The following is a 140,271-nucleotide window of genomic DNA, read 5'->3' as shown; positions in this document are numbered from 1 at the left end:
TAGGTGAATGTTGGGACATACACAAAATGTAATAAACAAAAAAATTAAATAGAACAATGACTTTTGAAGGCGGCCTGCCACCTCAAGAGCCGACGTAAGCACCTTCGTAGGCTTGGCACGGCAACGCTACCGGACGGGAAGGTAACATTGGGGTTGAGGATTGGGCGAGTTGGTATTGCATTCTAAAACTGGCACAGCGCAACATACAAATGAAGAAACAGGCCGAGCAGGCCAGATAAAGGAAAAAAGTGCGGTGTTCCTTTATCTGGCCTGCTCGGCCTGTTTTTTCCTTTGTACGTTGCACTGTACCAGTATTAGAAGGTAAAATTGCTCGTTCTCAGCAAAATCTGCTGGTGTGCTTAGTTCCCAGTTAACAACCGAGTACATCGTACATCGCAGATGAATATTCGATAAAATAGAACATACAAGCAGGCCTCTTTGGTATTTTTTGGGGCACGCACTGCATTTCGCAACGTATCGTAATATGCACCCGGCGTCGTATACTATACACCTTTTCATCGGGCGAGGAGGATATGGCGCCCGGAGAGCCTTTCCTCCTCTCTGGCTTGGGCGATCCGGCGCGGCGCTGCTTGAAAGTATTGGTGTCGCGTGCTACGGAACGATTTCGAGATGTTTTAGATGGTACTTTGTGAAATTTACGCCATGTTCGTTCATATAAGGTCGTCAGGGAAGCTTTTCTGTGCATCGGTAACTATATACAGCAGGCGGAAATATCTCTTGGGGGCGCAAAAATGTGACGCGCGTTATCAGCCGCTGTGTAAGCACATTGTCAGTCGCTGTGTGTGTATGTGCTGTGAACTATTTTGCTTATGTCGGTTTTAATTCAGCAAAGAAAACCGGTGTCTCTGTATTGGCAGCATGAAATGGTAAATCTGCTCACTATCTGATCGCTTGGCGTAGGGAGTAAAACATAAATCATAAGAGCGCATGCTGGCGCACGGCCAACCTAAGTCAACCACGAAACATCTAAGCGGCAGGCACTATCCAATATTTGTGATGCACCGGCATCGTTCTCGCGCATTTCAAGTCTAGTAGGCTTCAAATTACCATGTCTACGCTAGCCTTCCTGCATGAGGCCGATGGCGCCGCTCAGCAAAGCGATCACTGCGGTTGGAGAACCAGCACGATACATATGTAAGCTGTGCGCTTCGGCATTGCCTTTTTGGCCTGTATACAGCCATAATATATGAGAGGTATCGCATAAAAAGAATGCGATGCCTATTTTTGAGGACAAAATTTTCGTAGTGTGAGTGCGTCGTAGAGAACGGAACGAACACAACCGAAAAAAATATTCTGTTATCCTCTTTCTCGAAAAAACAAGAGAAAACGGTCTAACGCCGCAATACGACCTCGCATAGTCACGCCGCACAACGTTTATAAATATATAACCGCTGATGCCGTATGCTTGGACCATGCGGTACATAGAACAAATATATCTGTAATGCAGCACCTGCCACTGCTTAGGACGCCTGCACGGTCATAAAGAGTCCCTTTGCTGGACAAGCTTAATTCAGACTGTAAGGAATGGTACTATTACTTGCCAAAACTATTTTATTCGGGGGCGGAAAGCTCATCCATCGAACCAAGTAGTCACGCAATGTAACCTGCAGCGAACAGTTTGGACGCTTGTCAAAGTATAACATCACAGTTCCTATCGTAGCAGAGTGGTGCCCACGCTGTTACGATCGTCGCGTATGTTTCATGGCTCCAAAACCGCAGCTTAGAAATAGAGGATAATACTGCAATAAGGTCACATTAGTGATTGGAACATTCAGAAATACACAATTGATCTCCGAGGCTGATTGTAGGCTCAAATGTGCGCGCAGACATCGCGCTGCGTGTTCCGTCCACCTCAACGCCAGCAGAAATTCTGGCCATGACGCATTAAACCACTTCAGCACGTCTCACAGAACCGTTTACTATATGTAGAAGAAGCACGTCATACTAAACAGACCACACTACCGCTAAAACAAACGCCAGAACCTACCGCCGAGCGTATACCTGCCATGCTAAAGACCGCTTTCACCCAAGCCAGTATGGCGGTGCTCATAGGCGGCGCCACTGCGTTCACAATATGGCGGTGCCTACGAAAAAAAAAAACGGTCTATAGCGGATGGAGCGAAGAGCGCGCTTGTACTGCTTTTCTGCGCCAGCGCAGAGCTCCTGCAATTGGTTTCCGCACCTTGGGAAGGACTAGGCGACTTCCAATGTCTAATCAATAACAACAGGAAGGCACAATGTTCTCTACCCTAACCCCCTCGTCCGTGTAGCAAGCATTAAAACACCTTGAGCAAAGATAAGTTATCCTTAGACACGGCGCAGCGCAATACGACGTGGTCTAGGAAGACTGTGGTACAGCGCGAGGCAGGGACAAGGGACGCAATAAAAACGAGGCCAAGCGTTTACTGCCACCTGAAATTTTATTGCCTGTAAACACGGCGCAGCGCAATACGACGTGGTCTAGGAAGACTGTGGTACAGCGCGAGGCAGGGACAAGGGACGCAATAAAAACGAGGCCAAGCGCTTACTGCCACCTGAAATTTTATTGCCTGGTGCAAGGTGTTTTATATGAAAAAACAGAGGGAAAACAACCTAAAAAATATATAGGTAAAAAACAAACAATAGAGATGAAAAAAAAACCAAGAAAAAAAAAACATTTTGAAGATGCCATAACCGCTGCCCTTGTCTAAGAATTCTAACTTCCTTCGTGATAACGCCAGCGATGGCTTGTGTATGCACAGGCATTCTTCATGTTCCATGCTAGCCGATTCAATGATGATGCACGTTCGATCATCCCTAGGTGTGAACGTTACTTCTGTTTTTCCAAACAGAGGGGTGCAACCACATGCGCTACAACGCAGGGCTAAGAAACCTTGTTTTCATCCGTAACATTATTGGCATGTTCACGCAGACGACCGTTCAGACACCTGCCTGTCTGACCTACGTAGCATGCGCCGCATTTCAAGGGTATTCTGTACACAGCCCCCTACACACTGTCCACGTAACGGTTGCGGTGCCTGACCTGACACTGGGCTTTTTGTTTCTTGTAGGGGTGCTTTTCCTTGATAACGAACAAAGCTCGTGTGGAGCAGAAAACACAACACGTACACAAACTACCTCACCAATTTTTTAAAGACAATCAGCGAGTTGATGCTTGTAGGGAGTCACCGCGACCTTACGGTGCTTTTCTGTGGACTGCTCTTCGGTGGCAATCGCTTTGCTGTTAGGTTTTCTCTTTCAGCGCATTGCCTCAGCTACTGAGACGAGTAATCCGTCAGGATAGCCCGACGCTATCAGGCGTGGAACTTGTGCTTGAAAACTGTCATTTAGTCTGTGCTGACAGGACCGCTCTAAACCGTTAGAGAAGCAGGCGTGAACAATAGTCCTCTTTACTAGTTTACTGTGTGCTGATGAGAAGGGCTGAAGTGGTTTGTGCGCACAAGGTTCGTAGGTCCATCCTCTGTTTGGAAAAACTGTTGCACCCCTCTGTTTGGAAAAACAGAAGTAATCTTCCCACACAGCGATGATCGAACGCGCATCATCATTGAATCGGCTAGCATGGCACGTGAAGAATGCCAGTGCATAAGCAAGCCACCCCTGGCCTTATCACGAAGGGAGTTGGCATTCTTAGACAAGGGCAGTGCGAACAGTGAACGGTGATGGTATCTTCAAAATGTCTTTCTTCTTGGTCTTTCCATCTGTATTGTTTGTTTTTTACATATATATTTTTTATGTCGTTTTCCCTTTGCTTTTTTATATATAACACCTTGCACCAGGCAAGAAAATTTCATTTGGCCGTAAGCGCTTGTCCTCGTTTTTCTTGCGTCCCTTGTCCATGCCTCGCCCGGTACTACGCAATCTAAAATGGAATACCAACTAGCCCAAACCATCACCCTTCTAATAAGATATTCGGGTCGATGCACATAAAGCGATCTATTGAGTGCGTATTGCTGGACGCGATTTCTTTTATCATATTGCTTATGACATTGAAAGCGTTGTTGCGAGGCTTTCGAAAATTCGCCCTTGCGGTGATGTCCCGTCCAGTCCAGGGTTGCCAGATCGCTTCAACCACAGGTGCCAAATTGGCCTCCGCAGTATCCCAAATGTAGCCAAAAGGGATACTTTTGGGTAGGCCAAAAGTAGCCAAAAAGCTTTGTCCTTTTGTGAACTCATTTCTTAGGCATACTGAAATAATTTGTGGCAATAATACGTTAATATTAGTTTTTCCACGCATGGACCTCCGCGCGCATCGTCACGGAGGCCCTGCGGCACGGACAACAGATGCTGCACAAGCGCAAGAAGTGCAGAAACGCAGGCATGCAGGCAAATTCATGATAAGGCAAATGCGGTCTTCATTGCAAATCCATTGTTGTATTTTTCCCAGAGCGCCAATAAATCACGAAAAGAACTACACACAAATAGCACCGCGCAATAAACACGCTAAGCAGTGGCATGCTTTCGGGCGTTCAGTATTATTACTTACAGCTCATGATAATTTCGCTTAACACCACACAATGCACTAAACGAAAAAGCACAAAATATTGCAAGACAGTCTAACATAATAGATGGCGGTTGGTACAAAATCTAGCACGGTATATAGACATAAAAAGTATACTGTGATTTAGCATCACGAACTTATTGCGAGGTGAAGCTGCTTGGTCCGTACGAAATGAGAGCGGAAACGGGATAAAATTCTTGGCTAGGTTTAAAATCGTTGAAGCAGCCTCCGTTCCTGGCCAGGCCAAACTTCACGTGGAGGAGCGCTAACAATGTCTCGTTCGACATTCTATTTCGAAGGCCGGCTTTAATGAGCGAGACCTGACTGAGCACTCGTTCGACAGTGGCGTTTCATACGGGTAGTGACAGCAAAGACGGGAGGAGGGTTTGGAGTAGTGTTGGGAACGGATGGCTGCGGTGGCTGTGGGGCAACGGAAGATACGTTCTACGTTCGCGGTTGGAGCAGGGGCAATTTGGGCCGGAAGGGTTTGAGCGAATTGCCACGTAGGCGCCATGCGGCAGGCAGAAAATTTCGCGAATTTCGGTTAGGTTCATCGATGTTCTCTCTCCGTTCTGGCGCCGAGGTCATCCGCAGCGCACCGCCAACGGAAGCTAAAAGCACCTCATGCTTAAAACTTAGGACGCCGAAAGCTCACGTGTGAAGACAGCAACAGTCTATGTTCGCTAGAGCGCGCGCGCGCGGGTAGGGTTAGTTCGCGGATGAGACGTGTTTCCTAAGGCCAGCTTTCTTAATTAAAATCATCAAAAGGCCGCGATCTTTGACCTTCTGACATGCATATGCGTTCTGTCACATATAATTAGCAAATTTTGATTTTGTAGCAGACGCGCTCAATCTCTTTAACCTGCTGTCATCTGCATTTTGATTTCAGCGTGCTTTTCATATGTACTTGACTATTGTTACTATTTTTTACACAGGAAAAGATGTAGCCCAAAGATAGCCACATAGCCGAAAGGAAAATTCTGACGCCAACTCCGACAAAAAGTAGCCCAATTTGGCTAATAATAGCCCAATTTTACAACCCTGCCTTCCACCTGACTGAAGCTGTCGTGATCGTGCTACCATAGTCGTCTCACCATAATTTCGGCGTTGGTCGTCACGCTGTCTACCAAAGCGGTGATCTGTGTCGTCCATAAACCATTGTCGACGTCAGCAGCGTAATTAGGAAATATTGCTCGTGTGTTCATTTGATTTTTGAGGTGCGCTGAAGTTACTGGTTTACTTTGACGATCATCTTGGATGGTTTTTGCAACAATCCTATTTTCAGTGACACGAGTATCGAATGACATTCTTGTTTCTTGCGCAGCACTTCCGCTTCACTTCCTGAAATGACCGGGGACGACATTCAAACTAAATCAGAAAAAATTAAAAAACCAATATTACAATACACAATTCATGCGCTTTAATTAATATATATATATATATATATATATATATATAGCTCAGAGCATAAGTTTTGTGACAAGTTCAGTTACTGAAGTGTCTGGATTAACTAGAATTGATTAGAAATCACTGATACGACGGGGGTGAAATTCCAAATAACCCAGAAAGAAATAGAAAAATAATGCAGTACAAAATTCATTGGTTTCATTATAGGTATGACATCACAGCATAAGTTTAGTTAGTTACAAGTTGACTCACTGAAGTGCCTGGAATAATTAGAAATAATTAGAAATCACTGTAGATAACCGGTGACGTAATTCTAAAGAAACCTGAAAAAATAGAAAAAAGTGTGTGGTACAAAATTCATGGGTTTCATTTTAGTTACGATATCAGATCATAAGTTTAGTTACAAGTTGAGTTACTGAAGTGTCTGGAATAATTAGAATTACTTAGAAATCACTGAGACAGCCGGGGAGGAAATTTCAAATAAACCATAAAGAAGGGTAGAGTACAAAACAATGGCTTTCATTACAGATATGATATAAGAGAATATGTTTAGTTACAAGTTGGGTTACTGAATTGTCTTGAATAATTAGAATTAGAAATCTGATACTGAATTAGAAAACTGATACGACCGGGAAGAAAACACACAATAAATCAGAAAAAATAGAAAGAAAATACCACAGTCCCAAATTCAAGGGTTTCATTAAACATACAGTATCAGAGTCTAAGTATAGTTACAAGTTGAGTTTCTTAAATGTCTGGAATATTTAGGATAATTAGAAATGACTGAGAAGATCGGGGGCTAGTACAGTAGAATAGTACAGATAATACAGTACAACATTAGTACATAGATAGTACAGATAGTACAAATAGTACAGATAGTACAGTACAACATTCATGGATTTCATTATAGATATGATATCAGGGCATAAGTTTAGTAACTGGTTGAGCTATTGAAGTGTCTGGAATAATTTGAAATAACTAGAAATGACTGATTACGCGGCAACAAAGCACAGAATCGAATACTTTAGAGAGCCGTCACGTGAGCGCGAGTTCGGCGAAATTCCTGAAAACCCAGAAGTTGAAAGCGGAAGTAGTGACACGAGACAGTGGTATGATGTTTAACTGGCTAATTAAAGGAAAACAGTTGCCTCCTAGTTCGGTACGGGCATTGCGTTCGCCTAAATTTAGCCTAAAGAACAAGAACGCCGAGGTGCAAGTGCCACTAACGAGACACCTAATTCGAAGATGAGGGTCCCCTACCATTTTCTTTTTTTTTTTTTGGAAGTCATGGCAGCTACTCGAAAACCACCTTGGTATGCAGTGTGTATACATGCCTTGGTATACATGCACGCTTTAGTCATCATTCATCAACAAACACTTACCCGGCCTTGTCGTCGCATTGTGCTGACGTGTTTTGAGCTACACTTTTCTGTTAGTCAGCACATAGGTATGCGTGTGTGTGTGAAGTATCGAGGAAGCATTGACAAAGGTCCGTGTTCCGGCCATGTTACCAATCAGCCTCTTCCACGGCGCGACGGCGCATGCGCCTTGCCCTAGCGGATTAGCCGCGAAACGTTTTGGAAGGGTCGCGCGTGTGGCCGCGCGCTGGAAAGTCCCCCGAAACAAAAAAAAAAAGCGCTCGGACGCGTGCTGCTGCAAGCACTTGTGCCGTGTACAGCGTTGAAACTCTACTGATAGCTCGACGTCGGTGCGGTGCCGGAAAGGTACGTAGCGTAAGACCGCAACTCCACTTTAATAGAGAAAGCGGCCAGGGCATCGTCCGAGTTGTCCCGACTGCACCGTAAGCCAGATAGTTGCCGCCTTTCATGAATGGCTCGCTAATTTGAGGAAACACCCCTGCGTTACACTTGGGCGACACTTAAGTACATCACGTTGCTGACGAAGTCTTTTTGCAGCGTCGGTCCTCACTTGCTGGTGGTGGCAGCGCCTTCCTGACTGCACGTACTCGTAAGGCGCGGTAACACTGGGTGTATACGAGACCGACAAGACGCTCACTGTAATGATTGACCGACTATTGCGCGTCACTGAAACCTTTTTATCATACCAGGTCGACAACGACACAACCGACGAGCGCGAGTTGTACTGCGACAGGCTTTCTTGTCGAAGGCACCGGCAAAATCAGCGTGCCGAACATCATTCGACTGAACCCCGTGCGATCGGCCGTCGAACCGACAACACAATACCGACAGCGTCTTCGTTTGTATATATAATTAATCGTGCTCAAAATGAGTCAAGCACGTCTACCAAGTTGAATGCACAAGCTTTAATCCTCTAAAGCCGTGCCCACGAAGTTTGAGCCAATGTCGATCTTGTTCAGTGAAGATTAACCTGGCACCGTCGAGTTCGTGCACTCGCTACCGGCGGACCTGAAGTGAAATGTAAGCAGTTAGGTCGAACGAAACTGTTTTTATAGTTCAATTCTGGCCTTTGCGATCTGAAACCAGCTACAATTCACTTCGCACGGTGCGTACACAATGACCGATAACCGGCGAGACAGCGCTGCCCACGTCTGTACGTCACGGCACCTGTAGGCTGTCGGCCACATTCGCTACGTACACGGGTGGGCCTGTACGTGTTGCTTTGCCGAATCATTTCTCAATTTCAGAGATGCACTGTTTGCCTCTGCGTCAAGCGGCAAACAAGAGACGGTGTATTCGGTATACAGCAGCATAAACAACCACCTCGCTCATTTATACCAACGCCGTGTGAGCGATGGCATCCGCGCGTTCTCGTGAGCGAACAACATGGCCTACAAATGAGGACTTATGCGAGCACAATTTTCTCTAATAATGCTCTATGTCACGCTAAAGCTGTAAGCATGATGGAGTTAAAGAAAAGCGACAATGAGTTAACAGCCCGTAATATATGTATCTGGATCAGATTTGCCGTTGTTTAAAGGGAAGCTGAAGAGTCTGTCGAATTCGATAAGACGCTGATATACGGATTCGGGAACCTTATAAACTCTGCACGTGAAGTTTTGGGCGGGATTTTTCACTTAGGAACGACGTAATCGCCGGTTAAAATTGCGTTGTCGCTCTGCCCCCCGTCGAGCGCCGCGCGCTGCTGCTGACGCTAACGATGCGAGCGGAGGCCGGAAACCGCAGCGTAGTGACGTCAGTACCGGTGTTCAGCTCCTTCGCAGTCTCCGCGAACGTGCCTGACCGCTCTCGTTTCTGCGTGCGTGCCGTCATAACCTCCCTCGCTCGAGCCTGCATTCCTTTGTTTGTGTGTATGTAGAGTGGTAGTTGACGTGGGCAGCATCAACGAACACCAGCGGCCGCTACGATGTTCCGTTCCTCCCAGCAAGACAAGAAGCTTGCAGCTAAGTGGGACGCTGCTGTGAATCGAAAGAATTTCAAACACTCAAGAACAACATTGCTGTGCTCTAACCACTTCCGTGACGACGATTGCTACCAGAGTTTATCAATAATGCGTAAATGAGTCAGAGTACGGCTTTCTGCTAGCAGGCTTTCTAAACGCAGCGCGAAAAGGTCGGGACAACGAACGCACAAAGGCGGGACGGGTGCAGGCGAACTGATGGTAAGTGGTCTTGGAAGACCTTATGAATACACGAACTCGTCCAACCTGGATTTTGATTGATTGCTAGCTCCTTCGTGTTAGCACGCTGAACGGAAGGTTACATGTTCATCTCCGACCCTTGACACAGGTTTCGTCGCAAACTGCCGCTAATTATCTATTCGCACCTGTGTTGTGAAACAGCCAACATGCAGCTACCATAACGCAGTGCAAGTGTAAAGTTTTCATGTGTTTGAAAGCCGGCGCACGCCAGAACGCTGCGCTCTCCCTCGCGCACAAAGAGAAACCGGCTATCTCACGTAGCAGACGGAATTCACCGCCTTTACGGCTCCGGTTACGAGTAGAGTGCGGATGGCGCGCTGATGAAGGTCACTACACCTGCTACAAGAGCAGGAAAACTTTTCCCGCATGTAAACCGTCTGTGTAGATTGCCGACAGCTTTGGGGCAGCGCACAAATGCCGACGATCGCATCCCTCCTTACGTTCCACGAGGAGGCATGCAGGACCATAGCAGTACAGTTGTTTGCCCGGAAACGAACTCACTGGATCGCTGAATACAGCTTTGCAAAAAACATGCTCACCAAAGAACATTTCTAACACGAGGAGATGCTAACACTTCGCTTTCGTTCGCGTCGAAAGTACTGCTTGCTACCAGCATCTTTTGCTTCTTGGAGAGGCCGGCTACGTATACACGTAGGGAGCAACGCCGAACTCATCAGAGAAACGCAAGCTCTCGAAATTTACCATTACCGTCTCACCAAACCACTGCGCCAAACCACCTTGCACCGTGCTTCATGTGTGGCGGCACTGGCCGCTCCGGACGAACACCAATGTTGACGTCACGAGGCGCCCGACCAATCACTGGCGGAAACGAGGCGCGCGAGCTGCCTGAGTCTGCTGCTGCACTTCTCGTCGAAATAAAATCTGTTTGCGCTTTCTTTCGTTCAATTTCAATGCGATATTCTAATTCGGAGCGTTGAAAACCATTACGTACAGCTCTTCACTCATTTTTTCTGGAAAACTCTTCAGCTTCCCTTTAAGTTGTTCGGTCGCTCATATTAAGTCGTCTCAGGGTGCAACAACATGGCACATGTGCGCAGATATGCATGTTTTGCTACATTTTGACACTATTTCATATCAGCGATGGACCTTTTCCACAATATTTGAGGATAACAACGTCTTGCGGCTGTAGATGTCGATGTAAACAAGTGCACCGCTTTAATCAATCCGACAAGAAGGCTGCGCTAAAAGAGTTTTTGAATATGCGAAACGTCTAAATAATGTGTAAAAAGAATACAAAAAGTGATGTCCAAGTGCAGAAATCAGTGACAAATTCCAAGGCAGCCGCGCCGCCAAACGGAACTCAGCGTGCCTTTATCGGCAGCACTGTTTGCAGAACAGCGCACTCAGGCCGGCTCACCCAGTAGTCATTGAGTGCGACATGGCTTCCAGGAACGACATGCTGTCCAGAAGAAGCCATTAATAATGATTCGCGAGCCACGATCCGCACAACCGACGCGTACTGAACGTGGGCGCAGGCACACAAATCAACCGGCGAAAGCCCCGGGACCCTTCCAAAACGTTTTCAGTTGCGTGCGGCAGAGGGCAGCACAGGAAAATGAAAGAGGCGGATTACCAGATCACTGAGCGCGTAGCCTGAAGGGGCAGCAATTGCGCTCAAGGTTTGTTACGTGGGCTCAGGCGCACGAAGTCTTCACATGGAGAGCCTTATAAGTTTCGATGTCCATGTTCGGTGGGGTGCAAGCAGATACGAGTGCTTGAGCCTCGGACGCGCGACGCAGGTGGCCTGCAAAAGCTATGCGGCCGTGCGTTTCGCTGATACGGAGTCACGAGCACGTTGGCTAAAATTTAAAGTAACATACCTGTGAGCACAACAGAGTGGAGATGGTCATGGAGTTTGCTGTGTAATGTTAAATACATGAGCAATTCGAGCCCTTAATTGTAATGAAGCATGCATAGTTACTTTTCAAACAAAATATCTCTTATGAAACAAATTAAAACATACATTCTCAAATATTATTAAGGTAGCTGTGTTGTTTAGTGCAGGCACCAGGGAACTTGCTTTTGCGAGGTCTGTTCATGTGTCAAAAGACTGAGCGACTGATTATTGGTTGTGCTACTCATCACATCGGTTGTTCTGAACATGCGGTTAAAGCAAATCGCACTGTAGCTGGCAAAAAATTGCACTCAGAGAACGACACTCACGTACCGCTCATGAAAAAGAGTGAAATGTGGGCATATTGATGTTTATAATTATTAGCACTGTTGCGAAACGTGGGTTAATATTGCACTGAAAGTCAAGTATTGCTTACTTGTTTAACTTTCCTTTCTTGCAGCAAGCCGCATATAACATTCGTGTTCCGTGTATCTGGCCTCAGCCGCACCTTCACGCATCCTTACTTCAGCAACTTTTACCTGGAGAACTTAAATCAACAAAGTTTAGTGAGTGTCGCTCGGTTGTCTGTCTTTTTCGTAGATTTTTTATTGTTTCTTGTACAGTCTTATCGCAGAATTTGCTATGTCTTCTACGCACTGAGAAAGACTGTAGGTGCCAAATACTATGACTTCAGGGCCGATCACAATATAGTTTTCCTCAAGGCAACGTGAGCAACTGAAGAGTGGAAAAGCTGTGACCGCCTATAACACAATGCCAGGTCTGTTGGTGGACAGGTTCGGATGTCTGAGATCGGCAGGAAAATATGTAGATATTGCCTTTCGTAACACCATCCACCTAACTTGTAAATAATGCAGGATGAAGATCTTTTCACTTTACAAATAAATAGTATGTACGAGGTAGCATGGTGGAATTGGCCAGCTATTTATTTCCTTGGTGCTATTAACATGTGCTAATATATTGGCTGCCGCGTGGTGCGTTGCTCGCGTCACACACCAGCCAACGTGGATCCACATTTGACGCGAAGCTTCTGGCGAAGCCGCCGCCGTATGCCAGTGGCTTAGGTGTTGCTGTGCTGAGCTCCAACTCGCGGGTTCGATCCCAATGTCGGCTGCCGCATTTCGACCTCGTCGAAATGCCAAAACACTCGCGTACTTATCGTTACACTTATCGTACTTATCTTGCGCGCTAGAGAAAACTTATCGTACACTTATCGCGTACTTTCGAGAACACCAAGTTGTCTAAGTTAATCCAGAGTCGAACACTAGAGCGCGCCTCATAGTCCCATCGCGGCTTTGGCACGTGAAATCCCATAACTTTATTTTAAACACTAAAGCTGTTGACGAAAACATGTACAAAGCCAAATGTCAGCAAGAACAATCTGAATTATGGGGCTTTACGTGCCAAAACCACTTTCTGATTATGAGGCACGCCGTAGTGGAGGACTCCGGAAATTTTGACCACCTGGGGTTCTTTAACGTGCACCTAAATCTAAGTACACAGGTGTTTTCGCATTTTGCCCCCATCGAAATGCGGCCGCCGTGGCCGGGATTCGATCCCGCGACCTCGTGCTCAGCAGCCTAACACCATAACCACTGAGCAACCACGGCGGGTTGGAAAAATTTGGCGAGGGCTGCTGCGAGCGAACTAGATTGGGGTGGAGACACGCTTCGCGGCATGTCCAACGTAATTTTGCTGCGGGCGCTAAGACCGATTGCACGCGTACGCTCTTATAAGGGTGCTTTATTCAACTACGAGTTTATGCTGACACCTTTTTGCTATGTATACATATTTGACGCATGAGTTATACAACAGGACATCTTCAATTTTGCTGTCAAGTGCGTCATCTCCTAGCGAGCGTGCGTTCGTTGCGCGCATGCTGGCGGACGCTCAGTTTTTCTCGCAGAAAGTCCGTGAAGTAAAATTTTTTATGGTTTTACTTGCTTTGGTGCGCCTGCGACTCTTGTAGCCCGGAACCGATTGTAGTTATAGCCAGGTGAACTGCTGCTTTTAACACTGTTTTCTAAAAGTAACACGTAATTTTAGACACTTAGGCCGCCTCTCATGAAGATGAAGTTATGAAAGAATATTTTATTGATATCTTGTCATGTTACGCGCTCTTCTTGTTGGTCGAATATCTATCAGAGAGTGATCACAGAAATCAATATTATAGTGAAATAAACTAGGTTTGTTGACTGCGTGGCGCGAAGAGATGCAGATGATCAATGCACTAGCTTCTACGTAAATCTAAAGGTGCATAGTCATTTATAATAAAACATACATCCAAGAGAAAATTATGAAATCTTCTAAATGCGCTGATTGAAAAAGTGAGAACTCCCGGCCGGAATAAGCGTGTTTCTTTTAAAAGCTGCGACAACCCTAGGTGAACCAATCGACTTTCCAAGAAAAGGAATCAAGACAATTATTTGTAGTTGAAAATTAAATTATGGGGTTTTACGTGCTAAAACCACTTTCTGATTATGAGGCACGCCGTAGTGGAGGACTCCGGAAATTTAGACCACCCAGGGTTCTTTAACGTGCACCTAAATCGAAGTACACGGGTGTTTTCGCATTTCGCCCCCATCGAAATGAGGCCGCCGTGGTCGGGATTCGATCCCGCGACCTCGTGCTCAGCAGCCCAACACCATAGCCACTGAAAAACCACGGCGGGTACAATTATTTGAAGTTAATATGAACAACAGTGATAGAGAAAATATATTGCATATGTACTCAGACTGAATCGGGGAGACAGGGAAGTCTTTACCAATGTAATATCCGTGGCTTGTCTGGCGGTCTCCTTCAAGGTGCCAGCAGCCTAAACGAATTTAAAGAATATAGTCGAATCGAATAGTATTTGCTATTCAGATCGTATTCGACTTCAGAATACACTATTAAAAATGATCGAATAGCGGTTTCCGTCCGAATGTAAGGCATAACAACACTTTTGAAGTCTCGAAGGTGAGGGGCCGATGCAAGTGAGGACTCTTATTCCGAATGATTGCGCTGCTGCAATTGCGCTGTATGATTGGCTGTTACGCCGAGGCACGGGTGCTTATCAGTTATGCTAATCAATTCAAGTACGGGCGCTAATCAGTTCTGCTGAACTAGTTGGCAGCCGTCAATATAAACGCTCCGTTTCGGGGCAGCCTGTAAATCTGCTAACTTGATTCAGGCAAGGAAAACATTTCTTTTTTTGGCAGTCATGTCCGCAACTTATTAAAACTGGGTGCCCTATGTGGGGCCACACTTACCTCCTTCAACGAACAAATCAGATCTACAAATACCTGTAGGTGCATGTGACACATGCGGTTGCTTTAATTGGTTCATTATTCTTCTTATGATAGCGCATCGAATGACGGAAAGAAGCCGTTTATAATACAGAAGCTGCTTCGTTGAGCGGACGCAAAATACAGGCGAGATGCACCGGTCTTTCGCGTGTATTTTCGCGCATATAGTTTTCCATCGGTAGCTCTCGCGAAACGCAGACGAAAAAACACGTCTAAGCTTCCTGCTCTCCGCTTCAAACAAATAAAAGATATCTGCCCCAACCGGCGCCCTGTACTCGGGTTTACGGGCAGTATTCGTATAGAAAAAATAAATAAAAGGAAACTGCAGTGCAACATTCCAATCGGGTACAAGACCCGACTCGTCTTTGCTTGTACCCGATTCTCGGCCTCTTGACTTGCGATCGTTGACGCTTGGTATTCCAGCCTTGGATGGAAGCGACCTGGTCATCTGGCAAAGCCTCTCTCGTCACGATAGGTGGTCTGCGCAGTGTCGGGTATAAGCGTCCGTCTGTCACTAGCCGGTTTAGGCTCGACACCGCGGGAAGGATGTCACGCTTACGGCCTTTGCTCTTTCAGGTTGGTTACTTGAATAATGATTCGTGTATAAGAAGTGGCAACCGTTGCTTCCTTGCGGTGTCGTGTCCACCAGAGCTTAGGGGTTTATTGAAGCGACTCTTGTGTTGTGCGTATGTATGTAGTTGCATGCGTGAACTTTTATGAATGCTAGCGGGTAATGTGGAGTCAAATCCTGGTCCTATGAATAAGTCGGAGGCTGACGCATTCGCGGTTGCCCTTAAGGAAATACGTGACCTCAAGGAAAGTCACGAAGCTTTACTTTGCAAACATGCTACCGCCGAGATTGAAATTAAACAGCTTAAGCGCAAAGAAGAAATGCCTGAAAGAGCCAATGTTGCACGTCTTGCAGACGGGGCTAGTGCAGATGCTGACGCCCTTCGTGTAATGTCCGACAAATTGAAAGCGGCTGACAACGAAGTTAAAAGTTTAAGTACCAAGGTGAATTCCCTGGGAGAAATCAATGCTCCTCTGTGTGTGACTGCACCTTCTGGTTCGGCTGACGTTTTACGTGATGTGACGAACCAGCTGTCGAAAATTACGAATAGATGCGATGATGCGGGAAGTAGGTTGCGTCTGTCTAAACTTCTTTTTTTTGGCCTAGATGATGACCCCAATGAGTCTGAGAAGATAACGTAGTGAAATTTCGTTCCGATCACCTAGGCATTTCCGTAACATGTTCGCATTTAGAACGAGTGCACGGGCTGGGCAGATTTATCAAGCATAGACAAATGCCTGTCGTTGCCAAGTTTACCTTTTTCAAGGGCAAAGGACAGACTTTGTCAAATGCACCTAAGCTTAAGGGGATCAGCTTTTTACATACGCGAAGATTTTTCTGTGAAAACGCGACAAGCGCGCCTAAAGCTTCTAGAATACGCAGAGGCCCAAAACAAACCCGTCAAGTTATCCGCGGATAAGCTTCGCTGTGATGCTAGTACCTACGTTTTTGATAATTCTAGCAAGGCAGTTCCGCTGTCTACGAGATAGCGTGAGGCTAACACGCTCACGCGTAATCGGAGTAATCTAAAGTCGCTATCCTTATCTGTCTTTTACTAACATTCGAAGTCTGCTGCCCAAGAGGAATGAATTGTGTTCTTATTTAGATGATAGTGATGATGAGATATTAATACTCACAGAGACCTGGCTCTATCCTGACGTAACTAATGAACTCTTCCCAGGTAAGGACAACTATAACATATATCGGTGTGACCGTGTTGGTAAAAGAGGAGGCGGCGTGTTATTAGCAGTGAAAAAAAAAAAACAATCTTATCGTTTCCCCTTCATACTAACCCTACTATAGAAATAACTTGGGCTGCATGCGATACATTTTCCGCTAAAATACTTGTAGGGTCATGTTATCATCCACTGGACGCGGATTCTTTTTCTTCTAGGGAGCTACGTGGTAACATAGAGTGAGCTACACTACGCTATTTAGCTGACGTATTATAACTTTTTGGCGATTTCAATTATCCACTCGTTGATTGGTCTGCCATGTCTACCACATGTCGCGCCTCATTAATTTTTCTCGATTTAACTCTTGACTACAAGTTAACACAAGTTTTGAACGAATTCACCCGCAGTACTTACATATTGGACCTGCTTTCAACGACTGCACCAGAGGCTACTGGTCCAATTTCTTACCTAGAAGGATATAGTGACCAGAAAATCCTTAATTTCCAAATTATCTTACCTTTAACTTTTACGGGTTGAGCGACTAAAACTATTCGGGATTATAACTGTGGTAATTACGATGGATTCCGCACCGAACTAGAAGCTTTGTATAACGAACCTTTTCTGCTGTCGCTTGCCTCACGTGCCGTCAATGAGAATTGGATTTTTTTAAAGCAAAAAATATTAGACTTAGCTGACAAGTATGTACCGCTAATCTCTATATTCAACGATGAAACTAACCCTTGGTTTAACAAACAACTTAGAACATTACGAAATAAAAAGAAACGTTTCTACAATACTGAAAAACGTAATAATGTTGCCTCCTACTAGGATACGCACAAGGATTGCTTACGAGTTTGCTGTGAAGCATTAGGCGCAGCCAAGAAGAAATAATATTCGTAGGACTTGCCCTCACTTATTCGAAATAAACCAATAAAATTCTGGCAAATAATTTCTCCCTATAGTAAGTCTACTAATTGCATTACAATACACGATTCAAAACCATCTCCGCTTTCTGATGAAGAATCTGCGGTTGCTTTCAATGCATATTTCGGGTCTGTTTTCACACAAGAAGATTGTTCCAATGTGCAATTTGTTCCTGAACAACCCTTCCCTATCATGGCTCCCTCACCATCACTGCCGAAGGCATCGCGAACCTCATCACGAATATTAAAGTTTCTACTTCATCTGGCATTGATCACATCAACTCTAACATACTGAATACTACTGATATTTTCAATCGCTTTCTGTGTCTCTTCTTTAACCAGTCTGTATCATCAGATGAGCTGCCTAAGGATTGGAAGATCGGCAAGGTAGTTCCCCCATTTAAATCCGGTGACAAGCACTCGCTCGGTAATTATCGACCCATTTCACTAACATGCATATGCTGCAAATTACTTGAAGATATTATAGCTTCTCATGTCTACGGTCACCTTGAATCAAATACCACTTTTTTTCTCTAATCACCATGGCTTCAGGAAAGGCTACTCATGTGACACTCAGTTATTTGGATTCACGACTGACCTTCACTTGTACATGAGCTCTTTCGATCAAACCGATTGCCTCTTTCTTGATTTAGCGAAGGCATTCGATACTGTGCCTCATTGCCGTTTAATTTCCAAATTATCTGTCCTTTGTATTGATTCGTTAACACTCTCTTGACTACGTAACTTCTTGTCTTCGAGTCAGCAATTTACAGTTGTCAACAACGTTTCGTTTAACCTTTGCGACGTCACGTCCGGTGACCCCCAAGGCAGTGTGCTAGGTCCTTTACTCTTTTTAATATACATAAACGATTTGCCCGCTAAGCTTTCATCCTCGGTTAGGTTGTTCGCTGACGACTGCGTCGTCTACCGCAATATTAAGTGTTTGCATGGTCATCTTACTCTCCAAAATGACCTTGAACTAACCTATACATGGTCCGTAACTTGGCAGATGTCCCTTAACGCTTCCAAATGCAAGTTAATCTCGTTTAGTCGAACGCGCACTAACTCAGATTTCCACTATTCGATTAATAATACTATAGTTTCGGCTGCCCCATCGTACAAATATCTCGTTGTTTATCTTTCATCGGACTTATCCTGGAGAACGCATGCATCAACTGTCTCACCCAAAACTGCTCAATCTCTCGGCTACCTGCGTAGAAACTTGCGTAACTCGCCTTCTAATGTACGAAAACTAGCATATATTACTTATGTTCGCCCACAACTAGAATACGCTTCATCCACATGGTCACCATATCAAGATTATCTAATCCGTATGTTGGAAGCCGTTAAGAATAGCGCAGCCAGATTCATCTCTGGCAACTACGATTATCATGCGAGCTTTACCCGAATAAAACAAGACCTTGCATTTCAGTCAATAGAAGATCGCTGCGTCATAGCTCTTTTATGTCTGTTTCACAGGTACATATATAGCAATAATTTTCGCTGTTTCCCGCTTCATGCTCGTGTGCGCACATCTCGTGACATTCACAACGCGCTTAGTTTCACGTGCGTTCATTGTCAGACGCAGGCACTTAGCTCATCACCACTACCACGAGCTATTGCACATTGTAACAGTCTACTGGATAACATTGCATCCATTTCCAATCCTGAAACATTCCGTGATGACCTAAATTTGTTGCGTAATAAATTTGTATAGAGAGGTTGCACTTTGCTATTTTTGCCATGTAATTAATGCTGGCCGCCTTACTGAATGCCCTTCAATGGGCCTGTAAGGTATTTTCAATAAATGAATAAATATATAGCGTTGAGAGATAGGAAAAGAGTAGTGTAGATCAGAGAGAAAACATGGATAGCCGATATTTTTATTGACATTAAGAGAAAGAAGTGGAGCTGGGCAGCTCACGTAATGCACAGGTTAGATAACCGGTGGACCATTAGGGTTACGTCATGGGTGCCAAGAGAAGAGAAGCGCAGTCAAGGACGGCAGAAGGCTAGGTGGGGTGATGAAATTAAGAAATTCGCAGGCGCTAGCTGGAATCGGTTGGCGCAGGACAGAGGTAATTGGAGATCACAGGGAAAGGCCTTTGTCCTGCAGTGGACATAAAGTAGGCAGATGACGATGATGATGACACGCGAGAGATACAGGCTGCTTGAAGAGCAAGAAAAATTAATGCTCTCCAAAGGGAACAGCACAATAACATAGTAGAATGAAAATCGACACTGCTGCGGCAATGCACGCGCAAACACCGAACGGCATTAAAAGATAAGATAAAATGAAATAAAGAAGAGAAAGAAAAATTTATTGCTAAGGCATAAATCCATGTCATATCCAATTAAAAACACCGTTTGAGTTGTCTGAACGCGCGCGAGCTAATACGAATGAGCCATCCGAGAAGTATCGCCAGCAAGTTCCTACGGCGCGACTTCGATGCGGTCCGATCCACTTCGATCGCAGCGCCGCCACAATATTTTTCGACGTTGCGTGCCTCACTGCAAAGCATGCGCCGGCCCAGGCGCTCGCTCCACTCAACCGTATTCTAGTACACACCAGCGAGCTGAGCGGCCAAGCGCCGGCGAAGCAGCCGGTGAACCCTCGCCTTGTCACGGGGTACAGTAGCGGCGAGCCTCCGAGCGGCTGACGTCACAACAGCGACAGCAGCGTGACGTCACGACAGCGACACTTGCTCTCCAGTGGCTCAAGGTCATTGCGACGCGATGAAATACCTTGCGATACGTGGCGTTGTAATGGGTAATTGGAGATCGCAGGCAGAGGCCTTCGTCCTGCAGTGGACATAAAACAGGATGATGATGATGTGGGGTTCATCGAGACGTTCTCGCGCGAAATACAGGTTCTGTGCATTTGACAAAACTCATTAAGGAATCGAAAATGCTCGGGCGGTTCTGCAGATGGGCGCTTTTGATTACACTGAAGATGTGCAAAATCTGGAGAAACCAAATTTTGTACGGATAGAATACTGGCACCAGAAAGATTGAAACGAAAATAATTTTTATTTTCTGGGAACAAAGTATAATTCTTGTTCAAGTTATTAGGTATTGCGTTCAGCTAAAGAGACCATAAAATGTAAAACAAAGTAAAAATTAGGAAAAAAGGAATTCGCTACAGATTCAAACGTCCTCGCTAGTTTGACGCACAGTCGGCAGTTGCGTGACGCTGGCCGTGCAGGAAACGTTCGCAACCTTGAATAAAACTGAGGCTGCGACCGTGTGGCAGGGCAATACAACAAAACACATAAAACTTTCTGTCTAAATTTTGCTATGTTTAATTTAGTTCTGAACGTTTGTCCCGTAAGTAACCGCATTAGTAGGTCCTTTGCTGTGCTCTAGCGAAACGTGAGAGAAATCATAATACATAACACCAAAAATAACACTTACATTAGTATGTCCCTTAATTTATCTTGAATAATTTCCGCCTGATTGCCTAAAACGCATTTTTGTGCTTGCAATTGCTTGTTAACCCTTTGTGGTACAGTGGTACAAGTATGTACCACTTTTTGGGCACGTTTCAAATGCCCGTAATGAAACAACTGTTCAAAATGGAGCCAATTTTACTAGTGCTGCCACCTACCCAGGCATTTAGAAAGCTTTATGGGCGTTTTTATTTTATTCCATCATATGGCGCGAAGAGTAACTTAGTTTTTGCAAATGTGTTCATTGCGGTTCAGTACGTGCTGCTGTGGCGTGGGAAAAACTCACTCAAAACGCTGCTTCAACATGCCTACTAAGTGTATCCTTTTACCCGTTTACTAAATGGAACCTAGTGATTCATCTGCAACCATATACATACACTGAGGGCGCCCTAATTGTTCACCGTTTTGAATTGTCTGTTCTGGGCTCGCTTTTGGCTGGGGTTGTTAGGCCTAAGTGGACGGCTATCGCACCGGTCAAATCGCACAGGCCGTGCATTTGCATTCTTTCTGAAAGCGGAGGTAATAGCAAAGGATTGTCGCCCGTAAAAGCAAGAAGGCGGCGGCAAAAATATGGTAGGAGTTCCTGACGACATCAGACTTCTCAGCCGAGATCGTCACCCGTAGCGGTCGGCCTGTCGACAGAGGTGAGAGGTGTAGGTTGGGCTCCACGACACAGCAGCAAGTTCGAACGAGCTTTCTGTGCAGCAAATGCCAAGTTCCGCTATGTGTCGAATGTTTTTAGCCATTCCACAAGCGAACAGCAGCATTGACTTTGTGAATATCGTTCCTGTTACACATTGTCTCTTCATTTTTAACCGCCTGCGGACAGCGGTACAAATGTGTACCACATTTCATTTCTTCTAGTAAAGTCAGTGGTACATATATGTACCACTTTTCTTTCGAGAACTGCTGCACCATGTTTCTTGAAAAACGTGTCAAACATTTTTTTTTTTTCCCTGCTGAATGCTATTCTTCAGATTTTATGAACGAAATTTCAAGGAAAAAGTAGCACTTCACAAAGGGTTAAATGTGATGCAATTACATATTTCTTTTATACTGCCGATTTGCTCAAAAGCCCAAGCATGCTGCTACCATGCTCTTTGCACGGACGGAACAGCGGGAATCGTCTACGCTTCGTAAAGCCGACGCTTTACGATTGCGCAGAGCTTGATTATCGAGGAAGACGTGGCGCGGCCGCTTAGGGCAGTTGGCGGTCGCAAATCTGTGGCCCTGTCCATGAGTCTGATGGCCAGGAGCTGTCCAGAGAACACCATAATCAAGGCCGACACCACGAGCCAATGTAGCGACATGCCACTGAACATGACTCGAGTAAGTCGCTGCGGCTGGCCGTTCGATCGTAGTCATTCTGCATGCCTTTTCCAACATAAACCAGCGTTCCTCACGAAAAATCTGCCGATTGAACCTCCTTCATTGCAAGCGCTCAGTTGAAATACAGGTCCGTCTCATATAACGAAACAAAAGACGCCACGACAATGGAATGAATGTTAAGTTTGCTGATTCAAGTTTATAAGCACGCTGATGGCAAAATGAATTTCGTGGACACTGCCAGTTATGGTCGTCGCTTTTGTCTTAGCTTTGTTTCTTGGCGGCGTAATTGAAAAAAAACTGTCATATATAATGTGCTTATAGTTTGATGTGTGTGAGCATAAGCACACAAGCCTTATTTTCCCCATGACATACAGTGAGTGTGTTGCGCACTTCGCCTGCTCCTCGTAAACCAACGATGCTAGGTAACATGTATGCTTGCTGGCATTCCGAGTCAGGAACGATCGAAATATTCTTCCGCGAGAACTCCGCAGCGTGTGCAATTTCTTCTGTTGCCGCCGGCTCGATAGGTTAGGCAATGTGCACTTTCGCAGATATTGTATCATGATGATGTAGCGAGGCAATGTCTAACCGACGCTTGCACGTTATGTCGCTAAATCCAGCGAAATTACTCAGTGATGGCGGATCTTGTCAGAGAGTTACGTGGTCATCGACCTTTCTGATATACCTAATTTTGAGAAACAGTGGCGTGCACATCTCTGCTGCGTTCCTTTAAAGGGCCCCTAATCCACATCTGTCAACAACAACAAAAACAACAAAAAAAAAGAACGACCGTTTTTATGGTCCCTCCATCACACATGCAGATTCCAGCATGGCAATACATGTGACGTAAGCACTATGGACGCTTTTGCTTAGTCTATACAGCGAGACATAATGCAGTTTCGATTGTAGCACGCCTCTGCCATAAAATCACCGCCTACTTTTCCTAGTCATCTCGCTTGCCTGTCGTGCGCAATCAACTGATCACTTCTCGCGTAGCGTGTTTTGTATACTGCATGTGCGGCGGCAACAGGGTGGAGCCCAAACGCGGGGAGTCCTGATAAGCAGAAGTTGCTGGTGTTTTCAAACAAGGAAAGAGCGCTCACGAGACGGTCGGTTGTGACGTAGTGTACCCACGTCTTCTAGAGAAGTGTAAACAGAACGTAGGAAAGATAGTTTCGGGGTCCTCGATGAAGAGACAATGAACTAACGACACGCTGTTATTTCCTCTCTCTGGTGCCCGTCCTTTCTTGTGTGCGCTGAAAACTTGCTTTTTAATGAGTTAGGCCGGAATATTACCGTTTAGTAGCGGAATACCAGAAACGTCGCTCTTACAAAGCGCGAAGACTGCTTAGGACAGGAAAGCCAAATACGCACAGGTACACATGAAAAAGACACTGGCTTCCAGTACCCGCTTTAGCTCGTCATGACATCATAAATTTGGGCAGCCATTACTCGGGATATTTATTTAATGCATTAATATGTGCAACAAACAAACCTATAGCAAGTTCTGAGAGTATTTAATCACTAAACATACTTCAAGCATTCACACATAGTTTGGAGTTAATGATGTTGGGCGAAATAACATACCGACTGTGGTATGGTGTCAAGTGTAAAAATCCGAATTTCGGCATTACATTCTCTAATAACGAATAACATTCCTCCAGGTATAAATAGATATTCACTCAGCAAAAGGTACGTCGTGATGCTAGGCTATGTTACTGTTGCTCACTATATGTCCCTATATAACAATGAATTCAGCCAGGTTTTAAAATGTACTCTTCCTTCTTTTCAGATTTGCGCGGTGTACCCCGGCTTACTCCAAGCCCACCACTATTCAATAATGACACGGCGCTACAACGGCGCGGACGACGATGGACTCACGAAAGACGTGTTTTTCGAGACCGGCGATACATTTTCAGCTAAGGTTGGTGCAACAGTTCCTTTCTTCTAGCGAGCAATGCTCAAGAAGAAACAAACTTCTTTGTCGCCAAGCCGCGAAAGCGTCCGCCTGAATCTCAGCTTAGAAGGAAAATCACCCTGGCCGTATGCCTATCATGCGCACGCCTCGTAGTTCTGACGTGTCTGCCTTTTTCTGGCGAAATCACAAAGACTGTGTACAGGAATTGTCTTAGAGCGTTACTATACGAATTGTATCTTACGAACACAAGTAAACAAAGAAGATTTGATCAAACTCAATCAAATAGTGACGCTGTCGAATTGCTTTGGACGGGTTTTGCGAGAGAGAGAGCTGTATGTTGAACTTATTGAGAGCTTAAAAAAAAAAAAAAGAATGTCTGTTCTTGTGTTCACTTGAAAGCAGCCTGTCACAGAGTTATGTGGCTTCGTGCGCAGGTTATTTCGATAAATAAAAGAGACGATGATAAACGTCATCGGAAAAGTCGAAACCGCCTGTAAGCCGCACAGAAAAGAAACTATATTCAGGTCACATGAAGGAAGAAAGCTACAGTAACTGCAAATGTTGGAAGAACACAAAAGGGAATCGTTCGCCCTAGAAGTGGCCGCGGCGTTCAGGCAGAGCGATGAGAGCGTAATGTGCAGATGGGCGGGTGTTCCATCGTGGAGGGCAACACAGCGTGGAGCCTGGTGTGGAAGCTGGCAGCGGCCGGACGCCTTGTCGACATTCACCGGCCAGAGCTTGGCTGACGTACCAGAGACGCCGACCAGGCCTATGCTGGATGCCGTTACGGCGAGCGGCCGTAAGGAGCCTCGTGCTACCACTACTCCCGCGCGCAGAACGCCATCTTCTGTCTCCCGCCACGTTTTCCACACTTGCTGGTTTCTACCCGAATCTCCCTCGAATCATTTCGTTCCGCTCCATTGCGGAGATTGCAGATTGGCGGAATTTCACATGCAGTCTTCTTGCTGCAGCTGCACGTTTTCTTGTTCCTCGAGAGATTTTAGTTCGAGCGCTCGCGCCACCATTTCATACCTGCCAACTCCCGAAATTCTCTAAGTTAACGAGTTTAGGCGCGTTTTACAATTTTACGACTGCGCGTTCATGTTTTACTAAATCTAACGCCGGTTCGGCAATTCACTCGTTGGTATCTGACCCTGTCCTTGGAAGTTTTCTGATGGAGAAATAACGCAGGAGAAGCACTTGCTTCGAGCAACTTTATACATATATGTTCCTGAAACAGGCGAAGTCGGCAACAGCAGACGGGCTCAAAAAGTTACTGTGACCTTAAACCAGTATTGTTTTGGCAATACCTTTACTAGTGCTACCTGTCAATATTTACTGCAGTGGGATTTGTGGATTCTCGTGAGTAGCGTGTAGAGTCAAGCCATCGTTAATAAAATGCTTATGCGTACCTCGAAAGGCGTATGCTCAAGGCAAGCTTCTAATTATTACTTCACCCCCACAGCACAGGAAACATTTCACATAGTGTACAGTTCAAGGAACCAATGAACAAATGGCTAGCTACAGCAGTTGTAGCCGCAAATACGAGGCGATATATTAGGTTAGACAAGAAAGAGTGATCGCAGTCTGTTAAATAAGATTTTATTTACAGTATGTGCATGAAATAGCGATAGTTCATGAATTCGTACTCGGACCATACGTATACACTACCAATTATGCCGGAACTTTCTGGTGCCGTTGTCAGATGGGAAGAGAAATCGGCACTCGTGGGCGCCTCGTCCCAGAGCTTACAAGTATTCATCAACCCAACATTATTTCGTACATTGACCCCGGCACTCCGCAATACCCGGGTTGACTGGATGCGGGGTTCGGTTCAGGCCATCTTTCCTTCTCGGACAAGGGGGCGGCTATCAAGCAGCACGAACTGAATTTCAGCGTTTAAAAAGAAAACAGCCACATCTGTGATGAGAGCGACGAGCCCAACAGACCCTAGAATTGCCTTAGTGGCCTTAGCACAAACGAGGTTAAGGTAAACAACCATGGCGATCACGAAATTCATCCCGTCGGCGACACCAGCGAATACGGATGCGCCATGACCGATTCTGTCTCTGAGATCCACAATAACAAACAAAAATACGTGGATAGACTGACACACTCGGCAAAGTCGAGCGGCCCGTAAATGCATGAATTATAGCTTGATGGACAGCTGCCGGTCCGACTCACTAAGAATCACCGCAGGTTGACCCGAGACTTCAAGAAACTTCTCGTCTAACTGGTGCCCCTCCCGTGTGAGGTGGAACCAGACCTCCTTCCGTGCTTTGAAAATGTTTCATGAGGTACCGCTGCCCATCCCCCGAAAACTGCATCACAGCGCGCTAACCAAGCCTCCTATGAGCACTGAATAAGAAGCATACCAACTGGTTTATCGCCTGCTTAAGCAATATGTGTAAGAAGCGGACTGTTTGAAAATGAACATGTGGCCATATGGACTAGTCATATGTTGTAGGAAAGCTGTTGAAAGCAAGCACTGAGAAAAATATAAAACGTACCTTCATGACCGCCACAAAAAGGGCACACCCCTCGAATTGGGTCTGAAGCGTTCAGTAGATAATGGGAAGACAGCCACGGGCTAGGTGACACATGAAAGTAGCTCGCGTAGTGTCAAGAAAGGTCGTTATGAAGTTACCATTTTGCATCATCGCATACCAAGTTAGCATAAATTATACCGTTGTTTCCTATACATATCTATAGTAAAGCCGCACTAGAAAGAATGCCGGCAGTTGGAACTTTATAGGTTTTCTAGTGAATTTGTGAGTTCAGCTGTTACATTTGCTTTAGCGGAAGAATGCTTTTCTAGATCAGCGGTGCATTTTGGAGACATGGGAGACGTGGGAGACTGCTGCCTACCGCCTACCACGGCGGTAGGCAGCAAAGAACACCGGCACGAGCCATATGTCCGACAGCGCGTTCCTAGGCGCATGAGTGCCGCAGAATCGGCGCCGCACTCGGAAGTGCCACAACAAGCGCCCAATGTCACCAAGCCGGCGACGCTAGTTTTCAACGCCGCCCTACCTTCCAGCGCACCGTCAGTGAATATGGCTGAAACAAGCGATAGTGAAGCCAAGAAACCACGGATTGACGACAAGACATCTACCTATGACCTAAGTGAAGATGAAGACATAGACTGCGATGAAACGCCGTTCTCCTTGGTAAAGTATAAAAAGAAGCGGCCTGAGGGAATTCCAGTTGTTTTTCGACCCTCACAGGAAGGACGCAACTTCTGGCAAGTGAATCCTAACCGAGCTGCGTCGGAAATTGTCTCCGCGGCAAAAGAAAAAGTGCAGTCTTTCCGCGTGAATAGAGATGGAAGTTTCTCTGTCAACGTTACTTCTGTCTCATCTGCAAGACATCTACTGTCGATGAGCGAAGTGGCTGGTTTGGAAGTGAAGCCATTCATTCCGGCGTCTTATACCAAGAATGTTGGCAAGATACGCCATGTGCCAGTTGAGTATACGGAAGAACAACTGGTTTGACTTCCTGAAGGATTTTGGAGTGACATCAGCCCGTCGTCAGGCGCGCTACAATCGCCAAGAAGACAGAGCGGTAGAATCACGCCCTCTGAGAACCGTCATCCTTCATTTCAGAGAAGACAAACTAATGCCTCAACGAGTGCATTTAGGTTTCACGAGTCACCCCGTAGAAGAATATCATGGCCCTGCTCTAAGATGCTACAACTGCCAGAGATTTGGACATCTATCGAAGAACTGCCGCAGTCAGCGTCGCTGCAAGATATGCTCTGAAGACCACAACCATTCAGAATGCAAGTCTGTGTGTCAACCAAAATGTGCCAACTGCGGTGGAAACCATACAGCTTCCTACTCCGGGTGCCCTCAGAGCAGAGCTGCCTCACGGTTACGCAGACATGAGCTAAAATACGGAAGGCTGCCTCCTTCGTAATGCGCCCCCACCAAACCTTGATGCTGTAAGATGCGCGCCTCCAACTCCTAGCAAAGAAAAAGAGCAAGGGGTCCATATGAGCTATTCTGCAGCTCTGAAACACTCAGGTCGACAACGTTCTGACAGCGAGTGGCATGATCCCCCTTCAGAGAATGCTACTCATCTTGCCCAGGCTTCGAGTGAAATTCGCCGACCTTCTCAGCAACGCCCTCAGCCAGTGACACAGCAACCTCATCTAACGTCTGAGCGACTGCCTCAGCATTCGCCTCAACCACACCAGTCATCCCAGCGACCATCTCAGTCAAATCTTCAGCGACCTGCTTCGAGCACGCATGGAGCTTCAGCGTCGTTTGGTGATTACGCGTCTTTACCTGTAGCACAGATGATCCTGCCCATGCTATTCACAGCTCTGCGTGCAATTCTAAGTGCCATTCCACAAGCAAACAATCTACCAGAGGTAAAAGCACTGCTTTCTATGGAATCGTTGGTGCTTCCACAACCACCAACAGCTCCACGGCAGGCTTACAATGAATAATCGTTCCAACAATGTTTTCGTATTTCAGTGGATTGCTAATAGCCTTCGAAATAAGTCAGCTGATTTTCGCAAACTACTAGCTCAACATAACTTTCCTGTTTTATGTACACAGGAGGCAGGCGTAAGAGATGACTTTCGTCTTTCAAACTATGTTATATATAAATCATCGCGCATCGCCGGAAATAGCAGAGCGGTGTTATGCGTGAGAAAGGACCTGCCGTCCTATTTAATACAGTTGAGCGATTTATATATACCGGAGTTCGTAGCTTGCAAGATATCTTTTAGAAATACAAGTGTCACAGGGATCAGTCTTTACCTACAATGTGCTAGCAAAATATCAGTTGACAGCTTGGTGAATGTGTTTGGTATCGCAAACTCACATGTGCTGGTTTGTGGGGATTTCAACGCACATAACGTCATCTGGGGCAGTGAATATAACGATTCCCGCGGAAGCATCGTAGAGTCTGCCGCAGAAAAAAGTAATGTGATCGTGTTAAATGACAGCTCTCCAACGTTCTTGCGGGGGTTTCGTTACTCAAGCTGTATAGATGTTACGCTCTGCTCACAAGACCTTCTTGATGGCGTTGAATGGTCAACGGACATAGAAACGCACGGTAGTGATCATTTTCCGATCCTGGTAAAACATCGCCAAATACGGAGTGAGGGTACCCGGCGCTACTCAAAATATACTAATTGGCAAAGTTTTCGTCACCATTTAAGTAACTCGTTGGGTGAAAATCCGAGCTTTCAAAGTTTTGCAAATATATTGTGTGAGTCTTACGAGATCTGCACAAAGCAAGTCACTGTTCCAAATGAATACGCTGCAGTCGACGGGGAATATGAATGTCTAAGAGCAATTAGAAGACGCGCAGAACGGGCTTACCGCCGCAGTGGAAAGCTGGATGACTACAAGATGGCACAGAAAGTTCGGTGAACTTCGCGCAGACGCTTACAAAAATTAGGTACTAAAGGTGGGGAGAATACTGCGCGTCGTTGTCTCCGTTTACTCCAGTTCCCAGAATATGGTCAGTTGTCCAGTTACCCAGAGCCATCCCTTCCGAGCCCTTGCCGTAGCTCGAAGCACTCCGGAAACATCCGTTGCTGACGAATTCTGTCAACTTATATCCAGACCAGGAATTCCATTTACTTGCCTACAATTTACAAGTTCGACAACACTAGCAGAACAGAAAGTTCGTGCGTGCTTTATGTCTCAACATCCTCAACTTGACTGTGAGTTTAGTCTAAATGAATTGAAATGTGCTCTTTCGTCATGCCGTACAAAGACAACCGCAGGCCCAGATGGTGCCACGTATATGATGTTAAAGAACCTAGGTCCAATAGGAAGAATGGCTCTTTTGGAGATATTTAATGATATCTGGATAAGAGAGACTCTTCCTGATTCATGGAAATTAGCCCGGGTAATTCCAGTTCTAAAACTAGGAAAGACTCCCCTTTGCCTTGACTCCTACCGACCCGTCAGTCTCACAAGCTGTTTTTCCAAACTAATGGAGAAGATGATAGACCGTCGACTGCAGTGGTGGTGTGAACACACAAATGTGTTTTCCAATTACATGACCGGTTTTCGACAAAATCGGGGTACAATGGATTCAGTATTAGACATTGCCTCATGCGTCGAACATGAACGTAGTTGCGGAAATGTGACAGTAGCAGTATTTTTAGACATTCAAAGAGCATTCGACACTGTAAGTCACATACACATCCTTGCTGGTATGTTAGAGCTTGGCCTACATGGTCGAGCACTGCGATGGGTATCAAATTTCTTAAAAGACAGAAAAATATTTATGGAAACAATCGAAGGAGAGAGTAATTATCACGGCATCACGCAGGGCGTTCCGCAGGGCAGTGTTCTCAGTCCGTTTTTATTCAACTGTGTCATGGCAGCCTTGCCACTACAACTCCCGTCTGGTCTACAGTATTCGCTGTACGCAGATGACATCTGCATATGGGCCTCTGGATCTCATATACAAGACATTCAAACAACGCTGCAAGAGGGCCTTGATAATATCGACACCTTCTTAAAAGAAAGAGGCATGAGTCTTTCATACGCAAAGACAGCTGTACTTCCTTTCACTAGACGACAGCTGAATAATTTCCAACTTACGCTTAATGGGCAAACTTTGATGTTTGTGAAAGAGCATAAATTCCTTGGAGTTATTCTTGACCGCCAGCTAACATGGGCTTCACACATCCGCGCAATTGAAAAGCAGACCAATGCAGTAAGAAACGTACTTCGGCGACTCGCTGGCACAACGTGGGGGGGATCAGTCTCTTCACTATTACAGGTTCATAACGCACTCATAAAACAAAATATTGCTTACTCGGCACCTATTCTCCATGGTTTATCGCAAACTTCTGAGGAACGTCTTCAACGTTTACTGGCAAGAGGGCTGCGAGTGTGTCTAGGGGTTCCGCAGGCGACCTCTGGTTCTTTAGTAATTGCTGAAGCTCGTCACCCACCATTTCCAGTCATACGAGCGGTTGAAACATGCCGACATATTTATCGTATCTTAACCCAACACGAGAATCATCCATTAAACCTTGCGCTTACCGAAAGAAACAGAAGCAAAATTCACGATGTTGTTCGAGAACATAAAGCATTATTACCAAGATTTGAATTATTCAAAGCGGATATTTGTTACCCTCCATGGATGTTAACATGTCCTCAAATAGAATTATCGGTTGAAGGGATTATATCTAAGAGAGACATGTTCATAGTAGCCGTACAACAACTGGCACTCTTCCAAATTTACTCCTTATATCCCCAGTACATCCACGTTTATACAGATGGTTCATGTCATAAAAGTTTCTCGACTTCAGGATTCGTCATTCCACATTCAGCGCTAGAGCAAACATTTAAATTATCCCGAGAGACATCTTCCACCGTGGCAGAACTGTTTGCAATCCTGTGTGCTTTGCGTGTCATAACATCAGAAAAACATTCGCAAAAATGGGTTATATTTAGCGATTCGCAAGCCGCTCTCACATTACTACAGAGCAATAAGAAAAATTCTTTGAATATTTCGCTATTGTATGACACACTCAAAGAACTTACAAAAGCAAGCGCAATGAACCACGTAATTGCATTCCAGTGGATACCTGGGCACTGCAATATTCCTGGTAATACTGCAGCGGACGCAGCTGCGAATCGAGCGCACAATAACGCGGAGACAACCAATCATCCTCTATTGCGTAGTGAGTTCCGTCTGCTTCTGAGACAGATTTCTTGTCGCCTCAGCAAAACTACCTGGTTTGATCAGCAAACTAAAAACTCGGAATTATACTTTATAGACCCATGTATAAAGTTATCAATGCCGGAAAATCTAAGGGACAACAGAAAATTTGAAACATTGGTACACCGCCTGCGTCTTGGTACTGCATTTACAAAGCACTTCTTGTACAGGATAAAACGTGTCTCTAGTCCGCAGTGTTCTTGTGGCCATCCAGACGAAGATGTGAATCATCTTCTCCTCGAGTGCACGAAATATGACCCACAAAGAAGGGTACTGCAAGCAAATTTGTTGATGTTAGACAGAAGACCATTCACTCTAAAAAAGATACTTGGCCCACGGCCAACTGCGGGTCTTCAAAAAAGAGCGCTTCTTGCTCTGAAAAAGTTTTTAGAGGACACCAGCATTTTGGGAAAATATTAGGTATCAGATGATCCGAATACGCTAAATGAGTAACACAAGCGATGTCTGTGGTTCATAATTGGTTTATGTGGTGATCGCAACTTTTACGCAATATGTATAATTCTGTTCTGTACTTGCAGTGCGTTACATGTGCTGTGTGTTTCGGCTGTACAAAATATCTGACTTTATATATGCGTATGTGGACTGAACTAATGCACAGAACTTTGCGACTGATGTACTGTTGGACTGTATATTTTTTATTCATCCAGTGTTCTACTGAGTGCCATATTTCGTGTCGCTATTCTCCCTTTTTACGCAAATTTGTTTCCTTTGCCAAGTGACAAGGAGTAGCCGGTGTCACCATAAAGGCGCCAACCTCTCCTAATATTCACTTCAATAAAAAAAAATCATGGTGTTTTACGTGCCAAAACCGCTTTCTGATTATGATGCACGCCGTGGTGGGGGACTGCAGAAATTTCGACTACCTGGGGATTTTTTATATGCGCCTAAATCTAAGCACAAGGCTATTTTCCCATTTCGCAATGTGGTGAACCTTTCGGCCACCCCTGTGATCTGGCAGGCTGAAAATATATGCCAGCACATTCACGTTTGTTTCCGCTAATGCGAGAACTTGCATGATTTTGGGATGGTTAATCAGTTTTGGGGCATAGGACATCTGTGATAGAATCTCCAGTTTACATTAGTAGTTTCTTCTTAAATGACACTAACATTATTTCAATGCACACCAAACGCGGTTTACATCAAACTCGGCGCATTGTTGCCTAGCGTGGATGACTCCTAGGTGATTGCAGCAGACCGTACCTTGTCTGAAGAGGCGGAAAAACTGGACGAGATTGCATTGATTCATGGCAAATGAACAACAGCGCACTGAAAACGAAGACGAAGGAAGACGTCGACACAACACAAGCGCTGCCATTAAACTGGAAAATTTATTGAATGAACGAGTTAATATTCCTTGAACTGCGCCTACGCCTGCGATGCAGTGAACAATTCATGACAGGTATTCGTGGTTAGATCACGTGATACTAAAAAAGATAGCCGGCAGATCCGACGCCCTGTGGGAATCGATGTTATGCGAAGTAGTGTTTGGGGAGCCTACCAATTCAACGAAACGACCATGAAAGAACGAAGACGTAGACGGCTGTTTCATGACCTACATGACACGCATGTCTTGATATTCATGTCACGAGCTATCATTTACGTTTGTTATACACTCTTGTCATGCTACGCCAAATTTGGTACGTACAAAATTAACAAAACCACCATGAGAGCGCCAAGACGTAGACGGCTGCTTCATGACCTACGTGACACGCATGCCATGATATTCATTCATCATGATCATCCACCTATTTTATGTCCACTGCAGGACGAAGACCTCTCCCTGCGATTTCCAATTACCCCTGTCATGGGCAAACCGATTCCAACTAGCGCCCGCGAATTTCCTAATTTCATCGCCCCACCTAATCTTTTGCCGTCCTCGACTGCGCTTACCTTCTCTTGGTACCCATTCTGTAACCCTAATGGTCCAATTGTTACTTAACGTGCGCATCACATGACCTTACCAGCTCCATATTTTTCTCTTAAGGTCAATTAGAATATCGGCTATACCCGTTTGCTCTCTTATCCAAACCGCTCTCTTTCTGTCTCTTAATGTTATGCCTAGCATTTTTCGTTCCATCGCACTTTGCGTGGTCCTTAACTTGTTCTCAAGCTTCTTTGTCAATCTGCAGGTCTCTGCCCCATATGTCAGCACCGGTAATATGAACTGATTGTGCACCTTCCTTTTCAATGATAAGGGTCAGCTTCCAGTCAGGAGTTGACAATGTCTCCCGTACGCGATCCAACCCATTTTATTGTTCTATGAATTTCCTTCTCACGTTCAGCGTTGCCTGTGATTAATTAACCTAAGTACACGTACTCGTTCACAGACTCTAGAGGCTGACTGGCGATCCTGAACTCTTGTTCCTTTGCCTGGCTATTCATCATTATCTGTGTCTTCAGCATCTTAATTTTCAACCCCACTCTCACACTCTCCCTGTTAAGGTCCTCAGTCATTTGTTGTAATTCGCCTGCATTGTTGCTGTATAGAACAATGTCATCGGCAAACCGAGGGTTGCTGAGATATTCGCCATCGATCCCTACACCTAAGCCTTCCCAGTTTAATAGCTTGAATACTTCTTCCAAGCATCCAGTGAATAGTAATTGACAGATTGTGTCTCCTTGTGTTACCCATTTCTTTATACGTGTCTTCCTACATTTATTGTGTAGAATTAAGGTAGCTGTGGAATCTGTGTAGATATTTTCCAAGATATTTACGTAAGCGATGGGTACTCCTTGATTACGTAATCCCTCTATGTCTGCTGGAGCCTCTACTGAATCAAATGCCTTTTCGTAATCTATGAAAGCCATATAGAGAGGCTGATTGTACTCTGCGTATTTCTCAATTACCTGATTAATGAAATGGATGTGATCCATCGTAAAGTATCCCTTACTGAAGCCAGGCTGTTCCTTTGGCTAGCTAAAGTCCAGTGTTGCCATTATTCTATTGGAAAATATCTCGGTGAATATTTTTATAATACTTGGGAGAAAGCTAATGGGTCTATATTTTTTTAAATTCTTTAACGTCTCCGTTTTTGTGGATTAGCATAATGTTCGCAATCTTCCAGTTTTCGGGGACCCCTGCGGTCGATAGACACTTCGTATAAAGAGCCGCCAGTTTTCCCACAGTATGCCTTCTCCATCTTTGATTAAATCGACTGCTATTCCATGTTTTCCAGCCGTCCTTCCTCGTTTCATGTCTTCCAAGGCCCTTCTGATTTCATTGCTAGTTATAGGAGGAGTTTCTGTATACTGCTCATTACTGTTTCTAACGGAGATATTCTGACTCCTCTAGGTACTGTACAGGTCAGCCTAGAATTCTTCCGCTACTTTTACTATACCTTCGACATTGCTGATATTACCATGCTTATCTTTCAGTGCATACATCTCCTATTCGTCTCCTAGTGCATACATCTCCTATTCCAAGTTTCCTTCTCACTGATTTCAGGCTGCGACCATTCTTAACGGCTTCTTCAGCCTTTCTCACGTTATAATTTCGAATATCATTTATTTTCGCCTTGTTCATCAGTTTTGACAGTTCCACGAATCCTATCTTATCTCTTGAGTTGGACACTCTCATATTTTGTCGTTCCGTTGCTAGATCCTTTGTTACTTAGGAGCGCTTGTGGACTGGTTGCCTTGGTGCCTTGCCTCCCACTTCAGTTGCTGCCTCTGAAGTCAGCCTAGTTACGGTTTCATTCATTACCTCTATGTCACCTTCATTTCTTTCTTCTAAGGCTGCATATTTGTTTGCAAGTACCAGCCTGAATTTGTGTGCTTTTACCTTTACTGCCTCTAGGTTGACATGTTACTTCTTGACCAATTTTACTCTTTCTCTCTTCAAATTGACGTCAATTCTAGCGCTCACTAACCTATGATCACTTCTCTTTACCCTACCTATCACTTCTACATCCTGCACTATGCTGGGATCACCAGAAAGTATGAAATGAATTTCATTTCTCGTTTCACCCATAGGGCTTTTCCAGGTCCACTTTCTGTTGCTACGCTTCCTGAAAAAGGTGTTCATTATTCGCAGCTTATTTCTTTCTGCTATTTCTACAAGCATCTCTCCTCTAACGTTCGTCGAATCGACGCCAGAGTAGAATCTAGAAACGGCACCCAATACAAGTGCGAGTGCCTCACGCTCAGTTTGAGAATAGTTTCTTTCGGCTACTCTCGACGTTCGGGATCTGACTCCAATTGGTTGCTGCTCGTTGTTAATGCTACGCAAAAGAATGGCACCAATGCTGTAAGGCGACGCCTTGCTTTCTAACAAGAGCTGACAATCCAGATTGTAGTGGGCGAGCACAAGCACCGAACAAAGCGAATCTTTGGTGCTCTTAAAAGCAGTTTGTTCTTTCGTGCCCTTCTGGATTCTTTTTCCAACAGTGTGTGCAGCGCTGCCAGAATCGTAGACAAATTCGACAAGAACCTACTATAAAACTTGATCATGCCGAGGAATGAGCGCAGTTCCCGACGCTCCGCGGCTCCAGGGCTAACCTGATAGCCTCGACATTTTCTTCGTTGGATTAGAACCCTTGCCACCGATACGATGTGCAAGTTACTGATGGTTCATGGAAACGTCTCAACAAAGCTTTATACCTTGCTCAATGAAACGTTGCAAGACCGCTTTTAAGTTTCTGTTGTGCTCTTCCTTTATTTTTTTCTGATACGAGAACGTCATAGAAGTAAGCCTGCACTCGCGATAGCACTTGCAATATCGTTTTATTTGTTTTCTGAGATATTGCCGACTCTGAAGAGACACTAAAATGCCGCTTGTTATATCGATAAAGTCCCTTGTGTGTTGATAACTCAGTTTCCGTGTGTCTTCGTCTAAAGGGATTTGATTGTAAGCATCTTAGTCTAGGATGCCTAATGGCTCGCCAACGCGCAAATTAGCAAACATATCGTGAATAAATGACAGCAGGTATTGTTGTACCTCACATATAAGGTGCAATGTTACCTTGAAATCAGCACAAATTCTTGCCAAGCCGTCTTTTTTTTTACCACTGGAGATATCGGTATGGCCCACTCGGAGTTTTTGACGGGTGATATTTCCGCGGTGCCCGGCCTGTTTAGCTCATCCGAAACTTTATTCTTCAGTGCTAATGGAACTTTTCTTACCTTGAAAAATTTGAGCTTTGCTCCGTCCCGGATGAGCAGGTGCGGTGGCGGTCCCTAGAAGATCCCAGGCTGTTCCGTCAACACGTCCGCGAACTCTTGTTTGAGGGTAGTGTCCGTGCTCTTCTGACCGACATGCCAGAATGATTGTCCTGAGGCACTCAGCTTTCGCAGCAAATCACGACCGTAGAAGCTGGGGCTGTTGCAACCTAGCCCCACCAAATTGCGTGCACTAGTTACCGACTTTAACGAAACGTGCAATGGCAGTATGCCGAAAAGTGGAAGGTATTCAGAATAACAAGACACCATGATACTTGATTACCGTAGAGTGCCCTCTGGTGACGGTAGGCTTCGTAGACAGCCCTAAGTACGACACAAACTCGAAAGCCGGTGTCGATATCTATATTTAACTTCACGCCATTCCACTAGAAAATTTCTCTTATAGGTGGAATGAGCGGTGCCAGCGGACCATATTTCTGACCCCTCACTGTGGCTTTCCCCACTCGCGCCCGGCACCATCATGGTTATCGTTCTGTTCGCGGTGTTGTGCCGTGCGCGTGTTTGAGCTTAACGCCCTTGTTGGCGGCACATGAAACACCTACGCTTGCGTAGCAGGGAAGTCGCGCAGAGATGACTGGACCTGCCACAGCGCTTGCGCTGTTTTTCGTTGCCACACTGTTCAACTTCTTGAGACGTAGACTGCTAGTGTTGCTTCATCCTTAGAACATTTCCTTGCTCTGACGACGCTGTTTTCATACATTTCGCATTTGTTTCTGCGTTTTCTGCAGCTAATGCGAGTAGCTCCGCACCCTTCAGAGTCAATTCTTTTTTCACAAGCAGCTCTATTTGCAGATTACTTGATTGCACGCCGCATACAATCCGGCCCCTTAGCATCCTTTGCCTCATTGAACCAAAGTTTCATTGAACCAAGTTTTGTGAAAATCTCTGAATTTGTACCATGAAAGTGCGCACTGATTCTCCTTCTTGAATAATTAATTAAATATGCAGCTTTACGTGCCTATATCTCCATCTGATTATGACGCACGCCGTAGTGGGGGACTACGCATTAATTTTGACACCAGGGGTTCTTTAACGTGCACCTAACTCTAAGTACAAAGTTCTTTTTGCGTTTCGCTCCCATCGAAATGCAGCAGCCGTGGCTGGTATTTGATCCCGCGATCTGGTGCTTATCAGCTCAACACCGAAGCCCCTAAGCAACCACGGTGGATGATTCTCCTTCTTGCGGACATTGGCCGGAAAACTTGAAGCTTTCTGCAGGTTGATGCGGTTCAGTATCATAATAGTCTAAGTGCCTTCACAACTTCACAATACTTTGCAGGGCTCGGCTTGGTCTGGCGCAAGTCTTCCACATAAGGTATCGATTGCCTCCGACACAAGTGCGACTACGAACAATGTTCGCTTCTTAGCATCATTATTGATTTCACTTGCTTCATAATAGGCTTCAGCTAAGGTAAGGTAAGGAGACCGCTTATCGCTGTCTTCGCCGAACTCCGGCAAAGCGTGGCTCATGGTGGTCCACGAGTTCATTTCGTTCGTCGTGTTGGTAGTTCGTGAGTGAAATCCTCGTCGCCACTGTTACAACGCGCAGCCGACAGGCGTCGACCAGCCAAAAGACGGGCGTTTCTTCGAAATGCGTTAACTTATTGAAAGAGTGGGTAGAAGAGAAGGAAGGAACAAAGTGACGAAGTATGCGCAGTGCTCCACGGCGCAACCACGACCAATGCCTTACAGATTGCCACGCTATAATGTTTGTGCCCTGCGCCGCTGCAGTAGTGTATAGCATCTCCTTCACGTGTGTCCGAGTTTACGTGGGGCAAGCAGGGCGGGCTGTAAACGTGCACCTCAGGGACCACCAACACGCACCGAAAAGCACTGTGTGCTTCTCACAGGTTGCAGTGCATCGCCGTTACTGCGGGCGCACCGTGGAATTGGCTCAGACTGAGATTGTTTCTCGTCACCGAGACAAACTGACGCACGAAGTTTGTGAGGCTTATAGAATACAAATATCAGGACCACATTGTATTAGTCAGCCCTCAATAGTCCTCCAATAAAAAAATCACCGCCGAAGTACTTCGTACAAATGGGTAACCAGCGAAGCTGAAACGTGCGGCCCCGGTATTTATCACTGGGTTAATCCCGACGGATCATTAGATGATGGCGGGGAAGGCTGCCGGATCCTCGGTACGCAGTTGTTTCTTGCGTGCGGCTGCATGAGCCTGTTATTGTGCGCAGGCTGCAGCATCGCCACGGCGTAGACGAGATCGTTGCCGGTTGTGCACGGGGCGCTGCTTATCGAGAGCTGCCTGTTCCTAAGGAGTATGTAGGACGCGTGACCTACCCATTTCGGAGACGGGCAACAGTGCACCAAAAACGAAGGCGAAGGAAGACGTAGACACAACAAGAGCGCTCACTTTCAACTGGAAAATTTATTGAATGGACGCTGCTGCGCGCGCTCGGCAGTGATGGAGAACAACGACATAACGACTGGCACAGGTAATCGAACACCACCTAGATAGTGCAAGGCTTTTTTACTCCAATTCATGACGTCATGTTACTTGGCCCGACTGCCATGGAATCTAATTCGGATGCTCCCGAGTAGGCAACGCTGATTTTGACGTCACCGCTTTCATCACGCCAGCCTTCTCCATGGAAATTTTGGGCCAGCTAGCGTGACGTCATTGATCGGAGTAAAGAGGCGTTGCGCTATCTAGGTGGTGTTGGCTAATTGCCGGAGTTGCGCCGGAGCAGTTTTGGCGTACAGGCGAGCGACAGACGGACGGACTGATGGAGGAATCGGCTAGCCAAAACAGCTTCACTGTAAAAGAAATTTGCTTTTGTAGACCACGCAAATCGTTGATAGCGAAGTACCACGTAGATTTAGAATTTTGGTAGTATATTATTTTTTAAGCATCCCCTGTTATAACCACTCGATGCTTTTCATGAATTCTTTGCTACCTTGTAGGCCCATGCGTAGTTCAAACGTATATTAAGTCGTCCATTCAATAAATTTTCCAGTTGAAAGTGAGCGCTCTTGTTGTGTCTACGTCTTCCTTCGCCTTCGTTTTTGGTGCACTGTTGCTCACTTGCCGTACCTTGTCCTTTGCTGTCTGGTGTTTTCTGGCCACTGATATATCAAAAAGGCAGGGTGTTGCAGCATGACGCTATCTTGAATGTTCAATGGTGCCTTGATCTCTTCGCCTGGTATGCATCGTTCGCTTGCGAAGCTTGAACGCCGCTTTGTACTTAAATAACGCAATAGTTTGATTTATTCACCTTCCATGTGGCTGACTGCAGAATGCACTTGGTTATGTTGTTTACTTTAGGGTCCTGCACTACATAAAGCGCATGGTCTGGAGATGAGTCAGTTCGAGCAGGTTCATGTGCTATGTATACGAGAAATGCATTTGTTCCAGGATGTGAAGGAGCCGTCGTACCATCCTCTCCAAGGCCGACGTTGAACGAAGTTATGCAGTGGAAAGTCCCAAAATCATTGAGTGTTAAGAGGTATGACATCCGTGTTTCAAGGTGGCGAAGCTCTTTGGTCGAACGAGATTGCTCAGCTCGAAGAGATTTTTTTATTCGCGCTCTGAGCATCTCTTACAGCAGCATGTTTCCCACGCTCAATAGCCTATTGCTGCTCCTCCGATGCTCTCAACTCCACCTTCTGCAGGTCCGTGCTCTCTCCTTTTTCGACAAGCTCTCTGAAACCCGCCATATGTTGTGCCTTCTGCTGCGCGCTTGTAATCCAGCTCGTCCTGTCGCGGACACTGTTATAACGGAGCTGTGTCGCTTCCTATTCGCGTCGTTTTAATAAATTAAAGCCATCATGATCAATGTAATCGGAAAAGACGAACACGCCTGTAAGCCACATAGAAAACAAGCTATATTCAGATCACAAGACAACGCAAAACACCGAAGAAAGAAAACTAATTTTCATGCCAGTTCTCCAAGAGCACCAAGGTTCGTCTGATTCATGCCTACACCCGCCCTGGACGCCATTTCAGTCGCGTCTTCCACGCTCGCCGGCTTGACCCAGAATAACCTTTCTTTCGTTCATTCCACCATGGAGGCTGCTGATTGGCTGAGCTTCACACGCAATCTCATGCCGCAGCAGCGCGCCATTTCTTTTCTTTCCTCGACGGATTTTATTTGGAGCACTCAGACCACCATTCTCTGTAATCCTTTTTTCATGTGGTCGACAAGCTCTCGTGAACTTTATCACCAGTTTATAAACGGGAAATAGTCGAGAAGCTGTTACACAGGCAAGTCGAATTTCCCGTTGCGGAATCTTAAAGGAATGCGCTTTTTTTTTTTTGCTTTTTTGGGAATATATGAGATACAATTTCTGGTAAAAGCCCATCGACTTATACGAAAATTATTTACCTACTCTGTCATGCCCGTTCCTACACAGATAAATATATATTTTCTTTGTTGACCCTATCTCCTGCTACCAAACAAGTCACTGAGTTGGGCCAAAAAGACCAGTAAATACAAGAGCAAGCATGCGATAGCAAGTTCTGGTAAATGCTTCAAGTAGGACGTAGATATCAAGAGCAAATTTGGCCGTAATAATATACTGAATTTACTACAATAATTTTACTGTCTTTATTTGTATTACTATTACTTTTACTACTTTACTCCAAAAATTTCCAGCTTAGGCATTCTTATAAAGACTGATTATTTACACTAAAGTTAACAATCAAGATCAGCAGTTGAAAATCAACAAATCTTGGCAAATTTCATATGATTGGTGTAGCAAATGAAATATACAAAAAATTATTCAAATTCTACATATAGTCATATACATATACCTATATGTATACGCATATATGCAGTAAAAGTAATACTCGATATATTCTTCTATAGCATAGCCGAGGCCTCGTTAGTGACACGGTGTTAGTTACAGCACTTAGGAGTCACAAGAATGGCAAACCTGGCATGGAAGCAGCATTTACAGGATGATCATTTGTAAAAAAAATTTTTATTTAATAAATACTGCGGACACGTAGTCCAAGCAGGGATGGCGAAATATGGTATACACAATGAAAATAAGATTGACAAAACAAACAATGACCATAATATTGCAAGATTAGGATGTTGGTCCAATTTTACAATTTCATTCGGTTACACTTCGAGGAAAAAAAAATTAAGTTTTACAGAATATATAACAGTAGCCTATTCCACATAACCTTATTGTAGTCCTCCAGCTAGAATATTCATAAAAGGAGACATTGCTTGCACCATAAGTCGAAACACATACAAAAATGCTAACTATCTAATCTAATCAACAAAAATCCACTAATTATCTTTAGAATTATTTACTTTACGGTACATATTGAAATTTACGAATTATAGCCGGTGAGATCGCAAGGCATATCCACTTGGAATTCAATTTCCAGAATGGCTCTAGTTTAGAAATATGCGTCATGAAGCTGCACTGTTGTTCACTTACTTTTTAAACAAAACGCTGTTTTATGCATTGAAGCGCAAAAGTGGCTGGAATGCCCATATATTTGGTTCCATGCTTTGGAGATATCTCAGGACTGGTGTCATCCTGGAAATTCATTTAAAGTGGAAAAGTCCTGCTAGCTCACCGGCTACAATTTGTAAATTGAAATATGTGTCGTAAAGCAAAAATTCGAAAGATAATTAGTGCATTGTGTTAGTTATTTGTACATGTGTTTCCACCTATCGCGCCAGTAATGTCCACCTCTATGAATGATATAGCTAGCTCAAGGACAGGAATGACGTTATGCGCAATATGCTACTTTTAAACATTATGTAGAATTTAAAATGATTACTTTGTATATAACTACTGTTCCTGCCTATCGAAGGTTATACTTCTTTATAAAAAAGAAAACCTAGAACACCTATCTTGCCATGTTAAAGTTATTGGTTATACAACCTTCATAAAACAGCACTAGAATACTAATTGGTTGTTTGGAGTCCAAGTAAATTTACGCTTGCTATCACTGAAATGATATCGAATAGAACTAAAGAAGACATGGCAAACAGCAGGAGAGTAGAGAAATTACATATTTATGCGTCAGGTCCACTAGCAATGCTTTCAGAAGTGCCTCAGGACTCGCTTTTTTGGACCACTGTTATTTCTCTACTCTAGTTCGATGACATCAGCTGCGCGGAAGAACAAAAAAACATTTTGAGTTTAGGCATTTATCTCACGACTGTTTATTTACATTAGAATTAATAATCCGGATCAACAAATACAACTTGTAGGGATATTTAATTAAAGGCGAGGAGCAGCAGATAGACAGCACCCTAGCAGCAACAAACAGCCCGAGCTCTCTTGCTAATCGCCGCACGGGTCGTCGTCGTCGTCGTCTCCGAGCTGCTATCAGAAACAAGAGGCGTGTCGGCTTCATTACAAAATATACAAATATTGGCGAAACTTGGAAGATTGTTGGCGGAAATGCAATGTGGAAATAAGCTGCTCAAAATGTACATTGCGCTTATGAGTAAAACGGAAAACTGTCCATATATCCTTCTAAACATAGGCGGGCACTCGTTAGTAACATGTTAGTTATAGCAATTTACAGAAACGACAAACCTGACATGGAAGCAGTATACATGTAGGTACAAGGTCTGTGTTTCTGCCTGTTAGCGTTATACTTTTTGAGAAAAAAAAAGAAAAACTAGAACGCATATCTCGTGACTTGAAACTTATTCGTTATACAACCTTGATTGAAATGGCACTGGAATATTGTGAAGTTCTAGTGACGTTGAAGCACACAGCACAGGAAAAGCGCGCATCGCGAAACTAAATTTATATTGGGCGAACCTGTGCCAACAAAACAGGCTACACTCAAAGCATAACGATAGCGGAGAGCCCAATCGGCGATCGTAAAAATCGGATCAGCGGGTCAAACGCGTCGGCGTTTATACATGAGTCGGCGAAGGCTCCGGCGTAATCGCTGGTGCCTGCGTATCTTCCGGAAAAGTACTACACAATGGGCGTCATGCGTACAATCTGATTAGAAAAGATTCAGCGAGAGCATACACAACAGATGGAATAAACGATAACATTCTAGTAAGCTCTCCAAATTATTCAGGCGCCTCTTGCACCGAGCTTTAACATTAAGTTGTTAGCCGGTGAAATGCGGTCCCTGAGAAAGTGATAAAGAAGTATAAGTGTCACTATTCATTGGTTGTTCGCAGTTCGAATGAAGTAACGCTTAAAGAATACTTGTAACGAAATCGGAGACTGGCGATGCGTTTAATTTTGTGGTAACTGAGAACAAAGTCGCATTGATGTTAGCCTTGTAACCTGTACCTTCTTGAGGTATCTGGAAAACAATACAGACTAAAGGTGCTCTTTGAAATAATACAGGATGAAATTAAAATTGATACGCATAAATATCTAAACGTTCCTGGCAAAAGAAATACACCAACGAACCACGGTTACGTTATCCAATCGTAAAAAGTTCCAAGTGATACATGTTACTTCTTATTCCTCCCCCGATGCCATTGAAATGGGGTATAAATTATTGAACCATATAGCACTGCAAGATTCGGTTAACTTGAACATGCTGTGGATGCGAACTTTAATGAATTTTCGATTTTATTTTGATGCGGCGATCGAGATACGTGATTTGATGACTATTGCCCACCATTTATGTACTTGATTGCTTTGCCCTCTATGGTACAACTATAGTACGGACGAAGTTGAAGAGCGACTGCATTCACAAAAAAAAAAGTGGCAGTTTTACCCGAAAGGCGAAGCATCAGTTGCGATAGCAAATTAGTAAATGGATGTGCAATGTAAGCATAGTAAATTTATCGCCTGCGTCAACTTGCAAAGATTCGCTTACTAGCTAAATTAACAAGCAGAGTCACACACATGCACAGGGGACACCTTGCACAGAAGTGCGGCAGCAGCAGCGAGCTAATTGACCTTAATCATGCGCCTCGCTTCAACGCGAACTAAGCATCGAAAGCACTGCCCATACGAAGCTACCAGCACTCTGCGCACTTTGTCCACATCGCACGTCGCTTTGAAGATATGGGCGCCTGCGTGCGACGGAAGACGGGGAGCTTCCTCCCCGCTTTCCTCTTTCGCTCTCGCGACATTGAGCCGCGATCGTCGACTGATCCTCGCAAGCTTTCACTCGCGCATACACCATACGGAGCGCGGGTTATCGCCCTTGGACTTCGTACGGAACATCACGGCAACGCTGACTGCACCTGTAGTGTCCATATAACTTTTATCGCAATAAATACTTAGAAAAATAAAACCAGCCCACATATGTTACTTTTCTGGCTCTGAACTCGTATGACTTGGACAACAGCAGGTTCCCACAAGCGAAGCTATCATCTCTTGAACAATAACTCCATTGCGATCCACACACAACGCTGACTTCTCGGCGCACAAAACTCGGTAAAATCTCGCAATGTTTCGTGGCAGTGTGCAGCATCGGGCTCGCAGCGCGCACATTATCGCACGATTGCCCCGCAGGCAGGAGGGGGCTTTCTCCCTCTGCACCATATGGCGAGGATGAGTATGAAGTGGGGACGCGACCACTTGAAGACGATGGCGTAAGCTTAACGGAACGGAATGATGGACTTGGGTGATCCTGTTTCGAGCATTTAACTGCACTCGCAGGTCAAACTGAGCCCGGCTAGCTACCCTGCACTGGAGAAGGCGGAAACAGGAGTTAAGCATCAGAAGGAGAAAAGTTCACAGATTGCAGGCACGCAAATTCACACGCGTTCATCGTTAAGTCAGTCACAGGTGATCATATCAGCTGGTGAGCCTCACAGGAACACAGGGACATGAAGGCATCCTTGCTAACACGCACAGGAACTGCGTATGTTTCTTGTGCGCACGTTTCTGGCTCTTCTTTACTGCTGGAAATTTTTTAGCCCACTTTTTGGCAATGCTGCAAAACCGCCCAAATGTGCTCGTCTGATGAATACCAACGTTAGAGTTGCTGATAACAAAATTGGTAAGGTCCGCGGCCTACGTGACCATGATGTTGTGTGTTTCTTTTCGCCCGCTTTATTTCACCAGGAAGACAAGAAACGCTGTGTTGGGGTAGTGACATACAGAACGGCGTATTATACATGTGCTGTTCTCACGCACTTTGTGATGCCCGCGATCGCTGGTTCCCACTTCCGTTACAGGCCTACGCGATGGCGAAGCAAATAAAGCGGAGCGGCGCCGACCCGTTCACGTTTATCATCGAGAGGTACGACCTGGAGCCTCAACAAGAGATCTACTACAAACATCCGGAGAAAGACAATGTCGTGCTTTGCGAGGCCAAAGCGTTTGGCTTCACGAACAAGACGAAAGCGAAGCTCATGAGCCTGTGATATAGAGACCAACAGGCGTATACCCCAGCGCTTGATTCCAGAAACTGGCACTTCTGTCGGTGACTACAGTACTTATAGTATTATTACGCCCGCGTTTTCGTGTCGGCCTGTGTAATAGTTGTCTTCTCCTTATGTTGGCTGTGTGCAAGCGTCGAGTTGTGACACTCCGATTATAAAGACTGAGTCTCGAAGTAAGTGCATGAAGAATGGCTTATGTAAGCGAGAGTTCGACGAAAGCCCGTCTGGTCGGGATGAGACATGACAAAGAAAGACGTGCACCGACCAAGTATAACTTATTAAAAAAAAAAGACCAGACGTTTCGGATTTCATACGGAAGGCTTGTTCACAATGGGGCGAAAAATGTTGAAGTGCGTGTTTGAATAGGTTTCAGCACGTGGCGCAAGGACCGCGGCAAGGCTGGGCGAGGGACTTCCAGTTTCTTCCCTGGCCGATTAGGCTGGTTTTCATTCGGTCAGTATTGTGCTTAGTCGTTGCTGCGTGCTGTGCCAAAGCATTTGAAGCGACACTTCTCTTGTCCACATGGTTTTGTTGTGATGTTGGTGCAGGCGCGGTTAAAGTTACCCATCTCCCCTATGTAGACGCAATCGCATTCCTCACAGGGGATCTTGTAAACAACATCCCCTGTGATTACAAGATCCACTGGGCGGACTGCGATTGCGTCTACATAGGGGAGAGCGGCAACGTTAAACAGCGGCTGCGCCAACATCAAAACAATGTGGACAAAAGAAGTGTCGCTTCAAATGCTTTGGCACAGCACGCAGCGACGACTACGCACAATATTGACCGAATGAAATCCAGTCTAATCAGCCAGGAAAGACACAGGAAGTCACGTCTGTACTTGGAGTCTCTCGAGATACAATCAACAGAACCCACGCCCAATCGAAACGAGGTCTCGCCCATCCTTACTCTCGGTGCTTGCGCCACGTGCTGAAACCTATTTAAACAGGCACTTCAACATTTTTCGCCCCATTGTGAACAAGGCTTCCGCGTGGAAGCCGAAAGCTCTTCTCTTTTAACAAGTTTTACTTGGTCGGTGTAGGTCTTTCTTTGTCATGATTAATGAGTGCGTGTCGTGGCTGCTTGTTCTCCTAAGGTGAGATCACTGCGAAGAAGCGCAGCGTTATTGTGTGCTGAGCGGTGCGAGCGACACTGGCGGGTGTGCATGCGCTTACAGTGACACACACACGCACACACACGCACACACACATACGCGCCATCTAAGCCATCAACTTGTGTTGTTTGTTGGAAACCTCCTTGAAGAGCATGGCTGTTGCGCACGCGAGGAGCACGGACCCGCGCTCACATGCATTTATTTCGCGTTTGGCCGTGCAACTCTAAAGTGCGGACGAAATAAGTAGGGAAAATGTGGCGAGCTGGAGACTATTACTATTAATGTTTTAGACTGCATGCAATCCACCATTTAAAAACGCTTATTAATTTTAGTAAATTGCTTTCAATAATTAGCTAACCAGTGATGACAGGACAAAAGTTCTCCAGTTTTCCAAAGCCTGCTACTTCCAAAACTCAGTTGGTCCTATATTATCTGATATCCTCGTTTATAGAGATTAGCATTCTTACGACGACAGAAAGCGGAGCTAGTTGGTAAGGATTCATTATGCAAAAAAAAAAAAAAGGTGAGGCGTGCAGACAGGACACAAGAGTAGAGAAGTGAACAACAAGAACGCCGACTATCAACTGAAGGGAGCACTGTGGCGAAAAAAGAAGACACAAAACTCATCTGCGCAAGCTCAGGAAAGGTATCACCACGTGTCAATCGGGTACATTTGCCGGTCTACGTGAGAGATAACTGTTAAGGCACATAATCTCTTATGTGAAGTAATCAAATGCTGACTCACGCACGTACTTCCACCATTATAGATATGTCATGCGTCTACCATAAGGCGCGTATCTTCATTCTTATGCCTGTACAAAATCGCGCATTCATCTATGGCGTGCAGTTCCAATCTCGGCAATGCACACACACACACACACACACACACACACGCACACGCACACGCACACGCACACGCACACACACACACACACACACACACACACACACACGCACACGCACACACACACACACACGCACACACACACACAGACACACACACACACACACACACACACACACACACACACACACACACACACACACACACACACGCACGCACGCACGCACGCACGCACACACGCACAACCGTTTTACCGCCTACCTGGCTCATTCGTATAGTTCGCGGTCGAATGGGTAGCGCCCTTATAAAAAAAAAATGACGTCGCTTTGCACTACTGGGCATGCGCCACTTAGCTGCGCCGGCCTCCAATTAACCTCTTTGATGCCAACTTGGGTCTCTGGGTACGTACCAGTAGGTTTGTGCCGCTCTTCAATGGATGTCTTTGACGCCAACTTGGGTAACTAGTTATTTTCCAGTAGGCATGCGCGGCTCTGCGATGACGAAAAAGATGCCTTAAATGCAACTTTTCAGGGGGTCACGCGCGCCCCTAGCGGCTCCGTTATCGTCTTTTACCGCCATGCATTTGCATGGTCGTTGTGATCCGCGCAAGCAACATCACGCGTTTTCTTGCTGCTTCACGCAGGCAAGTTCTCTGCAAGCTGCCTGAATTATTTTCGATATGTACATCAATATCGTAGTTAAAGTTAGAAAAAGATCAGGAGGGTCAACACTTCCTAATGTTATTTGTTATTGGGAGTACTGTCGACAAGGCAATTATACAGAGACGTGCGTTTTTCTCCAAACATCGTACAAAAATACATTTTGCACTTGCCGAAGCTCCGTTGTTGCTCAAAGTTTGCAAATGGGTCGCATTTTCTCACCCTCATTGTTCGGAATTACACCTTGCGTTGTCACTTGCCCAATTTGTGAAGAAATGACTGCGAATTCGTGTTCGTCTGCACCTCTCAGATGCAGCCCCGAGCGGCTGTTGCAAGCATATCTCGAAGGATTTTTACTGCCACATTGCAGATGGCGGAAGTGACATTACAGGCATGTTTCGGACATTACCAACTGCGAAAAGTGCCGACGAAGAGAAATTAGTATTTTTTAAAGCAGACATCTTAAAGCAAAGCTTTCTTGCCGAGTTCCAGACACGTTTTCGCACATATCTGCCATCAAACGGTCAACGCCACGGACGTATAGTTCCACAAGTGGCATAGAAAAATTCTCGCAGGCAAACGAGCGCGTTGGGACACTCGGCGCGTTTCAATCCGCATTTGAACTAGAAGGAAACAGATGCATCAGAAACCCCACAAGCGCCACAAGAAGCTATTAATCAGTAAAAATATAAATAAATATGTATTTATAATATACTGCATGTATATAGAAGTTTACATAATATCGAGCCTGTCTAAAGTTGACAGCAAATCAAATAATTTGTTCGTATAACATGCTGTTCTTTGTTAACTAATACTTATCCCGCGAAAACCACACTTCATGTGCACGCACGCATGGTTCATTAGCCAATCACACAAAGAATGCTTGGATTTAAGTAGTTTGCTGGAGTTCTGTCTGTCTGTATTTTTCTTCACAAACCTGCAAATATTCTAGGCAACATTTATATGTCATACTAATTTCCGAAACATGCCCGGACATGTCACTTCCGTTATCTGCAGTTAGGCGGAGGATGGCCTTCGATATTTCGCGCAACCTATTCCTCGTGGGTGTATCAGCAAGGTATTCATGAAGACAAATTCGCTTTTTTTGCTTGACCAACAAGGTAAGCATCAACGTCAAGTGTTACAATGAACTATGCAGACTATAAGATGCTGTATTGCTTCCATAATGGGTGACCTAAATTTCAACCCAATAAAATGTGTGTTGTGAGATCATTTAGCGCGCAAACATAAGTATAATGCCAGTCAACGGAAGCTTCAGGGCCTATTCGGATAACGTGAATGGTGCAGGATCTCGGGTGTAGCCTGGGCTGCCAGAGTGTGTCGAGGGGAGGGACGGGGGGGGGGGGGGGGGGAGGGGGAGGGCGTTTCGCGACTGTCCGCGATTCTTTTTCACAAAATACGCCACGTACGCTTCGCTACAATACACCACAGTAATGCGGTGAAGCTATAGAAGCCTCTTGCCACGACGTCTTTTGGTAAGCTCTTGTTGTTGCGGCCTATCCTGCATTTCGTCGTGTAGATAGCACCGTCTTGTCTTGTCTTGTCTTGTGTCCCAGACAGTGGCGCGTACCCACTATGGGGGATTGGCCAAGAAGCAGGCGGTTTTCCGTAAGGTTAGAAGTATAGAGAAACTAGATTTGAATAGTGGAGCGTGGGACGATAGAACTGTAATTTAGACTTGCAATGAAAGTATTGGTAAGAATTTTGATAAAATAATTTAACGTAAAGGAATTAAGTAATAGAAACTATGGATAATTGTAGAAAATCAGCAAGGTACTCTTTTTGTCTCTCTAATAAAATTGTAAACAGCAAGAAAAGCATCCCTGTGGCTGGTTCCCAGTGAAGTTGCCCCAAAAGAAAGAATGTTTGTCGAGGTTAGTGATAGGCCAAGTTTGGTAAATGAGTATTCTAATATTCTTCTTTGTCTTAGAAAGCGGCGGCATGAGAGAAAATAATGTTCGATAGTTTCAGGTGCACTGCAATAAGAATATAGAGGGGACGTCGCGAGACCAGACCTGTGTAAGTAAAAATTTAGAGGAGGTATACGGCATCTCAATTTTGTAAAAGATACTTCCAATTGCCTTGAAGGACACCAATTAATATTCCATGGGAAGCCAAGATGGTGGAATTCAGAACACGGTGTTAGCATGGATATTGCAGAATTTTGAGATATAGCGAAATTTCTGTACCTTGCCGCGGCGACATAAGCTGATGTCGGCAAAACAGGTATGATAGGGCCGTTAAGGGATGCTCGTGCGAGTGAATCTGCCATTTCATTCAAGTGCAACCCACGATGTCCCGGTACCCAAAGCAAACATACTTTTCGTAAGTACGGAGGTATCATGGAACGAAATGTTCTTTGAATTGCTGAATTTAATGATGCAGTTAGTGCGGTGCATACAGATAGCGAGTCGGTCATGATAACAGCTAATGGGTCTTTTTGGGGGAGTTTTCGTAATGCTAATATAATCGCTAATAGTTCTGCCTGAAATATAGGTGTGAAGTCGGGAAGGCGAAGGGAGTAGGACCATTGAAGAGATTCAGAGAAGATCCCCACTCCTGCCTTCTCATTGCAAACAGAAGCGTCAGTAGCTACTACGTTGTCAGTGGTTAGCTGGTGCAGGTGGCCGTGTAAGATATTAATTAAACATTGCCTTGGTAATAGTTTTGCATGATTAGGAAATATGTCCTCGAACTCAATTTTGAGGTCTGTAAAGGCATCATTTGAATGGTAAACTTGGCGTATGGATACATCCAGTTTTTGTAACTGTGCTTGTACGAATACTATCTGAGGGCTGTGCAATCTCGACCACGATACTTGGAAAAACTCAGCAGGTTCAGTGATAAAGGCATATTGCGTACGTCTTTTTGAAAACTCATAAATTTTTAAAAATGTCTGAACCGTAAGCATGCGGAATCTGCAATCTAGGGTGGGTATATGAGCTTCCTGATATAAAACAGCATTGGCAACAAATCTAGGAAGCCCGAGGCATGACCGTAGTGCTTCTCTTTCCAAAAGTATGAGAGGTTTAATTTTGTAGGCGGGGCCACCGGAAAGTATCACGCAGCCGAATTCTAATATGGGCCGAACATACATTTTATAGATCATCAGTAAGGTATCCCTGCGTAGTCCAGAGCGACGGTGGCTGAGCCGGCGGAGCATAGCTACGGCTCGTTCTGCCTTTGTTTTAATATGTTCAATGTGACTGCGCCAGGTGAGTTTGCCATCGTAAATGACACCAAGGTACTTGACTTCGTCAACTTGAGGAATGATTTCCTGTCGGTACTGTAAAGTAATTTGCACCTGTGCCGTTAATGGGAATACCAATACTGCACTTTTGCTAATATTTAACGACATGCATAACCCCTCTAGCCATGTCTCCAGCATTCCTAAGTAATTCTGCAACGACTGTTGTAGTGAATGTATATTATTTGCGGACGTAAAAAATGCGATATCGTCCGCGTAACCATAAACATGTACTTCCGGACACAAAGGAATTGTGCTTAGCAAAATATTAAATAATATAGGGGAAAGAACGGAACCCTGTGGTACACCTCTTGTCTGCTTGTGTTTGGACGTCGAAATACCGCGTTGGTAACAATAAAACTCTCTATCTCTTATAAATTCATAGATCCAAGCGGTTATATATTTTGGGATATTCGTAGACTGAAGTTTATCGAATAGAATACAATGTTCTACAGAGTCGTATGCTTTTGCTACATCTAGCGTCACCAAAGCTGCGTACTCTCGTTTGCGGCGAGCCAGTTTAACGCGGCTCTCTAAGTCTACATGGGCGCACCATATGGAGTGGCCGTCTCTTGCCACCTTTCTTCTTTTTCTGCAACATGCTTAAGGCAGTGAATTAATTGCAAAATGCTTACCCAAGGTGCAGTAGTACGCACACTAGCAGCAGCTCGCAACCAACAACCACGAAAAACATATGAATACTGCCACAGCAACGAAAAAAAAAAATCGCACGAAGCCTCAACATTGATATTGACGGCAGCTGCCCGGCACATCCTCTAGCCAAAATGCGCCGCAGGGGGAAAGCGTGGCGCTCCTTGTTTCTGAATGAGTCAATTCGCCGGATGCTGAGCGGAATCAGACGCGCAGGGTTCTTCACGAACATAAACGTGACGCATTACCAGGATGCGATGTGAATGTACTGCGCGCGTGCCCCTTTTCAAGGAACACCATTTACGTCAACGCTCTAGCGAGTTGCGCCATGAATACACTGGTTATGTGCCGCTCTTCAATGAACCGAAAATGGCAATGATTATGCACCGCCGAGTGTAGCAAGGGTGTGAACAATTCTCAGCGTACGTAGGAACCGGAGTGCCGCGCTTCTCGTCTCGGAGGCCATGAACGTACTTCAAGCCAGTGCACAACAGGACGCAACTCGCACTGAAAGACGCGCGAGAGAGAAGCCCGATTGCAAGATGACGCGTCTCTCTGCGTTCGGACGCACCGGGGCGCCAGGCAGTTCCAAGGCCACGCGCAGGCTTCGCGGCGGCGGCGCTAGATGGCGTCGAGTATTGTTAGGGATATGAGGTGGTGCGTGGAATCTGAAACGCAGCAACGGTGCCAGCGCTAACTATCGCAAATGACATTCTGTGCTTCAGATCGGATATCTTGTCGGGGTTGGAATTTAACCAAAGGTCAGTAGAACGGATGGCTTCGGGAGCCCACGATAAAACCACAAATGAGTCAGTGCGGAGTGACAAGGGTTGGGCCTCTTTTGAAGTCAGTAAAGCATATAATAGCATTGGTCTTGAAGAAAGGCTCAGCAACGTGAACCAAAATGAATGGGCGGCTAAAGTGCACTACTATCTGTACCTGAAGAGCGTGAACACAGAATGGAGAAAGATGTCAAGAAAGTTTGCAGTGAAGTACAGGGTAATTGAAAGTGTGAATAGACAAACAGGAGTCAACAGAAAGAAAGTGAAAGAATTGTATTATATGCGAAGAATGGAAAAAAGATACCATGGAGATTTACAAAAATGGGAAGAAATAAATGAGAAGGGAAAATCTGTTCGATAACACTAAAGGTAGTGCCTTGCCATTTGAGGCTCGAGCTGGTTGCCTCGGGAGAAAAACATACCGGAACAAATATTAAGAACCAGATGACGCATGCGTATGCTGCAGCAAAAATTCGAAGACTACTCAGCACATCCTAATAGAATGTGAAGACATTCACCCAATGAGAACCGTAGGTAACGAACACCTTCCTGAAGCGCTTGCGTTTCAAGTGGACGGAATCGTCAACCGGTCAGCAGCCGAGATAAACAAGAAACGTTTAGAGTACTGGAGGAAAAAATCAGGGAAGAGATTGATGCGACCGGATCTCTTACAATCATAGCTAGAGGTACAAGGTAGAATTTGAAAGAAAAAAGATTAAGGAGATATATGCAAAAATACTAGATAAAAAACATGTATAACGTACCTGAATTAGTTGAGCAGGTTAGGTGACTATTTGTCACTGCTCCACTTCAAATGGGATGCCAATCAATCACCATCACCATCGTAGCATGAAAAAGGAAACCGGCCTCATAGACAACTCATTTCGACGCTGACAATACGTCCAGTCGTTATGCTTATTCACTGCTAAACGGATTACCGTCGACAGTCATCGTGAGTAGTGTTCAGCTTTACCTTTTATTAATAGTAAAGGAACCATCAAAATGGACGCCCAGCTGAAGTTCTAAGCGGCTTAGCAGCGTATTTTGTTGACTTTTTTTTTTGTCCACTTTTTAAAAATAGCAAGTCATCTTCCCATGACAGTGGTCAGTCCCAGAAGCTGCACTTGTTGCTCGGGTTCATCTTGTGATTGTTGGGACATTTGAAGGCAGCTGAGAACTCGAACGAATTCATCAGAGGCACGTTGACCCTGCACGTATAAAAATGAAATCATGCTCGTCACTTTTCGGAATAACATATTCAAGAGTTACTAATTTGTGCTTAGCCATTTCACTGGGTCAAGCACGTAACCAGGATTTCTTTCGGGGGAGGGGGGGGGGGGTGACAACCCTAGGTAGCTTTTCTATGCAAATAAGTGGGGTCACCTTTACTAGAACAAATATGAATGATGCCCACCATTCGCCATAAAGACGCGGAAAACCGCAAAAGAGAAATGAAATAAGGTGTTATTCGCAGGTGCGCCTGTGAGATGCACCTCTCAGTAAAATTGTTGGGATAGTTGGTCACTTATTGCAGGCATTACAGCAGCGCCAACAAACCCACACAGAAGAAAGGAACACCGACAGACACAGACAATTGCTGCACTCACAACTGATTTTATTCCATGAAAAGAAGTCGAATATAAAGGCTGCATCGCGCATGCGCGTTCGGAGAAAAAGAACCCGTGCCACCACTGCACCCCACAAAGTACATCTTATCTTCTTGTCGAGAAAAGGTCACATTCCGAACTATATGACACAACTGACATATCAATGCTCCTCCCTTATGATTCCGCCCATTCAAACGCCATAAAACGATGTATTGTGAACCTCTGCCTGATATCAGCATTAGACAAATCGTGCGCACATGAAATGCAAGCCACCTTTAATAGTAAATTGGAAAGAGTTTTAGCTTCTGGTTACCCTCAGTCGATCGTGGAGGCTGTCGAGCCTGATGGCGAGGGAAGAAGAAAGAAGCTTAAGACTGGAAGTAGTACCCTACCTATACAAAATTTCGCGCACAACCTGAAAAAGGTTGCCCCCTGGTTTGGGGTACCGCTCGTTTGTTCCGCTCCGGAAAAGCTATCCAAGCTACGTCCTCGTATCTCCGGCAAGGAATCCGCAAAAAGTGGATGTGGAGGAACGCATGCAAGGCCATATTTGCGGTGCCAATCAGGAATGGCATACGAGATACCGCTGTCCTGCGGAAAAGCCTATGTAAGCCTAACTGGCAGACGTCTGAACGATCGCCTGAGGGAGCACCAACGAAATTTAGAGAACAGCGAAGACGTGCGCTTAGTACAGCACTGCAGTTCATTTGAGAGTGCAATGATATTAGGTCGGGGCCAAGACCAGACCACACGAGAGATGCTGCAAGCCTTCCATATAAAGAGAAAGGGCAGTAATTGCATTAGTGACACGTCGGTTGTGTCATATAGTTGGGAATGCGACCTTTTCTCAGCAAGAAGATAAGATGTACTTTGTGTGGTGCTGTGGTGGCACGGGTTCTTTTTCTCCGAACGCGCATGCGCGAAGCAGCCTTTATATTCGACTTCTTTTTATGGAATAAAATCAGTTGTGAGTGCAGCGATTGTCCGTGTCTGTGAGTGTTCCTTTCTTTTGTGTGGGTTCCTTGGCGCTGTTGTTATGCCGGCATTACACCTCTCCTTTACTTGCAAACAAGTAACTCCATCAAATGCACTAGCGCAGCAAAAAAGTGCAGGAGGAACACTGCTAAGAACAAGTAAACAAGGGAAAGTGTAAAATAAAAATTTCTAGTAGCGTTCTTCAAACTAGCTCTGGAAGAATTATAGACAAACATATATTTGCGGAACAATCACAGTTCTTCTGGATCCCTCGCGCACTGCTCCACCAAGATAAGCGCCAAAACCGACTCGTATTGTTATCTGGGAAGTTGCGTAACGATCCGTGCCCGGCAGTCCCGTACAACCACGTATAGCGCAGGACGCTGCGGTTCTAGACGTACTGCGCCCACTGCGGAAGGTTAGAAAACCACCGACATAAGCACAGCAGAGAAGTGGCTACGTCAAACGGCTCGACTTATAACTGCAGAAGCGTTATTCAAAAGACACGGAATTGTTCGCCACATACGGCGGCGTTTTCTCTACTTCCTTTCTAAATAAAAAAATATTGATCCATGAATATTTTCACAAACAACGGCTAACTTTGTAAATTTTCGTTTCTTCTCCCTGTTTGGCTGTTGCCTTGACTCTTAGTAGGTCGCTTAATTTCTCAACTCTTTGCGACTATGGTTTCCAGATTTTTTTTTTTGCACGAACTGTGCTGTACAATTAGGGAAGAACCAAACGAGATAACGGGTGACAGTTCTATTGCTTATGTGTTTATTTGTTAATGCAGAACTTGATGATGGACGCGCTTTCGCATTATTTTATTTTCCACCTTATCTAACCCATATCACGGGTATATGGTTCCAAGGATCTGCCAGCGTCGCGGCGAGCCGTCACTCGAGGAAATAATGAAGAAAAAGAAAAGTTAAAAGCAACTAGTGTTTTCCTCAGCCACAACTTGTTCCACGAGCATACAGAACGGTGACTACGAATCGAATCCATTTACTGGTCCCTGGATCAGTCTAAACAAAGGTTGAACTAACGAAGCAACAGCGACGCGTGTGACCATTGAATAGATGGTAGCAAGTGAACGCACCTCGACTTAATCACGCGGCCACCGAATCGATGAGAGAAGCGGCCTTCACACCCCAGCAAATGGCGATAACTACGGTCGTCCAAAATGAGTGAAAAAGGCAGCAAAATGTTTAGCGCCGTATATGTAGCTGTCAAGTCTCAAGACTGCTAAGGCGGCGCTTTAGGAATGTGCATGAGGAGTGGTGGCGTGGGCGGGGAGTGGGGCGGGGGGGGCTATGCCGCTTAATTTGGGGAGAGGTAGGCCCCCCTCTGGGTACATGCCTGCACTGCGCTAAACGATTATCATAATTTTAAGGTCATGACAGGGCAAATAGTATTGAAACAAGACTACAGTTTCCCACACATGGTGTTCAGTTATACGGTTCGCTCATCTCTAGGTGTTTGTGTCGGCGTCGTCCACAATGCCACAACTTACTTTTCGTGTATGTCTTCTTTGACTTCGCACCATAAGATGTACTCAAAAGTTAGTACGCATTTTGACAAAGCTCGTGATACTTTCCAGACAGAGCGATCTTTGGTAGTAGCAGCAGAAAGTAATATATAGGGGCTAAGTAAGGGTCGCTAGCAATGAACGAAGAAATTATTGTATGCTGTCATATAATATAGGCAGCATTTTTTGTACGACTCGTTCTGCTCATGTGACTCATATACACGTCACTCACCTCTCTTCTGCGTTCATCATGGACGCGGTAGAACCATGACCAGATATTTCACAGTGGCTCTGCAAGTGTGGGAGAAGCCGTATCAAGTTGGAATAAAGAAATAACCGTAGTAATGAAATTATTGTACTGGCAGTGGACGTTCTTGTGCGACTATAATCACATGCTGCATCTGCGTGCAATGAGTCGGCCTGCTGACACTTGGCGTGAGCAGTAGCGCTTACGTGTCTGCCAAGCGTGAGACACTAAACTTAGCGCCAAGACACAGCTCAGTCGTTAAGAGATCGCGCTTCTATCAATTGGCTCAGCGAGTGCAGTAAGTAGTCAACTCTATGAACACATTATATTTCTAGACTTTTAGAGCGTCATATAGCACGAAAACGTTATTTCTGCCCATTACATAAAAAAAGAACTTGATAAAGTCATTTGACGCAGCATTGAAATTTATAATCTCCAGACGCTGCCACTATTTCTGATTATGGTGCTATGGCATGCAGCAGCCTAGGTGCGTCAGCTTTCGGCGCATACGTCGTCGGCTAAGGCTACATGTGATGTACTATACGTGATGCGCTCGAATTGACTGGGTTAGAGCGCGCGATACGCTTAGCATTTGAAATAGCCAGCAATGTTTACATTTTCCGTTTAATAAAGACAAATAATAACAAACGCTCGCTGAGAACCACAATCCAGTGCCAAAACAAGAAAAGTTTTTCGTTTGTAAGTCCTTTTTGCCATTTGCTGGCAACCTTCTTCAATAGTGTGTAATGCATTAGGACTGGCTGGCATTTCCTCTTAACACGAGTTGTAGCCTAAATAACGCTTTGTGAATGCAGGTTCTAAACTTGCGTAAATGAAGAGTTAATTAGATTGGCATCCAGTGCTGTGTTATTGCTTCACGACGTGGATGTTGTGTGCATCAGTTTATGGCTACCATGCTTTAGCGCATATTTTAGGCAAGCTCGTGAGAGACTTCACGTGAAAAAAGTTATATTTTTCTGGCAACAGGCGAATCACAGTGAGAGACATTAAATTCTTCACCTGAAAAAAGTTATGTTCTTATAGCAACAGACGAATTACAGTGACAGACATATTAAACTCTGCTAGCTCTATATCAACTATGCTCGCCATGTGTATATTCATGAATTGATGTCTTTGCTTTAGGAAACACGTTGCGATCGCGGCATTTGTTGCACTCATTGTTGAAAGTATGGCGAGTTACTGTGGTGACGTTCGCATTTCTGTTCTTTCACCATAGCTTGCTGCGATGGAGAAATTCAAGAAACAAAATATTTTTTTTCTTTTTCTTTCGTAGCGCACTTTTGGTACAGATACGCCTTGTGTGATGCCGTGCTAATAATTACTGCTGAGTAAACATTCCTTGAGCACAGGTCCAGTTTCTAATCGGTAACCCCATTATGTGGCAAAATTGTGGTTATGTCGATTGGAAGAGAATCAGTCATTGCTCAACGATGAATTATTCAGCTCTAGAAGAATTCTAACAATGCGAATGATGTAGTGCCATAAAAAAAAACAATGTTATCGTCTGTCCAGCTCTCGATTTAAATGCGATTTCCAGGCAGTCATTGCGAATTAAATGAGCTCATTTACATCTGCTGATAGCATCATAAACTACAGAGAAGTCTATTTATGATGAGCCGCAGCATATAACAAATTGCGTGCCTCTCACTCCAGTCCATAGAAAGAAAGAGCTTAAGAAACAGCAGCAAATTGCTTTGACAGTGAAGGCTCCTTGCTTGCATTCTAAGCATGGTTCCGAATGATTGACATAATATACAACTTTTGCCCGTGCTCGAAACCCCATATAAAACGCTCTCGAAGAGCGTATCCTTCTGTGAGGATTCTGAGAGCGCAGAATGACACTAGACACTAGAGAAAACACTGCCATGTGCGACAGGAAATCTAAAGGTGCACTGGCGCTTGCGAATCAGAGTACGTGCGTATGAGCAACCAGGATTAGACACTAAGCAGCAACAAGAGCAGGCTGATGTTCACACCTGCAAGCCTCCACCCTGACGCGTATCGTTAAAAAGGAAAGTTCTCACGGTTCGTACCATTGGTGCGCATGCGCCTGCTTTTGTAAAAAATAAGCTTGCGTCTTCGTAGTAGAATAGCACAAAGGAATAGCAACGATAAAGCAGCGAACGCGACAAACTCTCGAGGCATATCTGTCACAGACTCGGAACAAAATGCGAACGTCCGTGCAATTCTATAGCCACATAAACTCGATGGGGCCCTGAAGGTCGAAATAATTTGTGTACAGAATCATGCATCAGCGAATCAAACTGGTCATGACAGCGTGCAGTCTGAGGAGGCCGACAGCGACTTCATTTTACCAAAGCGTAATAGATGAAAAAAAGCTGGTCCGCTGTTACGTCCGGGAGGCCCTCGAGGATGTAGTCCATCTGCAGGTACTGCTTGCTGAAAAGTCGATTCTGGAAGGCCTGCACATGACAACGAGCAGAGGCGATGATCGCGAAGAAGTTTGTTTGCGCACGATTTCTAGTAGTTAACGTACATGCGCTATATTTTGCCTTCTTTGTGCCGATTTTATCCTGTGCTGCATCTGAAATATCTCACACAGGACCCGCCGGATAGCCCAGTGGCTACGACGCTGCTCCGCAAGTTCGTTCACAGCAACGGCGGTCGCATTCCGATGAGGGCAGAGCGTAAAAACGGTCGTGTATCACGTATTGGGTGCACCTTAATGAACCCCAGGGGATGAAAATTAATTCGGAGCAACCCACTACAGCGTGGGCTGATTATGACTGAATCAGATTATGACTTTCTCACGCGAAACTCCGTATTATTTTTTATCTTCTGACACAATAGTTTTACTCTTGCCTTTCAGCTCTTGTGTTCTTAGCACATCCTTCTGTAAAATGCCAAATGTTTACGACCTCGGCAAATCATAACTGGGCGGTCGTTATAACTACCGCTATGACCACTTATCGTTATAGAGAGCCAGAAAATTCTTAAGTGAGCATGGATTGCAAAAACAGGCAGCTACTATGCAACATAAGTGTAGTATATCTCAATCACATACCTCTCTGAGCTCTGCTGCGAATTCACCTTTTCGACGGTGAGCTTCAGGTCCTTCTGCTCAATAAAATTCTATCCCGACTCAGCCTGCTAATTTACATGACACTCTGGCATGTGTGTACACAGCAAGAATTTTTGCAGTATTACGAATATGTTTTATTCTGCACGTTTTTTCGCTGTAGAAATACGATGAGGCACTGGTCTGGCCGACGGTAGTGCTTGCTCCTATTTCTGCAAGGGATGTCCAAAGGAAATTTACAAGTGAAAGCGGGACAGACGTGCTCGTAATTACGTGGCGTAGAGGCGGTTTTACCATACTGCAAGCATGCTTTGTGTAACCTACGGCTGAAGAGGTCATTCTAATGAACTTCCGTAGGCGAGCCGCTGAAACACGTTTTAGTACGATATCAATTCTATGGATACCGCAGGCGCATTTCTGCATTCGCCGTGAGTTCTCTATAAAGTCTAAGGGGAATAAAATTGTCGCCGTGCGCCGTATGCTGTACGTGCGATTGAACAGGTGCGAGAGCGAAGCCTGTTTCACATGATACTATTTTTGTCGCACTCGAAGTGCCAATTCTCTCGCTTGCGACGAAAATCGCAGTCGCAGTGCCGACCCCCCCCCCCCCTTTTCGGCTTCGACCAACTGGTTGGTCGCACAGTGGCACCGTCGCAGCGATCGCTGCGATTTTCCTTCGAAATTGAGCGGAGAGCTATTTCGGTTTGCTTAGGGAAATGGCCATCTCGCTCAACAAGTGCGATGCGGGGGGACGTGGATTGCCGAGTTCGCTACGTACGCGAACGGAGCATAAAAAAATTCTACCGCAGATTCTATTCTCCTATTTCTATGCGTTCGTTCACACGCTAGGCAGCAAATCAAGTGCATTTTCACGGTTGCTTCATAGACATTTGCGAGTCGTCAATACTACGATGTGTTCGATTCCCACGAGACGGCATGGTCTTTTGGGGTCGTCAGAGTTTTCTTCTCTTGAGTAGCCTACAAAACTCGCGCGTACGGAGTAGCTTAAGTACTTTCAACCTCGGCAAGGGCAAATGACAAGACAGCAAAGTACCCGAAGTTTCAACGCTGTGTTGAACGCGGTATCGTTCAGTTGCGTTTCCTGTCAGTTTTCAAGCGTGAATTTCTCGATGCTTCTTGAAAGGTTATTTTACCTCGCTTACTTATTAAATTTGACATGGCAAACGTGCAGGCTATCGTAAAGAATTTTCTACAATAGCATTAACTCCGTGGCTTGAATAAACAGCATCGTCATTCCGTTTCCGAATATTTCATGCACGTTAAGTCGCACCTCTGATCTGGTGGATAATTCCTTTTTTTTTCTGCGCAGAAACAAATAAACCATGGATATGTTGCAGGGTTTGTATCGTTGCTGTACCTGTATTAACATTAGCTTTGAACAGTAATTAACTCTACGGTTAGTAATTTACTGGCTTGCTATAGTGGCAGAGTGACAACGCACCCTCCTGCACCGTCATATAAAACTCGTGCAACAATGCGAAAAGCAGGCAAATAGCATGTTCTTGTGTAGACGAAACGGTAGAAGGCGACACGTTAAAGCAAAGTAAGTCAAAACCACCGCGAAATCAGCCAGTTTCACCCCTTCCTGTGAATCTTTGTATCGTTCAAGTATAAACACTTATTGCACGTCCACAGCTAATCAAGTTTGCAGAAACAGCCATGTCTTACAAGTTTCTAATAACAGTGTCTAATAAGTTTGGCATCACATTTATTAGTGTGTAAGCCCAGATAACGATATCCTCCGTGATTACTACATTTATAAGTAATGATGTACCATGCCACTTCCACAGATTTAAAAATGTCAAAAGACATGGTCATACTACCAACCTGCACAAAGCAGAAAGAAAACCTTTTTCGCGAAGTGTTTCTTCTGGCAGATATGAGTGGGCCATAAGCAGCATAAACTTTATTAGAGGGCATTGTCTAACACCGCATATGAAAGAATGAAGAGAGTGAAGAGGTTTTTATTACAGTACCTCATGCTACTCTGATAGGAGCAAGGATGAGCTAGAAAATTTCTCGTAGAGCACCTAAGTTCAACCGCAACTTTTTGAAAGAAAGAAAATTCTAGGCGAGAGTAATGGGTACCTTTGACCCTCCCGCACCAACAACACATGCTTATTACAAGAAGTACTCAATGTCTATGGTATACTACAGTCTATAGGAAAGCTATCTTATACAGAAATCAATAATTATGAAACGAGCTCTAGAGAACACTGCAGAATTTCTTCGCCAGTCTGGCCTTTCGTTTTTTGATAAGTAAGCTTACGTCGACGTCAGAAAAAAAAATTAGAATCAGGAACTACCCCAGATTGCACACTGTGCTCCACATATCTGGACAAACATACCCGCAAGTCAACATCCCCATATTTTCAGCTAGTGTGAGACCATGACGGCAGAGACAGCATGCGGGTGAAACAATTAGGCCATGTCTGGATGCAAATTTTACACACAGTGAAAAGAATAATCTCGAAATTATGGTGTTGGACGAGCGGATACTATGGAAAATTGCAGATGCTGTGCTTGTGTCCAAGGTATTCTACGGTATGAATTAACAGCAGCGCACAAAAAAGACAACTAATCGAATAGAGACATAGGGTAATAACAGGGCTTTCCAACTTTACCATGCTTGAAGACCTCTGCGGGAAAGAGCAAACGAACAAGCACCTAGACAGAGTAGAAATCCATCCTGCAGCACAAATTTTTTGCCTCAAGAGCTCAGAACCTGGTCCCAAGATATTATGCTAACTAGCATACGAGATGCAAAGACGACTACCCTTCCCTTCAGAAACACAACCTCAGGAGCACTTGAACTTGAAACACAACAGGCCCATTCCGTGCAATATGGAGACTATATGCAACTGCCAAACACACAGAGGTGGTTGCTAATCATGAAGATGCAAGCAAACATCAGTCACATATAGTACACTGACGTGGCATTAGCAGTGTAACAGTATGACACTACATAAAATTAAACCCCATAGAAGTGGGTACCATTCCTGGTCATCCTAAACATAGAAAGGCTGGACTGAAAGCAATCAAAGCAGCACTTGCAGTGCAAGTTTGCAGACTACAACACCCTGCACACCTTCATGGATTCACCAGAAACTGTCTAGGCGTGCACATCGCACAAGATTGTCAGGAAAATCAGGAGACTGACATGCGACTTGCAAGCACATGGCCAAAAATTAAGTTACAGGGTATACAGCCGTGCAGATATTCCAAGACACAAGCGGACTTATGAGCCCGACATAAGGACTGAAAACTGGACGAGTTGTGTATTCATTAGTAACTAAAGCGCAACCGATGGACAACGTACAAGAACGAAGCAATGTGTGTGTTCACTTCGTTGATGTCCATTGTATTTCTGTTGCCCTATAGTTAATGAATTCATGAGGCTGCACAGGAGCCGAACGATACCCCCGCCCAAGGCCCTGATTTCACATCCAAATTTATGCACACACACACACACACACACACACACACACACACACACACACACACACACACACACACGCACACGCACACGCACACGCACGCACACACACACACACACACACACACACACACACACACACACACAAATGTTGCAAGGGTGCATAGCATGAAGCAGTATCAACAGGATGACACTAGAGACGGATGAGGGTTAACTTCAACTAAGGTTTATTGTAAAAATGTGGCGCTTTATACTGTTTACAAGGAAAGAGAGCTTTAAAGGCTGCATAAACATGGGTGCTTGATGCAACCAAACATAAATAAAAACCCTACAGAAAGAAAATACCGATAAGAATTACAAGTGCAGGAAAAAAATCATTCCAAGCGGAAATCATGAATGCTAGCGCATTTCAATAGACACTGTTCTTATTCCAATAGAAAGAGTGACAGCTGGCTTATGCAAGCCCACTCTTCCAGTTCCATGCCATTGGGAAAAAAAACGTGAGTTTCTTGAAAGGTAGTCACATGCGCACTTGCAGATCACTATGTTTTTTTTTCACTGAATTTGTATATTTAGCTGTATTTTTTGTCTTTCCTGTTTTTGATAATGTTTGGTTTCATCAAGCACTAGTATTTATCAGACTTTCTTGCTGCACTACTTTCAGGAGACCTTTATAAATCACTGCATTTTCACAATGAACTTTGTAATTAGAAGTTTGCGTATCCTGTTCTTACTGCTTCACCCACTACGTTTTTGCAACAATGCCCAAATAAAAAAAATATATAAGGTACAGAGAGTCATCATAAGGGTCAATAAAGCGACTTGTTGCAGTGCCAAAAAATAAAGAATAACCTGGCTGCAAACGGCGCCAGAGAACACACAGGACAAACAAGAAACCCGAGATGATCTAACAACCGAAAGTGTAATATACATACAGAGTAATGCATATTACTCGCATGCATATTGCATGCATATGCATATTGCATACTGCATGCATATGCAATTTGCAAATATGAATAATATATAAAAATAGAAGAAAATAGAAATAAATATAGAAGTTCAGCGAAAAAAAAATGTGACCACCAACTGCGCAGGCGGCTACATTCCAAGAAACTCAGGTCTTTTTTCCAATGGCATGGAACTGGAAGAGTGTGCTTGCGGAAGCAAGCTCTCAGTCTTTCTATTGGAATAAAAAGTGTCTCTTGAAAGGCATGCACGATTGCCGATTGGAACGATTTTTTTCCTGCACTTGTAATTCTTATCAGTATTTTCTTTCTGTAGTGTTCTTATTCATGTTTGGTTGCATCAAGCAGCAATTTTTATCTAGGATTCAAAGCTCTCTTTTTGTCGAGAGTGCTTTGTAGAGGAGGAAACTAGCATTCTATGCACATGCGCTGCCTAGAAAAACTATGGAAGCTGTAGATGTAAAGACACTGGAAGAATCGTGTGTCAGCCTGGCTTCTGCTACTCTTACAGAGATGAATGTGTTTTCTGTTAGGATCTCTATTGACACACCAGCTTTTGCTTCTTCTTGCGCAACATTGCTTTATTGCTTGTCAGCCAGCATTTACTCGGCATGTTCAATAAACTTTCATTTGTTAGTGCACCTTATGGTCGTCTTGGTATCTAGCATAAAGGTGCTCATTCTTTTTACAGTGAAGCTGTATATGCCTTGGCGAAATACTCGTGGTCCGACCACAGGAAGCATACTGCGGGGGTATGAGCCATTGTTTAGGGGGTATGAGCCATTGCATTCGTCTTAGGTGACGGTTAGTCAAATTTATCGTTCGGTAAGCATAGAAATGCCTATGCATTTAAAATATATACATTTATCTACGTATTATTGCAGGGAAGGGACACAGAGATGTACAGGTTTAAGGCAAAATCATGGTGACATAATTATCTCGCAGCAAAAATGTGGAGGACCATTGGCTACACAGAGAGTGAGGTCGTTCCTCTCTCTCAGCAGAGCGCGCGCGCAGCAGTCTCTCTCCGATTTCGCAATAGATTAAAAATGTGTCCCTGTATTTAATTAAATCTACTGTGCAGCCTCGGTGTGTGGCGTTTCAAGCGCGATGCGTGGCATTTCAAATAAACGATGTGATAAACCCAAGCCAAACGTGTGCTTAACCTCATTAAGAAACACAGACGTAACCAATAATTGAGAAATACTTTAAAAACCGTTAGAATTAACCCAGTGATAAACACCGGGTCCTTACATTTCAGCTTCGCTGGTTCACCACCTGTACGGGGTGCATGGGTGGTAATTTTTTTTTCTGCTTGTTAGGTATTGTATTAAGCTGTGCCATTCTTTCTTTTATAACTACTTCTTTTATTCGCTCTCACCTAATGCTGCAACCTTGCAGCCGGCGAGGTATATAAATACATAAATCCAATAGCACATATCATTTATTTATTTTCATGCACCTCGCACCATCCTTCCCTCCACAAACGTCACTCTGTTGATGTCTCGCATGTGCATCTGCATTAAGTGCCGCTTGCATTTTGGTTTTGGTATAGTTTGTGAACAGTGTAGTGCATAACCATTGCATGACATTAATGTTGAGACCTGTGCGGTGCAGAAACAAACATTGCAAAAGATGACATGTTGGATTCTTGCAAATAAGACGCTTTACGGATATCGCAGATACTTTAACAGCATTTAATTGACCGCTTGAAAAAAACTTCACTTTGCATAGATTCCGACACCTGCACTGCATGTGATTTTTTTTTGTTTTTTCATGTGGTCGTTACTGCGTGGCCACATCTTGTAGATTTGAAAACAAAGATAAATAAATTAGTTTGTTGTAACATATTTTTAAAAACGCGCATATTATTGCGATTGCCACACCAGGACTTGATACAAACGCGCACATTACAGGATGCGGACAAATGCTCAGGACAGACTCTAGAATGTTTGCATCCTGATCCTTATGAAAGCGAACAGTTTCATTCCATGGCTGTTAATGACAGGGAAAAAGAAAACTTAATTGCGTTCATGCAACAAAATTGCATTGATAAATTTGGAGACATAGTCATCGCTTAACACTTCCGAAATGAATAATTATAGCTCGATATCGACATTTAAGCAGCCTTTCGACAGCAAGAAAAGGAATATGTTTCTCCAGCTTTGAGCATTGAATTGCAGGCAGTCCAAGCGGGCATAAAATTCTGCAAATAGAATCCGTTTAGCAATACCAGATAGGAATACCAGATAGGAATAAACACTGAGGCTTTCATTTGTACACACTTTCCTTGGCTGAGCAATCTAGTTTGAAATGACTCCCATTAGCGTGTTGTAACAATGTTGATCTAATACAGGTGGACTAGCTTAAGAAATATGCATGATTGCTATATATTACAGTGAAAGAACTAAAATATCTAATAACAATAATCGTATGATAATAAAAATAAAATTTATTTCCACAACATGGGCTAACCCTGAGCGGCATGCGAGGCTGAGCAGAAAGGTGAAAAACACTACGGCAAGTGTGCCTGCCGTGGGGGGCCTACGTTCGTGCATTATGGCTTGCACGTATTGATATGGTCTCCTTGCTAGAAGTTCACAGCATACAACCAGCGCGAGACACAGGACGAGAAGCGTGTCTTTTAGAATCCTATGATACCACGTAGTTTCTCTACAGAAGTGACACCAACTGGTAAGAAAATTTGATGTGTCGGTTTTTGCGACTTTATATATATTCCGAGAGGACTCTCATATATATATATATATATATATATATATATATATATATATATATATATATATATATATATATATATATATATATATATATAAATATATATATGCACAGCACACGCAACGATATGGGCTAACCAGGCTAGCGCTAAGGTTGAATTTCACAGCACAATTTCCATTTCACGTTCAGTAACCCTACACATCACTTGCGGCTTCGTTCGTGGGCAGACGCGAGCTTTCTCGTTCGTCTTTGTTGCTGCGCTTGGTGCAAGAATATAGCAAGGAGCAGGCGCCGCATATGTGCGATCACGAGCAAATACACACGTATTTTCTGAAGAAGCTAACGCTGAGCACGGGTAACACGAGGACTTTGTTTGGCTGACAAAACGACTACGTAGCCACCGAATTCCGAATTCTCCATATGTGGAGAAGGTAGCTACATGAAGTTGTTGATAGGTCGTCTTGTGGATTGTTGTAGCGCTGGCAGAATTAAACGGTCATAAAAGGCAGATGAGACAACATAGAGCGCTGAGCAGCCAGCTGCGGACAGCTGTTTACGCGCGCCATGTCTTATCGCATGTACCGAACTTGACAAACCGCCGTTTTTTTAATTATGGGGTTTAACGTGCCAAAACCACTTTCAGACTATAAGGCACGCCGTAGTGCAGGACTCCGTAAATTTCGACCACCTGGGGTTCTTTAACGTGCGCCTCAATCTAAGTACACGGGTGTTTTCGCATTTCGCCCCCATCGAAATGCGGCCGCCGTGGCCGGGATTCCATCCCGCGACCTCGTGCTCAGCTGCCCAACACCATAGCCACTGAGCAACCACGGCGGGTGAAACCACCGTTGTGCACTCCAAAAGAAATCTTAACTTGAACAAGTTTTTACATTACAAAACAGGCATAATATTTGTTACTAAGAAAGAAACGTTAACACTATTATAATGTAAATGTTCTGTTCATTACATTAAAGAAATTATCCAGCGTGTGCCACGCAACCTGGCAATCCTGGGCGTCGCACTAGTCGCATTGTTGAAGTCACAATCACGTGAAATAGCCCTCTAAAAATTGCGTTGCGACTGCGCTGATTTTCGCCGTTTCAGTCGCAGCATTTGAAACACCCTTCAGCCAGCGATCGCGGCTTCGTCGGAGAAGCAGGGAAAATAAACGGGGAGGAACCACGTTCGTTCAACCGAAATGCTGGAGGGTAGGGAGGGAGGGTGGGATGTTCTACTTCGGGGGGCCGGCCCAGGCGGCCGTGCGGATCGCTCTATCTTGGAAGCCATCGGCGATGGGAACAGAGTCTGCCGCGCGCTGTGTTTTCGCGCCTTGGTTCGCGTTGATGCGAGACGCAGCACGAGGGCCAAGTCGCTCGCTGTTGCTGCCGCGCTTCCTCGCTAGAGCATTTCGACAGCGAGTTTCCGCGATCATCGAGTGAGATATGTTCATGTTTGATTGTGCACCCGTGACACCATGTTTGTTAATTTAGTTACTAGGGCTATACTTACAAGATTATACGGCCGATAAAGCTACTATTCTTACTTCGTGTAGCTGTCCACTAATTTGCTACCGCAATCAATGCTTCGCCTTTGGGGCGAAACTGCGACATTTTACTAAATGTTGCAGCTAACCAAGCATTAGGTCAGGAATGAAAATACGGCACTCGGCTTTTACTGCACCCTCTCTGCAAGAATTCTGACCCGTATGGTCTCTTGCGTCATTCATTTCGCGCACTTACGGTCCGTGAGGGACAACGTGCACAGACAAACTGAAGGTCCTGCCAATAAACACTAAGCAAACATTTAACACTCACCTGGTTATAATGTTCATATTGACACGTGGACTTGTTTATCTTTTTCGGGGGAGCGCTTTTCACGGTCTAACAAATGCTATTGCTCAGCGTGGGACGTGGCTGCATGTATTGGAAGTTTCTGGAATGTTATCGATGATTCCATCCGCTGTCTGTTGTCACCGGACATTGCGCAATCTGATTTGATGTATGCGCGACGCTAATGGTGTACAACTTTCTGGAAGACACGCGGGCACCAGTTTATAAAGCAAAAATGGAGAAGGCAAATAAGCGAGAACCAGCCAAAAGGCACCATGCGCAAACGAACAATCAAAGCAAGCTTATGATCGGGCAATGGAATTGTCGCGAGTTCCCGCAACAAGAAATCGGTCTTGCAGCAACACATCAGACACACTACAGACAAGCTGGACATCATAGTCATTCAAGAGACCATCACCGACACACCCACACTTTCGGGATATGAAACAATTGCCGTTCCACCCACAAAAGCCTGCAGCGGCGTATCGACGTTTGTCAGTAACCGGCTCGCGTGGGCCGAAAGTGACAGAAGTAATCCGGACAGCAAATGCGAGCACTTGTTCATTGAAGTCTTTCCCAAAGGCAAAAAGGCTAAGAGCATACTAGCACTGAACATGTACAGCAGTCCGAACCACAAAACGCAAAGTTTCAAAAGACTGTTGAAGAAGGCCAGGCACAAAGCCGGGGACAACCCACTGATTATTGCAGGAGATTTCAACGCCCCAAACGCAGAATGGGGCTACGGCGTCACCAGCGCCAAAGGCAGAAATCTTGCCACCGATGCGGAAGAGATGGGCCTCAACCTGATCACGTCCGCACTCTACCCTACCAGGATGGGCAACTCGGTCTCGAGGGACACCACCCCAGACCTCACGTTCGTTCTCAATACCGAGGGGGCCACCTGGCATAATACCGGCGACGACCTCGGCAGCGACCATTGCATTGTGGAAACGTCAATAGCAATCTCCTTGAAACCACTACGAAAGTGGAGATACACGGATTGGGATGCGTTTAGACAGATAAGAAAGGAACGTACCGACAAGCCCGCTACACTAGAACAGTGGACGCAAGAACTCAAGGAGGACACCCGCAACGCGACCAAAGAAATAGAAACAGATGTCCAGACAATCGGGATGGACGCTAAGCTCGCTCACATGCTGGAAGCGAAAACATCCATACTACAGAGATGGCGTACCCAGAGACTCAATAGAAGACTTAGGAAAAAGATCGCATTACTGAACAAGGACATTGAGCACCACTGTGTGGTACTCTCCAACCAACAATGGGACGAAGTATGTGCAAGGGCCGATGGCAGCATGACATCGGGAAGAACTTGGAACCTGCTCAAGCACCTTCTTAACAGAGGTTAAACCAGGAGCTCCCAGACCAAGGCGGCTGGCAAGATAGCGAAACGTGAACTCAAAAACTCGAACGAGCAGGAATTTATGGCAAGACTTGCTGAAAGATACATGCCACTCTCGAGCAGCCACGAAAGCGAGGCCGAGGCACCCGGTTCCCCGTACACGAGAGCGGACAACCCCGACCTCGATGAACCCTTCACCCTGGAAGAAATCAGGACCGTCCTTCAAAATGTGAATGGCACATTGGCCCCAGGTCCGGACAGTATTAGTAAGAAGGCCCTTCGTAACTTGGACGAAGACTCCGTCCGGTTCCTAGCGGATCGAATCAATCAGGTCTGGGCTTCCGGCAGGGTCCCACCGGAATGGAAGAACGCCACCACGGTTCTCATCCCAAAGCCCAACAAGCCCTCGGCCGTCGAGAACCTCAGACCCATATCACTCACGTCGTGCGTGGGTAAGGCGGCAGAGCACTCCATTCAGAACAGAATCTCCAGATTCCTCGAAAACAAGGGACTGTTACCACACACCCTCATCGGATTTAGATCCGGTCTATCAAATAAGACACCATGATTTTAATCAAGCACCAAATCATTGATGACCCCATTAGAAACGCCAAGGCCATTCTTGGCTTGGATCTAGAGAAAGCGTTCGATAACCTCTCTCAACAATAAATTGTGGACGCCATTTCCGAACTCAACCTCCGAGCTAGATACCACTCCTACGTCAAGTCATTCTTGGATAACAGGACGGCTACGCTCCGATTTACCGACCTCTCTACGGAGACACCGCTGGGGAGCAGGGGCACCCCCCAAGGCTCGGTCATCTCCCCTATGCTTTTCAACCTTGCCATGGCGGGACTTGCTGAGAAACTCGGACAGATCCAAGGGCTCGAGCACACCATATACGCAGATGACATCACCATGTGGGTGTCCAAAGGAACCCCGGGCATGGTGCAGGACATCTTGCAAGAAGCAGTGAACGCCATAGAAGAATTTCTAATTTCCACAGGACTCAGATGCTCGCCTACCAAGTCGGAGCTGCTCGTACGGAGACCCACGTAGAAGGGCCGCAGGCGATACTCGTCAGACTTCGATTATAATAAGGAAATTACCGTACGAACCATTTCGGGACACGCCATACCGTGCGTCGACAAAATCAGAGTCCTGGGTATGATCGTAGAGCCTAAAGACGTCAATGCCTCTACGGTTCAGAAGCTCATCACCAAAACCGACAACGCTATTGGGCTCATCAGAAGAACTGCCAATAGACACAGGGGCCTCAAGGAACATAATCTCATCAAACTCATACACGCGTTCGTCACCTGTCACTTCGCATACGTTGCGGCAATGCTCAATTGGACACGATCCGACAGAGACAGACTTAATGCCGAAATAAGAAAGGTCACCAATCAAGCCCTCGGCATTCCAACCAGCAACGAAAAGCTCGGGCACCTGGGCATGCACAACACCCTGGAAGAAATTGCCGAAGCCCAGCAGCACGCCCAGCTTGCTAGGCTTTCGACGACGCCTCCGGGGCGCACGATCCTAGAGAAGCTAGGCTTTGCTCAAGGAGGCTAGAACAAGACGTTGCGGACCTCCCACGGGACATCCGCGCCAAGATCACGGTCCGCCCTATACCCGGAAGCGTACACCCCGAAAACAACAGGGGCAGACGACAAGCGAGAGAACGATTCCTTCTTAACCAAGCCTTGGCGAACCGTGAACGCTCAGCTTTTGTGGACGCGGCGGCATACGCGGGGAACAAAGCTTTCGCAGTGGTGGTTGTGGACGGCCGCGGATCCACAAGATATGCAGCCACGGTAATTGCAAGGAAGCCTGAACAGGCCGAACAGGTTGCGATCGCTGTTGCGCTCACCGACGACAATGTTTCCCATATCTACAGCGACTCCATAGCCGCTATCAGAGCTTTCCAAAAGGGCACGGTCTGCGCACAGGCTCTCAGAATTGTTTCAAAGAAAGAGATTAAGAACCACGTCATATACTGGTTCCCGGCACACTTAGGACCAAAGATCGGCGGCGTCCCCAACCTTAACGAGGCGGTACACGAGGTTGCGCGCGCGCTTACAGACCGCGCGGCTTCACCCGACCACTCGGAGAATAAGGACGCCCCCACTACATACAATGAAATCACTAAACACTACTACCTACAACGTAGACAGTATAGCATGCCACACCGCACGCTCACTCGAGCTCAAGCGGTTACACTCAGAATGCTACAAACAGACACATACCCCACGCAAAACAGATTACACCAATACATGCCTGAGCTCTACGACAAATCTTATTGCACCAATTGCAATACATCCCTTAACGTTTATCATTTACTCTGGCCGTGCTCGCAAGCTCACATAAACACAGAAACCGGACAAGCGCAAGTTTGAGGAAGCAATCCGCAGCGAAGAACTCGCTCCCCAACTCTGGGCCGTCCAGCAGGTCCACGACGCCACCAGGAAACTCAACCTCCCGGTTCCGTCGTGGGAGACGCCCACTCCACGAGAGCCCAAAACTCTCGTGACCTGCAGGACCTGAATAAAGTTGATTTCCTTCCTTCCTTCCTTCATCCCAATTATGAAGACGAAAAAGATGAGACCGAGAAGCTCGATCAGCAGTGCAACGAACGGAGGACGCAGGGAACCAGGTCAACCAAGCATTAGACGAAGATGGCTAAGTCGAGGCATCACAAGTGTTGCGCCGCTGTGTGGTGTTCTAGCACCGCGAATTCCAGTTGTGCGAAGTTTTTCAGATTTATTAATGACAGCTGGTAAGCATTAGTATTTCACTTTATTTTCTGAGCAGGTATTCATTTTACATGAGTAAACCAGTTCTGTGCAAGCCTCAGCGGTCTGACATAGGAGCAGTGTCACTCGACCCATTCATCATGACGGCAGCCCATATGCATGCTGTCGGTGAAATATTTGTACTGAAGGGCTTGAGTGCGTGTTTGTTGAGCTATGCATTTTGTGTAGTCTTTACTTTGTCGACCCATACAACTAAGGCTAAAGTAAAGAAAGAAAGACAGCTGTGATATTTTATCGAATTTCAAGAGTCATGACGGCAAAAGGATGCACGCACGTAATTTCTTGTTGCGTTTGGTGCACCATTACTACGGTATCGTACTGAAGGAGGTTGAAGCTCTCTATTTTATCTGAATGTTGGAGCGTAGCTGGTACCATCTGCTCCGTTACCATGCTTTAAGTACAGCTTCGGTGTGTGCAAGTTTTTGAGCACCTGTAATATAGACGACACGCAATGTTATTTGTCTGTCCGGCTAAAAATTTATTTAATAATTCCAGTAATAGAAGTAAAGTGTATTTAATGCTAATTAAGTGCGAACTCGTGATACTCCTTGCGATGAAGAGTGCTATTAAGTTTCTTCTTGCGAATTGTCGGTTCCTTACGTTGCTGCTGTGTCAAAAAAGCGTCCGAATACTCGCCGTGCTTCTCTGTATATATAAATAGGACGCAAAGTATGATGACAGGCAGTTTATATGCGCTTGTAAGTGCTATAAAAATATTCTCCCCTCATTTGCCATGTAGTTCAAATAATGAGAGCAATTATAGACTACTTCCTGTTCATGCAGATGCACGTAGCCCGTTTAAAATTCTGTGGGTATTTACTTCTCACACTGTCAATGAAATACATGCATTAAGCCGCAAAATGTGTCGCCGTCATAAAATACGTGATAGTCAACTTCCGTCTGACCATCCCGTGATGGTTAATTTTTGAATTCGCATGGGTCTTCTGGAACCTATGTTCGCTAATTACGCTGTGAATGAAAATTGCTTCTGCGGATTGGCACTTTCGGTCTTCGTGGAGGAGGTCAGTCTTTTTCCTGCACGGAACGTGTGAATGAAAACAAAAACGTCCTGCTTTTGCTTGTGTTGAATTTTGGTTGACTGAGAAATCGGCCAGGTTTAGGTTGATCCACTTCAGAACACGCGAATAAAATTAACGATTGTTGGTGCCGGGAAGTTACTTTATTTATACTGCCCACCACTTTATCTCTGGACTCATTATAACTGCTTGGCACTGGCGCCTACGAGCGCTACCCCAGTGCTTTCAAAAATAAATACAAGCTTCCAAGGTGCACGCGCCAGAAAAAAAAAAGCGCTTTGTAATCACGGCACACCTCAGCGCGTTCTGCTCTGCGATTTGGCCAATGTCGCCGCGCGGCCAGCAGACCTGCAAGAGAGCACGAACAAAGCCCGCTTGCATGCGAAAGGAGGGTTCGCGGCAAGCCTCCTCCTCCCCTAGGCGCACCCTCTCCCTCTATCTTACGACCTCAGCAGTGACGTCACCGAGGCGATGTTTTGTTTGTGAATTATTTGCACTTGGATATCCGGCAACCGCCATTGGTGGAAGCGGCGCTGCCGCCGCGTGTCGGCATGGGACCTAGCGTCCCAAGGGAGTTATAGGCAATTTACGCACCCTGGTATGGCCATAGAGAAAGAAATTCAACAAGAGGGGATACTCCGCGAAAACTGCCAACAGTAAACAAAAAAATTAAATTAAATTATGGGGTTTTACGTGCCAAAACCACTTTCTGATTATGAGGCACGCCGTAGTGGGGGACTCCGGAAATTTCGACCACCTGGGGTTCTTTAACGTGCACCTAAATCTAAGTACACGGGTGTTTTCGCATTTCGCCCCCATCGAAATGCGGCCGCCGTGGCCGGGATTCGATCCCGCGACCTCGTGCTCAGCAGCCTAACACCATAGCCACTGAGCAACCACGGTGGGTAACAGTAAACACGTCACGCCTAGTGTTAATCCCATCCGTTTGTTGACGCGAGCACCGAAAAGAATGTGAAATTAACTTACAGACAGCGCTTAATTTTTTTCATTCTCTCCCGCTAAAACAAAAAATGCTTTGCGTATAAATGAACTAACGCTTTGCGACTTATTTTTCTTGCATTACCTAGCAGCAATATAACGGCACGCCAGACACGAAAGATGTATGCGTCATGAGCCAGACAGGCCACCAAAGCCAGTGTTGTTGCAGCCACCTCTGTGTATGTACCGTACTATCGCGTTGGCTGAGTCCAAGCTGTTTTGGAAGCGCGCAGTTGCCCATGCATTCGTGATCTTAAAGTGCAGCAAATAATGCAGGGTAATGGGGGAATATTTGGAATTCAGATGTTTTGTTCGTAATTTATAGTACGGCTTGGAATGAGTCGAGTATTCTCGACGCCGTGTATGTAAAAGAGAATTGCTTTTCGTTTGTAATGTCACCCATTCACCACTTTCGCACGTTTCCCCTCTCCACGCAGTATTCCTGCAATGGCTGCATACCAAAATGACACATGCTTGTAATGTAATTTTTTCAGCTGATTCCGGCCGGTGGAGCTTCGTACCGGAACTACTGCTGCTTACCTGGTGCCAGAACGTTGGAGGAAAGCGCAAAAAGCCCGGAACGAGCCTTTATATATAGCGAATTAAACATTCCTCATTTACAAAGCGTTTTGCGTCTACTTCATGAAGGCGCACGTGGCACAGATTCGATGGAGGCTTGTAAAGATCGTTCGCAATCATTTTAATTAAATAATCGTTTCCGCACTGAGACCACGCATGACTAAGCAGCAGCAAAAAAAAAAAAAAAGCACCGAGTAGCACAGCCGGCGTAGTGCGTGCCAGCTAGCGTTCAAAACGTGCGCGCCCAGAACCGAAACCGGAAGGAGTTAATCCCATCCCCTTGGTGCGCTACAGTCAATTCGGCTGCTGGGCTCCATGAGAGTGTCCGCTCTTGCTGATCGTCTTTCTCTATGGTATTTCTACCGTGTTCTTTACCGTCACTACCGCTTGACCATATACACTTGCACAGTGTGACCCACGTAATGCATACAGTGGTGCTCACCCAAAGTGTCAGTGTTAGCGTACTCCAGAATGTAGCATGGAGTTACCAAGGAAACCCAGACCTCACATTCACGCCAAAGAAAGAGTCAAAGTCGAAGGAATAGAAAACCCCAAGAAATAGAAGCGCGCAATTAAATTAGAGTTTGAAGATTTGAGCAAACTTTCGGCAAATATACGTCGCCCGCCGGATCTGCAATCATTGCTAGCCTCACAAGTACGTTATCGTGACGCGTTGTTACATACGGTGAGAGAGCTCTAATGCACGTGGTAAAAGAAAGAATAATAAAACACAAGGGTAAAAAAACGGACCATGAAGGCGCTCGCTTTCTTTCTTTTTTCAGTACCCACGCGATGAACCTTCCACGAGGTCATGGACTACAGCCGCACTCCGTATCACACGTGGTCTGAGCTGCTGACGTATTATTTACAGCGGCCCCTGCAAATATGCTCAGTCCACAGGTGGTTGCACTATATCGAGTCAACACAACGTCGCAATTATTGATGCAGCCGGTTTCTCGCGCTCCTCATTCTACGGGCGAACAAGCGGCGTAGGCTGGCAACGAATTATTCAAGTCAACGCGTCGTAATAATGAATAAGCTGTTTTCACCTGGGTCCCAAGTCTTGTTTTCGCGAGAACGTCTTTCCTCAGAATCGCATCTCTTATTAAAGGCCTTCGCGTACGCGCAGCAAATATGCACATATTGAAAGGTAGTAATCCAAAGTGCCGTCGGACCGCGGTCGAAACCTTTTAGACGGCATCGTTCCTTACGCGGCTCCTCGCGTATCAGCAGTCCCGCACACTTTGTACGCACTGTTGGCTTTGAGCGTATAAATTAGTCATAACGCAGAGCTACGTGCTCGCAAGCTCAAGTGTTTGCCCTCCTTGCTCGCGGTACTGCGAGACGTATGAACATCACTGGAGCACCTGGCCATCAGCGTGAGAAGGAAGCATTCGCAGACAAAGTGATGCATAAGGCTGATGCTCACAAACAGATATAATGGCAAGGCACGGCCACCAAACACATCCACGATGTCACCACAGTCGTGTCTATACATTGGTGCTCACAAAACCTTGGTCAAAGCTTCAGAAGATATGTAAATGTCGCATGCCTGTCTTTCTCAGCTCAGGCACGTACCCAAGGGGGAGCCCGGGGGGGCCCGGGCCCCCCCCCCCCCGAAATTATGACGCATACCCCCCCTCCCCCCCCCCCCCCACGCCACCATTGCTCTTACACATTCTTAAAGCGCCGCCAAATCAGTGTTGAGGCTTGACAGGTATTCAGCGGTCCACATTTTGCTGCCTTTCACACTCCTTTTGGATGGCGGCAGTTAACGGCGTCTCCTGGGATGTTATGGCCAGTTTCCTCATCAATTCGGTGCCCGCGCGAATAACTCGAGATGTATTTAGTTGTCACCGTCTATTCAAAGGTCAAGCCCATTGTTGTTGCTTCGTATATTCAACCTTCCTCGTTTAGACTGATCCAGAGGCCAGGAAAGGGATGCAGTTCGTGGTCAGCTGGTCTGTGTGCACGTGGAGCGAGTTGCGGCCAAAGAAAATACCAATTGCCTTTAACTTTTCTTTTTGTTCCATTATTTTCTCGAGTGACGGCTTGCCGCGACGCTGACAGATCCTCGGAACGATACCCGTGATATGGGTTAGATAAGGTGGAAAATAAAATGATGCGAGACAGCATCCATCATCAATCCCTGCAATAACCCTTAAACTCTTAGGAAATATGACAGTCACCCGTTAAAACAATAGTCGCAAGGATTTGAGAAATTAGGCGATCTCCTAAGAGAGAAAGATAGCCAAGGCAACAGCCAAACAGGAAGGAAAAGCGAAAATTAACAATTGTAACCGTTGTTTATGAAAACATTTATGGATCAACATCTTTTTATTTAAGAAGGAAGTAGAGAAAACACCGCCGGAAATGGAGGACAATTCCGTGTGTTGTGAATGACGCTTCTACAGTTATCATTAGAGCCGCTTAACGTTGCCATTTCTCTCCTGTGCTTATGTAGATGTTTTTCTAACCTTCCGCGGTGGGCGCAGTACGTGTAGAATCGCAGCTTCCTGCGCCATGCACGGTTATACGCGGCTCGCTGGCACGCATCGTTACGTAGCTTCCCAAATAACAATACGAGTCGGTTGTGGCACTTGTTACAGCAGTGAACAAGGGATCCAAAACAACTGTGATTGTTCCGCAAATGTATATTTTTGTATATTTCTTCCAGAGCTAATTCAAAAAGCGCTACTATGGTCGGATACAACTGAAGAGGAAGCTTTAGCTCGAGCCCAAGTCCGACGTGGCTTATTCAAATACACGTCTTTCTGAGATATTCAAACGTCTTTCTGAGATAGCCCCTGGACCGATTTTAATAAAGTTTGTTGGATTTGAGAGAGAGAGCTAAACTATAGTGACTGTCAGAAGCGGAATTTCCATTTAGGGCCTGAATTTTGTTAAAAAGATTTTCAAATATTCGACAGTTTGAAAAAAATAGAAGCAAGAAGTCCACAAATCCATAGCTCTGCATCAAGAACAGATATCGCAGTTCTGTAAACGGCATCCATTTTGTCCATGTTTGTTGCACACCTCATTGCTTCCGCCGATGAAAAGACTTGCAGAATAGCAGACGCTCCGGAGGTATCAAGTACGACGCCATTTGGAAAAGGCCGCATGACGACGATGTTGTTTGCTTCTGTGATTGGCTGGCGGCGTAACACAACTCCGCGTAGTCCGTGTGCCTTTGTTGTCAACTACTGTTTCTTAAAGTTTTATTCTACCAAAGGAGTATTTATGTTACACGTTCGCTTCTGTACTTGTTCTTCGCATTGTTCTTCCTGCGCTTCTTTCCTGCGCGAGTCCATTTGACGTGGTTCTTTGTTTGCCAAGTAAGGGAGAGGCGTATAGCACAGGCGTACCTGTAAAGTACACCTTATTTCATTTCTCTTTTGTGGGTTTACGCGTTTTTATGGCAAATGCTGGACGCTATTCATATTGTACTAGTAAAGGTACACCCCCCCCCCCCTCATTTGCACAGAAAAGTTACCTTGGGTTAGCCCCCCCCAAAAAAAATCCTGGGTACGTGCCTGTCTCAGCTCATTACGCTTTGTCCAAATGGTAGGAACAAGTAACACGGTGTGCATGCTAGAATTAAAGTAAGCGCACAAACTATTGTCCAAAACACAGTTTCTCAGCCACAGTATTAAATCGAGGCTACCGTACTTCGCTTATCATTTCTTTATTTATTGCGAATAGGGACATCCAGAATTTGTATTGGTTTTTGTCCCATCGTGTTATTGCTTTGATATTTTAATATAATTTATTTTCTAAATAATCAGTTGTAAATATGCCAATTGTATAAGATTTGATTATACCGCGCTCTCAGCTCACGATATCCATGTTGTCAAGTTTTGTAGTGGCCTACAGAAAAGACGAGAGTCTATACCATTCCTTTACGTTATCACTCGTGATTAAACGTTCGGCTTCGAACATACCTTACGTGATATATGTACATGCCACTCAGTTGTGATATGAGTGCTCTCTAAAGAGCGCGTTCATATCGAACACGTGAGTGTAAGCGGAGACCAGAATAATATTTACAAACGCGAGCGGCTGCCAGCTGAATTAGCTGTGTTATCTAGCCATCAGATTTTTCTCGGTGCTATGCCTTCCGTCAAACTATCCCAAAATCGTAAGCTATAGCAAAATATTGATTTGGGTAAGACGACAGTTGGCCATTTTATTCCGCTATTGCGGCGCAAGTAAATAGAGAAGGAAACTTGCGAGGACATCATTTGTAATGAGGTAGAGTTAATAGAACGCTGTCACCGAGTGGTACATGTTTCTTTTAAATGCTTCTTGATTATAAAAACAAAACACTACGAGCGGACCGGCGTTTAGTCTAATGATGCATTTGAGAATGTTACAACTGTTGGTCAACTAACTAGGAGCAAGCCGTACTCCCGTGCGTAAGCGTACAGCATACTAGATAGAGTTTGTCTAATGTGTTGTTTAGCGTCCTCGAACTGTAAGTACGTTGCGATGAATGGGGTAGTCCTGAGACTCGGACATAATTTTGACCATCTGGTTTGCTTTAACGTGCATATAAATGCAAGTGCAGGATCGCTTTTCGCCTTCCGCCCCCATCGGAACGCGACCGGGACGTGGCGGACCCGGCGGCAATCAATGGCGGCGCGGCGCCGTCTGTCAAGGGCAAGCGTACTAGCCGGCACTCCTGCGGAGCAGGAATAGAACGTTCATTGGTTTCGATATGCATTGCTGCGTCCATCCGGGCTCTGCTGTTGCGGGCAATTAGTTTGGGGGTGTAATGTAGTCGCCTGTTCCGCAAAGGCTACTTTCATTCCTCAGGGCATCAACGGTTTATGGTATTGAACCCCAACACGCACGTGCGGACAGAGAGCTTGTCTTGTTGCGGCCTTTGTGGGTCTGTCTTCAACCCCACTGTTCTTCGTGCTTCTAACCCGCCGAAGTAGTACAGTGACTATGACGCTGCGCTGCTGAGCGGGATGTCGAGGGTTCCATCCCGGTCATCGCGTTCGCATTTCGATGGAGGCGAACATTACATATATATATATATATATATATATATATATATATATATATATATATATATATATATATATATATATATATATATATATATATATATATATATATATATATATATAAAGCGAACGTTTCTTTATTCTATTTCCCTTTAGGTGTACCTTATCCCGAGTCACCCAATGCAACATGCCTCATATAAAGGTTTTCGCACGTAAAGCCCTAGAATGTAATTTTGCTTGCGCTTCAATGTCACGGATAATGGCAGACTGGATAAGCGATCCACAGTTCTGCGGTAACACCTGCTAACTTCTTAGGTTAACAATATACACAGATTTTTTTCTCAAAAATCCAATCACTTTCCCGCGCATACAGTTTGAGAACCACGTAAAAGGAATTTTCTTAAGTTAACCACATTGTGATACCGTACTTACATCAAAAATAGAGTATATAAGAAGCTATTTTCAATCTATTCATCAGTGATAGCCAAAAAAAAAAAAAAAACGAAAAGCAATGCGAACTCTTGTTTGTCACTCACGTTCAAATTTCGCGCATGTTGTTCAGCACCACTAAGTCGCGTGATGGTTAGTCACGCCCTTCATGACATAGCTAGTGCAGTGCGAAGACACAACCATGACAAAATGCACGTAAATGCACAAAACGCGTGTTTATGACGTGTGTGTAAATGTTCTATATGTTTCTTTTCGTGATTATACATAAATATAGCATCCAATGTGTTCTTAAGTGCAACCTTGCTGAACATTTCCTCTTGGTAAGCCACAAACTTAGGTGGACACGCGAAGTGTTTACACACTTCAGTTATTGTGACACTAAAGACAAATACAAAGTCGACGTGCGCTGTATAAATGCCATCCCAGAAACCTCGCAACGCTTGTTTCGTGGCAACGAAAGACTTAGTTTACGAGAAAATTGCATATGAAGGGTCCCAATGCCTTTTTCAAAATTCAAATCTCCCGCCACCTAACCGGGGGAGTAGTGACGCTGCATACGCCATCACACCCTTCGCTGCCTGCCGTCGGTGAGTAAAACGGCGCCCGACAGACGGCCGTACCGAGTCAAGGCAGAGCGGTGGATTCGCGGCTGCAGCTGCTTTTTCGTCAAAGGGCCTTGACCGTTCGGGCATCCCGCGACATACAGTGGAAGTTGAATTCTCTGCTACTTGCAGTTTGTGCGAGTTCCGCGAGCCAGCTGGGGCATGTGCTTCAGTGTCCCGCGGAAGTCTTTAATCATGGCCTGCATTTACCTTGATTTCTCGATTATTAAGGCTCTGTTCGCTATAATATTGACACCTTAGAGATTCTCGAGCACTAATCTATCAGTTTAGCTTGACTTAGTATTTGCCTTTAATGTCCCTGTAACAGTCGCATAGGGAAGGTAAACGTCTCACAGTGAATGTACTATAGTTCCTCGAGAAGCATTTCAATAAATATGAACACACATAGGAAAATAGCGTTATCTGTGCCTTGAATATATATCGCCATTGACATTACGAGGCAGCGCAAAGTGATTGAAAAGTACGTACCTCGAATGCGACGACGATTCCAGAGTTTTCTTCTACGGTTGTGAACATCCGAGAATTCTGAACAAGAAAAGGATACGTAAATGCCATGGGAGAATTTGTAGCACCGGAGCTGGCGTTGTAACGAGGTAGAGCGACGTATCAATAAGTGTAAGCAATACGCTTCCTTGTGGCGACCAACAAAGCTCGCGTTAAAAAGGCACGACGCGCAATGCGGAAATATTTGAAATTTCGTGCATGGGAATATAAAGGATGCTTTTATAATTTTTAGCATGCGTTCTTAAAAAATCACCCGCTTGTGGAATCACAGATGCACTTTTTGTACTGGATTACTCTAAAAGGTTGACATAATTTGCATGAGAAATCGAAATGGGTAATTGAGTTTAACGAAAATTTTGCTGATTAGCTTTTAAACTAACCAGCTTACAGTACATATTATAACTTACGAAATGTAGCGAGTTAAGTTTCAAGTCATCCACCCTGAATTCATTCTGAGAATGGTCCCACTTACGAGATACGCGTTCGCAAAGTGTGCGATGAAATTAATTTGTGTTCCAGTTACTTATGAACCTTAGTACATAAACCGTCGTTTTCACGCAAAATTGCCGCACGACTTGCCGCTCGAGGTACATTGCGTGTATTCGCGGGCTTCTTTCAAGCTCGGAAAAAAACTTTTATGTAGCACGTATCGAGCAACAGAAGCTGTATCGGGAGTATTTCATGTTGCTCTAGAAATTTCTCATTGACATTTTCATCTAAATATAATATTTGAGAAGTTCATTAATTAATTACGATTAATTATGCGAAGAGGCAGAATGCAAAAAAAGAATGTTTTGGGTATCTTCAAGCGACGGCAAATAATATTACCTTGGTTTTCTCGACCTACGTGCCATTTGCATATTTTTAAATCTTGGAACGCTATAACGTAAACTATTCCAAACTTTTCTATTCCAATTCCACAATCAGCCCTCCGCGATTGGTCAAAAACTTTTTGGACCACCGTCACTTCACCTGTCTGTCACGCGACGTGACGAAAACCGCGATAGCTCCTAATGCGATATGACGTGCACACACTGATTATATGCATGATTTGACAGAGCAAAAAATTGTTATTTCTTATTCGACTCCTTTTCGTCGTTAGCCCTCGGCTATTGGTCAAAGTTTTCGGGCTGCACCCACTTCGCGTGCCTGTCACGCGACGTCACAAAACCGCAAAAACTCACCGCGTCAAAGTGACGTGTACGCGTTAAAGATATATTAATATGCCGAACAAAACTGAATTTTCTTCTGAGTAGCCATAGGCTGCCCCGTTCTGAAAGGAATAAAAGAAGGGTACCGCCGATCGCTCAGGCACAGGCAACTCGCACCTGCCGGATAGCATGGGTTTATTTGCGTATAATGGAACTTTCTGCGTGGCCGTGTCACGTTTTCGAAGACTTTCGGCACGTTTACGACCTCGTCTTGCCAACTCTTCTTTGCTGAGGATCCGATTTAGCGTCATTCTTAAGCTTCCGTTCGATGCCGTCGAGACTTTTGACCAGCCATTGCAAGCTAAGTAAGAAAAAGCGAACAAATCACAGATGGCGGCACGACCTTCTTTATGCAGTTATCGATTTTCAGTGCAGTGGCTCGGCCCAATCGAATCCATCTCCACTTGTGGGTGCTCCTCGCCTCTTGTCAGCCAATTAGATAAGACAAGCCGCTCAGTGTAGGCAACGTTATTCGTTTTTCAAGCAAACAAAAGTGACCTTTTATGAAGGAGGAAAGCGTTTGACTGGTCCATTCAGACAACCCTGCGGCTGAACGCCCGATGCTTGCATCGCCGGTTACGCAAGTTTGCCGTCAGGAGATTGGAATAAAAAAATATTGGAATAGTTTACGTTATAGCGCCCTTGGTGCATAATAGTTCAGACGCCCTGTGTAACCGATGCATTATACAGCTTCCAAATGAAAAGAACACATTGATTATTTGCTGGCCATCTTGCATACTTTATTCGTCTCTGGAAGTTTCCCTGATTTTTTATGTAGATAACTATCGGCTATATCTACGTGAAGCGACATCTCGTAGAACGCTACGAGAGACTGTTTTCAGGCACAAACTAAGAAACATGGAAATTTGGACCAAGCTTGTATATTACTAAGAATAAGTAACGATATTTCAGCAACCTCGTTACAGTTACTACGATGTTTGTGCAAGCCTGAAATCAACAATTAACGTGTGCGAAGAACCAAAGCCTACGAATAATAACGATACAGTCACAGACTACTTCATTTATTCTCCGTGGCAACCTTTGCAACGAATTTCATCCGGTAAAAAAAAAAAAAAAAGAAAAGAAAGCTGAGATGCTGCAAATAGTTCCGAAGAGAGATGCGCTTTTCTACGCCTCAACCAACTTAGAACAGTTTATTGAAGTATAACCATCGCGGAATATATTTATAATTATAAACAGGTACACTCGAGGCTTCAAGATGTTGAATACGGTTCCACACGATGCGCTAATGTGGAAAAGTAACTATGGCTTACAATTCTAACTCGCGCATTTCATGCTATGTAATACGCAGTCAATACCATTAGACGTCGATCTTCCTTACGTATGCAGTACGACGCATGTCGACAATCGGTGCAGTTATTACGAGAGAGATGACTTTAGCCCTTGATGCCCGGTAATTGAACTTGTTTCATCGCTGTCGCAAACTGCAATATAAACAGCTGAACCTGCAAATGCCGAGGGAACTCATATCTATACGGGCGAAAGTACAAGAGCATACTGCTCCTAAGCTAAGCTACTACGGGATATTACTCTTTGCGCCAACGTCTAGTACATAGTTTACGTACTCACCAAAATTTTTTTCATCAGTTATAGAGAACAGTTGCAAACGCAGGCACATTTTACCTGGTCCTTCTTGTAGTGTCCACCAAAACATTTTGCTGTCGCGTCGAAGTTTGAAGAAGCGTAATTTGTCCAATAGTAGTCATTCGGCATGAAGAAATTGGCTACACGAAAGAAAAGTTTGCATTTTAATACAGAATATATTCGCCCACGACAAGCCGTTAATGTGGCACGGCGTCCTGTTTTTCTGCAGTTTTTCTAACGAAAGCCACAAAAACGCTGAAGCGGCTACCAAGAAATCTCATCGCTGGGTTTAGGTTGAATCGTTCAGCTCAAAGCGAATGTATAGAGCTGCAGTTCCAACTGTACCTTCTCTTTTCATTCCTAGGAGGCGAGTCAGATTATCTTACGCTCAGGCACCGATATTATTCATTTCTTTCCAGGTAGCGCTCACGTTTTGGATTCAGCGCAGGACTATTATACAATTTGTTGTAGTCGGTAACTGTCTATAACGCGTAGAGTGAGTCATCGTTTGTTCTCTTCTTTTCTTGCGATTGTTCCATTGAAAGCACGAACGAAAAAAAGGAAAAAGGAAAACCTTCCCGAGCACTAACAGCTTGGATACGAACGACGGATTCGTTGCTGTTCTGAAAAAGCTGAATTTTGATGGCAGTTGAACTGAAAAAGGGTCAAGGAGGCTCGTGTGCTGTTAGTTCTGTTTTTAGAAAACGCTAATAAACTTCTTGCAAGAGGCAGGAAGGCGACAAAGCACGCCGAGTCTGATATGTGCCTTTGGAATTATGCTATTAGCGGCTTTGGTCATGCCTTTACTAGTGGCATGCCTTGATTCCTAATTGTGCAACAGCTTGCTTTCTGCAACGCCAGATAACGAGTTTATGCACACACACGAGCACACCCGCGTTCTCCCCTCTAGGACACACATGACTTGCGATAAGCGATCTGAGATGGGAGGGTGGATGTTTCTCGCATGTGTCTCAAACTGCTTTCACCACTGCGTAGGCTATCTGTGTGCTGTGGCACCACTGGCAACTCTGAAAAGCTTCACCGCAAGTTGCCCGTGCATCTACCAATCCTATATACGAATTACCCGCCGTGTTGGCGCAGTGGCTTGGGCGTTGAGCTACTAAGCCCGGGGAAGTGGGATCGAATCACAGCCGTGTTGCCCGCATTTCAATCAGGGCGAAACGCAAAAACAGTGGTGTACCATGCATTGACACACGGTGAAGAACACCAGGTAGGGAAAGTAATTCGGACTGCCCGACTATGGCGTGACTCCTACTTATAGTATGATTTTGGCATGTAAAGCCACGGAATTTAATTAATACAGCTGTTGTAAAGACGAAGTGCACAGGGCAACGGAGGCAGAGAGATCGGATGGTGAGAACAAAAGAAGCATGTGCAAGGACGGCGCCGTCGACACCCTCCTTGCAATATTTATATTCTAACGCAATGCTTTTGCGAAGCTTGGCAAACTGCTGGTTGTGGAGGGTATGTCTGGCGCAATATGGTAAACAGCTACCACGTGCAAAGTGCTGTCGACCGATATGCCGACCGTTCTTGCAAGTTGATTATTTTGTGCTTACATGAAGATATGAAATGGTAAGGGTCTGCACCAAGGGTAAAGGCATAATGCAAGCGAAAGTTCAGAAGGCTTCAACGTAGTCTTGTACGAACATGCATTTGAACATATTACACCTTTGAGTCAACAGGCAACAAATGATTGAGGACCTTAAGAGAGAGAGTACAAGAGTGGGGTTGAATATTAATATGCAGAAGATAAAAATAATGATCAATAGCCGGGCAAGGGAACAAGAGTTCAAGATTGCCAGTCAGCCTCTAGAGTCTGTGAAGTACGTTTGGAGTGCGTTTACCTAGGTCAATTACTCACAGGGAACCTTGATCATGAGAAGGAAATTTACAGAAGAATAAAAATGGGTCGGAGTGCATTTGGCAGACATTGTCAGATCCTGACTGGAAGCCTACCATTATGATTAAAAAGAAAGGCGTACAATCGATGTATTCTACCGGTGCTGACATATGCGGCAGAAACTTGGAGACTGCCAAAGAAGCTCTAAAACAAGTTAAGGACTGCGCAAAGAGCGATGGAACGAAAAATGTTAGGCGTAACATTAAGAGACAGGAAGAGAGCGGCGTGGATGGAGAGCAAACAGAGATAGCCGATATTATAATTGACATTAAGAAAAAGAAATGGAGCTGGGCAGCTCACGTAATGGGTAGGTTAGATAACAGGTGGATCATTAGGGTCACAGAATGGGTGCCAAGAGAAGGAAAGTGCAGTCGAGGACGGCAGAAAACTAAGGGGGGGGGGGGGGCGATGAAATTAAGGAATTCGCAGGCGCTAGCTGGAACAGGTTGGCGAAGAACAGGGGTAATTGGAGATCGCAGGGAGAGGCCTTCGTGCTGCAGTGGAAAAAAAATGGAGTGATTATTATTATTATTATTATTATTATTATTATTATACGATTTACGCATCATTTCTTCATTGCACGCATATTTATGTTATCCGACGTATGAGCCAGCTTGTTCAACCATTTTTGTTGCTCTTCCCTTGAGCTGTAGCTAGCCGAGCATATATTTACCGAGGTTGCCTCGACAGGTACATATGCGCTTCAGACAGAAGCAGAGGAAAAATTGCAACTTAAGACTGGCGGTTTAGTTAGCTGGTACTGCATCTTTGACAGCGCTGTGTCTCTGCTTTTTCCGCTCCGTCCATGTTATTTCGCGCTGCCAGTGCAACTATAACTGGTGTATAATAATTTTGTGAAGCCAATGCGCTCCTTCTTTTTATAACCTATTTCTTTTTCTCAACATTGATGGCTTACTGAGAAAGAAGGAAGAGTTATGTGGTTTGGGCTATGAGAAAATTTTGAGATAGAGCACGCTCTACATGCCGACATGCAGGTTACGCAAATGCAAGGTGATTTATGTAAAGCATTCATACTTGCAAACGTAGCTCTAAAAAGGCAGTTGGTGAGTCGAGGACCAATGCGGGGAATGTGGAACATCCTGAAATGCATTAAAAAGGCGTATGACATGATTACAGCTCAAAGACGGACAAACTAAATGTGATCAAGAGCAACGCATAAAATTCAAGCTTGTTTCTTTCGAGTTGATTGGAGGAGAAAGTCTGCCATGGCATGAACAAAAATCCAGTCGCCATTGAAGTGTACTACGATTTGGGCAAGCGCCGACTTCTAAATGAATGAAAGTGCAAATTATAATAGAGTTATCAGTAACAATAATGACTAAGCTTGACTTTGTTTATGTCAACACTCGAGAAGCGCGGTAAGCAACGCTGGCTTGAAGCATCTAATCTTATATTTATCATAGCGGCCAGAGGCGCATCGATATTTCAGCCTAAATACATCGAAACGCGGAATGATGACAGACTCGTCTTTTACAGAAAGCAAAATTACACACTGCATTGCAAATTACTTAGGTAGTTGCATTTTCTAACTGAATACGGTTATTTATTGCGGATCTCTCGAACGATAAAGTGTTTGTAGTCTTAAACAGTTACCAAGTCAAGCAGCTAACAACCTTTCGTAGCTGTTTTTGAGGTATACCATTGCACCCGGAACCGTCATGAATGGTAAAAGAAATCTTGCGATTGGCAATAAGCGCAAAGAAATAGCTCACTTTCTTAGAAAGGAAAAGCAAGGAAGGTGGGGAAGGGGGGAGGGGCAGGTGGAATGCGTAGCATGGTGTAGTTGGGCTTCTTGCTGGAATAAACAATGGCCGAGGAAGTGGGCATTTCTTGCGTAATATCTTTCGCCAACATGAAGCCTGGCCCACCGCTACAACGAAGCCTTCTGATCTTACACCAAATACGTCAAAGAAAATGCGGCGTGTCTGAGGTATCTATGTAGCGCCGTTGTGGATGTCCGAACAAACAAGGCTAGTAAACTGGTGCGTATCACGTAGGATGAAAATTAAAACGTCAATCTGCACAAGGAAGAAGGCTTGTTTAGAAGCATTACATTCATACGCACCTCTCCTTTTGCGTCGTTGGCACGGAAAGGTTGTAGAAGGCTAAAGGAAGCACTGTAAAAGAAGAAAAAGTAAAAATAAAGTGAGAACATGCGGAACATTAGGACATTTTGGCAACTACAGACGTTCTGTATATTGGAGGCAGTTAAAGGGATAATATTTTTCAGTGGAGGAGTCAGCACTTGGAAGGACCACCACTCCTTTAGAGTACAGTTATACATGGCGGCCACGGCGGCCGCATTTCGATGTGGGCGAAATGCGAAAACACCCGTGTACTTAGATTTAGGTGCACGTTAAAGAACCCCAGGTGGTCGAAATTGCCGCAGTCCTCCACTACGGTGTCCCTCATAGTCAGAAAGTGGTTTTGGCACGTAAAACCCCATAATTTATTTTTTTTTAAATTTAGTACAGCTATCATTGCCGTCGTCATCTTTTTCACAACAGCATCATCAATAACAAAACTTTCTTCTTTTGACCAGCAGCCGTGGTATCACATTCACTCATTGTTCAATCTCCAGCGCGGTCCGCCTTGAGCCAACTGTGTCTGCCATATCTACGTGAAAGAAAACCAATAACAAACGAGTGTAAACGTATACATCGGTACCTGGCCGAAAGAATGCGTCCCTTAGCGCACATTTGAACATTTCGATGAGCGAACCGGGTTTTTCTTGATGTTTGCGCTGCAGAGTTAACCCAGCTTCTTGGAAGGAACGACACTCAACTGTATTTGACGGCGCCTGCGTATTTCCTGGGCTTCCATCTCCTGGGCCACTATTTTACCCCGCCTGGCCCCGATCTAGTCGCTTCTCATTGGCGATGTGCATTTACCACTTCACAGATTGACTGGAACTGAAGTTACAACTGCAGATCGTGCAGATTGGTGCAAACACTATAATGTATATTGAGTATTTTCTCCCCCAGCACAATCTAGATCTCGAATATGTAAGTTCGTTTGGTAAATACACTGGCATTATATATGTATTACCATCAGCAGCCTACTGTTATATCCACTGCAGGACGGACGCCTCACTCAGTCATCTGTCTTGCGCTAGCTGATTCCAAGTTCCGCCTGTGAATTTCATAATTGATCACCCCACCTAATTTTCCGCCGTCCTGGACTGCGGTTCCCTTTCCTGGGCACCCATTCTCTAACTCTCGTGGTCCACCGGTTACCTGCCCTACGCATTACATGGCCTGCCCAGCTCCATTTTTTCTTACGATGTCATCTCGACTATCCGCTATAACTGTTTGCTTTGTGATCTACACCGCTCTCTTCCCGTTTCCTAACGTTACGCCTACCGTTTTACGTTCCACTGCTCTTTGCTCGGTCCAGAACTTGTTCTCAAGTTTTTTTCTGCTCTATATGTCGGCAGCGGTAGAATGCAATGGTTGTACACTTGTCTACGACAGTGGCAAACTTCCAGTCGGGATATGGTAATGCATACCATATGCAATTCGACCCTTTTGGATTCATTATCAGGGTCCACTATGAGTAATTGACCTAGATAGACATACTGCTGCAAAGACTAGAGGCTGACTAACGATCATGAATTCTTGTTCCCTGGCCAAACTATTCAATATTATCTTTGTCTTCTGCATATTAATATTTAACACTGCTCCTACACTTTCTCGGTTAAGGTTCTTATTAATTTGTTGCAATTCGACCCCAGTGTTACTGAATAGGATAATGTCGTCTGAAAAGCGAAGCCTGTTGAGGTATATTCCATTGGTCCTCACTCCTATTGTTCCCGGAGGCCCTCCAGATCGGGGGAGATGCTACACCTGCGACATGCAGTTGTCACTCCTCCATTCGTCACACCTGTCAGCAGCCCAAATTGGCCTGTCCACGCCAGAGTGATGGTCGGTGCAAGGCTACGACTTTGCACGCCCGTCAACAGCCCAAATTGGCATGACCACGTCGGGGATCGGAGTCAGCGTGCGTTCCCCCTACTTTCCTTCTTGATGCCCAGGGAGGCGCGTGCGTTTCCGACTGGGCACACTTAAAGGGGCCCCAGCTCTTCAATATCATCGGCGAACCGAAAGGGGCAACTAGCTCACCGACGCCGGGATTGGTCTCCCAACGCCATCTGTCTCCTGGAGCCGGATTGGTGGAAACCAGGAACAATGATGACGTAGGCATAAAAAGCGGATCCGGATGGCTGAGAAAGGACGCCCAGAAACAGTTTGACTCGGACATGCTAAGACGCTAAAATAGTGTGCTCCGATAGTTGGAGCCGTTTTGTAATCTCAATCATGTAACCTTTTTGAATATATTACTTTTTCTTCAGTCTCTTAAAAGTCGCTCGGAACCTATTCTCCGGCACCTGACCCGGCACCATCGATGGAAACTTCGTTGGCCGCACGGACCCCCGACTTCGCAACAGTGATAGTCAGCGGTGAGAAGGACCTCACGGAACATGGGACGTGCTGACAATCGCAACACTCCTAAGCCATCCCAGTCTAATAGCTTGAATACTTCTTCCAACTGCACAGTGAACAGCATAGACAAGGTTGTCTCTTTGTCTGACCCGTTTTTAAAGCGAAGCTTTCTTTGCCTGTTCCTTCGACTTTCCAACTGCTGCTGCTGCTGTGGGCTGCTGTGGGCTGCTGTGGGCTGCCGTGGGCTGCTGTGGCTGCTGCTGCCAGACACACCGCGTCGGGGAGTGGTTCAGACTGTGTAGGTATATGACAGGTGTGAGTAAGAGAGGAAAGGCTACGGGAGAAACTCGTTTTAAGCCCACCGCGTCGAATGTCCACAACGCCTTCTGGAGTGCTCTGGCCGTTCTAACATTTGCCGCTTGACAGCAGTAATTATCCATGACTTCCCTCAGAAGCATTGCAAAAACGGCGGCGCTTCCCTTCTACTAACGTGCGAGGCAAGAGGGGACGAGGATAGAACAGTAAAGAGGAGAAGAAGAGGCAGTTCCCAAATAAGAGAAGGGGGAGGTGACGTGAGAAGGCAAGGAAATTCCACTACTATGCGACAGCAGTTGCGGGGAAACAGGATAAGCTTAAGTTCAAGCTATGGTACAATATGTTGCTGCTATTTCTGAAAAATATCCGCCATGCAAATATGTCAAGCCGACAAATTTTGCAGGGCGTGCAGCATCAGAGCCGCATTAATTAAAGCACACCGCAGGGTCCAGGAGACACCACGGAAGCAGTCGAGCGTCAAATCACCACTTCTGCGCCCGCCGCGTAAGCTTTGCGGCTATGGAATGGCTATAGGTCGTAGATTTGATCCGGCTCGCTGCAGCCGTATTTCGACGGGGGCGAAATAAAAAACGCCCGCGTACTTAGATTTTGGGACACGTTAACGAACATTACGGTGTCAAAATTAATGCGGAGTCCGCCACTAGGGCTTGCCTCATAATCCGAGTGTGGTTTTGGCACGTACAGTCCCTAATCCAATTCAACTTTAATACTTCTGCCACAATTCGATGTGCCATGTGAGGAAATTACAAAGCTCAACCCTCTCAGAGGTTACGAAATATGGCGCACAAGAACGCTTCAAGCAAACACCTCTCCCAGTGTGTTCTATGCACTACGCAGACAAACAGCAGTGATGCACGCAAGGTAACGGGTAACATTAACTCACCCCTCTCGTGTTAGCCTAAACGTTGTAGAAATTAAGATTTAGCAGTCAACACTGCCGCTAACTATATCCTCAATTAAAGCATACAACACGGAAAGCTTCGCTTGCATCGATTCCCACAGTGCGTGGGATCTGCATATTCTTTAATTGGGGATTTTATTTTCTTGTTGAGAACCTACTCATAGCTCAGGCATTTTTGTCTATATTTCCCAAGATATTCACGTATGCCTCCTGTACTTCTTGATTACGCAATGCCTCCATGACTGCCATTGTGGCTACTGAGTCAACTGCTTCTTCATAATCGTCTTCCTCGTCAGTCGGCACATACACAGGAACGCGTCTGCTTCATTAGAATGCCCCGGGATCGAAGCGTAGCCAACCTGGCGACTCGGAGCGCGGAGGAGATGAGTGGGTCGTAATAGGGTTTCAGGCGGTTGACATGTACCGTCTCTCGGCCACGACGACGCAGGTCTGGTGACACTGTGAAAGGCTCGACAATGTAGTTAACCGGTGAAGTGGCCTCGATGATACGGTACGGACCGTGATGACGCGCCAGGAGTTTAGAAGAAAGGCCAGGAACGTGGGCTGGTATCCAAAGCGACACAAGCGAACCAGGAGCAAAGTTGTGTGGTGGTTGATGAGCATGGTCGTGTCTTGTCTTTTGACGGGCTTGTGTCTCACTAGTCAGGGCAGGTGCCAGCTGACGGCAATCTTCAGCATATTTGGCGACTTCGGAAAGCGGAGCATACTCTGTAGCGTCAGGTTGGTACGGCAGTATGGTGTCCAATGGGCATGAAGGCTCACGGCCATACACAAGGAAAAAGGGGGAGAAGCCAGTGGTCGCTTGCGTCGCGGTGTTGTATGCGAACGTAACAAAAGGGAGTACGGTGTCCCACTTGGAGTGATCAGATGAAATGTACATCAGCAACATGTCGCCAAGAGTGCGATTGAACCGCTCGGTCAAACCATTGGTTTGGGGATGGTACGCGGTCGATTTGCGGTGAATTATCCTGCACTCAGCGAGGAGGACTTGGACGCCCCCCGACAGGAAGACACGGCCTCTATCACTGAGTTGTTCTCGGGGAGCACCGTGGCGAAGAACAAAATTGCGAAGGATGAAGAAACCAACGTCACGGGCGGTCGCTGCTGGCAGAGCTGCAGTCTCAGCGTAGCGAGTAAGGTGGTCTACTCCGACAATAATCCACCGATTTTCACACCCGCTACATCGAAGCGGGCCGTAGAGGTCGATGCCGACGCGGTCGAACGGACGAGATGGGCACGGTAGCGGCTGCAACGGTCCTGTTAAACGCTGGGTAGGTGTATTGCCTTGTTGGCATGTAGTACAAGACTGAAGGTACTTTTGAACAAAGTTGTACATGCCTCGCCAGTAATAGCGCTGACGCAACCGTGTGTAAGTTTTGAGGACGCCGGCATGAGCGCTTAGGGGATCAGCGTGAAAAGACGCACAGATGTCAGAGTGCATATGACGAGGTATAACAAGGAGCCATTTCGGACCATCAGGCATGTAGTAGCGGCGATATAGAATGTTGTCCCGCACGGAAAAGTGGGTTGCTTGGCGACGTAGTGCTCGTGTCGAAGGGTTGTCAGACGGAGCGGCAAGGTAGTCAAGTAACATTGCAAGTGTTGGGTCCTTGCGCTGTTCTGTGAGCATGTCAGTGATGGCCAACGGTGACAGTGTGGACGAGGAAGGAGACAAAGACGCCATATCAGGCGTCAGTGAGGAGCGAGAGAGCGCATCAGCGTCGGAGTGCTTGCGACCGGAGCGGTACATGACGCGGATGTCGTACTCTTGCAAGCGAAGCGCCCAACGTCCCAAGCGTCCCGACGGGTCTTTCAAGGAAGAAAGCCAACAAAAGGCATTGTGGTCAGTAACTACGGTGAAAGAACGGCCGTAAAGGTATGGGCGAAACTTGCTTAGTGCGCAGATGATCGCTAGGCACTAATTTTCTGTGACGAAGTAATTTAATTCTGCTTTCTTTAGAGTACGGTTCACATAAGCGACGACGTATTCATCATAGCCAGTTGTCCGTTGCGCTAAGACCGCGCCAAGGCCAACTCCGCTGGCGTCAGTATGAACTTCAGTGGGAGCATCAGGATCGTAGTGGTGAAGAATCGGTGGTGAGGTGAACAAGTGGCGCAACTGCTGAAATGCTGCATCACATTCTGGTGACCACGCTGCTATGCCGTTACTGGCGGAAAGTAAACTTGTCAAGGGCGCCATGACGGATGCGAAATTGCGTACGAAGCGACGAAAATAGGAGAATAAGCCAATAAAACTTCACAGGGTTTTGATAGTCGTCGCCTTTGGGAAGTCTGCAACGGCGCAGAGCTTGTCTGGGTCCGGGAGGACGCCGTCTTTTGCGATAACGTAACCCAAGATGGTTAGCTTGCTCACAGGAAAACGGCACTTTTTGAGGTTAAGCTGTAGGCCGGCAGATGCGAGACAGGTCAGAATCTCATGCAGAGAGCGAGGTGTGTCGGAAAATTGGTTGAAGAGACGACGATGTCGTCGAAGTAACATAAACAGGTCTTCCATTTGTGGCCGCGAAGGATGGTGTCGATCATACGCTCAAAAGTAGCAGGTGCGTTACACAGCCCGAAGGGCATGACGTCAAACTCGTAGAGGCCATCGGGTGTAACGAATGCGGTTTTCGGACGGTCAGGTTCGGCCATAGGAACTTGCCAGTACCCAGAGCGCAGATCCAAGGAACAGAAATATTCTGCGCCTTGTAAACAGTCGAGAGCGCCATCGATCCGAGGCAGTGGATAAACGCATTTTCTCGTTAACTTGTTTAGGCGTCTGTAGTCGACACAAAAGCGAATGGAGCCATGTTTTTTTCTTACCAATACGACAGGTGAAGACCAAGGACATTGAGAGGGACGGATGACTCTACGTTTGAGCATATCGTCCACTTGCTCTGTGATGATTCGGCGTTCTTCAGCGGAGACACGATACGGGTGCTGTCGCAAGGGGGAGTGGGAACCGGTGTCGATGGTGTGAGAAACACTGGTGGCACGGCCCAATGACGTGTGATGACAGTCGAAAGAAGAGAGAAACTTGTGAAGGGGAGTGAGAAGTTGGCGGCGATGAGATGGCGAAAGAGCAGGGTCGATGCCTTTGTCAAAACCCACTGAAGGTGATGAGTCTGAGACCGAAGCGATGGCGTCAACGTAACAACGGCGGGAGTCAGTAGGAACATCGAGATCGTCAACGTAGTCGACCGCCGGGAAGTATCCTACGGTCTCTCCACGCAGTAGGCTGATGGGGTACTGGTAGTAGTTGGTGACCAGAATCACAGTTGACCCAGATGTTATAGTAAGCACGGCAAACGGAAGAACAATGCCTTTGCGCTGAGCAAACAAATCGGACGGCGTGAACACTACAGTGGCGTAAGATGCGGCATCAGACGACAGGACAACAGCCATCGACGATTCAGGGGGTATGGTTGTGTCGGCATCAACAATGAGTTTGTCGGCAAAGTGATGAGAGCTGGTCAGCGGTGATTCACATAGTAGTAAAAGCGACACTTCTGCACGCGAACAGTCACTGACAGCATGATGACGTGACCGGAAATCCCAACCAAGGATGAGGTTGTGAGAGCACGATGGTAGCATGAAACACTCGATTATGTAGAGAACGTCGTTGATGATGACACGGGCCGTGCATACAGCTGAAGGGTGAATTCGCTGCGTGCTGGCAGTGGCGAGTACCAGGCCAGTGGAAGCTGTAGTCACATTTCGTAATTCGCGACAAAGGTTTTCGTGAATGACGGAAACGGCTGCTCCGGATTCGACTAGTGCCACTGCGGGTACTCCCTCTACAAAAACGGTAATAACATTTTGCGGCGAAGAATGAGGTCTTGAAAACGTAGATGTATTCGCAGTTCTTGCCTCGGGAACTGCACCAGTCAGTTTCCCCCTTCAGTGGGAGCTCCACGACGCAGGGGTGAAATCGAAAGGTGTTGAGGGGAAGGGGAACGCCGAGTTTCTGATCGGCGATCAGTATCAAGACGTCGCGGTGAGAATGGAGGCGTGGCAGCGTATTGTGGCACGTAGCTGGGCGTGTCAAAGGTGGTACGCGTAGTTGGGGCGCGTCGGGGACAAAAGCGCGCCACATGGCCAGCAATGCCGCAGGCGAAGCAGATAGGCCGGTTGTATATAGTGCGCCACGTCTCGGTGGGACGAAAAAACTGTGGTGGCGGTCGGGCAACTAGAAATGAAGCCGGATGCACGGGCGATGAAAAGGAAGCTGTCGGCGCAGGTTGCCGTGCAACCATGGCTGCATAACTGAGGGGGAGCGACGTAGGATGAGTAGCAAAGTCGGTATGGGACCGCGGCACACTCATAGGATTGGTTGGGGGGAGTCGTAGGGGCTGCAGGAAGCGCTTCGGATATCTGAGTGCGGATGGCGTGCTGCAGCATTGGAGGCAAAGCTGCCGTAGGCGCGTCGCTGTGAGGAAGCAGCGAGAGTTGTCTGACCACCTCTTCACGAACAAAATTTTTGATATACTGTGAGAGGGTCGAGTTGGTCATGTCGGGAGAAAGCGTGATGCTCGAGACGGAGTCGGCGTTCTGAATGTTCTGGCGGGCGATGGAACGTTGGCGGCGCAGCTCGTCAAAGCTCTGGCAGAGGTTAATGAGGACGGATACGCTATTTAGGCTTTTGGCCAGCAACATCTGGAATGCGCCGTCGTCGATGCCCTTGAGGATATGTTTGATCTTGTCATCCTCCGACATGCTTGGATTTACCCACTTGCACAAATCGAGAACATCCTCGATGTAGCTGGGGAATGTCTCTCCAGGCTGCTGTGCGCGCTGGCGTAGGCGCTGTTCAGCGCGTAGCTTATGCACAGCTGGGCGATCAAACACTTTAGCAAAAAGAGTTTTAAACGCGGACCAGCTTGTAAAGCAAGGTTTGGGTACGGGCTAGTTCGTATTCCATGGTATCAATCGTCACTTACAGCGCATACATAGACGAAGGACAAAAAGGACGACGAAGACAAGCGCTGTCTTCAGCGCTTGTCTTCGTCGTCCGTTTTGTCCTTCGTCTATGTATGCGCTGTAAGTGACGATTGACAGCTTGTAAAGTCGGATGTTGTAAAGTCGGCGTTAGGGCTAGTTGGAATATCATACTTGTTTTTGAAAAGCAGCGCTACAAGGTTGAACCACAGGGACGAGAACAGCACTTAGGAAGCGCATCTAGGCGTTTCGTAAGTGCTCTTCTCATCCCTGTGGTTCAACTTTGCAGCACTGCTTTATAAAAACAAAGGGTGAAGGGAGTAGAAAACGGTCGCTGTGCAGCACCAGTGTGCGTGTCGGCTTTGTAGCTGGAAAGAAGGCTGGTTGCAAAAGGGGGGGGGGGGGAGGGGGCACAATAGAGAAGGGTCCTGGAAGGGAGGCAGAAAAGCGGCAACTTGTGGAAAGAAACATAGTGTCACAATATACATATGCAATACACATATATCTGACGTCCAGCTGAAGTGCAGAGAACAGGAAAAAATATATACACATACGGGGGTGACAAAGCGCTTGAATTTGTGTGCTTTGTGCTTAACGTTTTCGAAGGTTTACCGCACAACTGGCACCACGTCAGCTCGCGTGGATTCCTAGCAGAAACATTATGTCACTCAAAGTGGCGGAACGAAGGAAACTGAATTTATTAGTTTTCCCGCTGGCCCCCTGAGTAAGAATCTGAGCTAGAATATAGCAAGAATCTAAGCTGCGGGCGCGCTTAATTGCATTGCGTACTACTTGTCGAGGATATTTTTGACTTACAATGGCGGATTCAGTTCCCACGCGTGTCTCTAAAGTTACGCAGGTGGTGGTAGTAGTGAAAACTTTATTTTTGTCGGACGCGTTTATAGGGTGGGCTTCACACAGCCAAGGCGTCTACAACGAGACCTTGGGCTCTGGCGGCGAGGTCGGCCCGCTGGACTGCCCACAGTTTATATTCTGGGGCTGAGCTGAGCAGCACAGCACACCAACGCGCGCGGAGGGTTTCCCTAGACGCTGTCTCCCCGTTGCTACTCGTCAGCCCATAGCATTGCCAAAGCATATGGTCAAAAGTTGCTCTTGAGCATATCTTCAGCACTCTCGTGGGCCACATAACGTACATTCGTTTCTCTTGTATATATTTGGAAAATTATATTCCGCATTACTGTACTACGGTATGTCCTTGTTTCTAATTGGCACCACTGGACAGACTGCAATATTTTTCATTTTTGAAGAGGTGGTGAATAAATACACCTCTGTATTATGTAACGTATTGTTGTATTTTTGTATTTGGTCAACCTGTCTCCCCTCTCCCAATCTCCGTCTTCACATTCTTCGGTGGCCCCCAAGTGACGGCACCGATGTTTGTCGCAACTCAGCCGGTTGGCCCTGGGCTGCATTGTGTGCCGCCTCATTGTTTCCGCCGTCACCTGGTGAGCTCAGAATATGGGCAGGTGTCCATAGTAATTGCACGTTATTGTCTTTTGCTTTTTGGCTCCTTTCAACAATATTTGTAGTGCCTCCGGGGACATTTGGCGATTTGCATAGTTGCCAATTGCTGCGTGTGAGCCAGTGGTTAGTATGTATGGTTCAGTTCGTGTTAGTGGTAGTGCCATTGCCGCTTCTTCTGCTGCATATGTATATGGTCCTTTTTGTCACACTTGTTATACATTCTTTCTTCTGATCGACTATGAGTGCCGTGAATCCTTTCCTGCGTTTGAGTCTAGCTGCTTCTACAAATACTGCTGCTTTATCTCGTCCGTAGCTGGACAACCGGTCCCACCCGTTCCTAAAATCAGATTGTTAGGATTGTGGATCCAGCAAAACACGCACAACCAAGAAGCCGTAGCACGACTCCAAACTACAGCTGGGCAATTACAGAACCTTCTTAGGAGGGTCTCCAACAGACGGCACGGAGTTAAGGAGAAAGATGCCTGCAGGCTAATCCAGGCTTTTTTTTCTGAGCCGAGTGGCGTATGTCTGCCCTTACCTACATCTCAGGAAGAGGGATTTGGAGCGGATTAACGGTCTAATCCGAATGTTATTCAAACAGGTTCTTGGGCTACCAAAATGGACTAATACGGAGGCACTGTTGAGTCTAGGGGTGCATAATAACGTTGAGGAAATGATACAGGCCCACAAATGGGCTCAAAAGTTCGATTATCCGGCACACACGCGGGACAGCGGATCCTGGACACCTTAGGGTATCGCCCAGCCTTAGACATCTCGCAACGACAGCGGATACCTAACACTATCCGGACCAAGATCGTTATCCCCCCGCTTCCGAAAAACATGAGCACTGAAAACAGCGGTAGACGCAATGCTAGGGCGGCGGCACTCTGGCAATGCTACAAAAACCCACCCGCCATATACGTGGATGCTGCTCGCACCAGTGATGGTCGACACACCATAGCCGTCACTAATGGCGACGGACACACCATCAGCTGTGCGACGGTAAACACATATTCCATTGTGGAGGCGGAAGAGGCCGCCATCGCCATGGGCACCTCCATTCCGGGCACCAAGATTATTATATCCGACTCGAAAACAGCAATTCGTAACTACACTTCAGGTTTCCTTTCCCGTCGAGCATTCAGAATCAACAAAAACTTAAATCAATTGAAGTTGGTGTGGGTACCCGCTCATGCGGGCAACCCTGGCAAATGAGGCCGCCCACCTAGCCGCCCGAGCAGCTAGTAACCGGAAGGTGGGCTTGCCCGACGGGCTTGACCGACATGAAGGTATCCACATCTATAACGAAATGACCGTTTATTTCCACGAATCCAGGCGAATATATTCATCCCCGCACGAGACACTGACAAGAATACCGGCCACGAACCTCAGGAGAGTACAGAATAGATCTGTACTTAGTCCAAAAAGGCTAGCTGCAATGACCGGTGGTGAATATCCACCAAACTGCAAACATTGTAACTGCCCCCTGGCGGACCAAGATCACATCTTGTGGGGATGCCAAAAGAACCCTCCCCCGAGAGAACTCTTTAGGCGAGCTCCCTCACATGACGAGTGGGAGACGAAGACGAAAACTTCCAACCCGCAAGACGAGATACGGTTGGCAGAATGGGCTGATAGCGTCGCGGCAAAGCAGACGCCACGCTAGCCCACACCGCTGGGAAAGAAACCTCCACTCAAACTTGACAATACAACTTTCTCTCTCTCTTTCTCTCTTGTATCTCCTTGGCCACGCATTGTCTTCCTCCTTCATGTTGCGTGAGTTGCATGTTCTTTGACAGGGGCGGAACCATAATCATATTGTTACAAACGAGGTGTTTAATGCAGAACCAGATGAATCTGGTTGATAGGCGCGTTTTGAGAGCGGTCCCGAGGCAACTATCGTATTCCTCTAGACGGAGGGCCCGGCGCGCTAGTCGGCCTGAGGGATCCCGCAGATTCACAAGCCAACATAGCGAATGATGATCTGTTATCACAGTGAAGGGGTGCCCGTAGAGATACGAACGAAACCGTTGCACTGCGAAGATGACTGCCAGACACTCTTGTTCAGTGACGGTGTAGTTGCGCTAGGAGCGGCTCAAGGACCGGCTAGCGTAAGAGATCACGTGCTCACTGTCGCCAACACTCTGATCTAGCACAACACCGCTGCCTACGCTACTGGCATCGGTGTGAATCTCAGTTGGTGATAAAGGATCAAAGTGGCGAAGAATTGGTTGGGACGTCAACGGGAACTTGAGCTGGCGAAACGATGAGTGGCACTAAGCAATCCACTCAAAGGGAACGCCTTTTTGGAGAAGGCGTGTAAGGGGATGAGCCATGTCCGGAAACCGGGGAATGAATCAACGAAAGTAAAAGCCCAAGCCCAAGAAAATTCGTAACTGCTTGACAGAGTTGGGTACGTTAAATGCTTTTACGGCCGCAGTCTTTTGTGGATCTGGTCGGATGCCTTCTTTAGCGACCAGAAGTCCTAGCACAAGAGTTTGTCGTTCCCCAAAACGGCTTTCTTTTTAATTGAGCACGTGTGACCCGCTTTCTCTAAGCAGTTCAAGACCAAGTTCAAATGTTTGTTGTGGTCACTAAACGTTCGCCCGAAGATCACAACGTCGTCTAAGCAGCACATGCAAACTTCCCATTTTAAGCAGCGTAATATCGTGTCCATGAACCTTTCGAACGCTGCGGGCGCGTTACACTACCCGAAAGGCATCATGTTAAACTCAAATAATCCGTCGGCCCGGGCGTTACAAATGCTGTTTCTCTGTCGTCCTTGTGTATAGGAATTTGCCAGTAACCTGAGCGTAAATGAACAGAGGAAAAGTAAGATGCCACGAAGAGACAGTAGATGACGTCGTCAATTCATGGGAGCGGATATACATCTTTCTTAGTAACGGCGTTTAGGCGACGACAATCAAAGCAGAACCGCCACGTACTCTTCTTCACCAATATCACGGGCGCTGCCCAATGACTAGATGATTCTCGAATGATTACCCGCCGTGGTTGCTCAGTGACTATGGTGTTGGGCTGCTGAGCACGAGGTCGCGGGATCGAATCCCGGCCACGGCGGCCGCATTTCCATGGGGGCGAAATGCGAAAACACCCGTGTACATAGATTTAGGTGCACGTTAAAGAACGCCAGGTGGTCCAAATTTCCGAGTCCCCCACTTTCCGGAGTCCCCCGTGCCTCATAATCAGAAAGTGGTTTTGGCACGTAAACCCTCATAATTTAACATTCTCGAATGACGCCTTTTCATAGCATTTCTTGGACTTGATCGCTGATTATCTTGCGTTCTGACGGGGACACACGATATGGTCTTTGTCGATTGGCTGGGCGGCTCCTGTGTTGCTGCGGTGACGAGTTCTGGACGCAGGAATCGATGGCAGGCCATCGTGCTGCGCAAAGTCGAATACCGAGGTGTGTTTCGTAAGCAGGACCATCAACACTCGACATTCGTGATCACTGGGTTATTTATCAATCATGGAAAGTATCTTCGAGCTCCCGGGGCTCGAGACACTGGTTGCTTCTTTGTCGGGTAGCTCTGTAAGTCGTGCCACCGATACGGGCGAGTCGTCCTGAAACGTGGCAATCTTTACGCCTTGAGGGGGTAGGGTAGGGTGAATTGTACATGTTAGTTTTAACGTAATATTTTGGAAACGGCTGCAGATATTTGCTTCAAATTTCATGCGCTTACAAAAGATGCACTTGGGTACAACACAAGACACTTTGTTTGTGTCTACATGGTTTCACTTTCCTGTGGCCAACTTCCAAAATTTCAGAGGTGTTTAATTATTTGATGTACCTTTTCTCTGCAACCACGCGGAGAAATGTGATGATATTACACAGTGTTATTACACATACCCATAGGTTATATCTGAACTAAAAAGATATAATATCTACATTGGAGTTCACAGCCAAAAGATACTAATATTATCTCTGCTTGCACAAAGCCACACGGGATGTTTTGTGCTGTGTAAATTTTGCCAGTGTTATAATTCATATTATCAGAGATTTTTTAGTTCAGAATACTACTGACTGGTAGTAGTACATGTGTACAAAGTTTCACTGGAATGGGATGAATACTTTCTGAGAAAAGGTACATTGAATTTGAAAAATTAATAAAAATCCACTTTGAGAAAAATGAACTTTTATGTTCGAATACTACTTGTGCATGCTCAAAATGCCCCAGGAGAATACATTTCACTGCTGACTTTTTCGCAGGTGTATCCAAAACCCTTCTTAGTGTTCCTTTTGATCCGTTGGCCATCCTTTCTCTCGGCAGAGTCATAGAATCCTGCCCTGTCAACACGCTCTTTGTCCATCCTGTCGAAGGCAATATTACAAAACAGATCTGGAACAATTCCAAGGGCCTCCAGAACAGCTTTTCGTGCAGAATTACCGTCATTGTAGCAGGCCGTCATTGTACAGAATTGTTAGTTGCTGTCTTCAGCGTGTAATCACTGACAAAGTTTTCTTAGGGCAGCGCACCAAATGAGTTGGTTGAACGACTCCTTGGTGTTCTGTGTTCGTCCATGAATACATTCGCTCAGAAGACCGATTACCTTTAAATGTTCTCTTTCTGCTCCATTTGCTGGACGGTCATGCCATCTTCTGGGCGAGTAATACGTTTGAAACTCGAAACAGAGGCGACCATGACCACGTAAGCAAAAGAAAGAGTTTGACGTAATAGTTCTTTTCTACAAATGACTATTAGGTTAAACTCTTGCTTCGAGTTATTAACAAATTCGACTTCTCCCTGCCATCTGCTAGCCGCCTGGTTAGCTCAAATGGTAGAGCGGCTGCCTCAGAATAGTGGTAGTCCCGGGTTCGAGCCCCGGACCAGGACGAAATTTTCAACTGCGATGTTTTTCTTTCGAGGAACCCGTATGGGATTACTTTGTGGCATTTGCTATGATTGCGTGGATGACTCATTTTCTTCCACTTAATATATTATATTTTAGTACAAATCCTTTAATTTTCACACACACACACACAAGAAAAAAAAATACGCGATAACGAAGAAAACCGCCAACGACAACGATAAACAAACCGGCCTCCGCCCGCCATGTTTAAACGCCAGGGCGCGCGGCATACTTCGGCGCGACATATGAACCGCTTTGAGCGGGCGCGCTAGGTCGCACTTCCGCAGGTTTGTTCCTCATCGTTCAGTCGATTTTTTGTGCCAAAATTGAAAATTTTATTTTTGAGGGGTTGACCCTACCATACTCCCTTGAGGTAGCACTGCCGCTTCAGTGGAACAGTTTAGCGCCCACAGCCCCGCGCATCCATCGGTAACTGAGACCATGCAGTGCGGAACTAAAACGTTTTTCTGGAGGCAGTTCCGATGTACAGGTTCCACTGCAGCATTGAACGAGGTAGGAGTCGAACATGAACAGGCGGCGGCAACACGCATCGCGGATAAGGCGGGCACAACTGTATCATCGGACACGCACAACACTCTCTCCGGGCAAGCTGCACCTTCAAAGAGCACAGGCGAAACACTGGTGTCGACAGTGAGTTCTCCCGTCCGGCAGTCAACATTGGCACCACACAGCTGCAAGAAGTCAATCCCCAGAATCAGGTCATGCGAGGAGCGAGGAAGAACAGTAAACTCTGCATTAAAACCTTTCACACCCAAAGACACATCCACGTTACACGCACCGACCGGATATAATGATTCACCACTAACTCCATGGAAAATTGTGCCCACATTTCAACGAAACATAACCTTGCATCCCGGAAGGCCTTTAAACTCCACACTCATGACCAAGACAGTTGCTCCCGTGTCGACTAAAGCCGTTGTAGAGACCCCATCAATCAGTACATGAACCTTATTCTTCAGCATGAAAATAGTTGGAGGCGGTTGAGTCAGCAGCGCACATTTTCTGGTGACCTCACCTCCATCGGCCGCACTGGCTAGTTTCCCGGCGGGGGCGACACGAAACGGCGCCGAGGCGATGGTGACGTGAATCGCGGCGGAGGGGATGGTGATCGGGAGGCTCGGAAGGCTGGTGGTGGCGTCAGAGTACTGTCGGAAGCAGGAGAGCGGTAGCGGTTCCGGGTCCTTTGTTCTCCAATTTAGGTCTCCTGGGCGGTGCATCGGCCCTCTCGGAAGTGGCTTCCTGAAGTGGAGTCTCCTGGCCATTGAGTGCAGTGTTCGATCACTAGACCGCATAGTCAGCGCTGACGGTCCGTAGTTCGATGTTCGGCGTCGGCTACACTACCTAGCTATATGACCAGTCGTGCCGCAGAAGTAACACACTTGCAAAGGGCAAACTTACTTTAGAATGCGGATTGAATTATTCTGCCAAGGACATCGGTTGAGGGTAACGAGGCTCTTCCCCTTGAAAGTCGGAGGTAGCAGCAAGTCTTCGTGGACGAAAGTTGCGTGGGCGTGGATAAAAACGTTGAGGGGGCGAATCATTGCGTGGTGGTTCGGTCGTACCGTAATGCGGTTCGTCTCTGGAGCTGTTGAGATCCGCGACATTCACCGAGTGGTTCAAAGTGGCGGAAGGGGGTTCCCAAAGAGTGTCCAGGAAAAAGGAGAAACTGCAACGTGGAGCCGCATAACGTGCGTGTTCGTCGTGCCGCTGGATCTTCTCGCGGACTATCTGGCGGATGGCGGACGAAAGGTCTGGGTGCGGGGGACTCGTGTCGACTCTTGCTACGGTCGTTACATTGGCCAGCCGTCCAAACTTTCGTGTAATTCGGGGAGTCTTCAGGGCCTCGAACGTACCGCAGTGCCGTATCAGTTCTGATACAGTGTTCAAGTTCTCTTTACCAATGAGGAAGTTGCACACGTCTTCCGCTATTCCTTTTACGACGCGTCCCACTTTATCTTCCTCTGTCATTTGAGGGTTGACGGTTCGGCACAACTTCAAAATTTCTTCGATATAGGTAGTGCAAGTTTCGCCGGGTACCTGAGCTCTCTGGGCTAATGTTTATTCCGCACGTTTCTTCTTTGCGTCCGAGTCACCGAAACACTTCTTGATCTCCTCAACGAAGCGTGTCCATGTAGTTACCATGTCCACGTGGTTGTCATACCATACCAACGCCGTGCCGGCCAAGAAGAAAACAACGTTCCTAAGCTGACTGGCAGTGTTCAAGTTATTGTATTGGCTTACCCTTTCGTAATGGGTTAGCCACGCATCCGCATATTCCTCTGCCTTCGCCGAAAACGTGCGTGGCTCTCGGTAGCGCTGGATAGGGACTGGGCTCGCCAAGGCATGGCTGGTGAGGGTATTTCGCTCTGTGGCCATGATTGAGCGCGACGGTGAAAGTCCACCGACGTTTTCGGCGCAGTTCTTGTGCTGATGGCTCCGTTGTAGGTCGTGGGAGTTACCCAGGACAGCTCCACCAAGTGTTACACACGACGTGTTTAATGCAGAACCAAATTAATCTGCTTGATAGGCGCGTTTTGAGAGTGGTCCCGAGGCAGCTTGGCTTACGTCGTTCTCTTCTTTCTTTTACCTGGTTGTCTGAGCGACAGCCGCGGTTCAAGACAGAGCTCGCGACAATTTTAACCGCGAAGCTGTTTAAGCTTTAGTTCCGCCCTGGAGCGTTACCAGAAAACTCAGCCTCGCTGTGTGCCGCCTCGCGTTGCCTAGGAACCACCTGCGAGAACACCAAGCCACATAATCTCCTTGCACCCCGCGCTTCGGGCGGAGCCAACGTGGAGACACACCTCTCGCCTCCTATACTCCGTGCGTACGTGCGGATTCCATGGGAAGACCGAAGAAAATCCGGACGCCCGAAGAAAAGGCATTTACCAGTAAGAGCGCCGTACTGCCGAGCGAGAAGCGATGCGTCGCCGCCGAGCTGATCCGGAACACCGCGCCAAAGCTGCGGCTGAGCAGATGTGGCGCCGAGTCGAAGATCCCGAGTTTCAGTCCAGGGAACGCGAGAGTCGGCGCCTGAACGCTAGACGTCGCCGAGAAAGCGATCCCGGCCTGCGACTAATCGAAAACTTCCAGCGTCAAGTCCGCCGAGACAACAACTTAGCAAAACCTAGCATAACCTCGCATAACCTTGAAACAGCCTAGCCAAGCCTACCATGACCTCGAAAAACCTAGAAGCGACTTATGCAAGCCTACCAACAACTTAGCAGTACCTAGCATAACCTCGCAAAACCTACAAACAACTTAGGCAAGCCACGTAAAAGCTAGGTGATCACAAGCTCCACGGTTGACTCCAGCCTTGCACCACCAGTGCAAGGTACACACGTTTTATATCGCATCTCTCTTGGAATTTCCTTGTTTTCTCCGTGTTTTGTGTGCGGTAGTTAATGCCCAATCTTTCTAATATGCTTATTCCTGTACTTAGCTCAGGGAGCCTTTCATACTGTGATTTGTGTTCAGCTTCTATGAATTCATCGAATGTGTTATGTAGTCCTAGTCCTGAGTAGTCTTTTTGTACTAGTGCTTATTGGGAGTCCTGATGCTTGCTTGTATACTTTTCTTATTAGGCATTCTAGTTTATTCTTTTAAGCGGCATACCACCAGAGGTATGGTGCCACGTATACTATTCTCCTTAGAACAAATGCCTGTACCAGACTTATTGCGTCTTTTTCTCTCATTCCGTTGTGTTGTTAGTTATCTTGCGATTAATCTGGTTATATTATTATTATTTTATGGTGTCTTATTATTAATCTTATCATTATCTTTTTAGTACTAAAATTGTGGTTCTATGCTATTTAGGTATGAGTGTTTCTTCCGCAGTTCTTAGTTGTATTTCTGCTTCTTCTGACCCATTCCCCTTTGCTATACTTAGGTTTGCGTCCGTCCTCTTTGTACAGGCCTGTAGAGCAATAATTCGTAGTTTTCTGCCGAGCAGGCCAACCCGGTCCCTTTAGGTATCGTTCTACTACCTCTATCGCGTTCTGAAGTGTTTGTTCTATTTGCCCATCACTGCTATTAATCGCCCTTATGGTGATGTCATCCGTGTATATGGTGTGCTTTAGGCTTTCTATTTTGTTTACTTTGTTTTGCAATACGATTAGTGCTAGATTAAAAAGCACTGGCGAAATCACCGATTCTTGTGCTGCCTATATTTATTTCTTCCGATTCTAAGTCTCCATTATTCAGTTGTGCTGTTCTGCCAGTTAGGAAGTCTCGAACATAATTGTATGCTCTTTCTCCTAAGTCTAGGTCATTCAATCACTTGAAAATTGTTGTGTGTGTCACGTTGTCCAATGCCTTTTTTTTTTAATCAAGGCCTGGAATTGCTCATCCAGAACTGCTTCGGACGTCTATGATGAGCCTAAAGTGGAGCATTGAGTCTTGGGCAGAGAGGTTTCTTCTAGATCCCAACATTGTGCTGAGGAGCAGGTCTCTGTCTTCCATGCAATTAGTAATTGCCGTTAAGATTGCATGTTCCATTAGGTTTCCTACACAACATGGGAGGGATAAAGGTCTTAGATTCCCTAATCGTAGGCATTTGCCTGCCTCAGGTATCAATGTGACATGCGCTGTCTTCCATTGCTGTGGAATTTGTTCCGCTTTCCAACATTCATTATTATAGTCTGTTAGTTTTGTTATAGAATCGTCGTCTAGGTTTCCTAATATTTTGTTTGTTATGCCGTCTGGTCGGGTGCCGATTTGGTGTTGAGTTTAGTTAAAATTATGCAGACTTGGACCAGAGTCTTCTGTAGCTGTGAGCTTGGGAGTAGGGGATGCTTGTTTTGTAGTGTTGGGGGTGGCGACAGTAGAAGCGAAGATATTGCTGACGCTGATGATCGGTCGATTTTTCATACACGGATGTGGAAATGCGACCTCCACTCTGTGACAAAGTGACGTCGATGAAGTGAACAATAGCTTGGGAGAAATAGTGCGTGAAGCAAATTAACGTGTGTTGAGAATTGAAATTAAAAGTCAAGAGCAAGGAACATTGCTCCCTCGCGGCCCCAACAAAGAATATATAATCCAGGAATCGCTTGTAGAATATTGTTTTATGGCCGAATTTCCGAAGAAGGGAATTTCTAATGACACCCTAAATTTAATAGCGCAATTTGGCTGCATGGCGGTTCCGTTGACTTGCAGATATTGCTTGTTGTAAAACTCAAAGTTATTATAACAGCGCACTAAATTCAGAAGAGTCTAAATTTTATCTTTCTATGAGTGGTTACGTTGGCTGGATTCAGGGTACGCTGTAATCGTGAAAGCTATGACCTGACAACAACTTGATTCGGGCGAGGTGGTTCCTCTTGAGTAAAACGTGAAGCAGCGCGAAGAACACGACGACAGGAATCGAAAACAAAGACAAGACGAGCGCTGCCCTGTTGTGTTTGTTTTCGATACCTGTCCTCGTCCTGTTCGCCCTGCTTAAAGTTTTTCTCACTATGACCTCAGTGTGGGGTATGTTGGTGTACAAATATGGGTCATCCATAATGAGCAAGTAACTCCCGACTGGTGCCGTAAGGTTTCACACCTTCCGAAGTAAGTGATTTGTGTCTTTGATTTAAGAGGGACATGTCATACACAGAGGAAATACGTCTCACGGAACGAATCCACATACAGAACGAATTACGTTTGTTGAAGCGAGACACCACTATAGGGGTAACATTTAACAACGTTTCAGAAAAAGCTCTATATGAGCAGTTTACACCATTCACAGGCGCGCTTGCAAAGGTCGATGCTCATTTACATTCGCCATTCACTTGGCCTACAGCGAGAACTCGGAAAGTTGTTGTATATATACATTCATATTGAAAAAGCCGCTTGAGGTGGTAAAATGGCACGCATTTAGTATTTCACGTCGCAAAATAGAAACACTATTTACCGCACTCAAGGCGCTCACTTTACGATTTCCTGGAATAGGCGGCCTTGCAATGCAGTAAAACCAATAGTGAATTCACAGTAGATGCCAAATGTCAATGTTATGCCTATTCACACGTACATGCAAGCAAGATGAGTGAAAGTGTGCATGAAAAGCGGTTCAATTGTGCCACCAGTTATCCCACTCGGTATTTACGATTTAGACAGACCTGCTGCCTCAGTGTAGCAAATACCAAAAACTGACGTGCTCGAAAGGGTAGAGAAATGGCGGGCTCTCCCACGGATTCCCGCTGTTCGGTGTGATCGGGAAGGAAACACGTGGTACGCTTCTGCGACGCCAACTGCTGCGAAGTGATCGTGCGCTTAAATTCTCCCGTGAACGGAAACAAAATGTTTCGCAGTCCACGGAACCAAGTGCGCAGTCGTTGTTAATGTGCGTCGGGCAGTGGCGAGGTCGGGGTCCTGAGTGCAGCAGTCAGGAGACGTAAAGCTTGCTTCGCCACAAGCATGTAATTCGACGAATAGGTTTGTTTTTGTATTTGCGAGCGCCAATGGTGGCCGCTTGACGATAACCCTGTGATGTGAACACATGGTGCATAATGTCAGCAAATAAATGTTCACAAATAACTGTAAGGTCTTCTGACAACAGTACACGTGCTCTGCTCGCTCAAGGGCGCTGATGCAGTATACTTGAATTGCATACTTTGCTGCCAAGTTAGCTTGAAATATAGAAACATGTTGAGCAAGGAAATGAAAGTAGATTGAGATGCTCGCTTTGAGCAAGGAAATGAAAGTGTATTGAGATGCTCGCTTAATTACTGGGCTTTCTGTTTTCTGCTGCATAAAGGGCAAGGTTCTCAAGCAAGAGTGAGCTGCTGATGACTTTGCGTTGAACGCCAATGGAAAATGTGTGTTGTATGAGGAGTGTTGTGGCTGGTAGCTGAGCATTAAGGTCGAGTGCCACGATGGACTAAACTTTCAGTTAAAGCTGTAATTAAGAGCTGCAATTCGTAACTATAATGAATTCACACTAAGAAACGTGACGTTCACGTTGAACCGCGGCACGAATTTGAAACATCAAATTTGGATTTATGTACGGTAAGTTGGACGTCGTGCTATTTATATGACCGTGACTTTAACAAATTTTATATACCACCAAACACTGCGCGAAACGAACTGTCCGTTGCAAAAGAGTGTACAGTATTTCTCAGTGGTATACACCATTCGAATAAAGAAATGACAGGTAACACCTTCCCTAACTACCGTGCGGTTGGCTATTTTGCTAAGCTACACTTCGCTCAAGATGCGGTGCGATAAAGCTCCGCGAAAAGCAACCGCAAATGCCGATGCAGCACGTAGATATCGATGGTACCAACCGCAGCGCGTATACGTCGGCACATCGACTAAAACCGGAAGTGATTGCAGGACACGCCGCAGCCAGCAATCTTCTGCGAGAACCTGACTTTTATTATCACCTTATGCAAGCGAGCAGCTATGGCGTCAGCATTTTTATGGGTGGAAATGCAAGAACTCTCGCGTTATTTAATTTATGCAATTGTTCACAAAAACCACGTTGTCCAACTTAATCTGCACTCCGATGCGTTATCGCTCATTGCCCCAGTGCCGCTTTGACATGTTAATCCGCATGATTCATCGTTCTAGTCGACTTTATTCGCTGAACCGTTTTGTTCCGTGTATATGTAGCTGCAGTGCACTATCATGACTACGCATTCTTAAAGAAGTACGCTCCCTTTGGGTCTCATCTCTTCCCACAACAGCATTCGTCCTCTGCCTTGCTTGCGTTTCCTTTCTAGAAAACTCTGCTCTCACTGCTTTCCTGCCTAGAATGATACGTCACGCTGATACCGCGTATGTCGTTCGTGACCTGGAATGATGAGGCGCCGCGGAATGATGAAGCGTAAAGCGCAGGAGGGTATGACGAAAGTGTGAGTAGAAAAGTGTAGTGCGGTGACGATGGCTGCAAGATGTTGCCAGAGTAGCGCGCGTCGTCTGGAAGGTCTGTCGGCGGCGGCTACTGTGAACCACGCCCACGCGTCACCCACGCGCTGGCTCGCGCGATCTCCAGATAAGCGAGGCAGTCGCGCCACACTTTGACTCATTTGCGACGTGCCTCACGAGACAGAGTATCCGCGCCAGCCAATATACTGCGAAATGAGAACACGTAAAGAGCTACGCTGAAATTAAGCATTAGGGAGTGTGGTAATCATCGGCGACTCTTTCGTTAAAAATACAGTCGTCCGCGTACAGTTACCGCCTAGAATAGGATCGTGAAGAGCTGAGTTTTATTAAAACGGCGCGCACATTGCATTTAATTGATTCCGGGCGAGCTGAAAATGTCTAGGCTAGCTAACTGTCGCAGATCCATCTACTATACCTGCACTTGGTAGTGTTTCCCAACAACCAAGTGTGACTTCAAGAACATTCACTTAAGACTCACATTCGAACATGGCCATATTCATTCTTAAACCGCGGAATCACTTATTTTCTTCGCCAGATGACTTGGCACGTCCTTCGAAGACTCCCAGACCAATGTCTGACCAACAGGCTAGGCGCGTAGTAGTATGCCGGAAATTTCGCTGCACCTATTTAAATAAATACGCTTTCCCATCAGTTCGGTACGCGATTTGACTCGTATGAACTGCCGAGGTTTCCTAACCTCATGAATAAACTTGGCCGTGGTGGCTTAGTATCTATAGCGTTGCGCTGCTAAGCGCGACGTCGCGGGATCAAATCCCGGGCGTGGCGGCCGGATTCCGATAGGGACGAAATACCAAACCGCCTGTGTGCCGTCTTTGGGTGTACGATAAAGATCCCCAGCTGGTCAGAATTAATACGCAGTCCACACTGTGCCTCATAATCACGTCGTGGTTCAGGCACGTGAAATCCCCTCATGAAATTTTCGCTCCGCAACAAGAGGCGCCTGCGACTGGACGAGGCCATTCGTAAGCTTGCAGCATGAAAGGAAAAAAGACTTGGTCGTGTCGCTTTATGGATGGCGGAGTGTTTGACAGCTTTTCAGTTCTGTTCTTTCTGTACAGGCAAAGAATGGTTATACAATATCACTTCATATTTTATTGCGCCAACACGTCTGCCATTGCAAACAGGGTGTGAAATGTACGTTATGTTTGCTAGTGGCTCCATAAAAGTATGTGGAACCTAGAGCATACTTTGCATGCTACGGTTTGTTGCCGTTAAGTGCATTTTAACCAAATATATTTATATTTAACAGTATACAATCTATCTATCTAATTACGTAGGACATAAAAAATATGAAAAGCACCTCTGGTAAGGTGTGCAATCATTAAGAAAGCAAAACTTTTGCGCGGTGAAACAACGCGAGCAATACGTAATAAACGCCGGCGCTATTGATCGTGAGAATTCGTGCCGACTCTTTCATATGTGAAGCACTTACCAATGACATTTTTCTCAGGGTTGAAATGACAGTCGGTGTCAAATATTGACATACCCCTCCTGTAAAGAAGACATCAGCAAGCCTTATTAATACCCAGAACAGCTAATCGCCAATTTCATAGCATCGTAGGTTTTTCTAGAATGATGTCTAGACTTATTGGCTTAGTGTGTGCATGCAAACCATGCTACTTAATCGTCCACAAACTGAAACTAGGGCGGTTCAATATTTTACACGGAAGTGCTTCATGTTAAGTTAGGCACAAGAGCAACATTTATTGTGGCACTTGGCGTGGTGGCACTTGGCATATTAAAAAACAAGGGGGGGGGGGCGGGTGGTAGAGTGATTGTTTTCCCCCCGAAGCAAGTGCGCGTTCGTTATGCTCGCCGTAAAATCTCTACGCCTCGTTTCATTCATAACAGGCAACACAAAGCAGGAAATGCACAGCAGGCGAATCCTAGCATCGGAATCAAAGGATAGTGCGTCCCATACGAATTAACCATATAACCTGTCTGTAATTCGCTATAACGTCTGATGCCTTTCATGTCACTTTCATGTCACGAAATATGACCTCATGGCTACCTTTTCACAGCCAAACGAGCGGAGTGACAGTTCTGTGACCAGCGGCTACAGCGCGCCTCAACCGCTCCCGTCCAAAACACCGTAGGTCGCATAATTTAAGGACTAAGGTACGAAAGTAACAAATATTGCACACTTTTTTGTAACCTTGCGTGTTGTAGCTGTAATATAAGAGGGAGCTTTTTCGTAGAATCTACCGCAGGTCCAACATAACGGCTTGCAAGACGAGCCCAGTGCGACTCCAATGGACGCGATACTTGCGTAGCTGTTCCGTGTTACGTACGAAGTACGAAACGGCGTCCATTTTGCATTTCCGCCGTTTAGGCGCACCTCTGAGGCGCGTTTTCCTGTAGCAAGCATGGGCGTTCCGCCTCCGCGTAAAGGCTGTTTCACACGATGCTATTTTCGTCGAACCGGAAGTACGCTTTCCGTCGCATGCGACGAAAATCGCAGCCGCAGTGCCCTCCCCCCCCCCCCCCCCCCCCCCGCCCTCCGTTTTTGGCTGCAACCGACGGGTTGGTCGCTATTTCACGCTTTCTTTTGATAGATGGCGTCTCTCTGAACAAGTGCAATGTGCGGAGACGTGAATTGCCGAATCCGGTACGTACGCGAAGGGAGAATAAACAAAAAAAAAATTGTGCTTCAGGTTCCATTTGCCCATTTCTATGCGTTGTTCGACACGCTACGTTACAAATGAAGTGCATTTTCCCGTTTGCTTCGTATGCTGTATAAACACACCTTTCCGAGTTGTTAGTACTGCGAAGCGTTCGATCCACACGAGACGAGCCAGGCTAGTGCCAACGTTGAATTTCACAACAGAATTTCCATTCCACGTTCAGTAATTACGCACAGTCACTGGCGACTTCCTTCAGGTGCAGACGTGGGATTTCGGGTAAGTGCTTGTTGCTGTGTTTGGTGCAAGAGTACGGCTAGAAGCAGGCACCGCTTATGCGCAGTCACGAGCAATATACACACGTCATTGCTCCAGAAGCTGACGCTGAGCACGGAAGCGCGGCCACCTCGTTGCTCTAACACGACGACTTCGTTGCAGCCGAATTCCGAATACTGCACATGCGGGGAGGGTAGCTACGTGGGCTTGTTAATAGGTCATCTTGTAATATGTTGTAGCGCAAGCTGAATAACACGGACGTAAAAGTCACATGAGACAACACACAGCGCTGAACAACCAGCTGCGAATAGCTGCTGTTTACGAACGCCGTGTCGCTTCGCACTGAACTTCAGAAACCGCCGTTGCTCACTCCAAAACATATTTACGCTTCAAAACGTTTTTAAATTACAAAAGCAGCGTGTTATTTGCTCCTAACAAAGACAGGTCAAAATTGTACAATGTACACGTTTCCTTCATTACACCAAAAGAATTATTCGGCGTGTGCAACAAAACCTGGCAGCAAGCAACCATGGGTGTCGCACCAGTGGCATTGTTAAAATCGCAATCATGAATGGCCCCTCTAAAAATTGCATTGGGACACATGCGACTGGACCGATTTTGGTCGCTCCAGTCGCAGCATGTGAAACTATGCTTAACCTAGCGAACGAGCGCAGCGAAGGATGAAAGCGAACGTGCAGCGCAGCAGGGCATGACAGACGCGAGGAGGAAAGCGGGAAGGAGGGGGCAGCGCAACAACGCTACCTATAAACTGGCTCTAGGCCGCGGGGCTGCCTTTGTGACGTAAGCCGGACGAGGCCGGCTCAGGCGGAAGCGTAGGAACGCTTGAGCACAAGTCCGCACAATAGTTGTACACTAGGCTGATATTTTTTTTTTTGGCTATACGCGTATAGCTGTGAATAAATTTAGGCAGAAATAGAAAATATACAGAAAGGTGTTTTCTACATGCACCGGTGTTCTATTCATTTATTCGTTAGAGTTTGCAGCTTCCACTTTTTAGCCTTGTTGTCCGGATCAGACACCTTCTCATTCAATCGCGGGCAGAAAGTTTTTTAGGAGAACGTTTGTGCTGCACCACGGCACATATTTCAGCACCACCTCACTCGTGTGTCCCTTTTAACAGACGTCAAAGTCTGAATGCACCTCATCGCTGAGCTATTGGAGTGTCAGTTCCGTGGCCACTTGGCGCTGGTTTTGGACCTTCAGTTCACGTGACTTTGCTGATCATTCAACTCGGATATTTCCTTGACCATGTAGCGGAGTAATGTACCGTCTTGATGCTGCAATTGCGGGTTCATCCCGAATGGTGAACATATTGACACCGGCGCTCTTTGGCCACACCTGACCCTCGCGCCATTAAATACCAAACATCATCATCAACATATTGACTGAATGGTCCTTGGTTGTGGCATGATGATGCTCCCGTGACTCTCCATGCACTTGTGTGCATGGGGCGATATTATAAAAAGTATAAAAGTCCACCATGAAGGCAGCAGAGTAGCGGCGGCGTTCTTTTTTTGTTCACATCAGCTGCACCTGTTCGGTGAGCACTTGAATAGCCGGGAAGTTATCGTCTCCCCGTGTTGCGCATATTTTGCTCAGAAAATAAACGACAGCCTCGCGGATGTCCATATCTGAATTTTCAGGACATGAACTCATGGCACTCTCGAAACCCTGGGCTCCCCCATGCAACTCCTGCAGCCGTGGTTTGCTGTCGACCGCCGACGGAACCAGCAATTTGGGGCCGAGCCGCTTCACTGGTGCTTTTGCGATATATACTGTTAGAGTTAGGTCTGCTTTTATAATAACAGAGTATTGAATCCAAGGAGCCTCATCGTTACAAATGTGATCGAAAATTACGTGTTCATTGCATTCGATGACATGGCAAAATGTCAGCTGCTTGCCTCGAACGAAGTTTGCGAATTCTTTGAAATCACAAAGCTTGTCTGCTTCGTCCTCATTCTCGGCAGTGATAACTGACTCCGCAAGCACTTTCTCAAGGGCAGCGCAGTCTAAGAGCCTTCGCTTGCCCTCTGGGCCCTCTCGTCTAGTCCCCTCTCTGGACAGGTAGCTCCGGCAATCGGGAAATACCGTTGGTATGGCATCAGGTCGAAGCCTTAAACGTGAGAGCGACGCTGTTACTGTGCGGCCGGTATCTTCGTCAATATAGCTTGTTTCTCAAACGACGTCTTCGGCTTTAAAGTGACGCTCGCACAGCTAAACTAAATAAATATATCCTAGCATAAGTGCGGTTACTTGACATCACGGGCTATGTATGACGCATTTAGCCTTTACGTGCTACAAAGGAGTTGTAAGCAAGGCTTGCAAACCAAAGGTAGAAGCAACCTGCTGAGGAAATAATAAACATTCGAAATTTCTTACCCTGGAGTTAGCTGACACGACCACGTTTTCATGTGGAATGGCAAGTATCCACGCTTGCCTTATTTCGTCGGTTTTAGGGAACCAGAAGACGTGCACCTTGGGGCCTGTCTTGTAAGTGCCATTGCACCGCGGCACACAACACTTCCGAGGCATTTCGCAGTTTCTTATAATTATGCACAACCCTGTTCGGCACACGTAATACGCGATAAACACCGATGTCAGTCGCCGTTGCCGATTCTCTCACAGAAATAAAGATTCAAGCAAACGACCCCGTTTTGCAGGGACCACGTGCGTTTGACGGCACCGTGGACGCGCGTTCAAGCATGCCACTGCTGCCGCTGCCGCGCCGGTGACCAAGGCCCCATGCCGATGACGTATGATCACGTGGCCGCAGGAGCACACCGGCCAGGATGAATTTCCTCTAGGTGGCGTTGCGCGGAACCACGAGACAGAAAGCGTTGGAGGGTATGGTGAAAGCGTGAGAATAAAAGCGTAGTGCGGGTACGATGGCTAAGAGATGGCGCCAGAGTAGCGCGCGGCGTCTGGGAAGTCTGTCGGAGGCAGCTGCTGTGAATCGCGCCCACGCGTCACTCACGTGCTGGCTCTCGCGAACTCCAGATTAGTGAGGCAGTCACGCCACAGTTCGCTACATTTGCAACGTGTCTTATAACAGGTTGTCCACGCCAGCCAATATATCGCGAAATGAAAACACGTATAGAGCTGCGCTCAAATTTTGAATAAGGGAGTATCGTAATCGTCGGTGAATATTTTTCCTTGCCACCCTAGCCAAACAACCGCCACATAGGCGCCCATTCCACTTATGAATTAGCATTTCTTGCTATGGCTGCAAACCACAGGGAGCGTGACCACCTGCGAGGCTTTCTCTATTTTCCTGTCGCTATAAAAAGACAGGCATGCTCACTTGTAGCCTACACGAATCGTAGTACCACGAATACATGGGATTAAAGTCCAACTGGTCTAGTACGAACAGCAGATCATTACTTGAATGAAGCAGCATTGTGGAAGCTACAGGGTGATGTTCCACTAATCGAAAGGCTTATTTAATCTATAAATATATGTAGTCACTCACTAACTGGAATACGAGGTGCTTTATAGGCAATACACAATTTTTTTAAGATCTCCTGTAGCAGTTAGCGTAACTGTAGCTCATGAGCTGGAATAATTCAAGTGGCGGACATTTCTTATGCGACAAATCGAAATGAATAATGGAATAAATACGAAAAATTGACCAGTTAACTTTTTTGAATAATTACTTGCACGTATAGCAAATTTCAAATTGTAGCAGGTGAGTTCGCGAGGTATATCGACTTGGAGCGGCCTATAAGAAACACGCGGGTTTCGAGATATGCGCCGTCAAGCTTGTGCTAAAACTGCACTATTGTTCCACTTGCTTTCTTTACCAAACCCCGTTTTATGTATTGAAGCGCAAAAGTAACTCTGCCGCCCATTTATTTTGTCGTACGCTTTGGAAATGAACATCTCAAAGGTGGCATCATTCTGAAAGTTCTCGCTGCTACAATTCGTAAAGTGCCGCATGTGCCGTAACATAAATAGTTAAAGTTATTTAGTGATATTTTGTTAATTAATTAGTTGATTATCCATCTCTATTTCTAGTGCTGCTATAGTCTACCTCGTCGACTTATACAGCTCGATCACTGAAATTAAACTATCTGCCATAGGTGGTCTTTAAAAATTCTGTATGGTCTAAAAAGAATGTACGCCCGGTATACGATGGGCATTGATAGGAACATAACCAGATAGGCCGATTGCGACGTGCTAGAGCGCACTAGTGTTGTGAACTGCGCATTGCATCAGTCAGAAAACGCTACGTGTAGCTTGCACAGCGCTTCATGAAATTTTTTTAGGAGACTTCGAGAAACAACAGTTTTGCATGCCGCCTTACTGATCAGAAAAGAACGTCATCACGTATGTCAACCTAACTGCGGATTTGTTTTTGTTCTGGCTTCTGAGCCTTTTATGCCCTACAGCCATTAGCTGAACTGATATATTATGGTAACGCAGGCAAATATAAGTAACAATATATTATTCTTTCACTGTCATTAAGATACGAGTAAATAGTACTATGAATATTCGTCGACGGAACACGTACGCCGTGTGCCATAGCTCTCAAAGCTCAGTAAAATTGCAGGCGTAAATATATGAAACAAAATATATTGTAGCTGCAATTACTTTTAAAGATAGCGGGAATATATAAAACCGTGCATGCGATCAAGTAATACTCGAAAGAAATCCCAGACTCTGATTGCATGCGATCTCTGATATCCTGGAATTATTAACAGCGATATTTAAAAAAAATTGAGATTCAGGTAGATAACCGAAAATGCAATGTTATTTTTCCTTAGGTGGTTTTAATCTTACAAGGCCAGTATGGACATTGGACAGGTACCTGCGATCGACAAGTGGGTGGTGCATTGGAGCAGCCCAGGAGTTGGCCATGAATGCGCTCAGTTTAAAAAAATACTCCATCGGATTGCTTTTCCACTCCACCACCTCGTTGATCTAATGTGGGAAAAAGGTTAAAAAATTCACGCTGCAACACTGTAAACAAAACGGCAATGACAGATTCCAGACATCTGGTGATGGCATGCACCCACCTTGGTGGACACATAATTGACGAGCGCCTTGGCTGTGTAACGTGCCGGAAAGAATGAGAGCACGACGACGCTCTGCGCCTGCGCAAAGCGGTGTTGATTTGAGCAGAGTTATTTTACCACAGAAAAAAAGTTGAAAAAAAGAAAACACATTTTCTTGCGGCTTCATGAACTCTTAAAGAAATATGTGTGCAGCCTTTGACAAGTTAGGAGCAACCTGGCCAATGACCGTTTATGTCCCATTACGGCCAATTATGCGTGCCCTATTTTCTCGATCCTACCGCGCACTTGTTCGTAAAGCCCATCTGATTTTCCGGTCCAGAAGTAAAAAAGTTAATGTTCTCATAGTAACATCGGCTGTAGGGATAGTCGGTACCTGGCTAGAAGTGGTTTTAGGTGCCAAATAAGACACCGACAGGCGCATTAGCGTGTGCCTGTCCGTGTTTTATTTTGCGCCTAAAACAATTTCTTGGGTAATGCTTTTAATTGTAGCGTGAACTCCGGTATTCGTACTTGAAAAATTGTGGATGTAATGCGCTTGATTGTACTCTCACCGGTTTTTCATAAGAGAATTAGAGACAGTAATGGTGATGTCTTCTCACTTCAAAAAAAAAAAAAGAAATAGAAGAACCTATTGTGTTCGCGAGCGACATTACAGACAAGGCGTTGCTCATACTCGCTGTCAGAGACCTCCTAATCACTCGTATAACTTCCCGGAGCATCCCATCTTCGGTACTGCCTGTACAAGCTGAGATACCACATTTCTTAAACACATTCAATACCATAGCAGCATCTATGATACATTATAGCTCGTCGAAATTACGAAACGGGCGCAAAGCTCAGCAGCTTCTACAGCTGCACAGACGTGTTGGCTAGATTACATTCCAGAATCTTTTACTTCCAGCGCCCACAGCTCCTGACTGTTACAGGTTTTGTTTCGAACTCGAGTCGAACGCGCATGTCATTCTATTGCAAAATAATTCACATTAGCATAGAGTAATTGCCTTACATACGGCAGGGCAAGTAACGTCACGTCTATCTAATCACTGCCCTAAAAACTAGCAGGCAATGAAGCCAAGGAAAGCACAGGGTAATTAGCTCTGGTTGAAATTGAAATGAAAAAAGAAACGAAGAAAAGAAAATAATAAAGGCGCACATAAAGCTAACTTGTCGCTTGGGGGAGACTAACCCTTAAACTGTGAATTACGCATACGTTGCACAACAAATTGCGCTGCAGCCATGGCCATGAATCCGTCCACTATCTTGGGTATTCATGTGTGCTACATCTAGCACTGGCAGGTGTTAGCCTGCGCCACTCAGGGCAATAGCTGACGAATATGGAACATCCTTTTTCGTCCGATGGCGTCGCGTAACACGCGAACTTAGGGTAGCAGGCACTTGGATAATATACCCTCGTATGCTATACATATGACAGCAATGCTGCCAGATTCGAGACCCTCGCTATAATTCAACGAGGAGAAGGGAAAAAGAGGTGCTCGATTTTTTTTTTAATCGCGATCATAAAAGCCAACAGGAAATGCAGTTGCGGAGCGCGAAAGAAAGGAAGACGGACACCTAAACAGCTGATCACTAGAGCCTATGCCCCACTACTAACTTTATTTCCTTCGTTGTTCGAGCTGAGGGCGTCGTAGTAGATGCGGGCGCTACAGGGCCCCCCCCGGCTAGACTGCAATCGTGAAATGGACGCTGTGGGGACGTTCGTGAGCTTGTAAGGAAAGGTAATGCTCTGGGTAATCCGTGCTCTGGAGATGCAGATCGGCGATTTGTGTGTCCACGTAGGCCGGCTTCAGGCGGTCTTAGACACTCTCCTCTTGTCCGTGCTGCACGATGAGAAAAGCCTTCATGGAACGGCGCAGAACCAGAAAGGGCCCGACACTCTCGCCCGTAAGAAAAAAAAAACACGTGTGGCGGTCGCGAGGTCCGGTTGTTCGTATATGTGCTGCTTGGCTGACCTAGCATGGACGGGCTGGCTGTCGCGGAAGCAGTGGTGGAGGCGTCGAAGATAGCGTTGATGTTGAGGAGCTGTCTTTTCTGTGGTGAAGAAGTCGCCGGGAAGACGTAGAGGGGCGCCGTAAACGAAATCCGCCGTAAGGCATCCAACTTGGTGGACAGCCTGAACGCAAGTTACCAGCGCAAGTAGTTGATCCAGTGCCCACGATCACGTCATGATATAAGGGCCGTCTTCAGCTGCGGATGATGACGCTCGACCATCCCGTTAGCAGACGGATGGTAAGCAGTAATGCGGCAGTACCTCACACCCAGAATGCGGGCAAGTGCTGCAAATAATGCGCATTAAAAATGCCAGCCACGGTCAGTCGTTACAAGGGATGGGCAGGCGAAACGTGAAACCCACGAAGAAACGAAAGCGCATGCGACTGTTTCTGCGATGATGTCGACAATAGGAAGCGTCTCGGGCCTATGTGTGAAACGGTGCACTACAGTTAAAATTTAACGGTAGCCGCGACGCTTGTAGTTCAGGGTCGGCGTAAGTAAGTGCTTCCGATAGTAAGTGCCAATCGACAACAGAAGGGGAGCCGATTTTCGCAACACTGGCGAGGGCATCCGCTCCCTCTGCGGCTGCAACTCGGAGATGTGTGCAAGATGCGGTACCTCCCACGCGACGTACTTTAACGAGTTCTTGCTGAACACATAAGCGAGTCATCACGTGGAACTCGCGTCCTCACAGTAAGTGGCGGAAGTTTTGAATGGTGGCATAGATGGCCAACGGCTCGCTGCCGAATACATTAGCGTGTCTAGGCGGATTACAGCTTTCGAAAGAAATAAGCCAAGGGTGCCATTCAGAGCCAATATATTGTTGCAACACCAATCCAATCCACTGGAGGCAGCTGCATTGCTCTAATCAATAGGTCGGTGATGGACCTTAGTAAGGCTGCGCACTGTGAAATCAAATGATATGAAAATTGTGGAGGCCAGGAGCTCGCGAAGTTGGCGAAGAGTATTGTGCACCGAGAAATTCCTGACAGCCTCGATGTGGGATGGAAAGAGAAGGATCCCGAGTACCGAAACACGATGACCCATGAAATCTTGCTCGGACGCTTCAAAAACGCATTTATGTGGGTTGACGTTGAAGCAGCGCTATTGCAGACGCTGTAAAGGTTCACGTGAGGGACACTCGTGGTCTTCCGGAGCGGCGCTAGCGATTAGTATGTCATCGATGCAAGCGAATACTGCAGGCAAACATTGTGTGACCTCAGCGGTAGAGCGCTGGAATATTTGTCCGGCGTTGCGCAATCCAAAGGCATGCGCTCAAACTCTAATATAGCGAAGGGTGTCGTGATGGCAGTTTTGGGAATGTCGTTGGGTTCAACTGGTCTGTGGCGGTATGCCTTAACCAGATCAACTTTGCTGAAGATGGTGCACCTGTCCAGATTAGTTGTGAGATCTTGAATGTGGGGCAGTGGGGAGCTTTCATGCACAACTTGAGCATTTATAGCACGGTAGTCTTCACATGGACGCCAATCATTCCGATCATTCTACCATAGAGTTTCAAAGAATAATTGCTAGAGGGAACGCTGGCACTAGCGTCTACGGGAGATGCAATGGGAGTGGTTGTACCAGCATCGAAATTATGGGAAGTACATGGATTTGCTTAAACTTCGTCATTGTGGCTTCAAACGGCTTTGTGACTTCGTAAGCTCGTCATTTTCAACAATGTACTGCGCAATCAATAATTAACTAGACATTATTAAAATTGTCCGACGGCAGCATTCGAACACAGGGCCTCTAGCACGGAAGCCTGATATTAAAACCATTAGGCCACAGACGCTTGCATCGACAGGCCATGTGAAACGCCATTATGAATTTATCACAGGCATGCCAGTGCTTGCGACGCTTGGCGCGTTTCGATTCGGCCACCTCGACAAGCTCAATCGTCGCAATTAGTAGCGATTGTGCGTGTTCACAGCGTATTCTGCGGTTCAAGGGTATAGATTGTTCTGAAATTTACGTCAATGAAGTCTTGTAAAGCGTAATGCACAGAGCCACAAGAACGTCTGAATCCACAAGCCCGAACATCAGACAAGTCCATGTAATTCCCATCATTCTCATGGTGTTTCAAGGGCTGCAGTGCCAGAGTTCCCTCTAGTATACTCTAGGAAACTCTATACCTTCTACGGTAACAAATGCAGCGGCGGAGCCTAAGCACTAGATGAAGGACGAATAATGCCGAGTTGCAGCATGTGTTCAAACTCACGTAACGGCGAGAGGCTTGCCGAACATGCGGTGAGGACGGGAAGAAACTAAGGACCACATGTGATCATGTGGGGAGTAACAATGTGGTTAGAAGGCTTGTTCAAATGAAAAGATCTTGTGACCTCGGGGAACACGGCCAAAATTTTCTGCTAAGGACTTTATGGCACAAGTGTGTGAACGCCAGTGGGGCAATCGACTCTCGATAGAAGTCCAACGATCCACAGACGAGTTGTGCCATCGATGAGCCGTTGGTTCCCCAAGCTTAATTGAAGGTTGTCAAAGGACAGGAAATCAGAACCGATGATGCGATGGACGACGTCAGAGATGACGAAAATCCAGCAGAACGTGCGGTCAAGGTCCGAGGTCAAGGGCAAGGAACGAAACCTGTATGTCGGTATGGTAGAGGAGTTTGTTGCTCGGAGAGGCTGTCCGCGAAGCTTCGAATGGCGATCGTTACTAGATGGGGCACTACGCTAACCTATGTGCCCATGACGATAAGGAAACGTGTGCGTGCAATCTTGTCTGTGATTGTGAGCAAGCGGCCAGCTCGAGAGGGAGTGTCACATGCAGCCGTCAGTGATTCCTCTTCTCGTTTCCCAACAAGGTACAAGGTGGCGCGCAATTTATGCCACGATGTGCAAAACGTAGGTGATATGAGCAGGTTCGCTAGAATGAGGGGTCCTTGCCAACGGGCCGCGAGAAGACGACGAAGCACTCCGTCTAGAAGAGCGCTGGTGTCGTCTGGGTTCGCGAAGTGAAGCAATGGCAGCCGTGGGGCTATGCGACAGCTGAGGGCTCAGGCGTGGGAGTCCCTTGGACCTTATCGGCAAGCTCAGCAACTACCGAGGCTGAGAAGAACAATCAAGGATGACCTCGGAGTCGGCGCAGCCAAGATTCTCTGTCAGCCATCCGCGTTCCAAGCCAGTTTTTCGCTATTCAGCAAGACACTCCGCCAGCGGCTGCGCAGAACTTGGTGAGGCCACATTTCTGGCTCCACTAGCTTCGACCTACATCCCCACATATCGCCCGCGGGCAGCCTGTGTTTAGTTTCCCGACAATGGACACAAAAACGCATGACTTTCTGCGGCGCGACTCTATCAAGGCACCATTGACTCCTTCCTATCCAGAACCCTTTCGTGTGGTTTCAAGTTCAGAGAAAACCTTGAAGATTGACGTTCGTGGCAAAGAAGAGAGAGTATCATGTGACCGCGTGGAACCAGCCTGTGTTGAACATTAACTCTTCATTCCTTCTGCCATTCACACCTAAGCCTCCAGCATTCCAGGTGGGAGGGGGGAGGGGTGTTGGGAGCCCTTGCAGCGACCGTCCGTCACCTCGCCTTGCCTCGCCATGGGGGTGATAACCCCCTGCTCCTTCTTCGAACCGAGGTGTCTGCTCGACTGGGGCGCCACCACTGCCACTCGACAAACTTTGCTTTATTGTTGAATAAAGCCAGTCTACTCTACGTTCTCAACCTGTGAAGGCACCTATTCCTTGCCTCTGCTAAACTGAGCTCTCAACAAGCTGATCACTAGAGCGTAGACCCTACTACAGTCTATTTCCTTCGTTGTTTTAGCTCTGGGCGCCACCTGTCGTCGTATCAGACGCGGGCGCTATTCAGTCAAGGAAGGCATAGAGCTAATTAGCTGTGATTGAATTGGTTGTGGTTGCGTGGTTGAATTTGTGATTGCGTAGCACTTATAGGTAGTACCATAATCTTTATCAGGCACAAGGATCAGCAGACGCGCGAGATAGCTGAGGCTGTTCACATCCATAAGCATGCGCACAAATGCGTGGGTCAGCCTTCCATTACTTTAACAGCGGATTAGAATTGAACTTTTAAATCAGGTTCAATCACGCGCGATTTGCGCGGTGCTGTTGTACAAGGTGTTGGTTTTGGTTTTAGTTTTTCTGTGTTAGTGCTTCCGCGGTGTGTGTATTGTCCACGTGTTTGCATTAAAGCTTCAATTGAGAGACAGCGCCTGTGATCGTCTATTCTTTTTTGTGCATGTCTAGTTGTTTTGCTGACAGATTATGAAGCAAACAAAGCCAGCTGGCGTAAGGGCATTTTTTATTCAAAGAGTCAATATGTTGGATTCACCATTCCCCTGCTGTCAATGTCGTCTTATACTTTCTGCCTCTTCTTCTACAGTGTGGCTTCACTGCAAAATTAGGTCCACAATATCAGAAATAATCCCAATCCTTTTGCGGAATTCCACGTTCTTGTTGCGACTTGGAAATGTATGTGGCCACTTTCACGGATAACCAATTTGTTGAACAAAATGAAGCCCTGTGTGCTGCCAGCACCCTTCCGCCCCTACATGTCAACGTATCTATGGGTTATTTGCTTTCAGGTGCGGCATCACTGCTTGAAACAACCGCACCTTCTGTGTTGTTGCACCCCGACAGGAGTGCGATGAATGATCATGAAGAAGAATGCACGTACAGAGCAGGCCAGCGTTTCTTTGGAAAATCTTCATCGCATTTTGATGCACTGTGATCTGTCGTGTATTATGTGGCTCACATAAGCTATAAAGCAACAATATCCTTGCAAACCTTTTGGGTGAGGACATGCCTGGTCCAGTTGTCGACACGTTCGATGGCCATGACCTCGTCAATGAAGGCAGACCGTATCTCTTCGGCCATTATGTCTGCCTGGAATCGCACAAAAACATTGCCATATCTCAGTCAAGAAAGAGCGACAGTCACTGTGAAAAGGAAGACCACATTTTAGGGACCACATTTAGGCAGCAGCAACGATACAAAAGCTTTAACTACAGAAATTCTGAGGATTGTCTACTAAAGCGTAAGCATTACTCGACTGGGCTGTAACTTCGTTTTTGCGTAGTTTTGCTTATTTGCTTTTTCTAGTGGAAGAATTCTTGTCCTTTAGTGGACAATTCACAGATTTTCTCGCCGCATCCAACCCCTTCAATGCAAGCGTGCCGATTGCGTCGGAACGCCGGGCACGAGCGCACCTTGATAGAGCAGAGTGGTCGAAAGCGAATGCCAGCTGCCACAGCAGCGCGTGAGGCCTTGCGTGAGGGGCGAGTGCATCGCCGCGGTGCCATGTTACCGTCGCTGCCGCTCACGCAAGCCTGTGTTATGCGCGCATTCCTTGTCCGCACAATCCCTCGCCTGCGTTCTGACTGCGCCTCAGTATGGCCCAATGAAAACGTGCTAAGCGCCTCAACGCGCTCGCTTGCCAGCGAGGTGTTCATTACTCGAAGAATGCTCAGAAGCACTCCATTGACTATTGGGCCACTCCAAGCTTTCAAGTAGGGCCGCACCCAAATATCAAATTGGCCTACCCCGAAATTCAAGTCGGCCTATCCCCAAATTTAAGGTGGCCTACCCCGAAAGTTGGTCCACTCCTAGATTTAAGATGACCCATCCTCAAATTTCAGTTGGCTTATCACCAAATTTCATGTTGGCCCACCCTCAAATTTAAGTTGGCCCGCCCCCAAATTTAAGTTGGCCCATCCCCAAATTTCAAGTTGGCCCAACCCCAAATGTAGGTTGGCCCAGCGACAAATTTCGGTTGTCCCGCTGCCAAATTTCAAGTTCACGTAGACCCAAATGTAACTTGGCCTACTCCCAAATTTAAGTTGGCCCATCTCCACACATCTTGTTGGCCCAACCCGAAATTTAGGTAGGCCCAACCCCAAATTTAGGTTGTCCCGCCACCAAATTTCAAGCTGACCTACTCCCAAATTTCAGTTGGCCCATCCCCAAACATCTTGTTGACCGAACCCCAAATTTAGGTTGGCCTAGCCCCAAATTTAGGTTGTCCCTCCACCAAATTCCAAGTTAGCCTACCCAAAAATGTCATTTGGCCTACCCCTAGTTTTCAAGTTGGCCCACTCCTAAACTTTCGCGCCACTGCTCGCACGTTCTTCATTGTCTTCTTCTACAGCTGGCTGGCACTATTTCGAAAGCAAGGACGCTATAACGTAAAACTATTCCAAAGTTGTCTATTCCAATTCTGCAACCAGCCCACCGCGATTGGCCAAAAACTTTTTTGGACTCCCCCCCTTCACCTGTTTGTCACGCGACGTCACGAAAACCACGATAGCCGCCCATCTGATATGACGTGTACACACTGATTATGCATAATTTGACCCAACCAAACAATAATAGTTATTTCTGATTCGACGTCTTTTTGCCATTAGTCCTCGGTTATTGGTCGAACGTTTTCAGACTGCTCCCACTCCACCTGCCTCTCACGCGACGTCACAAAACCGCAAAAACTTACGATGTCAGTGTGACGCGTACGCGTTAAACATGCATTAATATGCCGAACAAAACTGAATTTTCTTCTGAATAGCCGCAGGCTGCCCCGTTCCGAAAGGAATAAAAGATGGCTGCCGCCGATCGCTTCGGCACTGTCTACTCGCCCCTGCCGGAGAGGATGGGTTTATTTGCGTGTAATAAAACTTTTTGCGTGGCCGTGTAACGTTATCGAGAACTTTCGGCACGTTTGCGACCTCGTTCTGCCAGCTCTCCTTTGCTGAGGATCTGTTTTAGCGTAATTCTTGAGTTTCCGTTGCATACCGCCGCGATTGTCGACGAGCCACCACAAGCTAAGTAAGAGAAAGCGGACCAATCACAGACGCCGGCACCACCCTCTTCATCCGGTTATCGATACTCAGTGCAGTGGCTCGGCCCCATCGAATCCCTCTCCGCGTGAGCGTGCTTCTCACCTCTTCTGAGCCAATTAGATCAGACAAGCCGCTCAGTGCAGGCAATGCTATTCGTTTTTCAAGGAAACAAAAGTGACCTCCTGTGAACAAGGGGATCATTTGATTGGTTTGTTCAGACAACCCTGCCGGTGACCGCCCGATGCTTGCGTCGGTGGTTACGCAAATTTGACGTCAGGAGATTGGAATAAAAACATATTGGAATAGTTTTACGTTATACGGCCCCAAGTGTCTTACGCGAAGGAAAGACGGACAGGCAGTTTTTCCGTTCAGTAACCATAGAAATGTTTACAAATTTAAGCAGTTCCTGTTAAATGACTTGTGAAGTGCGCCGGAAAAGGTAAATTTTCAAAGCACTGCGTTCATTTTATATTAAGTAGTGTAGTTTGTAATTTTCCACTGTGCAATGTTCAAATACTAAAAAAAAAGAACCCTTTAATACACAACTAAGTTTTCCCCGGTAGCGCATGCGCGGTGTAAAAAGGTGTTTTCTTTTTGTTTCTAAAGTGCAACTGAGAATCATTGCTTTGCTTACACCGAAACGGAAAGTGAAATTTTAATTGGTGTGCATTGAACAATTTGCGATTGACGCTGGTGCGAAGGCACCACTGGAAATGCATCCCTGGAAATTGTAAAGCATAGTATAAAAAATTGTGAAAGAACGGTAATTTGGTAGGATGGGGGTTCTTGGGGATGCGAGTGTTGGCCACTAATTTCATGCGAAGCCAGCGCTGCTACCGCTACAAGCCAACGGTGATCATACACTGAGGTCACAAGATCAAACACACCCGAGTATTTTTTGTGTGTGCATTTCTCCCTGCATGGCTTTGAATGAGCATCCAAAGCAGTCATTGGCGGCGTGCGAGAGAACCTTTTCGACAAATATGAGCTGTGCCCAGCACTTGTTTCGAAAGTTGCAAACACGGGAATCACATTGTAAAAGACAGCCGTTACCATTGTAAATACCTATTGTTGTTGCATACATGATGCGATTCATGCAGTGGCGGCACTCTTTCTTCTAGCGAATAGCAAAACAGACAGTACGAGTCCACTGCATATCTTGCAGCAGAGCAGCGTTTGGGATGGTAGTGGAGACAGATGCTGCGAAGAAGTGGGTGCGATAATAGACGTCGGCTTTAGCTGCGCATTTCATGTAATCGTTATACGCCTATCGCTGTCAGTGGTTTGTCAGATTTGAAGCGACTCGCGATGCACATCAGAGGGAAGCAGAGCACACAATGTGCGAACTCTTATGATGTTACGCGGCGTTAAAGACACGGGCAAGAGTTTTGATCAACCTAATAGATTGCGAGCCACAATTGATAGTTTGAACTGTTTTCCTTCAGATATCGCTCACTACTGAATGTGTTGTGGAAAACGCGGTCGCTGTCGATTCAATACATCGTAGGTAACGCAGAAGCCGTATTGTGTAAAGATTATTTTCATGTTCAGTTATTTTTGCGCTTTTCTTCATTTGCTTGCCTGACGCTAGTTCTTTGTTATTGCCAGTATCGGCCACTCACTTGGCCGGCTTTCAAACATAATTAGGATCGAAGGAAAAGAACCCCCACATTAGGCCCCAAGTTTCAGCAGTTTCTGAGAAGATTATCAATAATTGCTTGCCATGAGTTCGGTGAAGAGAGGCGTGCTGTCGGCGGCCATGTCGAAAGCAGCAATCATGAAGCTCGGCAGTACTCGGTCGACGAGGCGCAAGCAGAGACGCCATTTTGGCACTGGATGGGGACGCATGTGACCCGTAAGGACTAACATGGCCGCGTCCCAAAAAAAGTTCTTGCCATCCAGAAAAGGTGAAAGGTAGATGGCCGTGTGGAAGGCCAAATACGTGAGCACGTCGCCTCTGTGCATGGATGGGGCAAATCGACATTGAATATACTTACAACTTGCTTTAGGGACACATTCATTCGTCGCCATCGACACTATTGTACTCGATCGACCACACAACATCTATTAATCCTCGTGTACCCTTTTCCACGCCCGGAAAGATGATTAAACTTCTTAGCTATCAGATTTAAAATGATACATTATTCAAGCATTCTGTATCTTTACATTAATTTGTTCACCTAATTCAGTTTGATGATTAACGGCGCCCTCGTTTATTTTCTCATCCTCATCCCCACAGCAGCTGCGGCAGTGAATTTTCTGTGTACTGCAGGACGAAGGCTTCTCCCAGCAATCTCCAACTGCGCTAGCGGATTCCCCATTGCGCCTGTAAATTTCCCCAATTTCATCACCCCGCCTAATTTTCTGGCATCCTTGATTGCGCTTATCTTCCCTTCGCATCCATCCTGTAACTCTAATGGAATACCACTTATCTGCCCTACGCATTACATGGCCTGCCCAGCTCGATATTTTTCTGTTAACGTCAAGTAGATATGGGCTATCCCCATTTGCTCTCTGAACCACACCGCTCTATTCCTGCCTCTTAGCGTTACGCCTAACATTTCTCGTTCCATCGCTTTTTGCGCGGTCCTTAATTTCTCCTGGAGCTTCTCTGTTAACCTCCAAGTTTCTCCATCATATGTTAGCACTGGCAGAATGCAATGATTGCGCGCTTTTCTTTTCAAGGACAGTGTTACGCTCCAAGTCAGCATTTGGTAAGAGCTGCCGTATTCGGTCCGACGCACTTCCGTTCTTCTGTAGATTTCCTACTCATGATCAGGATCCCCTGTGAGTAATTGACCGAGATAAGCGTACTGCTGCTCCAACTTTAGATGCTGACTGGCGATCACGAATTCTCGTTTCCTTGATAGCCTATTGAACATTTTCTTTATCTTCTACATATTAATCTTCAAGCCTACTCTTACACTGTCTGCGTTAAGGTCCTCAATAATTTGTGGATATTCATCCCCAGTGTTGCTGAAAAGGCTGATGTCATCTACAAACCCAAGGTTGTTGAGATTTTCGCCGTCGATCCTCACTCCTAAGACTTCCCAGTCTAATAGCTTGAACGCAGGATCAGTCTTACTCGCTTACAATTTTTTTTTTGTGCCTGGTGCCAACCGCCAAGGACGGGTCTGCCTAGTCCACGTGTGAAAGCGCTCTTTCCAAGTGCCGGTACGAAGCCGGGCTTGTCTAATCCATTATGACGTTTTGGCGAGTGCCCTCCTTGGCTGCTAGTGATCCAGATACTGTTTGTCCGGTGGTCAAACAAAGATTTTAAATAGGGCGGCTTCCAGTCGCTTCTTGCCGCGCCCGTCGTGAAAGGACGACTTTTATTTCTTTCAGTCGCCAAGGTCCAATTATGATTTGCTCCTACACGAAGGCAGGTACACTGCTGACAATTTCTTTAGTGCTTCAGAAACATTCGGTGACTGTGATATCACCGCCTACTGTGAGAGGTCAAATACAGTGCGGCAGTGGGCGAAATTCGATGGATGGACCTATCATACCAAAGCAACCTTCTAATCCACCACAGCCAATCTTGAAGAACTTAGGCTTTGAGCATTTTCAAGTATTTCTCAATAAATGTTTGCTCTAAAGTGTACCTGCATTCTAAGGGCAGCGACTGAAGCAACTCCTATCAACTCTGACAATTATAGTGAACGTACGTTGCTCTTGCTGTGTCGTATTTTCAGACACAATCTGGTATTTACTACTCTTATAAAGAATAATAATCCCGAAAAATTCGCATACAGACGCGAAATTTTCTTTAATTGTAGCTTTCTGAACACTGTTTTTGAATTTCTGCTCGTACCTAAAGGGATTACCTTAATTAATTTTAAACATTCTTGTGCTTGTATATGCTTTCCTACAGCCCTTTGTCTTTCGGGCTTGTAGCCCTATCGTATACATAAATAAATAAATAAATAAATAAATAAATAAATAAATAAATAAATAAATAATTCTGCTAATTTCGGCGAAACAAGAGCGGTTGCTCACATTTAATGCTGATATTGTTACCCCAAAACTTAATAAAAGAAAAGGAGGGAGTACTAAATGGTGAAACGTCCGCTTTAGTTGAAGGGCAATCCTTGTTACATCTCGGCGAAGACAAAGGGTTAAATCGAATGAAATTTATTGCAGTAGTGTATATACGTATAGCAGGCTAGCGATGTATCCAACGTAGATGGTAAAATTAGAAAACAGCAATTCAGGACAGCCTGTCTGCATTATTACAGAAAGTACATGAAAAGTAAACAATCAGAAGTCAAACCGTTTAAGATAAATATGAGATACTTTAAAACAATTTTTCAGCAGTACGTAACACATAAACGATATAAAACATATCTAGACAGCACTTATAGAGTCTATACAACACAACTCCTCTTTATAACAATACACATAAATGTATAAAAAGTGCGTGTGTCTTTATAGTACAATTATACATATTTAATGTGCATACCATTCAAAGCACATGTCACCCTCCTAGAAATGCTTATTATGAACGTGCACAATATTTTGACGCCGTTAGAATATATTATATATTTGAGTAAGTATTGCTTAAATACCACAGAATAGGTAAAGAAATATTATTTCGCACCTTCACTATGTATATTTTCTTTCTCTGCTGACCGTAAAACATATTTGAAAATGGCAGCAGAAATTTACCGTGACAGGTAACGCAAGCTTATCCTGCGTGTTATAAATAAGTACATTGAAACACACTTTTTTTTATGAAGGTTTTGCCATTACCAGGGCCAAACGGTAATCACGTAAAGCAAATAATGGCGTGATGTTGGTTTCAAACACTGGTCTGGATGTGTTCTGCGGTCGCTCTAAATTATTGATCCTTAAAGCTTCCTTTTGTAGCACTATCAGCGGTTTAAAGTAAAATATGTAAATGTAACCCCGGGTTTCAACACAATACGTGAAGTGCAACTGGAGTATACTGAGGTACATTACCTTTATTGCTTTGAGCACAAAGAATTTCCGAAGTATTAATAACACACGACATCTGTAATGTAACTTTTTTACAAAGGCTATCTAAATGTTACTGCCAGAACTAAACGTCGAAATGTGTGAGTTTGATTACTGATTCCTCCTCATGTCTGCCAGTTATGTTGCAATCTGGTTGAGCTTTAAAGTATGTGTGGAAACTTGAACACGACATATATTGGTTCCAACGCGTTCAGTGAGAGTTGATTCGCTGGGAAGCAAATACAGAACGATATTATTTCGTTGTTTAGTGCAGTAACAACTTTATTTAATGAATAAGACCTTACTACATTGATTGTATCGTCAGCATACATGATTGCATTAGTTGACTGTAAGCACAACTGAATATCGTTAATACAGAGCAAAAATACAATAGGCCCAAGCACTGAGCCTTGTTGTAAACCTATGCACAGAAGCAGTGATCACGAGTTCTGTCCTTCAATTGATAAAAATGGAGAGCGATCAGTCAAGTTGCTTCCGAAAAAAAAAAAAAAATTGGAGAACTGTTAAGCCTCGCCTCTAAGGGTGGAACGTGATAGCATTCAAAGATCACCGACTGCATCTCACGCTTCCGGCAACTGTAGTTTAAGCAACTGCAATGTTTCCCTGGAAACGCTGACGGCGAACACTATGCACGAAAGCGAGATTTCTGGTTCGTTTTTTTTTTTTCGTTTCTAACGCGACAGCGTTAAGGACCCCGCGTGGAAGAAAAGCCGGCGTCGGCGGCGGTGTCCGTTAGAAAAAATCACCCCGAACCACAACCACGCATGCAGGCATTCTGCGTGGCGCAGAGGCGTTACTGAACGGACCGAATTTCTCGAAGTGAAGTGCATCGGAAAATTCGTAAAGTCCGACTTGCACACAACCTACAGACATGATAGCGTCGGATTGTAATTTGAATTACGGAGAAAATAATTTGAATATACGAGAAAACATAGTTTTGTTACGCTGAAAATCAAAGGCGAGCTCCTTTTTTCCTTGCTTGCGGGGGTATGAGGAATTATTGGGTCACTGCTTGTAGCCTCTGCCTTACGGGGCTATGAGCCATTGCTGTGTCCCGCATTGCCGCAGCTATCGGCCGACTACTGCTTTCTATGGGGCCCCGCGTCGCAGAATACCCGGTGCCGCTGTCAACGGGCCCCGATAAAGCCATCGCGTTCCGCTCTTCGCAGTCCGACGCAGCGTTGACGATCGTGCACGCTTGGCACGGCGACGCCACGCTAGCGAAATCGCAGCACTTCCGTCGTCAATCGGCGTGCCTCGGATGCAACAGCCGCGAAATGCAACAGGCCTCGTCATCCAGAATGCACCGCTTCCGGGTGTCCCTACTGGTGGCGGCGCCCCCCTGCGCATTGCAGCGAGCTGGCTATCATCGTCCCGGTGTCGGACAAAATGCGCGTGCGTCGGGGGACCGCAGGCGGTGGACGACGCCGGTTTTCGCGCCACCATAACGCGGTGCGAACCTCGACCGCTGCTGGCTCACGCGCACGCTGCATCGGACTATAAAGTGGCCTTTAGGGCGGTAGGCTGCTCAAAATCTGTTTTTCTTCAAATCGGAAGCCAGTATTTAAACTTCTTTTTCCTGAATAAGCACCTCTTGATTTATTAAACTAGCTAAAGTGCAAGAAAATTGCAGATTTTATTTTTTGACAGATAATTTTTCTCCTAAAATGTGATAAAGGTGCTAGTCGCGGCAACAGTGATACGTAACTAAAGAATTGGTGAGTTAAGTAAAGCTTTGGCATTTATGTCTCTTAGTAGGGGACGTGTGCATTGAACTAGGATAAATGTAATGTGATAAATATTTAAGAAAAGCTATGTTCGAAAAACTAAGCAATGTCAGAAAGAATGCCAGTTTGCAGAAAATGTACTTTCAAAATGAGCTGTACATGTAAGAATATTGCATCAATTGTTTTTTACTAGTTCTTTGCACCCATCTGTCTGTGGGGAATTAGTGTGCAAGATTTGATACAAAATTTTCGTTCCAAAAGAAACTAGTTATCAAAGCTTACGTAAGGTTAGGTGGAACAACCATCTTGTTTTGAGAAAGACGTAAACAAATCTTCTGACCAGATTTAAGATGCCAAAAACTGCACAGAGGTCTAAAATGCAACAGCTGCATGGCTGGGACCCCAGTGAGACGCTCTAGAGTCTCCTTTTGTTGGTGTGGCTGCTCCACGGTATCATAAAATGAAAATCAAAAGTGTTTTGGATAATAGTTATATAAGAGAACTAGTACTTATTGTCGGTTTCGCAATACGGGAGTATGGTTTGTAAAACTCACTATAACTTCCAACTAATGATGATCGGAAAATAATTTTTTTGCGACATGTTGCGGAATGTTTCCGCATACTTGAAATTTTAGGAACGAAAAATGGATATTGTAAAAAAAAGTTGTCTTTTCTATATGGCCAACCACCCTAAAGGCGAATCTTAACCGGCCTCCAAGTCCCCCCTCTGCAGGTGTGGGGCGAGGGCGCTGCCGCCACAGATTCGCGGAGATGAGCGCTACCTGGATAGTGTCGCACGGAACCGAGCCAGGCGCATCGCTCCTACGAAGACAGATCTCAAACCGTAGCTGGAAAAGCGGTTTGTGTTTCCGAGAGACACAATTATGTTTTGCCGTACAGTGAAAGTACGATCCGACGCCATCATACCTGCAGGTTGTGTGGAAGTCTTACTTTACATATTTTCTGACGCATTTTACATCGATAGATTCAATCAGCTCAGTAATGCGAATGCGCCACGCGGAGGGCCTGCGTGGTTCGGCATGATTTTTCTGTAACGGACAGCGCCGCCTACGCCGACAGCGGGTTTACTGCGACACGGGGCCCTCAACGCTGGCGCGGTAAAATGCAATTCCATGCCCCCGAACCCGTACCGCTCAAATCAAATAATGAGAAGGCCATTGTCCACGCAATCGAGAGCTTTGTTTACGTCCAGGAACACTGCTACAGCAATTACATTATTATTAACAGCTTGACAAATTGTCTCGATAAGCGAAGTAACTACTGAGGTTGACATTTTTGATTGCTAAAAGCAATGGTCGTTAGTTGTCTGTTACTTTAGAAAAGCTTGCACCATTCCACGTCCAATAAATTACACGTCCCAACCTCGGAGGTTGCTTTCTTGTGCGTTAAAGTTCTAGCGTAGAGGAACCTGAACACTTAATGCGGCGCCCCAGTGCGAAAATGATTCGTTAGCAGTGCTGAATATTGGCGAGTAAAGCGTACTTACGGTGACGCCTTTAAGCGAGCTTTGACTACATTGAGTTGGCCATAATTCTTGACAACTACCATCTTGTCGTCGCCCATGTAATCCTTGGAGCCATTCATCATGTCCAAGAGCTAAAAGAAAAGTTACATATATATTGAAGGTGTGCGAGTATTTGAAATCTCCAAAATTAATGGAATAGACCTGCTGTAAAATAAAAAAAATTCCCTACTCAAAGTTCTGAAACATTCGTTTGCTTTGACTATATGTGAAAAAAAAAACCGCTCATGGGAGTATCGAGGGAGACGTCACAATTGTTGTGAGAACTGTCCCAAACCATTGCGCTGCGTAATCTCTGTGGTCGCTGCACTGAGGCAGCAAGCAGCTCCCAAGCGAATGAGTGAGGCACGCAACTTTTCTTCAATGCTTTCCAGTCATTCAATGACAATGACTCGCCTTTAGAGCGGCTATATACGAACATGTCCCGATTCATGTTTTGAACAAGTTAAACATATCGGCAACCCTGTAAAGCAAGGTGCGGCGTCGCACATTTTAGTGTGTCGCACTTCTTTCACAAGACTTTACATGCACCTGGTAAAATGGTTCGTTATTGTTGTTGTCATAGGGCTCCAGGTAAATGAAAGGATTGTACATCATTTCCAAGGTTATAACGTGTAATGGTGAACGGTATATTTTGCCTACATGTCCCGATGCATAGATGCCTAATAAATGTTTGTTTGCCAAAGTGGCTTCGCATGTACTTCACATGTTATTTCACTTTATAAATAGGAAGACATTCGATCTACAATTCGATAAGCAGTGTTTTTTTCTTGGAATATTCGTACTCAATTCACACATTTCACAATTCAAATACGCCCAATACACACGGCTTTGAAATTTGAAATACCATTAAATTTGCTAAAAATGCAATGGTAGCTGCACAGTATCTGCTTACACATGCGTTTGTGCACTTTGGCGGACACAATGTTGACAACAAACTCGAGTCAATAAACGAACAACAAAGAAAAAAAACATCTGAATGACCTACTTTGTCATCATGGTTATAATGTGTGTCTATATTTGAGACAATATTACAACCGTATTTGAAGAGTTCACATTGTTTGGTTCTATATGAGCGCTTATGTTCCGAGGCATTCAGCATCAAACTTGGCACTCATTATACTAATTTCGCATTCAGCAGCGTGGATATCGGCATTACGGACAGGCTCCTTTATTAAATGAAAAATCTTCATTATTACGCGGCAGCGCTCCACTGTGAAAATGAAAAAAAAATTGTTGTTGCTTGATTCAGTCTGGAAAGAGCCATATCGCCTCTGTTGTTAGGTTAGGCCAGCTTGCAAACAATGTTCGAAGCATCACAATGAGGGCTTGAAGTTGTGTCGCCATCCACGCCCGTGAATGCGAAATTATAGGCGGGAACGTCAAATTGTGTTATGGATACATCAGAGCAGAAACTCTGCAGGAGAATAACAGAAAACGTAGTTGTCTTCAAATGTACTTGTCAAAAACGTTTGAAACACGAACCTGTATCATGATGTGAAAAAGAAAAAAAGAAATTAAAATGCTTTTGTTATTTCTGTGTTTCTTAACTAATGTGTCGCAAAAGTTGTGCCCACTAAAGCGCATTAAACATCTTTTTAAGCTGATTTTGCGCAGCATCATAGGGTTTTTATTAAAATTAGCATTGGTTGCATCATGTATTGTATACATGTGCAAGTCCTAAATCCTTTATGTCAGGACGACTAAGCCACGTAGAATATGGCAGTAAGTAGCAGTGGAATATACCTCTAATAGAAGTAGTAGCTTAGCGCGAATAAAACCACGGACACAAGAAAGACAGACAAAGACAAGCGCTACTCACAACTGTTTAAAGGAAGGAAGGATAGTGCATATATATATCCTCTTGTCACGCATGCACCTACCAAGCAGAAGAGAAGCCGGTACATGCACATCAAAGGCTGTTGCGCAAGAAGTTAAATTCGGCATCCAGTAATGTGATAGAAGGCTAACTCACACATCTATCTCTATTCTTCTTGATAAAGAAGGCCTCAAGAGCGAGCCTGGAAGAGGCGTTGCCGCTCCTGCTAAGGATAGTAGTCGCAGAAAATCGAGCGTCGCAACCACACGCGCTAACATGAGCCACCAAATGTGCGCCCTTATCCTTTTTTTTCTTTAGTTTTTGCGCATGTTCCCTTAAACGGAGTACGAAGGGCGAGAGCAGAGGTCAAACGACCGAAGGTAAGA

General features: G+C 45.8%; 2 protein-coding genes and 1 non-coding gene across 3 annotated transcripts; 2 read left to right on the top strand and 1 right to left on the bottom strand.

Moving 5' to 3' along the window:
- Nucleotides 1-21,974: 21,974 nt before the first annotated feature.
- Nucleotides 21,975-46,428, top strand: LOC129387367 (uncharacterized). The gene is made up of 3 exons (XM_055076296.1): nucleotides 21,975-22,133; nucleotides 23,926-24,057; nucleotides 46,057-46,428. The coding sequence occupies exons 1-3, from the start codon at nucleotides 22,041-22,043 to the stop codon at nucleotides 46,243-46,245; spliced, it is 414 nt and encodes a 137-aa protein (XP_054932271.1). The 5' UTR covers nucleotides 21,975-22,040; the 3' UTR covers nucleotides 46,246-46,428.
- An 8,115-nt stretch (nucleotides 46,429-54,543) lies between these two features.
- LOC126540235 (endothelin-converting enzyme homolog) lies at nucleotides 54,544-127,847 on the bottom strand. The gene is made up of 10 exons (XM_055075905.2): nucleotides 127,754-127,847; nucleotides 120,762-121,047; nucleotides 114,469-114,527; nucleotides 90,196-90,247; nucleotides 89,145-89,209; nucleotides 86,225-86,325; nucleotides 83,334-83,390; nucleotides 60,275-60,382; nucleotides 57,924-57,982; nucleotides 54,544-54,789 (listed from the first exon to the last, which is right to left on the bottom strand). The coding sequence occupies exons 2-10, from the start codon at nucleotides 120,839-120,841 to the stop codon at nucleotides 54,687-54,689; spliced, it is 684 nt and encodes a 227-aa protein (XP_054931880.1). The 5' UTR covers nucleotides 120,842-121,047; nucleotides 127,754-127,847; the 3' UTR covers nucleotides 54,544-54,686.
- Nucleotides 105,036-105,110, top strand: TRNAL-CAG (transfer RNA leucine (anticodon CAG)). The gene has a single exon. It is a non-coding gene; the product is annotated as a tRNA-Leu (tRNA).
- Nucleotides 127,848-140,271: the final 12,424 nt, after the last annotated feature.

The sequence above is a fragment of the Dermacentor andersoni genome, chromosome 2, assembly GCF_023375885.2.
Source record: "Dermacentor andersoni chromosome 2, qqDerAnde1_hic_scaffold, whole genome shotgun sequence".
In the NCBI taxonomy this organism is placed as follows: Eukaryota; Metazoa; Arthropoda; class Arachnida; order Ixodida; family Ixodidae; genus Dermacentor; species Dermacentor andersoni.
Note: the sequence above shows the minus strand (reverse complement) of the source record. Positions and strands in the feature narration are given on the sequence as shown.

Excerpts from the sequence above, each read along its gene's own strand:
- LOC129387367 (XM_055076296.1), top strand. The coding sequence starts at position 22,041 with ATGAGTCTGATGGCCAGGAGCTGTCCAGAGAACACCATAATCAAGGCC. Across the intron at positions 22,134-23,925 it reads TGCCACTGAACATGACTCGA|ATTTGCGCGGTGTACCCCGG; the intron begins GTAAGTCGCTGC and ends CCTTCTTTTCAG. Across the intron at positions 24,058-46,056 it reads GCGATACATTTTCAGCTAAG|GCCTACGCGATGGCGAAGCA; the intron begins GTTGGTGCAACA and ends CTTCCGTTACAG.
- LOC126540235 (XM_055075905.2), bottom strand. The coding sequence starts at position 120,841 with ATGGAGTATTTTTTTAAACTGAGCGCATTCATGGCCAACTCCTGGGCT. Across the intron at positions 86,326-89,144 it reads TTTTAGAGCTACGTTTGCAA|CCAATTTCTTCATGCCGAAT; the intron begins GTATGAATGCTT and ends TCTTTCGTGTAG. Across the intron at positions 83,391-86,224 it reads GACACTACAAGAAGGACCAG|AATTCTCGGATGTTCACAAC; the intron begins GTAAAATGTGCC and ends TTTCTTGTTCAG.